A 119,667-nucleotide genomic window follows, 5' to 3' on the forward strand; every position below is an offset into this window, starting at 1 on the left:
TTCACCTCTTTGTCCATTGTGCAGTTAAATAATCAGGTGAATCGAGGGTAGACAAACTCTATTCCCTGAGGTAAACTATATTACTCGGTGTAACATGAAACTTATACTAGAAGTTACATTTTAAGAATGGTCTCGGCTCTTATATATAGTTCTCCTTCATTTGTGATTGTCAAAATCTATCTGTAACAGTGAATCGGTGGTGTCCTGGATGTGAAGAGTTTTTTGTTTTATGTTTTTCATGTATCAATCACCATAAATCGACAAAACTAAAAAAGACCATTAACCTGTAAACATGATAACCGCAATCCTTTCCGATATTAAAACCAAATGTGAAGTTAACGCGAGAGACTTCAGTCTTTTTTGTCCACTTTTTGCGTCCGATGTACCCCTAATCATGAAAATTGCGGACACTTAGTCTACGCTTTGATTTTGGAGGAAAAGAAGAATCCTCCATTATTATAGAGCTAGTCCAGTCATTCTCAGACTTTGAGTTTTTCTTTTGGATCAGATTAAAGATACCAAAAAACAACTAACTTAAAAGACCTGAATTGCCAGTTTATTGACTACAAGAAACAAACAACGACGAGAGAGTGCAGATATGAAATGGAAGCACAATTGTTAAAGGACCTTGAAACTCATGTATGATCATTCTAAGAGGAGCATCGATGCTACTGTTGAACACGAATAGGATGAAAGGATAAACAGATTTAAATATCATGAGGACATATTCAACTTTTTTCTTCAACGGCTGTACGAAAGTTTTCAAAAGCATCCAATCTCTCGATAAATAACGTTACTAAAATTACAACATCAAAAAGACGACATTAACAAATAGGTAGAGATGGTATTAATATTAATCCAATTTAGTAAGAAGATGCATTGAAAGAGTCATTCGAGGACGAAGCACTCGATAAGTCATGCAGAGTTTTCATTCCACAAAAAAAGGCTACAAAAAAAGGAAACAAAAGCGTCAATTAAGATGTTTAAATTAATCAAAAAAAGAAAAAAATTAAAAAATTAAATACGATGCAAAACGATCAGTATTTATGTTTGAATAATTTTCTTCAGAGCTTTAAAGGCATGCCGTTCTCACGTGACAGATGTTGTTTAATATTGATACCGTATTATGTGTGGCATATATAACCGCGAGAACATTGGGTGGTTATATGTGTGATTACAAATGCGGAAGACTGGATTATAACTTTTATTTATCAGCGTCCGAACACACCAGACGCTAGACCAGATACTAATTACATGTACAATGTATAAGACGTCGCGCACAAAGTTGACTCCACGAACGTAACGTTTTCAAATCACGTTTTTCTTTTTTTTTAAGTGACCATCAAACGTTATCTCATTTGCAAGCATTTTTTTACTATCTGAATCCATTTTTATATTTTATGATTACGTGTGTTTCTTATTAAGAGGAGGCTAGCTGATGATTTGTCTTATTGATTTTTTATACCATAAATTTCGAAATATGACCTAATGTCTGCGTACTATTCAACATCAATTGCGGTGTGATTTTATAATATTTCGTTGTTTTGAGAATATTTCTTTTTCGAACGGCCTTATTTGGAGCATGAGTATGAATCACATTTATCACAGTAACAATCAAATATCTGCCTTTTACTCTCCGTTTACATAAACACAACCATGAACAAAATTAAACTTTATTAACCGTTATTAAAATTTTTAGTCGACCTCTCACTCGTCAAGGCAGCACAGTATATTTCTTTGGAGGGAATCGTCAAAAGAAACTGTTCCGTCGTCACACAGTTCTTGTTCCGAACATATATACACTACAGAAAGCACGGGAACAATAGCAGGAATACGTTTTGTCAGTTTTTGTTCTAATGGATTTTCGTTCAGCATGCCGAAATAATATCCGTGTATTATTTTTGTTCCGGGAGGATATGTTATCCCCCATTTGTCAGTTGATTCTTTTCTTAGAACCGTCATTTGTTAATTTGCTTGCTTTAACAAGATAATAAGGCACATTAACATCGTCTGCTTTAACGGCAATTAATGTTCCATTCGACACAAGGTCGTAAAGGTGTTCAATGTCATCAGCAACTTCCACTTCTTCTGATTCCTGATCATCAATTTCTTAAGTCATTTTTAAGATAAAAAAGTTGCCAATTTGGTCAACATTCATGCAATCGTCATCATCTGTATTCAAACATTTTTCACACGTATAGCAGGACAACTTCCTAATTTTTACTGTTTCTAATTCCGTAGAAAATACCTGGTGAATTTTTCTGTTCTCTTTTACGGGTTTGAAATATTGATCACGGTTTCTATTGATCGAGTCGATATAACGGACAATCCTTCGTGCGCATTTTGAATCATCAGCAGTTTTACAAAGATGTTTTATTGCAAAGTCATACAAGTCATGTACACTTTGAATCACATGCTGTCCACGAATAACAGACAAATCGGCTTGCTTTTTGATGAAACCGCCGGCTGCATCTTGAGGACCACGAGCATGCGAAGTCTCAAAAAGTTTCTAATTATTTTATCATATCCTAAATCAGAACAAGCGTAACTTGTATCTCCAATGCAGTGACGACTTTTGTATTGGGCACTACACCCGTCAGTAAACTCATGCATGACTGAAAGTTCGCATGAAATAGATTTTAAGTAATCGCCAATTAATTTCTGGACCACATGATTAAAATGGTGATCGTGTTTCTGGTCTGGACTGATTACAATAAAATGTTCTGTGATAATTTTTGGGTCGGTTTCGTTACTGTCTATTCCTTCATACTCTAAAACAGCATGCCTATGTAAAATTGTCACGTGTATAGAAACTTCCTGTTTTTGGAAATAAGAAGATTGGATTTCACACTGTTCAGTACATTTGTAGTTTTCAGAGAAATCATGGATTGCAACACAATGCGTAACTGGCGAATTTGTAATCATTTTTTTAATTGTTTTGACTGCCAGTATGCCCTAAATTGATGGGAAGGGAAACACACAAGTAATTGTTTCATATATTCAAACATGTCACATGCCTTGGAGTCTTTCTTTACAAAAACAAGCTTTCTAAACTACTTTATCTCCTTTCATTTTTACATTTTGATATTCGTATCCTTCTCATGAGACCTCATCTGCTCTACTTTTGTCCAATTCCTCATCTAAAAAGTCAACACCACACTCGGCACATTCCCGATTCAAGCAAGACATTTTTATGTTGGTGCGTATTGGCAGATCGTGCACATAATGTTGCATCAAGTCAAAATATATTTCCGTTTGCGTTTTTTCTAGTATGTAACACTGGTAGGAAGAATAGAGTTTAGGGCCTATACGGACACGTTTAAGATCATTTTTATTATTCGTAGGTCTGTTGCTGCTTTCTTTCAACAAAAAATCGTGCACAAATCTTTAACGCATCGTGCCAACTTTTCATTGCCCCCTTTTTCAGATAGGTTTGGACTACTAATGTCAGATGTAACTAATTTCGGAATTGCTATTGCATCTTTATTCCTTTTGCGTTTAACAGACGTAAGGGTGTATTTTACACTTTGAAGAGCTGATGATTCTACTTTATCTTTTTGAATCGAAGAACGGAATTTATTTACGGCGGGAGATTTAATTGACCTCTTTTCATCTAAATATACAGAAAGAACAGCGGCTCTTTTGGATGGATTAACTGGTAGTGCAAGTTTGAGTTTCTTTATTGACCTTTAAAATGCAAAATGCTGTGAAATTTGTTCCAGTGTATAGGAATTTCTTAGATTATTAACTCTTTCCAGTCTCCTTGCAATATTATAATTTACAAGAAATCAATACCATACTAGTATTTGGAAGGTCGCAACTTCATCTATTTTTACAGTGAAAAATAATTTCTTATATTAGCACATTGCAGACACTTACATGTATACTCAAAATTAGAAAAGGCGTATACACGACTTTAACACTTTTGCAGTTCCTTAAGGATAAATTATTTTTCTATTTTTATCTAGATTTAATATGGGTTTACTTATATCTCCACGTAATAACTTCCTATATATATGGTATAATGTTTTTCCTGACTGTCAGCGTCCGTCATTGCGTCATAACCGATACCTTCATTCTAGCAGATGTAGTTATACAAGGTTGAGTTAGATTATCACAGAATGCGTTCAAGGGAAACCACTTTTCAGGGGGGAATGGAGGGGGGCTTCGTTGAAAATTATCGAGTTAGGCCTTTCCATGTATATAGCCTGGGTAGAGGGATAGCGAATCCCTTTTTCAAGGAGTTCTTACCGATTTTGTTGAATGGTTAGCTTCGATATGATTTATTTTAACAGAAATTTGTCATGGGGGCTCTTTTTTGGTGTTGTGACTTGATCGTGTCTGAAGAAAGCATCTATGGGCGCGTATGTGTGGTATTGTGAACTCACTCAAGTTCTTTATTTTTTTACTACATGGTTTTGTCCGATTTTAGGCCTACCTTGCTTTTTTCCATTCTGTTAGAAAATACAGCATCATCTTCACAATTATAAGAATATTCTGGTATTTTGGAACGCCTCTTATAAAATTTCATATAGTAATTTCTTTAGCGTCTTTTGTCTTTTTCTTTTGTTATATTCTCTTTGTCTTATTGCCCCTGCGTTGTTCTTGTATACTCTTGAATTCTCTTTTGCAATTGGTTTATTTTTATGGTATGATTTTCTTGTCTTTTTTTTTTTTTTTTGTCTTCTTTTCTGCAATTTTAATTCTTGTTCAGTCGAATTTTTTCCGCTGATAACTTCCTGCTTGACTGTTGGAAATTTAATTTGTGAATTGCGACGTAAATTCCATGCAAGACGTCGATTTTTTCCCCAGAAAACAAACGCGTAACAAGACTTTGGACATTTATTTTATCACGTATCGTTTAACTTAATTGTTCAACTGATTTCTTTTTATAATACAAAATAGTACAACATATGAACATTCTAGGAATAAAAATAGATATATGCTAAGACCTTTGAAACGACAAAAATAAGCGACTGATTCGTGACACTTATCCAGTAATTTGCCCTAAAAACGTAATTACTTAAAAATTGTAACAAGATGACTGGCCTTTAAAAAGTTAAAGATGTTCGACCCGAATCATTGAATCAACGATATTTAGCAGAGATTCAAAACGCTATTGAAAAGAACATTTAGAACATGTAAGTTAATTTGAAATATAAAATAGCGATAACATGTATTTTCTTACCGATTTTTTTCCCATTTTTCAATATTGATCCTCTAAGTAGCTATTTTATACGCGTGTCGTACAACTTTTCGATCACATATTCCGTGGCCATTTTTGATTTTTTTGCGTTGAATTTTGTATGACGTCATAGTCCGAATCCGCAAAATTCTATCATAGAAAATTTTGGAAAATCTGTTGTTTTTTAAAAGTGATAAGCAAAAACTTCTTTTTATTGTTACAAGTTTCCCGGTATTTTTTTACAGCTCTCTGTCTGTTATTTTCATGTTTCATATATAATAATAGCGATAACATCGAGTTGTGGAATAAAATAGTTGGTATTTGCAATTTTATCATGAAAAAAATGTTTTTTCCTAAAATTATTTTTATCATGAGTGCATCAAAGTTTATGAAATAGCGCGAATTGCAGTTGAAGTCAGCTTTGTGCGCGACGTCTTAACAAATAATTGCGACATGGATTAAATGGATTTCCACTGCAACAAATAACAAAGTTGATATAACACCATCAAATTAATGAAAAAGCAAACAAGTCTGAAATAAATTAGCACTATGAGAAACACAATTAATCATTTTGTTCAGTCAATTAGATAGTCCAAAATATTGGTTATATTTGTTCTATTACCAGCATATAACTGCTTACATTGTATTTTGTTTCCGTTATGTATGTGATTTGAATAATCATCATTGTACGTGTAACTGTCACGAACGATTGTAAGATTACAATATCAGTTCGTAAATTAATTAAGTCAGTACGAATCAGAAAAAAAATGGGGAAAATCTGAAACATGCATGTATAAAAACCCAACGATCTTACAATAAACTTTCACTCAGGGAAGTCTTCTCTGTATGAAATTGGCCTTTTCTCTGCATCTCTGAACATATTTTGAAATTTTGCATTAAAATAATAGGAAATTGATGGGTTCTTTTAACTTACGACAGAGTTATTTTACCTGGAAATGTTCATTTGCTGCTATTATAATAATTCATTTTATCAAATGATATTTAGAATATCTTGTCTTTAATCCTTGATCCCAAAGATAAAACTAGTCAAATTAAACTGCAATTATCGTTTACACCGACACAGGAAAAAATTTGATATAATTGATATACCCACTTAGGTTCAAATGCTTATACGTAGGTCCCCTTTCCTAACAGTTCTTATATCAAGGTTAAGTTCATTATATTTAGACAAATAAACAATAAATAAACCCAATAAATCACTTTACCTCAGAAATGTGCTGAGTAATTAATTGACATAAATTGATTCAGTACGTGAGTACTTTGAGTTATAACCGCCATTATGATAGCAAGAGCTTTTGGGTTAATTCCAAAGGTTATAAATAGTCTTTTGTTGTGATTATTTACGTAGAAGCTTAACAAGAAATTGTTGAGGAATTTATTTATCTCCGAACATCAACGGAATATGTTGAGTTCATCTTAAATTTTCTATTTAGTAACGAAAAAAACTTATACTGAAGGAATCAATTCGGGGAAGATTTTTTTACCTTGTGAAAATTTTACTTGTTTTCATAGACATTCATTTGATATCTGCGTAGTTACAGCAAGCTCTGAACGTATGAGTTGTGATACGAAGACTCCATATGCTGGTGCTGAGGAGATGTTTCCACAGATGAAAATAAAGTTGACAATACGGAATGAAAAGTCATAGTTTGGCGAATAGTTTTCCTTTGCCATCGATCTCTAAGTGTAGGCAGGACCGTAGCCAGGTTTTCTGAATTGGGTGCGAACCGATCACTGATAAGCAATTTTACTCGGTAATCTGGTATGATTTCTCTTTAATTACAGGCTAAGATTTAAATCAAAGTGTTTTTTCTTATTTCCTGGCTATGGGCTTTTTAGGTCAAGATATGAGACTGACTTCACAGTGTATGCAGTGTCCTTTATCTTAAGTTCTTTTTTTTTCTCCTTAAAGTATATACTTTATTTAACAAAGCTGTTCTAAAACCTTACAATTACAGCCTTCACTTGTAAGGTAACCTGGGATGTCAGCACCACTAAGTACAGGGTATATTACAGGAAAAAAATCATTGTTATTTTTACAACACACAAGTACATTGAAATGAAAACAGGCACGGAATTCACTACTTCCTCGTTTCCATTAAATCTCAGTTTCCGCTATATAGATGACGTATTATCTTTAAGCAATCCTAATTTCGGGAATTTGATACATCGCATCTACCCAAAAGAACTTGAGATAAAGGATACTACAGACACTGTGAAGTCAGCCTCATATCTTGACCTACACTTAGAAATCGATGGTAAAGGAAAACTATTGACCAAACTTTACGACAAACGTGATGACTTTTCATTCAGAATTGTCAACTTTCCTTTCATCTGTGGCAACATCCCTTCGGCTCCTGCGTATGGAGTGTTCATATCATAACTCATACGTTATGCCAGAGCTTGCCGAAACTACGCAGACTTTTTTGTATCGCGCTAGAACTCTTAACAAATAGGCTTCTGGAACAGGGTTATGTTCTACAAGAAGTCATCACTACAGAAGTTTTATGGTCGTCTTCATGAGCTCGTGGATCGTTATGGTGTATCCATCTGTACCATGAAAACTGATTTATTCAGCGGTTCATAGTTTTGATTTTTTCGTTTGTCTACCCCGGACTTGACTTTTTATGAGCAACTCGGCGGGTGTTTCTAGAAAAGCAGAGGACGCTTACCCTACCGGTGCAATTGGTCCATGCTCCCAGTGGAGTCCGAGTTGCTCATTTACTTTTGTTACTTTGTATGTATGATTTTAGTTACTGTATGTTCTTTGATTACCGCTATAATCTTGGTTCCCTTGATTACTCTTTGATAAAACCTCCTGTCATAGTATAAGGTCCTGGTATCGTAGATCGATATGATTCCAATGTACCTAGTTGAACTTTGGTAACTTTCTTGATATATTAAGGTCGTTGTTGTTTTTTTTACAAGAGCTTCTGCACGTTGCATCGTTCTGGTTTCTACTAGTAATTGATATTCTGACGTTGTACCACTTAATTAAGGTCGTGATACATCTGCTCGATCTTTGTTCTGGAATTCTCTCTGTACAGTTCCATTTATAGACGTCACATCTGTTTTCTGGTCGGTTTTTTCCTTTCCTCCAGCTGGTCTGCCTCGGGGTCTTTTTGGAACCTTAATTCCATTTATTCCTCCAGTCCTTGGTTTACAGTTGGCACATTTTTTCGTCCATTGCGCGTGTGCGGCATCAGGACTGGTGAACACTTCTAAATGGATCCCCCGACAGGGAAATACCTTGTAAATCTTTATTGCTCCGGGTGCGTCCATCTCCTTCGCGGGTCATTCACGAAGGGGACCAATTTTTTTCAATTTATTTTATAGTCATCTGCATTCAATAAGACATCCTCATATTCAGCGGTCGACTGTCGGGTATATAAAAAGAATTCCGTCCGCTTGGTTCTTGAATTGCAATTCTTGAGTTTCATTCTGGATCAAGCTTTTGTGCTTAAGGAAAACATGGGTGCATTGGTTGTATAGGGTCTTGGTGTAGCCCATTCATCAAAGTATCTAGGAGTATTTCTTTCGTTAAAGCATCTTGGTGTTGCACTGTCATCAAAGTATCGTTGTCCGATAAACCAGGTTGCATGGGTCCTATCTACGGATAGGATCGGTCTGTAGCGTGTTGGAACCAGGAACTTTCTTTCTGCAGCTTGTATCTACTGGTGCTCGTCTGTATGAGTAATTGTGGTAGTATTTGGTACGGATTAATAATTCCAAGACAAGTAAAACTGACTGTAACGTTTATTACAAGAGTAAAAGCGAGCTCTCCAAATATACAACATGTTCAAATATATATACTGTTCAATTATATAAGACACATCCATCAATCAATGTGAATCTGGACATAAACATTCTATGTGTCCAGTTTACACGCCCATTTATTATTTGTGTTCAAGTATTTTTCTCCTCCAGGTATCAATACACTTCTTGTGACTTGTTTGTTACTTGTTTTTTATAATATGTTCTTTTACTTCCCCTTTTTTGTTGTTTTATACCCGTAAGCCTTTTTGGCTGTTCTATACCCGTACGTGCATAAAATTCAATTTATAGTTAACATGAACAATACTAATTCTTAAAGTCCTTACACATTTCTCCCTTTCTCAAAAATAACAATTTAATCAATAATGTCTAAGCACTGTCTTATCACATAATCTAACTGCTGCTGATCGAACGTAGGTGAGTCTTTCCCCCCCCCCAGCTGCTGCTGCTGCTGCTGCTCGTAATTTTACCGTCCCCTTATCACCAATGTTGTGATTTCTTTCATTAATTACCAACTATCTCTTATTGTATATATATTTGTTTTTGTTATTTTTTTTTTCATCTCCTTAGAAAGTTATTAAGAGACAACCGTTAGATATAGGCTTAGGTCTATGGTTTGGCCTAAGTGTATAGTTAAGTGTTGAGTTAGGCCTAAGTGTATAGTTAAGTGTTGAGTTAGGCCTAAGTGTATAGTTAAGTGTTGAGTTAGGCCTAAGTGTATAGCAGAGTGTTGAGTTAGGCCTAAGTGTATAGCAGAGTGTTGAGTTAGGCCTAAGTGTATAGCAGAGTGTTGAGTTAGGCCTAAGTGTATAGCAGAGTGTTGAGTTAGGCCTAAGTGTATAGCAGAGAGTTGGGTTAGGTTTAGGGTTATGTTTAAGGTTGGGGTCAGGTGTTGATGTTTGTCTAGGGTTATGGTTAAGTTAGGGTTCAGATATAAGATTGGACTCCTACACAAGTAGTATTTTGGTAGGGGCGAGGCTGCAACTTGGTTAAAACTAGACCTAGTTCGTTGGTAAATTGGTTTGCTTTTGGAAAAGATTTTTCAATATCAAAATAGTTGTAGTAGGAGGAGGTACAGCTACAGTTGAAGTTTTTGAACGAAAAATAACGAGTGTTAGACACACGGAATTAATCAGGAAGCGGACAACGACACGAATGATATAAAAAAAAAGATTGAGTTTTATGGTAAGGGCAATGTCAACAGTACGAATTTGATCTGAAACGGAAGCTCGATATAGCACGTGATGTATCACGAAAATCAAGTATAGAAAAGATTGATTTAGCGCTCTGACTTGGGGGACGAACAAGAAATATCAGATCATACAAAGATCTTCGATCAACACTGTAAGGAGATAAAAAAAAAACAAAAACAAAAACAAAACAAAGCAAAAAATAGCAAAAACAAAAACAAAAATATGTACAATAATAGTTGGTAATTTATGAAAGAAATCACAACATTGGTGATAAGGGGACGATTTAAAAAACAAGTTAAAAAGACAGTAACACAAAATCATGCCTTTGGGATCGATAATATTCCACTTAAGATATCGGTCGGTCGTCAAGTTACTTAGGAGAAGACAACATGAAATAAACGTGCAGGAAAAACAATAAATCTTGAACTTCCGATTTAAAACATCACGTGAAAAGTAAACACGACAAAAAACGAACCCACTAAGCAACACTGATCGTTCGAGCAGTAGCAGATAAATGCAGCAGGAAGAATGACCCCGGATACGACATGCAGTAGCCGATATATGCCCATATCTGAAAAGCAGCAGCAGAAATACCTTCCAATTACGAACGAACAGCAGCAGCAGCAGCAGCTGGGAGGAAATACTCACCTACGTTCGAGTAGCAGCACACAGGTAGATTACTCATACAGACGAGCACGTGTATCAATTACTAGTAGAAACCAGAACGATGCAACGTGCATAAAAAAACAATGACCTTAATAAATCAAGAAAGTTACAAAAGTTCAACTAAGTGCATTGGAATCATATCGATATTGTACTCTTGTTAAGAACAAATAAAATTAATTAATTAATATATATGTATACATGCGTACATACGTTCCTTAATCTTTAAATATAGGTAGAAAGAAATAGTCAAGAAGTCAACGCAATTTCCACAGTAGGGTATTCTTATCTTATCTCTATTGGAAATAAAATGTTAATTGGTTATAATGTTTAGTGGTAGTTAGCGTATTTTTTGCTTCTTCCAAATAGTTTGCTTAACAGACTGGATTAATATAACACAAAAAGCTCTGGATATTGATATCCATTTAGTTGCTCATTATAAAATTATGAATTTTTCGACTATAAACCATAAAATGTTAATATTAAAGACATTTGGTACATACTTCTCCATACATAATTTAACATACTGAATGACAGTTTATGGTACATTCAATATACGTACATGAGATCTCCTCTCCTTTCCTTTTCTTTTTTTTTCTACCTAATCTATTTTTCTTATGGGAAACAAAATACATTTTTTCACCATTAAGCAACTTCATTTATTTTGTTCTTTCCACAGCAAAAATATTTTTTTATTTTCCTTCAAAGTGAAATTAATATTTTTTTTTCAAAAATATCCCAGCCCCACACCCCCCCCCCTCAATATAAAAATGTAAAAATAAAGAATGGCTCATGGAAGTGACCATGAAGCAGGACCGGTTTTGAAAAAAATAGACGACTTCCCAATGAATGGAACAATTAATACGATTTGTAGATAAAATATAAAAGAAAAAAATTCTCGTTGTGTAATAAAACTATACTTAAGAAAGACCTTTACAAAAATGGTAGCTCAAAACCGATCACACCTCATAAAACCGATAGTGACAGCATATCAAAAATAAAAACTTTAACAAGCGTTTATATTACCTGACCGAGCCTCACAACACGGGGCAAATCAAGTTTGAGGGTAGGCGACATGCAGATATCGGAAATACTATAGCAGTACAAAGTCCGAAATACTTATAAAAAAGAAAAGACAAATATTAAACTGTCATGCAAGGCTGGCTCACAATTAAACAAAGAAAAATGAAAATATGGAGATAAAAACAAATCTGCAAATCAATGGTTTACCCAATAGACCCCTTAACGGGTCAAATCAAGTACACCCGATATGTAAACATTGAAAATATATATAGAAGAAAATAATCGGTTACCCGATAAGGTCCCATATAAAATGAAAAGGTAATTATTCGATTATAAAAATCTAATTATAATGAAAATGAAAGGCAATAAACCATTTAAAAGCTCTTAACGTTCCGAATGTAAACATCAATCGTAAACCTTATAATCCCCGAAATTAGGATTGTTTAAAGATAATACGTCATCTATATAGCGGAAACTGAGATTAAAGGATCTAGACAAACGATATTCTTTCTTTCGGATCAAATCAGCTATAAAGTCAGCCTCATAAGAGTGAAGGAATAGGTCAGCAATTAAAGGAGCACAATTGGTTCCCATTGGAATGCCGACCGTTTGTTGAAAAACACGTCCACCACACTGGACAAATATGTTGTCGATTAAAAATTCCAGCATTTTGTAAACATCTTCCTCTGTATATTTGGAAGATGATTAGGAATTATTTCTTACTAAGTATGAGGAATACTCTACCAAGAACTATATATTTTTATCTAGGTGTACCATCTTTTAGCAGGGGCTATATGGGATATACATTGAAAACCTAGTCCAAAGACCAGAAGTCATGTTACCGAAGAACAAAAGAAAGTGAAGGTCAAATTGAGTATAAAAAAAGTCTTGATGCCAAAAATACTCGGACGGCAAGAAGACTCATTAAGGCGGAATCGTACGGACATCGAATTATGAAATTACTTCATGGGAAAATAAGACCAGAAATAAAGAATGGTTTATGGAACAGACCACGGAACAGACCATGAAGCAGGACCCGGATTCTAAAAAAAAAAATAGACGACTTCCCGATGAATGGAGCAATGAGTACAAACCGAAAATAAAATACAGAAAAAAATTCTTGTGAAATAAAACTGTACTAAAGAAAGACCTCCGTACAAAAAAAAGGTAGCTCAAAACCGCTAACCCCTTTTAAAATCGATAGCGTGTCATAAAAATCTAATTATAATGAAAATGAAAGGCAAAACACCATTCAGAAGCTCTTAACGTTCCGAATGTTAACATCAATTGTAAACCTTACAATTGTCAGTATAATCTTTAGACGTTAGATAGGTAAAAAAAGAAACATTATACTGAATACAAAAATTATTAAACATAATTAAACAAAAATAATTAAAACAATGATAAAAATTTATTTCCCAGTCGTTAAATTTGCACATGTCCTTACAACTGTAATGTACTCATAAAGCACAATAAAAAGCGGTTAAAATAAATACATGGTCTATTGAAATCACAAGTAAAATGTTTTAAACATCTGTCTAATCCATGAGACATCTACTCAAATTGAATAACAATTGAAAATACCAAATTAAATCATACACAAATTAAATTACACAAAAAAATAATTAAATCACGTGAATTAAACTACACAAAAATAATTAAAACAATCAATCATCCGAGTTGCACCATAAATGTATTCATAAACAAAGCAAATTAAATCAATACCTTAAAAAATCCCGATAGAAGGACATCTGTTGTGCACTGTGAAAACATCTACTCAAAGTAACCAATCACCTTGGCATTATTATTACACAATGCCAATGAAATTACAAACAAATAATTTACCAAAAAGTAATTAAAAACAATTAAAGACATTGAAAATGTAGAAATAAAGATAGCAATATAAACAAAGAAAGATAACTCTAGTCATAATATCCCCACTTTTTTTATACTTACCTGTTTATAGAACGTCATTCTATATGATGACACAAATGAGGACACTAAATGATGACCTATGGAGGTCGTTTCCTCCCTCTCAACTTTTAAGGACCCCTTCCTGTAGCTAGGGTTCCCCATCACTTCCGGTCATACCAAAGGTTCACTTCAGGTCCATGACCATTGGATGTGATCATGCACATTGGAGCTAATCTACCCGAAAAATAATAACCATTTGCAACATATATACTACTCATATCACTAGACATCAAGAACAATAAATCTGTCAATGATATTGGCGCGAGGCGAGCAGATATGAAAAATCTAAAACTGGAGTCTTCAAAATCGCTAAACGTCTAGTACCTCCGAGGTTTGTCTTTAATGTAGAAATAAATTCAGTGAAAAACTCCCATTGCTTCAAGTGCAAACCCATATATTAAGTGATGCCCCTTGTGAATAAACCTTTAGAAATCAAGCAGTTTTATGTACACTCTTTAAGGTTCATATTAAGCCAAGTTATCTTTTGTGACTTTCAAAACATAGGGTGATGCGGCATTTTTTGACCATTTTCGTGGCTACAATATGAAATGTGCTAAATTTTACCATAGTCTCCACCACTGTTTAAAGTGCTGTGAAAAAAAATGAACAGCAAAATAAAGAACTGGCATATTCTGAAGTGCAAAAATGAAATTTCTTTCAAAATATATTAAATTCAAAAAATATTATTCAATCCCATGGCCACTGGCCTTCTCTTCATGACAGATTGTTTTCCCCATAAGAGGCGGCCCTTGTGACGTCATGAATTACAATATTTATACCTGTAACTAGATAGGCTCAATCGGAAAACCTCGGGTGACTCCTCTGCTCTACCTCAATGAGGCGGGTACGGACTCGGCCGAAGTTGCGACGATAGGCTGAGGAGTTCCGATTGCACGAGTTACTTGTCTGATTGCACGTTTGCGCAGCTCAATTCAGGCAACAATGCAACAGAAACACTGAATCTTTGAATGAAAGGATCATTCGTTTTTGAGGATGTTTAAATCTCCCGTATACTGAATTCAATTTACATTTTTTTTATTACAACGGAATTGTTAAAAATTCATAGTTCGCCTTTTTACCTAGTACTTTTTTACTTTTTTCTTACTGGTATATCACACCTACTGTATGCGAAATGCCTTATACTCGGCGTCACATAAATAAGATACTATTCAAATTTGAATAAAAATATTTTCTACGACTTTATTGACACCTACCTTCGTTTAAATGGTCTTAAATGACTTGCTCATTCCTTAAGCCAAACGGCTTCTCCCTAACCATTGAATCGTTAAATTCCGGTGATATTTTAATTCTCGGTCCCAATATTTACATTGTCAACAGTCGGCCATGTTTACAGTGATCTTTGAATATTACATATATACTTGTCTTTTGACCAGTAAGCTACCTATGGAAGTTCACCAAGTGTTTTACTGTTAATTATATTGCTTGTTGTATAATGAAAACTTAGTGACACTGGAATTTGTATTTTCAGAATGGCCTCGGCTCTTACAGAATTATGCTCCATTTGTGAATGTCAAAATCTAACTGTAACAGCGGATCAGTGGTGTCCTGAATGTGACGAGTTTTTATGTTTACCATGTACCAACCATCATAAATCAGCAAAAATAAGCAAAGACCATAAAACCGTGAACATAAAAACGGCAACAGAATTAAAACCAATCATTTTGGGTATCAAAACAAAATGTGAAATTCACAACGAGAGACTTGAGTTTTTCTGTCCAAGACATGATACTGCCTTTTGCGTCCAATGTACCATTGAACATAAACAATGCGAACAATTTTCAAGTCTCCGTAGTTATTTGGTATCAAATGAATCCTCCATTATTGTAGAGCTAATCCAGTCATTCTCAAATTTGAAGTTGATATTAAAAGATCTGAAAAGTTATAAGGCAGTAAACTTGAAAGACCTGAAAGGTTAGTTCACGGACTGTAAGAAACAAATTGATGACAGTGTAAAAATCCATGGTAAACACGATGATATTGAATCCAAAATGATGAAAGAACTGGAACATTTGTACCAGAAATCGAAGAACCCGGAGAGATGATTGAACGACTTGATAAATACGAACAGGAGGTAGACAAATTAGAACGAGATTTCAATCTCATGAAAACCCTTGCTTCAGGAATCCAACTTTTTCTGGGGGTACAGAAATTCTTGAAGGAAGTAGAAATTCTGGAAAAAAAACTTAAAACAAATTACAAATAGCAACAGCAACACAACAGTAGAGTTGATTTTCATTGAGTCATCCAGAAAAGTAAAAATCGTTGAAACACTTTGTGACGATCCTTTTCAAACAAAAAAACATAAGCAAGGGCAGTCACTGGTTCCGCTGAGCGGCATTGCGGGCATTTCGTTAACGAAAATACTGGACCGCGACCTGCGTGATATTGTGGAACGATCTTATATTTTAGGGTGTTGTTACGCAGCAGATGGATCGATTCTCATAGCTGATCGTGAAAACTGTCGGGTTATTGTTTTAAAAGAAGATGGCAGTTTTATTCAAGAAATTAAACTAAAAGACACACCAAACAAAATTGTGTTTATCAAGGGTAATATATATGTATCTTCATATACAGGGAAAACATTAGCGTGGATAGACTTCGCTACTGGAAAAATCATCAAGATGAAGAAATTTGAACACAATTGTGATGCCCTAGCTTTGGCGGATGAGAGACTTATTATTAATATATTACACAAGGAATATAAAATATTAGACTTAAATCTTGAATTTATAGGTTATATACCTATTCAAAAATTGTTAACTCATCATCTGTCATATCTAAACGGGAAACTGTACTTCGCAGATGAAACCCGCATCTATTGTTATGATATGACAGGACAAGTGCAATGGATACAGCAAGATAAACGTTTACCTAGGTCTAGTGGTTGCTCAGTTGACAGCCGCGGAAATGTCTTTGCAGCAAGTTGGACAGAAAACAATATTGTTGTCGTTTCACCTGATGGTCAAAACTGGAAGATAGTTGCTCAGTTGGAAAACATGAAAAGAGCAACTGCCCTTCATTATGATCGACGCAGAGGTCGTATTCTCGTCATTTCTGAAATTTCTCCACGAGTGCAGGAATTTGAAGTGCAGTATTAAAGAAGTTTTTGAAATGTATAAGACCGATTGCCAAAGCTGGAAAATTTATTATTAACCAAAATCAGAAAAAAAAAAATTTATCTCCAGCCAGATGCAACTTTAATATCAACATTTTAGTGTCTCCGTACCAATCAATAACTTATATTTTATGTATCATATTTTTTGTGTTCTTTCAATTGTCACTTTTAAGATTTATATTAAGGTTGATCCAATGTTCATTGTTAGTATAAATTGGTCTTGGGTAACAATGTCGAGCAATTACTTATTATTAAAGGAACTGTTTTAACTTTATATCTCAGATACCAAAGCAGACAAATGAATATGATATGAAAATACACATCATCCAAAGGATGCGAAATACACAAAATTTGAAGATAACTATTCGCTCCTTTCGAAAATGCTTCATGTGTGATTCATACAATTATCACTGTTTTTACTGGTCTTGCTGTTTGATGTTAAATCTGTTTTTTTTTTTAAGAACATCGCACGAATACCTTAGTGTCAGTACATACCGTCATAGGATTTGAAGTACATTATGTTGATTTTTGTTTATTGCAATTGTATGCCCTATTTGGGTCAATGAAGTATTCACCCGCAACTTCCACGCAAAATTGGGACAGTGTTACGTTATCTACGTCCTATTCTGAAATCTGAGAGAGCTAGGGCAAAATTTACCCGTGCGTTGCCCAACAAGTCTGCATTACAGTAGACGTTTTCCTTAGATTTTATGGCAGATTATGGTTCACGGTCGCAATATTCATCCAAATATGATTTTTTTCAATGACATGTCCAGTCAAGGCTAACCTATAAGGTTTTACCTTTTAAACAAACAACTTCGAATGGCGCAGCATGATGTGATCGCAGTGTTCGAACCCTGAATAGTTGGTGCAAGAACGGACACAGAATATTTTTTGACTCACTTACGCATAGGGACTTACAATTCATTATGGTTCAACTAAAGTCAATATCTAGGATATTCCTTGATGAAATGTTTTCATTCATAGTTTTAAAAATACACTGGATTTAGCACTGAAACATATACTCCTATTCCTAAATGTGCTAGCATTAATTTTCATGCACAAATTGTCATCTCTTTAAATTCAGAGACTTTATGCCATGCTCAAGCTATATATCAACACCACAGACCAATAAACATTATTTTGCTAGCTTGCACTGGTTTTGGAGAAATTGATCTTTGAAAGTTGGCAAGGCCACTGGTGGCCATCTTCGTTATTTCTTGCGGACCCATAAGATGTTTTGTAGAGGCATACATCCTTTCTACCAAATTCGGTTATTATTGGTCGAGGGTTTTTTATGTAGTTGAGCAAAATATGAAATGTTTATGGATGACAGACCACGACTTTTGGTCCAGGTAAGCTAAAACTCCACTGAGTTTTACTAATTTCCGTAAGTAATGAACATGCCAGCACAAGCATATTAAACAAGAGACTTCCAGGAGCCGGAATCGCTCATCTGCTTAAATTCTGCCTTTCTATGCAATAAATTTAACAAGTTGTCTAAAATTTGACTCAAGAAGACTTATAAGGATCATTACAGCAGTTGAAAGTTTTTTGTCCAGGGATTTTGTTACCCTAATATCCCCTGGAAACTTTTCCCCAAAAGGTTTAAAAGTAATTTTTCCAAAGGGAGGAAAATTCCCAATTGTCAGGCATATTTTTGTGAAATTCTGATGAAGAAGCCAGTGAAATGTTTCTCTAGACGTTACTTCACGGACTGGTACTTTGTTCACTTCTAAGGAATGTTTTTTTCTAAAAGTCGTACATGTAGCCTAGTGAATATTGGGAGTACGTATTTGTCAGTTCAGTATCGGTTTTCGGCTCCGGATCAGCATGTGACATGTTCCTGTCTCCCAATGTGTTGATTTCCCAAAATTAAAGGGTTGAGGCTGCTTTTACAACAAAGGACAAAATCACTGTCCATCATAGTTTTCAAGATATTGGCTGAAAACTAAACAATCATTTTCAGGCGTGTAGCTGCCATTAGGCAAAAAAGCTTTTGCCTGCACTTAATTTTGCCAATTTTTTTTAGAGATAAAATACATCTAGGAGAGGCATAAATGATGCTATAAAACGCTATCTCCACAGAGCTTCGCCCCCTGGACCTGCTGGGGGCCTTAAGCAGTCCCCAGACCCCCTGCTGTAAATTTACCTACACTTCATTTTGGCCTCAGCAATGCGCTTGATTTTTACCTTTCAAGAGCATTAACTCTTAGAAGGAGTCGCCTGTCAACTTTGATCTCTGGAGAATTTTGCAGGCCTTATTAAAAGAATTATTCAAAAATTTGAATTTGGCTAAACCTTACAGTTTTGGAGACATATGCGAAAAACTGCCTGATGCCTACGTTCTATTTATAGTAAGGGTGGCCACGTTTTTCGACAGATAAAAAAATCCCCAATTCAGTTCTATGCAGGATACCTACCCCAAGGAATACACATACCATGTATTGTTTCAATTGGTAAAATAATGTCAAAGGAGAAGATTTTTGAAAGAAAGAACATTCAAAATAGCAAAAAAAAAAAAAAAAAAAAAAAGGAAAGCGTCGAAAAAGGGCAATAACACCAACATGGCTGAACAGATTAAAATGAAAATTTGACCACAAATAGATCTCATCATGCTTAACACTTTTACCAAGTCCGAATTGGGCTGAACCTAACCATTTTGGAGATATATGCGAAAAACTACTGTCTGATCCCTATGTCCTATTTGTAGTAACGGTAGCCATGTGTTTCGATAGATAAAAAATCCCCACATCAGTTTAATGCCAAATACCCCAAAGAACATTCATACCAAGTTTGGTTCCAATAATTTCAATGGCAGAAATACACATTTGAACAAATTTCCCTTCAGATAATTTAATGAGGGCATTTAGAACACCATTGTGTGTGGATATTGTCTATTCTGTAAAGAAAACATGGCTCCCAGATAACCAAACAGAAATTTCTTCTCAGAATTCTTTCTGATAGCGTCCAAAACCTGTTTGTCTACGGAAACTTGATCCTCTTTCCTCTCATCACTTACTTGATAGACCTGGAAGCAGAAAAAAATAATAACATTAGTATCATATGTAGAACATTTGAAATTTGATTTCTCTGGGTCTTGGACCTCCAACCCTTTAACACTTTTTTGGTTGACTTTTGATTTCCCTCAAGTGGAGCATTGGTTTAGATGTCAAAGACATTCCCCCAATGAAAGTATATTTACAGCTATGAAAATAGGGACAGCTCTGGCCATTCATGACATTAACTCCATATACAGACATGATTTTGTGGATCCAAAAAAAAACAAAAAAAAAAAAACAAGAGGCTTCCTGGAGCCTGAAATGCTCACCTGGTCAATTTTTTGCCTTTCAAGAGCAATAACTTTAACAAAAAGTTGTCCGTCAATTTTGACTCCATTAAGACTGGTAGGACTTATCAGGATCATTTCGTCAATCGAAAGTTTCATTCTATCTATTATAGTTTTCAAGATATTGACTGAAAACAAAAAAACGTAATTTTCTGCTTTTCAAGGGCAATAACTCCTATATGGAGTCGTCTGACAACTTTGATCCATGGAGATTTTTGTAGGCCTTATAATCAGAATCATTTCAGCAAATGAAAGTTTCATTCAATCTATCATAGTTTTCAAGATAGAGGCTGAAAACAGTAAAAAAGTGTCATTTTTCACCTCTCCAGGGCAATAACCCTTACATGGAGACGTCTGACAACTTTGATCCCTTGAAGACTTTTATAATAAGGATATTTCAGCAACTGAAAGATATTGGCCAAACCTAACGGTTTTGGAGATACATGCAAAAAAAAACTACTGTACGACCCCTATGTTCTAGTTTTAGTAAAGGGGGCAATATTTATTAAAAAAAATCTGAACAGTCATTTTGTTAAGGATACCCTAAAAAACAAAAATACCTACTTTCATTGAATTCTGTAAAGCCGTTTCTGAGAAGAAAATTTTTGAAAGGAATGACATCAAAAACAGCAAAAAACGTCCAAAAAGGGCAAAAACTTCAACAAGGGTCAACAGATTTTCACCAAAATTTGACCACAGATAGATCTCATTATGCCAAATACTTTTACCTGTGTCAGAATTTGGCCAAACCTACCGGTTTTGGAGATATATGCAAAAATCTGCTGTCTGACCCCTATGTTTTTAGTAACGGGGGCAATGTTTTTTCACCAATCAAAAATCCAAATGGTCAATTTGTTATGGATACCCTAATAAAACAAAAATTTGACCACAGATATATGCAAAAATCTGCTGTCTGACCCCTATGTTCTGTTTTTAGTAACAGGGGCAATGTTTTTTCACCAATCAAAAATCCAAATGGTCAATTTGTTATGGATACCCTAATAAAACAAAAATATCAACTTTCATTGAATTCTGTACAGTAGTTTCTGAGAAGAAGATTTTTGAAAATAATAACATCAAAAACAGCAAAAAATGTCCAAAAAGGGCAATAACTCCAACAAGGGTCAACAGATTTTCACAAAAATTTGACCACAGATAGATCTCATCATGCTGAATACTTTTACCCATGACAGAATTTGGCTAAGCTTAACAATTTTGGAGATGTATGCAAAAATCTGCTGTCTGACTCCTATGTTTTATTTATAGTAACAGCAGCCATGTTATTTAACCGATCAAAAATCCAAACGGTCATTTTGAGCAGGATACTTAAGGGTTTACTTTCAATGGTAACTTTTGAGTAGCCACACATGAAGTAAATTGTTTGTAGAGACCACTGAGGTCATTAAACCTACATATAAAGTTTCAAAACATTGGCACCCGAGGTTTCAGAAGAGCTCATCTTTGAAATAATGGCCAATCAGAAGCTAAAACAGCCTTTGATGGCCATCTTGTTTAATCAAGAGGAACCAAAAGTTAATCTGCCAGTTTGGTTACCATTGCTATGTAAAAGCAGAGATATAAGCCAAAATCTGTTTCCCCATATTGTTTCAATGCCAACTTTTTTGAGTGGCTGTAGCCAACTTCGCCACACAAAAAGTGGGTTGTTTGTAGAAGTCACTGAGGTCATTAAACCTATTAAGTTTCACACCATTGGCACATGTGGTTTCAGAATTGTTGATCTTAGAAAATTGGCCAACCAGAACTTAGATAGAGTCTGGGGGTAATCTTGTATGATCAAATGTAACCATAAGTTGACCTTTTGTAGAAGCTCTAACATACACAGTTGAGCAAAATGTGAAAAGTTTACGGATGACAGACGACAGACACAAAGTGATGGCATAAGGACACTTTGGTCCAGGCGAGTTAAAAATGCGAAAATTGATGAAATTGGACATGAACATATGGTAAAAAATAAGAAACATATCAGAAGAATCTGGACATGTGCACAGGAAATTTTAAACATTATGTTTATCGATCAAAACTAAGTTCACACAAATATACTCAATCATCCTGATGCTTCATTTTCAAACCAGAATCAGTATTCACAGAGTTAAATTTCAGCAACTGAAGTACATTCCGTTTCTACTGACTAATGACAGGAACATGAAAAATCATATAGGATTCTAAGTCCATGAACAATTCCTACCTCTTTTTTGGTGTCAAAAATTTCACCTTCTGTGTGTCTAGGTTTCCTCAGTTTTTGACGGGCAAAATATTTGTCATTTACTCTTTCTGGAACCTTGACAGCACTGATGTCAATTTTGGTTTTTGTTGCAATAACATATCTCTGATTTATTCTTCTCAATGGGCAACCATTCAGATGGAATGGACCTACAAGTATAGAAGTCATAACTAATCAGGACTTCAGCTACTTGAAATAAACAGGGTAAAGTGGAGAGTGGTCAAGTAAAAGTGCATGTGTATGCACATCATTTTTGTTGTATCAATGTTTGATGTTTCATACATGCACATAATATAAGCAAGCATTTTTATATGTTCATTTTCTTTAGTTGTGATAAATTTTTTTTTTTTTTTTTTAAAGCTACCCATGTAAGTAACTAAATATTTTAGACAAAATGACACCAGCCTGCTGACTGAATGATTGACAGTATAATATTCATGAAATTGAATGCCTATATCTCAGTGTAATAAATTTGGATAATTCACACTGTGAAATAAACTTGGTAATTTCACTCTCGAACTTACTCCCGCCAAAATGTCACACTACTTTGTATTCGAAGCATAAGAGTTAAAAAGATGTCAGCAGGTGCCATCGATATTTCTTTGAGAATGAAGATGTTTGTTGGTACAAAAAGATAAAAAAGTGTCCTGGAAAATGATGTTTAAGAAAAGAAAAATACTCTTTTTCTTTGACTACATGGAATGACTACTAGACTTCGCATTTTGTTAATAAAATCAAGAACTTTGAACTGTTTTATTTGAACGGACTAGAATAACAGGAATGATTAGAAACAAAGAAAAAAATTATGGAAATTAAAGTTGCTCTTTTGCTTCCTCTGTGGAGAATCAACATTCATATGCAGAACAAGTTACTCGCATATAAATCTCTGGCACATAAGGGCATGTCATTTTTTAATTGGCAACCTGTTTGGAATTGTCTGCTTATCCACAGTGAGGCAATCACAGCACACCGGTAGTACAACCCAAAATTTTGTCTTCAGGTCCCTGTCAGGTTGTACATCCGGTCTGCAACAAAAACAACAGATGTCCACTCTTCAAACAGCAGATGAAAGATATGTAAATTTGATACGACTTCCAGGATTTTGTTGTTTTCGGTATATTTTAGCCGGACAGACAATGACAACACGAATCTGTCCACCTTTCTACTTCTACTCCGAAGTTATCATAGGTTACACTGTCAAGTACTATGGACTTCGGAAATGCAGAAAAAGTAACACACGGGACAAAGCTGGACGGGAGATGTAAAAGATCCAAAAAATAGAAAAAAAAACCCATTTTTTAAAATGTAATGGCCCAGGTGGCTAGAAATTTTAATTTCTGTTCCCTGGAACACTTGCTTATAAGTTAATATTCAGTAGATCTAGATGGTTTTGACAATTGTTTTCAAAAACAGGTGTCATTTTTGTTTGAATTGTTAACAGAAAAGGTAACTTTGGTTATAAAATATTAAAATACAGAATACAGTCCTGATCTTGGAAGATGTCTGAAATGGTGACCACTTTAATTTTGGTGTAGTCTGAGGGTGAAGTAAACAATATAAGGGCAACTATTTTGCCCAAATCTGCCAGTAACAATCATATATAGGGAAATATTTCAAAAGTAGCGGTTGTATGGGGTTCCTTAGGGGTAATGAGGAAACTTTTTTTTGAGAGGTAAGTACAGGTTTCCACTATTTTTGTATCAGTTACCCTAAAATTATTACTTACCAGTAACAAGGAGAAGTCCAGATGCAAGGTCCTTCAGAAATACAACCCTCTGAAAAAAAGAAGAAGTTAAAATTTAAGTTTTTAAGATAAAAAAAATAAGAACAACAGGCTCCCAGGAGCCTGAATCGCTCACCTGGTTGAATTTTGCCTTTCAGAAAAAGGCAATAAATTTAACAAGAAGTTGTCGAACAATTTTGACTGAAGAAGTCTTTGGCAGGACTTATCACAAGACCTCCTCAACAAATGAAAGTTTCTTTTAATCTATCATAGTTTTCAAGATATGAACTGAAGCCCTGTTTATCACAGGAGCCCCCGCGTTATTTGTTAGGAACGATTTTTTTTTTTTAATGATGCCCCTGCTCGCTAGATTGGCCAAATTAAGAACATGTTTATTTTGTATGAAGACATGGTTTGCAGATTCAGAAATCCTTCCATGACTTGTGATACTCATGCTCTATTGGTTCAGTTCAATCCTTCCAAGACTTGCAATGACAAACTGTTCCAGTACTGTAACTCAAAAAATTTGGGGATCAATAATTCCTAAATATATGCATATCTACATATTGGCAACATAGTGTTATGAAATTCTGTTTGATAGCGTCAAGATTATTTGCGATGTGAAAAAGAGGACTGATCGTCGGACTGACGGACACATAAAAAATGTTATAACCCGCAATAACAAATCCCTAACTTTGTTGCTGTGGATATATTTCTGACAAAAACTACCCAGTTCTGTAATATTTCATGAAAATCAAGATCCTATGACCTTGCACACCATCATTGTATGTAGTAACATCCTGCAAAAAATATTTTATATGTAGTTCAAAAACTGTACAAGGAGATAGGCAAACAAGCCATGATCTATATATTTCTGAGTAAAATGACTAAGTGTAACTATCACCAATTTCAGTAATATTTCATGAAAATAAAAATCCTTTAGCCCTGCACACCTTAATCATCTGTAGAAATATCCTGTAAAATATTTTAGATGTAGTTCAAAAACTGTACGAGGAGATAGCTGGACATGCCATGATCATGTGTAACTCGGACGGATGGACGGACAGGGGTAAATTAATATGCCCCCCACCCCTCTGGACGATTGTCATGGGGGCATAAAGTCATTTTCCCCCTATCAATGGCAATAACTCTTACAATGAGTCATCTGACAACTTTTATTCCTGAAGACTTTTGTAGTCCTAATAATATGGATCATTTCAGCTATTGAAAGAATAGTTTTGGAGATATATGCAAAAAACTACTGTCTGATCCCTATATTCTATTTTAGTAACGAAGGCCATGTATTTTGATGGATCAAAAATCCCCACATCAAATCTATGCAGGATACCCCAAGGAACATTCATACCATGTTTGGTTTCAATTGGTCAAGTAGTTTCAGAGGAGAAGAGTTTTGTATAATTGTTAACACGGATGACGACGGACACCAAGTGATGGCAATAGCTAATAAAAACCACATTTTTCATGTAAAGAAATGAAATTTTAATAGTAACAACTTCAGCATTTGAAATAGTATTTTTAACAGGGATATATGTACTAAATTCTCAATCTCCTTTTTTTGGACCCAGCCCCTGACTTGTATTTTGTAAGTGTGCAGAAAGCAATAACATAACACTATTACACTCATTTTGCAAATTAAAATAGTGTAGGTACTCAAGCACCGTTGCATCCCTATAACACTTCTGCGTCAGCCTTTTCTATTCCGAAGCAAAAAATAAAAAAATCATCATTTGAAAGGCCAATCAGCAGTTGATAGGGAGGTTCCAAACACTTCAACAGATGAAGTTATTGGACATAATTTAAAATGTGGCCACTAATATAATGCAAAATTGTTTCTCTAGGAAGATTTTGATGCCATGGAGAATCATACTCAACTTTTCCTCCAAATGCATGTTTTCTGAACTGTATTGTAAATATTTATCCGCTTGAGCAGTATATATCATGAAATATCTTACAGAAAAGTTCTTCTTGCCTCTGATCAATAGAATAAAAAGTGGCCTGACAACCTAGACATTTTTTTGGTATGGCCTTACACATTCAACACTGGATTGAACGAAATGTTATTCTAGTATATTCTGTAATAAACTTTTAATTCACCTTTCCCTTATGACGACCAGCAACAATAATCAGAACTGTTCCTGGAGTGATGCTTGGCCTGATCTTGTGTTTGTGTTCCTTGAATGGCTTCCTGCGAGACTTCAGTTTTCTTGGCTTATCTTCTGTAGGATAGAATCTTGGCTAAAATATTGAAGAATACTTTTTAACAATCTGAATTGTGGAAACATTTCAAGTAATATATTGACATTCTGATGTACAAAATACACATCCATTCCAGAATAACCTTTAAGGTGTTCACAAAGTTTATATAATTAGGAAGAAGACTAATTTTTATCCAATTTCTTTGAATTTTCACACTAACAACTTTTGAAGGCCTGATAATAAGGGTCATTTCTGCTAGAAAAGTAATTTGGCTAAACCTAACGGTTTTGGAGATATATGCGAAAAACTATTGTCTGACCCCTATGTTCTACTTTTAGTAATGGCGGCCATGTGTAATGACGGATGAAAAATCCCCACAACAGTTCTATGCACAATACCCAAAGGAACATTTATACCAAGTTTGGTTCCAATTGGTCAAGTGGTGTCAGAGGAGAAGATTTTTGAAAGAAATAACATTTCAAACTGCAAAAAAATGTAGAAAAAAGGGCCACAATTACAACATAGCTTAGGTCTCACTAACCACTTTCGGGTCAAATGGCCACCCCCCTATGTAGTACCAAAAACACACTGAACCTAGACATATGCATTGTAAGAGAATTATTTGTGTAAGTAGTCAAAATAAAGCTGAGAATGTGTACTTCAAAATCATATATGTAATTGACTACAAAAGTGTATGAATATTGTTTACATGTGTGAGTAATTTGCTTCCATGCTGTCAGTTAGCAGCACAGGTAAAATTGTGGATTTCAGTATTATCTATTCAAGTAAATTTTGTGAAAAATTTCTACAATCATTGTACCATTAGCATAATGATTTTGGAAGCCTTATTTTCCAAGCTTTGCAACAGTATGCAACTTAAAGATGTCATTTGTCCTGGGAATTCACAGTGAAACTTTGAAAATTACTTTTTTAACATGTAAAGTAATGTAAATGTTAGTGGTTAGTGAGACTTTAACATATCAAAATGAAAATTTGACCACAAATAGATCTCAACATGCTGAACGCCTTTACCCCATCAGAAATTGGCTAAACCTAATGGTTTGGAGATATATGCCTCTTATGTTCTATTTTTGGTAATGGCGGCCATGTTTTTCAACAGATAAAAAATTCCCATATCAGTTCTATGCACGATACCCCAAGGAACATTCACACCAAGCTTGGTTCCAATTGGTCAAGTGGTGTCAGAGGAGAAAAGTTTTAAAAAATTGTTAACGACGATGACGGACGCCAAGTGATGGCAATAGCTCACATGGTCTTTCGCCAGGTGAGCTAAAAATTGTATGGTTCCAGTTATCCGACCAACCATAAATTTCTTTTGTTATTGCAAAAGTAGAAAAACAAAATAAAATATAAAAACAACCGACCCAACCAACATCCCATAATCCTGATTTCTTATTGAAAAGTCTCTGGATAGGATTCTGCATTTATAATAGTACAATACAATGGCAAGCAGTAAATTTACAGCCTGATAATATTTCTTTCCTATTTGAGTTAATTGTGTAGTAATCAGTTGTTGTAAGTAGTATTTTAATTAAACACTTAGGCTGACCAAGAGAGTTGTTTGAATAAAATCAAAATAAAAACAGAAATAATTTTTGACTTACTGACCCTATATTATTCAGAGGTGACTGGAACCGTTACTTATTTTTTATTGGGTTGTATCCTTGTAGAAAAGAAGTTCTTGCTTAAATTTCATTCCTGAATGTTCACAATGCTATGAAAATTGATCTAATGCTTAAGAATTTCACTGAGAAAATAATTTTTGTGAGCTCATGACAAGAATTGCTTCCCTGCAATGAAAATGGCAAGATCAACTCGGATCAGCAATTTAAATGTATTATTTACCAGTCTGTTGACTCTGACAGTACGTTTTCCACCATTTTTATCTCCACCAATATTCTTGGTGACCATACGAGCCGGCGTTTTTGCCTTTGGTGCCATCTAAATATTATGTAAATAAAAGACACATTTTTTAATGATAAGGGGACAGAACTTAAAATATTCAACAATTAGTGAATTAGTACATTTATAAACTGCCAAGGATTCCAACTGTGCTCACGAAAAGTTCACATTATCAATAGAAAACCTAAGTGTTAAGGGATTTGAAAAACTTTATGTTAACAGAAGAAATTAAAATTTGAACAGGTGATATAAGTTTTATTCTGTTCATGTTCTATAACCAAATTCAAATTTTATCAGGTGATTTCATTGGAATAAGGCAGTGAAATTCGGCTGATTGCCTCCTCCCATTGAAAACCCTGTGTATACATTTGTATATTTGATAAATTCACTATTGTGTCAACAACACAAACTGCTATTAGTATTTGCAAACAAAACACACATCAGGATGATATCACAAATTTTCTGAAAGTGCAACAATATTGGGAAAACTAATATGTAAGTCCATCAAAGAAAAAGACCTAGGAATAATTGTGGATGAAAAGCTTAAATTTCAGCAACAAATTAACTTACAAACTAAGAAAGCAGACCAGTGAATAGCCTAATAGGGATGAATAAAAGAAGCTTCACATATATGGACAAAGAAATGTTTCCCAACCTCTACAAAAGTATTGTTCGTCCTCATTTACAAATGTAGAATATGGAAGCAATATATGGTCAGTCATTGATAAAAAAAGAAGCTATCAAAATTGAAAACATCCAAAGTAGGGCAACAAAACTAGTTACAACATACATTTTGTAGGTTTGCCATCACTCCAATACCGTAGGTTAAGATCAGATGTTGTGGAAACATATAGGATAGTAAATAACATTGACAAACCTCGACAGCAAAAGTTTATTTCCAACTAGATCAACAACCACCAGGGGGCATAATTTCAAAATATACAAGTACTCTAGGACCATGTAAAGGAAATACAGTTTCTCGCAAAGAATAGTGGACATATGGAACAATTTGCCAAATACTGTTGAGGAAAGCAAGTCAATAAACGCTTTCAAGAACACCTAGCAATGGTACTACTACTAGCAATAAATTTCATGCAAGTTATAAATGCAGACAAGTCCAAAACATAAATTTGAAATGGGTCTTTGGGGCTACAAGCCCAGATGTCTGGCCTAAGGACAAGGTTAACACATCAGATTGATAAGCATGTTTGTAACAAATTTTCTGGTATTTCAATTGAGCCTTAGAGGGAAAATCGGTACATATCACATTCAATTCGACAAGTGCACAACGTTCCATAATTCACAACAATTATCACAGAAAATACTCTTAAGAAGCTATGTAATTAGAACACATGTACATGTATGTTCGTTTACAGGCCTGCAGCTATACAACTATTTAAGAGAAGACGAGATACGGAATAAAAAATGGTGCAAGTAATGTTTAACTGTAAGAATTGTCAATTGTCACAATAAACCAGTTACGAATGGTCAATGTGTTCATACTGAGCACCATATTTATTAGGGATGGCGAAAATCAAACAAGATATTAACAGATATTTCCGTACAATTCACATTTACTACTGCTTACATTGGTCTACCGGAAGTAAAAGGCTAAACGGAAAGAATGTTTCTCAGTCAAGGGAGAGAATTGTGATGGAAATACAATGATGCCGATTCCAGGTAGTTTTTCTGATTTACCGAGGAATTAAGCGTCTTAACAGAGTTAAAAATAGTAGCCTGCCCGCCAGCCCGAGACTGGCTATTTTTTGGCAGGACTGAGCAATTTTAGCAAAAAATTATATTGTCAGGGACCGAGGGTTTTAGCTAGGTCTAGGATTTTGAGGGCATTAGTCACTTTAGCGTAGGGCACGAACGACATATTATGGGCAGCAGAATTTTGTAAATAGTCAGTAGTATCATAAACTAAAGACATAAACACTCTTAATATATTCATTTTAAGTTAACAGATACAGGCATAACAATAAATATTACAACAAAATAACTTATTTTCTATAAGAAAACGTGTGTTACTTAATAAAATAAAATAGTTACTATTAGAAAAATAGTAAAATAGAAATTTTTTACATCATGACAAAGCTTTGATGCATTTAGTCTAAAAATAGCTACTATATGACATGAGCTACTACTAATGGTATGACCTGACACTCAACTAATAAGAGAAAATCCTCCTGTCCTTTGCCAAACACAACACCTCAAAAGCCCTCTTCAACCTAAAACTCCTCAAATCAGAAGGATGAAGGCAGATCTTTAGAAGAGGATTGTTGAAACCTTGAGTCTGTTCCTAAGATAGGTCTTGATCAGATAGTACCTACTAAATCCCCTCTCAGTCACCAGAACATAACGCAGAAACTGGACAGATAGAAAGGAGGTTGGCCACATTGGCATAGTCTACTGTAGAATGTTGCACTCTGTAAGCAGTTGCTGCGTGATATCTTACTGCTGGGTGGTAATTTTTCAGTGACCTTTGTCCCCAGATCATGAGTAGAATTGAAGACGTTCATAATCATTGTGATTTTGTACAAGAAGAAAAGAGAATTGTAAAATAAATATTTATTGTTGATTAATACTTCCTAATTTGCTATTGGGTTAAAATTAATTGAAATCCATGAGATGACCACTCATTGTTTTTGTGTGCATTTAAATTTCTAAAAAAATTTAGCTATATATATGTTGTGAGTTTCAGGAAGGTTTTTTTTTTATATGGGAGTAAAATCGGTTGGTATCCATTAAAGATCGAAATCATTTAACACGACTAATCTTTAAAATAAGGATATATATCAGTTGTATTTTAAACGTACTTAAAAGCAGGAATGTATCGAGTCAAGTAGAGTCTTTTTTCATCGGTCGAAAACGACTGGGTGAAGTTGAGTGAGAACCCTGGGATTATCTTTTGTGGTCCTAATGATCAAACGATTGATAAATTGTTGTTATTTTAAAGGATTATTATCGATGCACATATCAGGGATGCCAGGTAAACAACAATAAAATGTATTTCACACCTGGTTGACCAGGTAATTACCCAGCTTGGGGTCATAAACTTGTCAGAGCGTAAGTCTGGGTGATGATTGACAGTTTTTAACAACATTTTTATTTAAGATGACGAAAATGTATCTGAAATACTTTTTGAATGGAATTTTTTTTATACGCTTTTCAAATTTTAAGTGACGAAAATGATCTTAAACATTTTTGTTATTTATTAAATCCTTTCGTAAATGGCGAAAATGGCAAGCGCTAGATAAATCACTGATATAGTAAATTTATTAAAAAATTGTATTCAGGACTGGCTAGAATTTGAGTGAGTTTCCTACACTGGTCTTAAGATAGTTTTTTTATCTTCTGTGTATTGTCATGAACAGAGTAATATTTTACGCCATAGCTTTCAAGGATTTGTAATAAACAATATGGGGTAGGCATTGCCTATATCAGCCAGCACAGTGAGCTTAACCATACGTGTACCATCTGTGCGAGACTCGTACAAATAATAAAGGACATTACATAGGGGTCAACCCAGATGAAAATTTTTGCTTCATAGGTGCAACATGTTCATTCATATTTAAGCAGCAAACAAAATCAATATTTCTGTTTGAAAATCTGTCTTGTTAATTAATGGGGAAGTTTTTTAATAAATGAATAACTTGAACAATTTTTCCCTAAAATTCCAACCCCATGCCCCCCTTTCCCCTCGCTCTCAAAATGGTCAATAACGTTACAGCACTTCGCAATACTGTACATTTTTTTTATCCCTTAAGGGCATCTCTAGCAATGTCCATTTCAGTTTTGGCCTGTCAGATCAATCTATACAGATACAAGAAATATTACAGTTCTCCACATATGGTGGGAATATTTTACACATATCATGTGACGTAAACACAATGCAGACGACGGCGGTAAATTCCAAACAAAAAAAGATTGCCTTTCCTTTCTTAGAAAAGCTATACTCCGATTTTGTTATTACAATCTGAGTTATGTTTTTTTCCAAGGCAGGTTTAGTTCTTGACAACAGCAACAGTGGAACAGCGGAGATACATGTATGTACACATCTACGTGTTTCCCAAAGTTTTTAAAAACATAACACTCACTTTGTTAAATAAGTAAAAAAAAATAGAAAAAGACCTGAAAACTATCAGAAAAGATGAATTTATTTTTACTGAAACGAAATCATAACTTATATTTTTTTATTTGTTAGATTGAAGGAAATGATGAATTTTCTCAGTAAGGACAGTCACTTTTTGTTACTTCTGGGACATGACTTTATTTCGTTAGTATATTGGGGAATTGTAAGGGAAATTTAGAGAATACATGTAATAATCGTAGAGCTCAAACCGCTTTGCGGCGCTCACTATAAATACCTATAACAGAGACTTTAATGCTTGCACCCCAGCATTCATGATTCAAGGACCACTGTTGACATGAAACTGTCAGTATCCCATTTCTGAAGTTTGTTACTGCTGTTTCATAAATGATGAAGATTTTTTCATAGTTGAAAAAGTTTTATTGAACACAAGTTCAAGACATAGCGTAGTGTTAAGTAGCCGAAAAATATCCAGCATAATATCCCAATATTTAAGGATCACAGACCAGGAAAATAAAAACATCATTTCTGTTAACATAAAACACTTCAATTCCTTTTTAGCTCACCTGGCCAAAGGCCATGTGAGCTATTGCCATCACTTGGCGTCCGTCGTCATCGTTAACAATTATACATAACTCTTCTCCTCTGAAATTTCTTGACTGATTAGAATTAAACATGGTATAAATGTTTCTTTGGGTATCCTGCATATAGCTGATGTGGGGATTTTTGATTCGTCGAAAAACATGGCTGCCGTTACTAAAAATGGAACATAGGGATCAGACAGTAGTTTTTCACATATATCTGTTATCTCCTAAACCATTAGGTTTAGATTAATTTGACAGAGTAAAAGTGTTCAGCATGATGAGATCTATCTCTGGTTAAGTTTTGGTTTTAATCTGTTAAGCCATATTGGAGTTATTGCCCTTTTTCAACAATTTTTGCTATTTTTCATGTTATTTCTTTCCAAAAATCTTCTCCTCTGACACTACTTGACCAATTGAAACCAAACTTGGCATGAATGTTCCTTGGGATATCTTGCATAGAATTGATGAGGGGATTCATAAAAAAATGGTCGCCATTACTTAAAATAGAACATACGGGTCAGACAGTAGTTTTTCGCATATATCTCAAAACCGTTTAGCCAAACTCTTTCAAGTGCTGAAATGATCCTTGTTATAAGGCCTTCAAAAGTCTTCAGGATCAAAGTTGTCAGGCAACTCGTTGTAAGAGTTATTGCCCTTGAATAGATGAAAAATTATAATTATTATTTGTTTTTTTATAGTTTTCAGCCAATATCTTGAAACCTACATTGTATAATAGATAGAAAGAAACTTTCAATTGCTGAAATGATCCTTATGATAAGTCCTATCAAAGTCTTCTTGAGTCAAAATTGTTGGACATCTCCTTGTTAAATTTATTACCCTTGAAAGACAAACTTTAACCAGGTGAGCAATTCAGGCTCCTGTGAGCCTCTTGTTTCTTTCCTTCTGAGTACAGAATGACAAATGTAAAAATGACACCATGATTTAATATGGACAATAACCCTTATTTCCAAATCTGTTAAGGTTACAATCTGTTGCATGAATTTAATAATACTTTGAGATATATTTAAGCCAAAAATAATCCCAACTTCGAAAACTTTGTTCAAGATATCTACCTGTAAGAACTTACATTGTAGTTGGCCAAATACATGTACACCTTTTCTGGAATTAGACATTTTACTTGATAATGGAAGCCATCATACTAAAATTATTAAGTCGAAAGAAATGATTTTGATTTTCCAAATATTAATTTTTCATTCGTAGATAATGATATTCCTGATGCACCACCCTATGGTATTTACAATTGGTCCAATTTGCCTGTATTTGTAATAAAGTGTCAGATTTTAATGAATACATACTCAAAAACACTCAAGTACATTGTATACTCAAATAAACATGAAACTGCATTGAAATAATATTAAAATGGCAAGTACAATGTAAATAGATGTTAATGGCATAATTACCATAAAAATCCAATGTTAATGCTGTGATCTTGCGAAATTGTAAGATTTGAACAACCTCAATACCCACAAATTGTATATTGCTCATTTACAGGTTTCATTTTTCAAATAAAAAAAATGGATCCTGTCATGAATAAAAATAGTAAAATGACTATCTATCACATGGTGTAAAGGTACATGTAGACAAGATATGCTGTATATAAATATACATATACACTTCTAAATGGTGTTACTCTTTGATCAAATTGGCTAAGTAGTGCAACTGATCAAGGCAATAGATATTTAATTACAGACCATTAGATTACTGTATGTAAACTTTGGATGAAATAATTCCTTGATTTTATTATGCCTAATTTGTGGACCTTGAATGGCTTGATATATATAAATACCTTGATTGTTATTTCAGAGGGCCAAATACCTCACCAAGAGCACCAGGTGGACTATAGAGAAAAGTACAAAGCATTAAAAAAGAAACTGAAGTTTTTAGTTTATGTAAGTTTAACATTCATTGCAGCCTTGTAATCAGAAAAAGCAGGCTCTTAGGGCAGCATGTAAATCTTGTCAGGTGACTCTGTCAGTTCTAGAGAATGGACCCAACTCCCATTCAAAAGCAAAAAAGTAGTTGTTTGTAGAGTAAATAGGCTAAATTAGAATCAACAAAGACCTCTTACATGTATGTGTAAATAAGGTAACAAAAGTATGATGCTTAGCTAATTGTACTGTATAATAAGTTAGATGATAACATAAAATAGAAAATACTGATATCTATGCAGCAAAGTGCATCAAAATGATGTACCCGAAAGTAGCTAACTAAACGCAAATTGATCTTCAGTTTTGTTTAAGTAGTAACAGTAGAAATTCAGGATAAAAATAAATCATGAATGAAACTTACAAACCCTTATTCTTAAATTATTTTTCACTCATGAAATATTGTGAAAACTATCTAATTTATATTTGTCACTAACCCTATTTTTTTTCCTGTACATGTTATTTATTTTTCTTATTGAGTGAAAGTTATAACTTACCCAAGATACAACAATGACGTGAACATGTTTGATTTGAATCATCAATATAAAGTTAAGATTAGAATGTAAATACAATTAGAACAATCTACACCTATTAAATCAATCTTCTGGTATTAAAAAAAAATTCAAATACATGCTGTCATAATGACATTGTAGCTGTTTTTATAGGTGTTAGACCAATTGCCCAACAGAATATCAAGCCTTCTTCCTTTTTAGCTCATCTGGCCCAAAGTGTCATAATTAGAATCAAAGTGAAATGGCATTTACTAGGATAACACAAGGTCTGATGTTTTATTTTTCTGTAGGAGCAAGAATGTTTTTTGGAGGAGCTGAGAAAGTCACAAAGAAAACTTCTTAAGATTACAAGAGACAGAAGGTAAAGATGTGTACTAGATACAGGTCAAGGTACAAGTGAAAAGATAATAGTTACATCTGTTTACACTGGACCCTGTTTAAACCAGTCTTGAAAGTCTCTGCATGAAAGTTATGCTGCCTATAAAACAAGTGCCAAAACAATAAAAAATCTTTTTAGTAGAAAGTTGGAACAGAATGTTTTTTTATTATCTAACTCTTTTTATTTTTATTTTGTAGCTTTTTGTTAGATAGGTTGTTACAGTATGAGAAATTAGATGAATCTTCTGATGATTCTGATGCTACAGCATCCAGTGATAGCGAGAATGATGGGCATGGCAAGAAGTAAGCTTTAGTCACATTGTCCTATTTTATATGTTGGGATAAATGATACATTGTAAAGTAGTTGGAAAAATGATCCCAATATTTGGCTTCTTTTCAAAATGTTGATCCATTGTTTTTTCAAAGTTTGTAGTATTGTCTTATGTTTGACCAATTTTTACACTTTTGAATTTCATATCGTAAATAAGACCACCTGAAGCACATCTTTAACTGTTTTGGACATTGAAATACATGTAGATTTGATTGTGGAATATTATGAACTCTTCATCTGCGTCTTGAAAACTGATTTGTTCAATATGTCATAATTTTCCTTTCCTTTTTCATCTACCCTGACTTGACTTTTTATGAGCAAAGCGCCGGGTGTTTCTAGAAAAGCAGAGGACGCTTACACTACCGGTGCACCTGGTCCATGCTCCTGGTTTTTAGTGGAGTCTGAGTTGCTCATTTGCTTTTGTTATTTTGTGTGTATTATTTAAGTTACTTTATGTTCTTTGTTGTATATGTCTGTTTTCTATGTCTGGGATTTGTCCCTGGATTACATTCTTTTGCTTACCACTATAACCTTGGTTCCCTTTGATTACTCTTCCATGTCTGGTCCTTGTCCCTGGATTACATTCTTTTGATTACCGATAGAACCTTGGTTCCCTTGATTACTCTTGTAATACTCAAGAGTCATGGCCCTTTTTTTCACTTAGAATATTGACTTTTGAATATATATCTAATATCTCTAATTAAATATTATTTTAAAAGGCATAAGATTTCTTTATGCAGTGGAAGCATTACTAAAAGTTGAATTGAGGCTGTAGTGATACTTGTGTAAACAAAATACACATGTAAGAAGCTCAGTTATTGTTTGTTTTTTTTGTTTTATTCCCACTCAACAACTTGGTGGTATATTGGAATTACCATCTGTCTGAATATTGTCACAGTTATCTCATCTCCCTATGAAGGAATTATTTAAAATTAGGTGTGTGGCTTAATAATGATAGATGCTTCCTGTTTTGTGGGACTTTGCCATTTTTTACTATAAGGAGTGATAGAGATTTGTTTTGTCACAAAAATCTTGGCTCCCAACAGATGGATTGGTTTCAAATTTGGTGTGTTGCTTTATACATGTATAGATGAGGCATACACTGTAATTGATTTTGGATGCTATCAACTTCCTGAACAAGTGGGGCTATCCCCAGCATGACAACCTATGCAACTGTATGCTTTTTTTTGTTTTTAGAAGGAAGGCCTTGGAAAGTTTAGGGTTTGAATTTGGAACTGATCCTACATTATATATGGCAGCTAGTGCACAGAGCAGAGCTAACATTCCAGTATGTGTCTTTTCTTCTTTCAGTTTCTTACAAGATTAAAAGTTGTATTTTTTTAAAATTATATTGGCCTTATTAAATATGTTAACAGGAATTTAACAAAAATTGCTTACATTTTGAATTTTTCATTGAATTCCTAATGAATAAAAACCCAGGAAACAGAGATACAAAAATTAAAGGAAGCATATCAGATACATTGAGTTAGATTTTGACATATGTACATGTACATTGAAAAAAAAAAACTGCTGCAATTTTACATTAAAAAGTCATGTCTATCAAACAAGTCATTACATAATCCTGTCACAATTCTGGATTTGAAAAGTATTGGTCATGTGACAATTTACATAAGAGGGCATATTGACATTCCTGTCAGGAAGAAAATGCATGCTTTTTTTTTAAAACTTGAGTTGGCTAAAATGACAAACAGTTGAATTCTCTTAACAACCAATTAACATCTTTTTGGTTTAGAATGATCAGACCAAAAGTATCTTTTTTTTCATGTGGTGATGAAAATCTACTTACAGATCAGACTTTTTATCATTTCCTGGAAAGTCTTGTTTGGAATTTTTTGAAAACATTTTACTTTACATTTTTTTGTATTTTGACATCTTTTATCTTTTGATATCCCACAAGATCCATATTTATATTTTTCTAGAGTTCCTCTGAACCACCAAAGAAGAGATCCAAACCAAGTGCAAAGAAAGGAAAAGGGGGTAAACAAATATCTGTTTTTGAGATTAAGTATGTCAAATGATGAAAATAAATATTGTATTATGTTGGACTAGACAGGGAAAATAGACACACTATATATATAAGTAACATGAAAAACAAAATAAGATGTAAAAAGTAACAAAATAAATGACCAACCTAGACTCCGCTGAAAACTGGGAGCATGGACCAGGTGCACCAGTTGGATAAACACCCTCTGTTTTTCTAGAGGCGCCCGCTGAGTTACTGATAAAATGTACAGGTCTTGGGAGATAATTCACATAAAAAATCAGAAAGTTTCTATTGTAATTCAGTGTCATTTATAGAGTTATCTCCCTTAATTTTTAATTTTGCCAAAAATTCAATATAAATTTTATCTCCTAAGACCAATGGTGATATGAAAAGCCAGGTGGTTATTTCTGTTCACTGGAACATTTGTAACAAAAGATCAAAAATAAAAGGTGTAGGCTTTCCAATTATGTATTACTAGTACATTTTGCATGATTCTTAGCTAGAGTACTACTTGATTATAGTGTTATCTGTTAGGCCAAGTTAACTTAAATGGCAGACTCTCATCCAACCTTTTAAAAAATATGGGTTTGGGAGGTGGGAGGATTTGATTTTTTTATTTCTTACCACATATTTGCTAGCCTGATGAAGTATAGATGATATATCTGTTAGATATGTTTTATCAGTTTCAGAGAAGAAGATTTGTGTATTATAGTATCTCAATACTAAAAACTAACAGGGAAAAAAATCATGATTTATGATTTTGAAATTTCCAGCCAAATTTTTGTTTTATTGTTATCAATTTTCGGGGGCAGGAGGGGATGAGATTCTACTTATTCATTTTATTTGACCTTATTTGAGATCATACTGGTTTAACTGTATTTATATTGACATATACACTGTAAACCAACTTATTTTGACGAGAGATTTATTTTTTGCTAATTTGGTGAGCATGAAAAAAAAAATTACAAAACTAAATTGTCGCAGTGAGTCTGTCCATTATGGAAAACATGTTAAATGAGTGTTATAAGATAATTTAGTAGCAGCAGAATCATTCGTGAAAATATGTTGATTTACTGTACTTGTGGTGTATTTTAGCATGTTCATAAAATGCTTGATTCTAGATAGGCATCTATCTAAATATATTTTAGGAGGCCATGGACAGGTCAAACAAGAGCCTCAGCTGACCCGAGAGGAGGTTGAGAAGAGGTTAGAATCTCGACAGATATCATTTGGTATAGAGAAAGCACCAATGATGTTACCTATGGAAATATTCAGTCATGACAATTCCAATCCAGACAGGTATCTAGATATGAGGTACATTTTATTCTAATAGTAGTATGTATATACCATAGTTATATTTAAATTTAGATGGCATAAACATAAAAAAGGAAAGAATGAAATTTAGTTTCATTACATGTGGTAATTCTCATGAATTCTGTTAAACAAAATCAGTTGGAGGTATTTTAAAATTCAGATGGTTTTAAAAACAAAAGAAGATAAATGTTTCATTGGATGAAAATAATGATTCTTCATGTAGTTTTTTTGGAGTCATTTGTCTACAATAATTGTGAAAATAAGTACATGCTCACTTCACAGTGACAAAATGCTACCTATCTTTACATTATTAGTAATGAAGATAATTACAAAATGTAAAAAAAAAACAAAGAAAAACTATATTGTTAAGAAAATCTACACAACATGAAAGATAAACTTTGAGAATACTTGGTCTTCATCAGGTTTTTTTTTTTGAAAGCTTTAGTCACTTTCGCGTGAGAAAATGAGGACCATTTTAATGGTATATTTTTAATTGTATGGTATTGTAGTATTTGCATCTGACATAAGATATTTCAGAATCATCTGTTATTTACAGCTCTGTTTTAAGTCATAAAATAAAACTTAAATGTACATGTACATTGCACATGAATAAAGCACATATTTTTTTCCATTACCATGCAAGCATGTTTTCCAGAGAATCCAAATAGCTGCTTGAGATTCAGTTTAAAAAAAAATTCCCCAGTTTTTAAGAATAATCAAAAATAGAAATTCTTTTTAGTGGAGTCCGAGTTGCTCATTTGCTTTTGTTACTTTGTATGTATGATTTTAGTTACTTTATGTTCTTTGTTGTGTATGTCTGTTTTCCATGTCTGGTCTTTGTCCCTGGATTACATTCTTTTGATTACCGCTATAACCTTGGTTCCCTTGATTACTCTTTACACTCTTATAAATTAATCAGGAACATACATCCCTGGCATAATTTTAAATGTATTTCATATTTTAGAAAATGCTGTTTTCTGCATTGCCACCCTTTGTAGAAACACAAAAATACGTCTAGCACAGTGTAGATATATAATTGCCTTAACATGCAAGAGTGCTACATTGGGCAGATGTAAATAATTTCAAATAAGTATTTCCCTATTGTTGCCTCATGAGATTCTATTTTTAGCACAATTTTCAACTGTGCTTTTGGGATCCAGACTGAGTTAATGACAAATTTATGTCATTAGTTTTCAATTATATTTAGTATTGATCCATGAGGAATTAATAGATAGCATTCAAGAACGTAAATACATTGTATTGCTGACTTGCAACTACAAAATGTATTGACACCGTATGGACCAGATTACCCACATTTGGTTTACCCTCAAGTTTGATGTACAGAAATTAATGATAAATAACTTTTATGTTAAAATTTTGTGTCCATCTCCTCAGATGGTTTCCAGATGATAACTGAGAACAGGTCAATGATTTATTATTTAAACTTTGCAAAGGTGTTTATTACCATAAAATACAGGTTGAGTTCAATTTTCAGCAAAATCTGAATTGTAGTTTTTGAGTTAGGTTTGTTTGAATATTTTGCCATCCCCTTTTTCACCATTTCATGACAGGTACCAGATAATGTTCCTATTTTTCTAATTTATGGTAACTCGTTGTTTTACTTATAATCATCCTTTTTTGTCCGTTTTCTTTCATACAAGTATGTATGTATGTTGTCTGAAATTTTAGTTCATTGTATTATTTATATATCTTTTTTCTCACCCATTAGGCTGAATTTTAGTATTTTACCTATATCATTATTTTGTTTCAGTGAGGATAGAGATGATGAAGACTCCGATCTGGTTATAGATGCACAATAGTTTCGAGTGTGTGACTTATATACATGTGTATGTATGTTACTTACAAACATGTATGTGTGCCGTAAATGTGTTCATTGTATCAGTGGATCAGAAGTCATAGCATGGTGTCCTAGAGTGGAAGATGGAGATATATACATTTGTATAAAATATTCAAACCTGATTCACTTCACTGTATAAGATCTGAGTATAGTATGTTTATTGATGGAAATGATTGTTGTCCTCGGGTACTCTGAACTTGACTTTATATGAGCAACTTGGCAGGTGTTTCTAGTAAGGCAGAGGACGCCTACCCTACCAATACACCTGGTCCATTCTCCCTGTTTTTAGTGGAGTACGAGGTGCTCATTTACTTTTGTTACTTTGTATATGCTATTTTATGTTCTTTGTTGTGTGTGTCTGTTTTCCATGTCAGGTCTTTGTCCCAGGATTACATTCGCCAGAATCTTGGTTCCCTTGATGGCTATTGAATGCATTGGAATTTATTTATTTATCAGTTGGTGACTATAGAAATGCTACCTTTAATTCAATTTATTAACACTTGTGGAAAAAGCCCAATGTCTTTTGGATTCTCATTTCTTGTATGATCACTTAAACTTACGGAGTTTTCTGATGTTGTGATAAATGTGTTATTGTAATAAACAATGCCACCATTAGAAGAGTAAATTTCATACAACATCAAATCTCTATAGTAATTATCAATTTCATTTGGCCATTTTATGTAAATATATTTTATCATTAACGTTATCACTTTTTTCATTGTTCTTAATGCCTGATATTTTGTATCTCAGGATACAGGACGCTAAAAGCATCAGCAATTTCCAATGATAAGGTTACATCATATTGACTGTGACATCGCCAAAACAGAATAAAATCAGTTTTGAACATTATGACAGGACATCTAATCTCGCCCTATTTGTGATATATTCTGTCTTGACTTCAAAACTGTCATTACACCGTTTTTACTTCTGTGATAGTACAATATGTTGTTCTTTGTTAGGTACTAAATGTGTGAATTATCAAGTTTTTGATTTTTTGGTAAAACCACAAATTTGGATTCTCAGAAAAAAATTAATTCCTCCTTTTATCTACTCATCAAGACATTAATCAATTCACAACACTTAATTCAATATTTGTAATTGACAACTGCCAATTAAATGCCTCAAAAACTAGAAAATTAGTAGGTAATTGACAGGTTGAATGTTTATGTTGTATGATTGTATAGTTTTTATGTAATATCCATTAAAATAACTATAAAGCATTGTCATTTTTATTATTCTCATTGAAACTCTACTTCATGGGAGGAAAAAAAAGAGCAATGTTGTAAAAGGACTTGCTAATACATGTATTATTCTGTACTCTAAAGAAAAAGAAACAGTATTTAAAATTCCTTCAAGTAAATGTTACCTAGTCTTCATAAAGTAGCTTTCAACAAAAACCTTAGGACCTTGTGGCACAAAAATCTATATGATACCCAATACAACTAAATACCTGATAGTTTATGAATGGTTAAGGATGATTGCAATGTTTAGAGAACACAGAGGAAGCAAATAATAAAACTTAGGAAAACAGGAGATTTTATTGTTCTAACAAAATATAAATGTCATAAACACAGAAAACAGAAAAACTAACAGCAGCAATGGATTTCAGAAAGAAAAAAATGATACTTGAAACTCCAGTTTCAAAATGAAAATGGGCTATCATTAATAGAGGCTCTTCAATGACTGTAAAGAATCACTGGAAGACTCTCAATATAAATTCCTAAAGTAGTGTTATTCTGTTAGAAACATCTGTAGATAATCCTAAATAGCAAATAAAATTGTATAAATTTATTGTCCTCTAACCCCCATACATTTTAAGTAACTGACTGATTAACGTCTACGTTAAAATTAAAAGAAACTGTGTTTAATCTCCATTTGGTTTTAAAGAAAATTCCCTGAGATAACAGAATCTAACCTCACCAGAATTCATAAATTGACAGCCTTATACAATAGGATCTTAATACAGTAAATTATCAAAATGTAAGATCTAAAGATTAAGTCTGTAAGAGGTACTTATAAAATTGTACACTTTCAAAAGTTATCTCCGAAGTACTTTAAACATGTAGGACTGATTAAAGTTGTAGTTTGGAGTGCACTACAATTAAATAATAAAAAAAATGTACATTTTTGAAAGACAAGGTTCAGCCAGAACCAGTGGGATGAAATAATATAAAATAAAGAAATGAGATGAATATATGATTGAAAACAAATGGAGTCTGACAAATAAAACAACTTCAAATGGAATACTGAAATAGTAGTGGTTTAAATATTTTCTTCTTTAACAATCCAAAACAAATACTATTAATAAATATAATTTCATTTTTTTGCTTTGTCAAAAGCATAACAAAGAAATCAGTAAAGTTTTCTTATTAAAATCTTCAATGTAAATGAAATGCTAAGTAGTGATTAAAGAGAAGAACAAAAAAAAGAAGGCAAATACTGAAACTCAAAAAGGTTTTTATAATTTGAGTAAAGGTGCAAGTTCTCATGAATGCAATTCAATATGTTTTATTGCTCGATTGGCATACATTCTGTTTATGGATACCATAACAACCCTTAAACTATATACATACATGTATGTACTTAGTAAATTGAGTAAAACTCAGGAATTCAAATTTACTTTCAAGAGTGAAGGGTCCTGAACTTATTTGCATACTAAATGAAAGGTCCTCAACAAGAGTAAACATAATTTGGTAGGTCCAGGCCCTAGGTAAATGATGTTTCAAAGGTCATGCATCAGAGATTGGGTCCTGGGCCTTGAACCAGTGCTAATTTGAACCCCTACAACTATTTCAAATCTGCCGATCTATATATAAAATTCAGACATTGCCAATAGTACAGGTGATTTATGATGTAGTAAAACCTAACAAATAAATGATGCTTTTTTGGAATACATATACTAAACTTTTAAGTTATGAAAGCCCTTTATTTGTTCAAATCAGTATTTTTGAGAAAACAATACATTCATCTCCAACTAAAATCTATCAACTCAAAGCAAACCAAGAATGATAAATCTTGCAAATTGCCAATTTTATACACAATTTACATAATTTTTATTACAGCATCCAAGTGACAAACTGTTTTTGTGGTCTGTATCTGTTTTTAATAAGAAATGAAAGTGAATTTGATGTTGTTTTTTTTTATACATACATGAATCACCTCCTGTCTGATTTTAATGAAGACAACTACTGAAATAGTCATTTACATACACAGCTGAATTAAGCCAGTACATTTCCTTCTTTTACTGAGACAGCCTTAACTGTTCTATGAAGAATTCAATAGATGAATATTAATTAATGCTATCTATAATAGAACTATCTACAAAATAACATCAAGATGTTTTTATTCTTTTAGCTATTGGTTCTTCAATTATGTCCCCACTTTCTTCAGGCAAGTCAACTATAACACTTTTTCCATCACTATCATCTTGGTATTGTATACAAACAACAAAAGGGTTACCATTGTCACCAGCGCCTGTTGTTTCCAGCTGAATTTTATCAATTTTTTGTCCTGTGACTGCACCAGTACACATTTTCTCTGTAATATTATCCTCAAGATTTACACTTGATGTCATGTCGAGGTTAGAACTAGAAACACTGTCAGAACACATACTGGTAGGAGGAGATACTTCCTGCCCAAGTTCGGCAGTCGTCGGTGAGACTTCATGGCTTAGTTCGCCTATATTGGTTTGAGGCAAAAATTGACTTGTTTCTGTAGACATACTATTTAAAACTAAGGGAACAGGTTTATATTCACGTTTAAGGTTCAATAAATGTTGATGTAGAAGGCTTCTGTGTTGGTTTTCCATTTGTTTCAGAATGTTTTCAATATTCTTGTCTAATGGTACACTCAACTGTTCTAAATACTCCTGTTCTCTTTTTTGGTAATTGGCTACTTCATTCCGCAGTTCATTCACCTAAAAAGAAAACAATAAAAAAGGGAATTTATTATAATAGCAGGTAGGAAGGAACTGAATAAAAAAAATATTGTCTTTTTTTCTTCAAGGCAGAAATACATAAAAGAAAAATTTTCTAAAAAATTTATAATTATAAAATATTAAATAAGATAAATTTATTATGTATTCTTAAAAAAACTGAATGAAAACTGTAACTACAATGGGTCAATTTACGGATCTTAAAAACATGCATTCTAATAAGATTGTTGGGATATTATTTCATTTCGCTGTAATTCTGAAAAGTTCAAATGTTGAAATGGATCAGTACAGTATGAAAAGGTGTAACCATTTCATTAAAGGAGAAGACTATGTAATTGTGCAAGTCATAAATATCAAAACTTATCTGTTAAATGTCGGTTGAGCAGTGACATCATGAAGTTGGTTAGTGAAGTGAAAGTAAATATGTAATTGATTACGATGTCCGAAAAAAGTGCTAATTTGGGACTTTCATCCTATAATTTCAACCCAAAATATGTAAAAGAGATTGAGGCACAACATGTCCACAATTGTTCGACAACATTCACGAACAACTGGATTTGCAGCTAGAGGACTAGCATGTCTGAGGAAAAATGCAAAAATTGCAACTTCATGTTGCTGGTCTAAAAACTTTTTTGAATATTTCTCTTTTATCATATGTGCAATTGCAAGCTTGACAAGACAGCATGTTATGATGATTAAAAAAAAAAACAAGACAGTGAAAAAATTTACGGAATATTCTTTGTTTACACATTGATATGCAGTACTTGTATCAGTACCAAACAGACTTAATGACGTCACAAGCTAATCGGAAGCTATCGGTAAAAATCTATAAATTCTGCTTATGATCTTCCTTCAGATAGTAGAGTTCTGCAATATGGCTATCCACATATATTTCAAAGATTTTGAATTTTGCATAGCCTTGAGCATTTTACAAAAGCACATTTTGCATTAAAGGTTATTTATTTTTGTTTATATATGTGTGATATTTCATAAGTGCCTAACTTACTGCAAAGGTGGTCTTTCCCTTTAACATTCGAACACCACCGTTACAATGAATAGATTTTAATGGTTCTCATTTCCTATACATATTTGTTGTCAGGCAAGTAAGCCTGAATATAATTCTCCTTCTGGTAACATGTTTCAAATTCAGAGTCAACCAGTAGATATGTTACATTGGTATTTTCCCTTTTTTATAAGATTCTTGCCAATTTATCACAAAGAAAGATTATTTTTGGTAGTCCATGTTCCATTTTTAATCAAAGCTGAAGGTAAGAGAGCAAAGGTGGATTATTGGCAACACAGAATATTTTAGTTCTACAAGACATGTGCAGTAATAACCTGTGACTGTAATTCAGATATTTCTGTTTTCATGGACTGTTCAGACATTAACTTTTCCATCTGTAACTTTTTGTATTTCTGTTGTAAGTTCTCAAACTGGTTATTATCTATATTTTGATCTTCAGCTCTTTCTTTTTCTTCCTCTAAATTAACATCCTGCACATAGGAAATATATATATACTTAATGCTGAAAGTGTTCCTAATTCATTGGTGTTTTGTCTATCTTCTCAGTATCACTACAGATATATAATATAAGTAAATTCTGCAAATGGTTTATAAGCAATAGTCCTCCAATTATAAAGTTAATTTAAGTTTTTTAACCAATGTCAATAAAAAGTGACACACTTAAAAAGATTTATACTAAAATTCCAATTACACCATGTTTTAGTCTGCAACTATACTGAAATTGCTCTCAAACAATGAGTCCGAATGCACACCTACCTCACCAGATATAACTTGTGTGGTATAAGTGTTAGTTCCATCAATTGGATCTTCATGTATAATCATTATATGGTGTGTCTGTGCCGTGTCAACAGTTTCTTCAGCAGCTACAGAAGTATGAATTTCGGAAGATTTCCCATTTGGTAGAGTAATATGGGTTGGCTGGGTAACTGCTGTAATTAGGTACAAGTAAATCAGTTAATGTTGGAAGAAAATATACGAATAACGTACAGCTAAACCATAATAATTTCCACAGAATTTCTTATGCATTTGATTTTCTGTTGTATAATAAAATGTATGTGTGCAAACATATTCAACATATACTCAATCAGTTTCATAGGGTACATGCTACAAGACAATGAAAACATGCACCTGACAGTAAATACACTGGCTGTCCTAGCTTGTTTCACACCTAGTCGTTTCACCCCCGAAAAGTAGTTTTTTTGCCAATAATATTTTTTTTTCTGTAGCTTGCAAACCCTTAAACAAAATGCACATTGTACATTGTAACACAAATGTGTACTAAGTAAACTTTCATAATTACAGAAATGGACACTTAAGCACCACACTCTAGACAAAAATTGTTGCACCTGAGGTCCTCACCTCGTGATGATAGAATAGTTTTTTTTTTATATACAATAAATGTAAATGGTGTCAAAAACAACAGAATTCAATGCATTTACTGACATCAAAAGGAAATAAATGTATTTATGTATTATAAAGCACCTTCATGATTGGGGAGTTATCAACTTTTAATGCCAAAGGCAAAGTCCTAAAAAGCCAAATGTTGCTTAGGCCAATAGGGTTTTTTTTCACTTTCAGAAGAACTTTTTGGTAGAAAATACATGTATATATTTAACTTGCTTAAAATTGTTGCAAGTACCATTTATGTATACTAAGGAAATAAAACCATCTACATGAGCTTAACTGTAAATTTAAATAAGAATTGTTTACAATACCTAAATCTTGAGTAACAGTTGTTGACATAACTGCTTCTGTGAGGGCTGGATGAATTGACATGGCTGTTGTTTCAACTGTGGATGTTGTTGCATCATCATACTTGCTTGCATAGACTTCCTGTATTTAGAGATACAAGTTGTTGTACAAAACTAATTGATTGCTCTAAGGACAGCAAGTACATGTAAATATTGAAAATTTGACCATCATGTTACCCACAAAATAAAACACTGTTACCAACAAGGGCAGACCCAGACAGCAGTCTTTGAATTTAACCAGGGGCGCAGCTGTTAAAATCTGCCTCGGACCCCTAAAATTATGTTCTCAGGAAGTCTGATAGACTACCAAAAATTTTGGAGTGTTGTAGTGTTCTGTTTATTTTTGGGTTCTTAGACATATCTAAATAGTCTGAATCGAATTAGCGTTTGTTGTTATGTAATTTCATTATAACAGGATATTTTTATTACAAGACATAGATTCAGATGATTGAGGACTTTAAAAAAATGTTCCTATAGCCCTGTAAAGAGGAGGATGAATACGATGCTGAATCTGATTATGATGATGATGATGATGACTACCCGGAAATGACAGAAAAAGACATTTGACAATTTATCATTTAATATGTTAAGAGAATAAAAATATAACGACAATTTTCATATCATTTCAAATTTTTTTGGGGCCACTGAAATCATTCAGACTTCCAATTTTTGTTACTTTGGAAGTCTGAATGGCTTTTGTCTGAAAAAGTTAACATGAAGACTGCTGAGAAACTTGGAAAAGGAGGGGTGCCAGCCAGGGTTCAGAAAAGGGAGTGCTAGGACACCATTTACCATTTTTGTCAATTTTACACAAGAAATGACAAATTTTCCAATACAAAAAGGAAACGTGCTAACCCCCTGCACCCCCACCCCTGCTCAGCCACTGCTGTTATTAAAATGGTGGCACTACTTGCAAATAATTTTTTAAAAGTAATGCTTTATGGGCACACATATGAAAGCTAACATAACATACCTGTGCAATTTGTATCTGAAAAGTTGTTTGTGGATTTCTGAAGTGAGTCTTATAATGTTTAATAGCTTCATCTCTTCTATTGAAACCATTTCTACATTTATAACAGTGCCAGTGAGCTCCCTTGAATTTCTTCTCTCCCTTGATAATACCCACTATGTCACAATGGTCACAGCATCTTAAGATTTTCAAACCTATAAAAGATAACCAGTAGTTTTCTTCGGAGATTATATCTTGTGAACTGAAAGAGACAAGGGTTGATCACTTTAATATTTTACAAATGTTTCCTAGAATTAGTGCATTGCAAGCAATATTAGTTACACGGAAGATTAGTAATACATGGTGCTATGATGCCCAGAGGAGAACATTGTTAACTGGTCATATGTGTCTAAAATGAATAAATAAATAAATAAATAAATAAATAAGAGCCTGAAATGGGACTCCCTATCATTATTTTCAAAAAAAGTTTTTTTTAAATCTTTGCCTGTCCTAGTCACTCAAAATCTTAAATAGATAACTTAATTAGAATTAGTTTTTTTTGTGCATTTTACATCACACATACCAGCAAAGTCAATTCCTTTATCGACATGTTTAACTCTGTAGTGAGCTTTTAAGATGACGGGGTCATGATAGAGATCAGTCTTCACACAAAAAGGACAATGCATGTGAACTGTACTATCCCCACATCTTTGATCCACACATCTTACAGGAGACATATTGTTTTCTGTGCCTTTGATACGCACACTAGGATGTGTCTGAAACGAAAATTCAAAAAGAAGGGTTAAATAAGTAAAAGTGATTAATTATATATTATTAATGTAGCTGATGACATGATCCTTATGTACATGTCGGTCTTGAATAATTCATAATTGAATTTATTCAACAATTTTCTTCCAGTATGAACATATAATAGGTACTGTACAAAATGTTTAACATCCATTAGTCATACAATGTATATTAAGTTTGTTTGTTTGTTTGTTGGGGTTTAACGTCCGAGCAGTAATATTTCAGCTATATTCAGACGATGAACATGAAATTGATGATAATATGAACATGAAATGATGATGAAATGAAAAAGGACTGGGACACAAGGACAATGGGGTCGACAAATTTTGATTGCCACTGGAAATAGGGAGAGGTTGGTAGGGACGGGCAATTTAGCCTCCTGTGGCGGAGCCCTATGGTTCCTACTCCAGGAGAATACCACAGTAGGGTTCTTTAACGTGCAAGGAATGTGGCATCTTTCCCAACACGATGCACCACTATGGTTTGCGGTCAGGTTTTCTGTATTACAGCTTGACAACCCCAGCATGTAACACGCCAGGGGTACCCCATTCCACCACCTGGGGCACACATCCCAGTTGCTCTGTGGGCAGAGCGCCCTAGCCCCTGGCTAGGGTTCTGAGCACTATTTAGTCGCCTTTTACGACAAGCTTAGCGCTGCTGCAGGCCTATTCTTTTAACACCCGGACCTGCACGGGGCCAATGTATATTAAGAAAATTATATTTGTTTGAACCTGTAGAACTGATAAGTCATAAATCATTAGTGATTTCATACATGAATAATGATTCAACATTTCTATCTGTCAGTACTAACAATTTAAGTCTAAATTGACAGACAGCTCCAGGCTTCTCAATAAGTTCTAAAGTAGGTGGAAGAAAATTAAAAGTAGGTGGCACCAATGAGGGCCCTCAGGCTGAACCAAGTGCCGAACATTTTTTTTTCAATTTATTTTTTTTTAGCAACAAAATAGTCTGTGCCAATGTCAAAGTAGGTCACCGGCACTTACTGAGAACCCTGCAGCTCATTTCAATTCGCTGACTAAGTATCATCTTAGCATAATTTTTTCCTTCCTTATTTTTTTAATAAAAGAAAAATCAATATTTTTGGCAATGTTAAGTACCATATTTTTTGGAGTAACAAGTCCATATTTGCTTTCAACAAGTTGACAGTCTCAACTTATCATCCACTTCGATTTTATGCAAGGATTTTTCAAGAAAAATGTTAAATCTACAATGCATTTCTTTAGATGGTAGTGTCTTCATCGGTTTTACAGAATCACAGAATTGGTTATTTAATAAAGGTCTATTTCAATCAACTTACTGTAATTACAATGTATAGCATGTTTTTTTCAACCAAAAAGGGATATTGATCTTAGTTTTTTTTAAGATTTATGTTTGCATTAAGTAATAAATATCTTCCTTCAATTTTTTTCTGTTCTAGTATGCTTGTATTCTTACTGCATACCTGCCAACTTTTGAAAATGAAGCCATTGAAGGTGGGACAATGAGTGAATGGACAGTGTTGTGTCATATTTTGAATTTAATTAAACTGAATAAGTTTTACTGCATTAAAATATGCATGATACCCTTTCTGTATTAAAAGACATAATCTCAGTTGACCAAGTGCTCAGTGAAAACATATACATAGTAATAAGTAGAATTGAATAAGCCATAATTGAATTATAGAAGTTCTCTTGAACTCAAATTCCTTATCATTAGAAAGGTGTGTAGATGAATCTTAGAGTTAAGCAGAATTTTATTATATATCGTAGTTAATTAATTGCAAGTAATTCTTTACATGGAAAGTACTGAAAATTTACACTCGCTTAATTTAAGTTTTTTGGGTTATTTCTGGACTTTACCTATATGACATACAGAATTCCACTGGCAAATTTTAACAAGTGGAAATAATTTCTACAAGCAAAATTGAATTTCAACTAGCATTTAGCCAGTATTTCCCCTTAAATTCAATCACTGATTGATGACATACAATGAAGTGAAATATTGTGCCAATTAAATATCAAAATCCTATTTAATTAAAAGGAATATTATTTCCTATAACTACTGCTATCACAACTTTTGGTAAAATGTCCTGTACTGTTGAAAATATAGAAAATTCTTAAAATATTGAAATTATAAGGGAGGTAACTGACATTTTTGAATAAACAAACAAGTGCAACATGCGATTGTTTACACTTGTGGTTCTACAAAACTTTGACCTGCTTACTTGAAAATATCTGTGAAATTTATTGCGCAGTTAAAATTATTTAATAACCAATTAATTGGCTTAGGGTAATTTATTAACAATAATGTAATCTTAAAGGGACATTCAGATAATTGTAAATGGACACTAAGGGGGTACTCAATAGGGACATAAAATCATTCTTCAGAGCTCTACCCTTATCTGTATAAATAACTTAAAAACTATTAAAATATATAAACAAACTTCAGAAGGCAAGTTTTTAAATTTTTTTTACTGGTAATACATTATTGGATCGAGTATTCCATCATGATTTACTGTACACCTTAAAAAACTGTGTATGTATTCAAAATTAGATTCATATTTTAATATTCATTTTCAAGTTACAATAAAATTAACAAAACTGATTATTAGTCTGCTATTTTGGAGATACTTCTCACTAAAATTAGATGATAAATAAGTGCATGCATGGCCAAGAATTTCACCTTCCCACCGGAACTATAAGGTTAAAAAAATCAATAATGGCGGCCGATGACCATTATCATTTCTTAAGTAGGTCAGCATTTACAAGATTTCATAATAATATTTTTGACTTTTCGTAGAATATCCAGGCTATGTCTTTGGAAACAGAACGTGTTCATCAATTGTTGTTTTGAACTTTTATGGGAGACTTATTACGTTGACCACTGGAGTGGGGTTAACCAACTACATGTCAAAGAGTAGTTCTTGTCAACCAATTTTCCCCCCGTGCAGGTCCGGGTGTTAAAAGAATAGGCCTGCAGCAGCGCTAAGCTTGTCGTATAAGGCGACTAAATAGTGCTCAGAAACCTAGCCGGGGGCTAGGCGCTCTGCCCACAGAGCAACTGGGATGTGTGCCCCAGGTGGTGGAATGGGGTACCCCTGGCGTGTTACATGCTGGGGTTGTCAGGCTATAATACAGAAAACCTGACCTCAAACCATAGTAGTGCACCGTGTTGGGAAAGATGCCACTTTCATCGCACGTTAAAGAACCCTGCTGTGGTATTCGATAGGAGTAGGAACCTTTGCGCTCCGCCACAGGAGGCTAAATTGCCCGACCTTACCCATCCCCCTTTTTCCAGTGGCAATCAAAATTTGTCGACCCTATTATCCTTGTGACCCATCCTTTCTTTTTTTTCATTTCATGTTCATTTTATCATCCATTTCATGTTCATTGTCTGAATATAGCTGAAATATTGCTGCTCGGACGTTAAACCCCAACAACCAAACCAAACCAAACCAACCAATTTTCTGTCCTCTCCTGTAAAACAAGTTCATACCCAAAATTTTAAAGCTGCATTAGCTAATAGTACTTAACTTTGAATTATTTCTACTTATTTGTACTTTTCCTGTATAATTTTATTTGATATCCACACATAAAATGCATTAAATACATGAAATAGGTGTCTATATATTTATTGTTTTGTAAGACAAAAAATCGACCTAGATAACTATGTATGCATGCGACTTCTGGTGACCTTAATCCGCATATGTGCTGTAAGGGTCACTTCTTTAGTAACAAATCTGTTTGCAAAGCGAAAGTGGTTATTCAAGGGCAAGGAAGACCAACAGACTCAAGCCTTATAAGAAAAAAGTACTAAAATAACGCAAGGATCCTTTTGAAATTTACTTATTGTGATATAATGCGGCTCAAATATGGTCATTATTCATTTGAAAACTAATCAAGAAATACATGAAATGAAATGAAAACAAAACATGAGCTTACCTGTGTATCTGTTATTGTTATTTTTTTTTACCAAGGTTAAAGTATTTTTACCCCACATGTATGTCCTGTCAGCAATCTTCGTAAATAATGGCGAAAAATAATTAGATCAGAGCTATCGATCTTCTCTGATTAAAAAAAACGATATTTTCACAATATTCTGTAGGTATTATCGACATTGACTGCTTCAATTGCAATACTACAAACTTATTTCACTGAATCAGCAAAATTGAGTAGAATCAAAACTGAACAAATTTGACAGCTAATGCAGCTTTAAGGAAGAAACGTCTAATATAGTTAGACATTGTTTCTTTAATTTTTGGCATGAACCTGTTTTACAGGAAAGGAATGAAAATTGGTTGGTGAGAATATCTTGCTGGAAAGAACTACTCCTTGACCGGTCCTACTAAACAAAGAATGGTAGAGAGCACAAAAGTCTGGTAAAGACTGGTATCGTAATTTGAATTATTTGAGTAAATAAATGTTTCTTAGTATCTATATAGTGTTTATTATTCTATGTGACCATTGAAAATAATATATCAACTACTATTCTGGATATTTATTCATAGATCGGCATCTAGACATTGTCGCGCGATCAGTTTGCAAAGTTTGGTGATGTTAAATAGCTATTTATTTGTATTTAAATAAACAAAAACAATGATGTATGGTATGTAACTTGTTGTGATTCAAAGTTATTTTACTAAATTAACGTGTCTTTTGGAGTATGTACTTCCACTCGTAGACTGTTCAAAATGGCGACTAGATAAATAAACTAATAATGTTACGGTGACGGTGAGGAAACGTAATTAATCAGTTAATAGATTCAAATGTCAAAATATCCCATCTATATTTTGTGGTAAATGATATAGCTGTTTAGTTGGTATGTACTAATAAATGCTGCCATTGGTAACATGTGTTATAGTATATGTAATATTCAACCATTTCGTAACATCTTGAAAAGATAAATGGAATTTCTATACTTTATTTATTAGAAAACGAATATCAAACATGCTAAAACAAACGAAATAATACTTAATGTTTAAAAAGTTTACAAAACATGGCTAATTTAATTTGTCTGACATATGTCTTTTCTGCTTCTTCGGTTAAATGGACATCTTCTTGAAATGCACTCTCCTTAGGATTTATAAGTCCTCTTACTTTCCAAAACATAACTCTATTACTGTTTCTAAATTTGTCTTGTAGTAATCTGTTGATAGAACATCTTTTTTCCTCATAAGCATCTGTTGTCATACCTCTTGGTTTAAAATGTGGGAATAAGCTATCGATTATAACTTCTCCAACCCCGTACTGTTGAATTAATGTCTCTACAAAATTACAAATGCGACTAAAAACGGTATATGCTGATGTTGTTGTATTGATATCATTTTCCCCAATTTGAATGAACACTCTAGTGGGTCTGTAAAGCATTACTTGTGTAAACTGTCCTTTGTGCGAAGCATCTTAAGGACAACGTGGTACATAATCTTGGTAAGTCTTTACCTCAACCTGAGGTTACTAAGATTATTGCCAAGTTGTTTGGCCCTGACGGTATACTTACCTCCGAACTGATAGACTTGTATGACATCCCTTACATGTATAACAGGTTACTACCCAACTTGAAGGAGTTTGCCTTCAAGCCCCGTTCAAAGCACCCCTGGCTACCCGGACTCTGGTATAACAACTGTAATGAATCATACAATATTGTCATTAAGTGTAGCACTAACTGGGTTGTCCAGAGGCTACCAGATTTAGTGACAAAATTGTATGAGCTTGTACAGGACCAGACTCGTGACATCAGGAGTGCTTTACACGATACCGGCAAATTCACTCTGTCACAGAAGGCCTCTGTATTAAAAGTCTCCCACAAGACTTGGATACAGCTTACCCCAGAGCAGAGGTCACGACGCCTGTTGAAATTAGTTTATTTCAAGATCAGGCCCGTGGACACTTTGACCTCGACCGGAGGTCATTTGACCATACCCTCTGTGAACAGAGTTGCGCAAAAGCCGGATATGCGAGACTCACACTGCGACTAACAAAAAACTTAAAATTTCTTAAGTTTGAAAATAGAAAATAAAATATATATCGTGTCGTTGTCGTGAACTAAAACTTTAAACAGAATTAAATGAACTTAATAATGAAATAAAATAAAATGAAATAACATAGATTGAAATGAAATAAATCTAAATAAATGATTCATTAAAATAAAATTGAAAGACGGAAATTTTGACTTATGTAACGGACATTTATTCGCCTGCAAGACAGGAGGATAAAAGACTTTACATACAGCAATACTTTGAATATTACAATTTTTTCTGGATATAACTTACTCTACAGACATTTATTCGCCTGCAAGACAGGAGGATAAAAGACATTACATACGACAATACTTTGAATATTACAATTTTTTCTTGGATATAACTTACTTTACGGACGATAATTATTTGCCTGCAAGACAGGAGAGTAAGAGACTTACAATACAGATTTATTGACAGAAAAAGAGAAAGTAAATTAAATAGTATGTCCCACTGGTCAGCAATTGTATCAGAAAAATATCTGAAATATGAAATTCTAATTTATAATGATAAAAAGATTGATTGATATATCAGGACCTTCAAAATATTTTAAAATAAAGGGAGGGAGTAATGGTGATCTCCATATATTGATTGATTGAATCCATGAAGTTCAATTCTCCTACTTGCATTTCAAAAACTTATATATAGTTAAAATTACTTAGATTTTTTGTTTACATTACTGTCTACGGACAACCTTTATTCGCCTGCAAGACAGGAGAGTAAAAGACCTGACATATGTTTTTTTTTTTTAAATAGAAAAGATATAAAATAATTTTAGATAATTTTTTAGGTAAATAACAGAAAAAAAAAATTTATCAATGATTGGTTGATTGAGTATTCATTAAGTTCAACTTTCCCCTCAAATTTCTCTTTGTGGATTTTAAATTTTATAAATTATTTTTTGATTGAATATTCCAGAATAAATATTCTACATGAAACCAAAATTATCCGACATGAAAGGAAATGAAGGAAGGGGGTATGGTTGATCACTGAAACTTTGGCTAAAGAATTTTGGGGGCCCACCCCCACACGTTTCATAGCCTTAACGTGGTGTGGGGGACTCTTCCATTATTTACATAATTACTGTATGTAATGGTTGTCTAATATGAACATTGCCTGGATATAGCCTTTCTGTGCTGAACGGGTTTAAAACACCACTTATTAATATATCTATTTGAACATTCTTTACGTTTTTTTTTTCCATCTCCATTCCGAATCCATTTTATATTTACTCTATCCTTTGTTTACAACGATTGTGTTGTGACATCTGGGAGTTATAAATGAGTGATAAAATACAATATTAAAGACTGAAAAAGTTTTAAAAACATATGAAAATGACAAAATAAAATAATTAAACTACAACTCGCATAAAAACAATATTACACACTGAAATTGTCACGAATTGTGTACCTCCAGACTTTACAGCCGCCATGTTGGAGAAACGAAAATGTTGAAGTCGTGACCATTTGTAAATAAATGTCTACAGAAATGCACCAAAAACATTTATTTTAGCTAAAAATAAAATAATATCACTATTTAGATACAAAGAAACTTTTATTCAATAAAATAAATCAATATTTTGGTACCAGTCTTTACCAGATTTTTGTGCTCTTTACCACTCTTTGATTAGTAGTACCCCTCCTTGACCAGTAATATATGAGCTTTTAGTTTTGAAGGTCCCAATAAGATTCAAATATCAAATGACAAAACTGCATCTTGAAGTAGAAAAGGAGATGCTCTGATATTGTACACATAGACAAGACGTTAATCATACCTCCAAACTGCGAACACTGCAATATCATGCAGAGACTGGGAATGGGAAAGGAAAGTGAGTACTAAATTAATAGTAAATATTAAAATTAAAATGCTTAATGGTCAGTCATGATTATAGTCGGCGTCACATAAATAACATACTGTTAAAATTTGAATAAAAATATTTTCTACGACTTTATTGACACCTACCGTCGTTTAAATTGTCTTAAATGACTTGCTCATTCGTTTAGCCAAACGGCTTCTCCCTAAACATTGAATCGTTAAATTCCGGTCAGATTTTAATTCTAGGTGGCAATATTTACATTGTAAAAAGTCGGCCATGTTTACAGTGATCGGGTTGCTAGGAGATGTTGTTTACGTTTAAATGGTTTGTCCAAAAACCGAAGAACCCAGAATGCAATTCGGCGTTATTTCGGATATCTCGGATTTATTTTACGCGAACAACGTATAATACCGAGAAGTTGATCAAGCAGACGATTGTCACCGGAGTTCGACGGGAACTTACGCACTTCGTTTGTAAACAAATCGTCCCGTAAAAACCAACATGGCGGATATTAGTATGGGATTTTCCCGTAAGGATTTGTTACGCATGATTTAAGCTAATCAGCGACTTGTTTTTGAGAAGCTGTTTGGCTAAACGAATGAGCAAGTCATTTAAGACAATTTAAACGACGGTTGGTGTCAATAAAGTCGTAGAAAATATTTTTATTCAAATTTTAACAGTATGTTATTTATGTGACGCCGAGTATAGGTTGCGTTAACAGAGGGTCCGGGAATATGATCAGCTTACAACATATGTGTTCATTGCTTTAGGAACTATCTGTGTCGATCAGATACCACAATGTTAGCCTCTTTGTTGTTTGAGCTTTACAATTTGACAATTTCTTTCCCACTTCTTTCTTTCCGTGTGTTCACGTCACCAAAATATGCCGACAAGCGCAGAAGAGGGTTGACGTCACATCCTGTAAACAGACGATGCAAGCACCTTGCTTTTCTGATGGTAAAGTATGTTTTTATCTCTTAAGATGTAATGCATTACCTTTAATAACATATTTATGGTGGTACTTGGTCCTTTGTATTCATGGTAGTTCCTAGAGTGTGAAATGACACTGGGAAGGAAATGGGAAATACAAGAGACTGGTGTATATGTCGTGATGTCTGATGAAACCTCTTCGTGCCTTGCATATCATTGAGTAGAATGGGGAAAAACATACTGTTAATGAGAGAATTTCTTTTTGTAGAACAGTACGGTCTCATTTAAGTATTATAACTTCCGAACTGCTTATTCATTGCTATCATTATTATGATTAAGACTTCGTCTATGCAGGACAGATCTATTTGTAAACAAATAACATTTCATTTGCCTTTTTGTTTACAATGCACTGCTAAATTTGTATATTTCAATTAGGGAGACTTTCTATAACACACACTTTGTGTCTACATTAAAAGTTCAGACAATCAGTTTCTATGGCAATGCGTCATCACTTCCCACAAAACAATTTTGAGCCACTCATTTAGCAAAACCATGCTGCATGCATTTTGTATTAGCTAGCACTGTGAAGCAGTGAAAGCTCTACAGTTACTACATGTACTATATTAATTTCCTAATGTTCCAAAATATACCAAAAAAAAGTCATGTCCTAGAATTGACAAAAAGTGACTGCCCTTATGAAGAAAATTAAAAGTTTCCTTTACGTTGACCACCTGCCATCAAACAATTAAAAAATATGTAGGCTAAGATTACACTTTAGTAACAACAAATTAATTTTTTCTGATAATTTTCTAGTCTTTTCAAATTTTTTCACTGATTAAAAGAAGTGAATTATTATGTGTTTTTAAAAAGTTTAGTGAAAAACATGGATGTACGTACGTGCATAACTGTTCCACTGTTGCTGGAATTATAACTCCGATTGTATTATCCAAATCAAAGCAGAATTATGAAAGGTAATCATTTTCTTAATGGAGTTACATATGCTGTCAGTTGCGTCTGAATTTTGTGATTGATTTCGTTCCTTTTTAAATCGCTAATATTGTAGGGACTTCTTGCAGTCATGATTTCAGTACTTAATATTTGCATGTGATTTGCATAAATTTGTAGTTGTACGTCACGTAATGCTGCAGATCCTGGCCGTGTTTATCACCAGAACGTCATAGTTCTAGCTTCATACGAGATAAAAAATGTACTGCTTAATTATCATACACGTACGTTATACATGTGTTTTTGCTTGTACGAGAGTAGGAAGTTTATGTGAAATGATCGGTTAGTTTTAAACATTACCCTGTTTACGATTCAGGCTCTTGAGCTTGTTACAAGACTTTAAAGTTATATACATTTGCACTTCCTAATATTTATGAATATGCATTGACTGTTGCTTAATCTGATTCCCTGGTCAATATCGTGGTAGATAATTTTTTTCATTTTTCTAAGGTATAATAGAATTGACAAACATATCAGGGTTATATTTATCTCCCAATAGTAATATTTCTTAAAGTAATGTGCTAGATTTTGACATTTATTCAGTGATCCAGTGAGCTTCTTGACCTTTATTTCTTCTCATGGTTACAAGGTCAGCCAAAAATTAGACTTTGATTTTTGTAATTTTTTATAGAAATTTGACATTAAAAAATATATCTCGGTGGCAGATCCAGACCTTGGTTTGCTTGAGGAGCTGACCAAATTTCATTTTTTAAGAACTTGTTAACTTTTTAACAAGGGTAGGATGGCCTTAATGCCAAGTGGAGTGAGGCAAACGATTTTTTTTTTGGGGGGGGATAGAATTGGTGGAAAAAATTTTCTACTAAAATATACATTTGTTCCCAATAAAAGAAGGCACACATGTCCCTTCCGCCCCCTCCAAATTTGCTACTGTGTAATTCAGAAGACAGTAAAGTGGATTGAATGAATATTGTGAATTAAAATATACAAAACAAGTGCATGACATCAACTCTGTTTAAAACTCAAAATGTCAAGTAGAACCATGAGTCTTGGGTCAAGCAAGGCAAACCTAAGACAAATTACTAAAATTACAATGCTTGATTTTAAATCGGCTTTACTTTCCAGTTCACACTATGTTCTAGGCAGTTTTTTTGTGTCATTAAAGATAATGCTGGTAATATTAAGATGCATTACTTATGTGTTGCTTTATAGTTATTGTCATTCACCTATCAATTATCCTTTACCTAAACATTGGACATTTATCTGTTTATAAGGTACATATCCTTGCATCGAAACACACGCTTCAGTAGTCATAAACATTCTAGGGAGTGACTTATGACACGAAATAAATCGACTGAAACATATTTTTCCAGATATACACACGCTAGGTGTTATTGGTTTCACCCATAGTTGTACGAGATAAGACAAAGATATATAACACTTGTAAATTAATTTTATGGTGATGATTATTAATTTTAAGAGACACAGGGTGGGTAGATGGAGGGCTAAACCCCCCCTTGGTTCCCTCAGTAAATCCGCCACTGATTCTTTTCCCATAATTGATGTATGCTACATGTATGTTAATTTACACGATTTAAGTGCATTTATCAGATTTCTATAATAGGAATTGAAAGGAAAAATGATTAATATTGCTCTGCAGAGGAATGGTCTCAAAGTAGTGTCCAGAGTTCTCTTTGAAGTATGTCTTTGCATCATTGATGTTTTAGGATTATAAATGACTTGTTTTGATTGATAGTAAGGGTCAGTATACAATGTAAGACACATATTTGTTAACCCTCCCACAAAATTAATGAAAAATTAGTCTCCCACATCAAAATGTAAGATTTGTGAAATGTTTTTGGTGAAAATTACAATATTTTCTATGAAAATTTCAAAATAATTGAATTTTCTATATTTAAAGTTTGATTCTACATAATAATATCCCACATAAGACAGTGTAACTGGGGGAGACTCTCCCACATGAAAACAGGTATGATATAGGTGCATATCTATTAAGTGGTATGAAAGACTTCTGTGTTGAAACATATTCAAAAATAGTGTATGTCCCAATTTAATTACTGGATCTTCAGCTGTTGAAAATCCTATTCCAATGGTTTGGTTGGAATTTATTATAGAACCAATTAGTTGCCAAGGTCATTGAGCATAAAACAAATCATGCTTTACAAGCCAAATAAGCTTTAGTGGCACCTTCTACATCATCATTAACTACATGGAGATCACTATGATACAGGTGGAAAATCTACAAATTCAAAATGAACATTAAGTTCTAGTAATTTATTATAGGGCAAATCATCAAGTCTTGGCAATCAGAGAAGTGAATTTTATAGTCATTTGAATTTCTATTTTTTTTTGTTGCCCTATGAAAATATAAAAATAGGAGATGTGGTATGATTGCCAATAAGACAGTCATCAACCAAAAGTCAAGCAATGAGCAAATAAACTTCTACAGGTCACCACACTGTCTTCAATGATTGTTGCTCTCTAAAGGTAATAATGTTTTGACTTAAGTTGATATGTTTAGAAGATTTCTTTTTCTTGTTTATTTTATGCAAATAATGCTTGAAAGTTCCCTTCATTTTATACCTTTATAGTGACAACAATGAATACTGACCAAGAGCATTTGAATTGGATGGAGAGAAGTTTTAATTTAGCAGAGGAAGCTTTATTATCTGGAGAAGTCCCTGTTGGGTGTCTTTTAGTTCATAATGGAAAAGAATTGGCTGTTGGAAGAAATGAAGTGAATGAAACTAAAAATGCAACAAGACATGCTGAAATAGTTGCTATTGATAGGGTGTTGAAACACTGTGAAGACAATAAGCTTGATTCAAAAACTGTCTTTAGAGAGTGTGTGTTGTATGTGACTGTTGAGCCTTGTATTATGTGTTCTGGTGCTTTAAGACAGGTTGAAATTCCTTTAGTTGTTTATGGATGTGCCAATGATAGATTTGGTGGGTGTGGTTCTATTCTGCCGGTTCATAGTGATAACTTGCCTGGTCTTGGTCCATCGTTTCACTGTATAACTGGAATAATGGCAGAAAGGGCTATTCAGATATTGAAGGACTTTTACCGGGGAGAAAACTTAAATGCTCCTGAAAATAAAAGAAAAGTTAAGTGTGAAAATCTACAAAAAACTTAGATGAAAAAAATCAGAAAACATTTACACATTGATTTTATTGTACTGGAAATGAACTGTTGAATTTTTGTTGTAGAGGTTCCAGACTGAAAAATTTACTGCCTGCAATTTAACAGTGCCATTATCAGTTAGTGCCAGAACCCAGTTTATAAATAGTATTTCTATGAACTAGTACATGTATGAATCAATTTCTTCCTTTAACTATATAGTGAGCAATCGTAATTTATTTGGTTGGTACTGCATTTGAGGTATTGTGGTAATTTGTGAACTACAGAAGAATACTGGATAATCCAACAAGTTACATTTAGGAGCAAAATTTAAAACATTGCGCCGACTATTGATCAATATATATACGTCTTTAAAAAGACTGATCACATAACTAGAACTGCCATTATTCAGAAATTAGGAAAATGGTTTTACGTCAAACCAGAAGCTTTGTAAGCAAATTAAGATCAAACATATCTGTAATAAGTGAACTTCCATCTGAATTATCAACATCTGAGCGAAAGAGACTCGTCATTCTAGGAACAGGATGGGGGAGCTATAGTGTTCTTAAGACCATTGACAAAACAAAATTTGATGTGATAGTTGTTAGTCCAAGGAATCATTTTTTGTTTACACCACTGCTGTGCAGTACAACAGTTGGAACACTTGAATTTAGGTTAGTACTTTTTATAATTGAATTTGTTCGAGGGTGTTTTGGTAGTGTTAAAATACTAATACATCTTAAAAAAAAGTGGGAATTGGTCCAGTTTCTTGAATCAGTTATTGGTGAATCATGATGAACCACAATGACTAGAGTTTATTATATGACAAATATGCAAATATATGAGAATCTTGTAAGTCAGTTCTGGTTTAAAGAAACATAATTTTTGATGTGGCATTTAGGAACAAACCATCATTAAACTAGTCAATCAAAGTGATCTTGAGAGTCATTTTATATCTAGCAAGAGTAATCACCAGGACTGACACCTTCAAAACTGTCAAATAAAGAATACTTTTTCTTCTAGAAAATGTTTAGTTTGGTCTTTGATTTTATATTTTTACTTGTCATTATTGTTTTCATTTTTTGAAACTACACATGCTACATGTGATTTATTTATTCATGTGTATTTCTTGAATGTTGTAGGTCAGTAATTGAGCCTGTTCGCAACACCATTTTTCGACAGCCAGACCATTTTCATTTGTCTTTCGCCACTAGCTTGGATACTAAAAACAAGAAGATTTTCTGTGAGAGTGTTTTAAAGTCCGATCTGAAGTACTCTATAGACTATGACAAACTTGTGATTGGTGTTGGAGCTTTGAGTAACACCTTCAATGTTCCTGGTGTTTCAGAGCATGCTTTCTTCTTAAAGGTAAAATATCTATATATGTATGTATGTTAGTTATTTTCATATATTGCTACCACTAGTTATTTACTCGTGATAAAGCAATGAGGTCATAAAAACCGGATATTTATGATTTGGGGTCAAAGACTTGACTTAGAAACAGAAAAAATACAAAAATTTACACAAATTTACTAAAATAATACACATGGAAACTACTGTAAAAGTGGAAATTTTTGCGGGGTGATATTTTCGCGTTTTACATGTTAAAACCTTTCGCGTGGGGGAAAGTTTCGCGGAAAATTTCTTACCAAAATGTGAAATTTCGCGATCGTTGGAAATAAAATGAAACAGAGTTATCCGTATTTCACTGATTAACCAAGTCCAGGGGTTACCCTAAGGGTTTAAATCTATATTTACGGGTGAACTTTACTAACTACATGTAGTCGTATTTACATCTAAATACAGACGGATTTTGTGGCAATTGAAATGCTTCGTCGATGGCTAGACCAAACTCCGAAAAAAATTGGATTACCAGACCCAACAAAGCATTCTACGCCAGAAAAACAAAAACTTACGGAGTAATTAAATGACATTGTGGAAGTCGAATATGTTGCTAAAACTCCAGGGTCTGAATCAAGGAAAAGAAAACGTGGGGAATATGTTCATTATACTCCAGAACAGAAAGCTAAGATAGCCCGCTACACAATAGAACATGGAGCCACTAGAGCTGCCCGTCACTTTTCTGATACTTTTGGGAAGAAACTTAACGAAAGTACTGTTCGTTCGATGAAATCGTCGTATTTGCTGCAGTCAAAAAACAATAAAGAAACTCTAACTGAAATTGTTCCTAAACCGAGAGGTCGACCGAAGCTTCTTGGTGAGGAATTAAGACACAGAAGTATGTGACTACATTCGTGACCTCCGGGATGAAGGTGGATGTGTGAACACATTAATAGTGCAAAGCATCGGCAGAGGAGTTATGTTGAAAAGAAACAAATCTTCGCTACCCGAATACGGAGGAAAAATTGAACTATCAAGAGAATGGGCTATATCCGTGTTAGACAGGTTGAACTTTAAAAAGAGAAAAGCTACAAAAGGAATAAAACATTTACCAGCAGATTTCGAAGATGTGAAACGGGAATACTTGAATAGAATTGAAACAACTGTGAAAAAATACAACATTCCGGATCAACTGGTCATAAACTGGGATCAAACTGGTAGGCATTTTAATATTTAGAAATATTACAATATCAAACTGGTAGGCATTTTAATATTTAGAAAAATTTCAATATTTAAACAAAATGGCAAAGCAAATCAATGAAAATTTTCTGTTGCAATAATTTGTGTTCATCTGTCAAAATACTATTAAACATTGTCATACGCTGATCTAGCCCACTCTCTGATACCTAACTATTGTCAAATGTTTACAGGTGATTGGTTTTATTGTTAATCCCTCTAATCAGCTGTTTGAAGTGTCACCAATCCCGGTGTATGTTTTTATAACAGTAAACATGTCAGTGATTAGAATTTCATTGACCGTTAATTAAATTTCAGGTCTCAACGTTGTACCAACAAGTGAATGGACAATGGATTTAAAGGGTTCTAAACAAGTGAAAATGGTTGGATTGGGTGACAAAAGACAAATAACTGCTTTATTATCCGTAACTAAATCAGGCCGACTACTGCCGCCGCAGTTGATATATCCCGGTAAAACCGATGCTTGCCATCCGAAAATCACATTCCCAGAGGATTGGGATATAACTCGTACTGAATCGCATTATTGGAGTACAGAAGAAACGATGGTTCGCTTCACAAAAAAAGTCATAATTTCGAACGTCGTGTCAGTTAGAGAGTCTTTACCTGTGACTAAACACGACCAAACAGCTTTAGCCATATTTGATGTTTTCAAGGCACACAGAAGTGAAACATTACTATCACTGTCGAGAAAGTCGGGGATTCGTTATGTTTTTGTGCCTGCAAGTTGTACTGACCAACTGCAGCCTCTCGATCAAATGATCAACAAACGATACAAAGATGACATTAAAAAACAATTTCAACTTTGGTACGCCGATGAGTTTGCTAAAATGTTGAAGGATAGAAAATCCTGCGAAGAACGCAAACACGTGAAAATTGACTTACGAACATCCGTTGCAAAGCCGCTACACGCCAAATGGGTTATTAAATGTCACAAGAAGTTTGAAAAAGAAACTGAATATATTCAGCGATCGTTTGAGGCCATTTGACTCCCCATGTGAACCTCTTATTCTGCACATGCCCAGTGAAAGTATCTGAATGTTGTAAACAGTGATATTTTGACGATTGACATGCATCCTTGACAATATTTTGATTTGTTGCTGTAAATTGTAATAAAATTGATACATGAAATTAAATTACATGTCTTTCAACTTACAAATGAAACAACGTTCTATTAACTGAACATATAAACCTGCATAATCAATGAAAATAACCAAACTAGGACACCCAAAATAATAATGGACATATTTTCGGTGTTCGCTCAAGACCTGAAATAATACATAGAAATTTCAAATAATTCGCGTGGGGGATATTTTCGTGAATATTTTTTTATCGCGAAAGTGGCGAAAATAACCCCCACGCGAAAATTTCCACTTTTACAGTATAGAATAAATGGGTAACCTTGAAACTAGAAGTATGGACCAGGTGCACCTGTAGGGTAAGTATTCTTAGGTTTTTTAGAAACACCTGCCAAGTTGCTCATATGATGTCAAATCTAGGTTAAAAGAAACTAAAAGAAGTCTGTTCTCATGGTGGAGATGCCCACACCATAGCAATCAACAAGTTCATGAAGTCTACTTTTGTGATGACAAATCTTGAGGGAACATAACCTCGTTCCAATAACTAAGCTTATTTGTAAGAAGTTTAGCACAGTACAAACAATCTGTATAGTTTGTCAAGCTCTGGCATGTAAAAAGTCCATACACAGGGACTGAAGGAACATTTGCGCAGACAAATGGAAAAAATTGTTGCTACAGACAATTGAAAAGTGACAGTTTTAAATGAAAATTGAGTCCTCACAATTGTGATGTAGTTTAATAATGAGGTTTCCTCCTTCCTTGATCTAAAATAGTTTGGTCTAGATACATGTCAAGGTATAAAAATAGTTGGTCTAGATGCATGGCAAGATATAAAAAATAGTTGCAGGGGTCGCGCTGGGCTTCGCCAATGTCGCAGTTTGCGATTTTTTATTTGATCTGGCGACAAAAATAACCAATTGGCAATTTTCTTGGCGCCTAAGTTTTCTATAATAAAATTGACTGGAAATTTATCAGCAAGGGATATTTTCTCTAATTATCAAATTATGTTGGCACCTGGTCAGAGTTAACTGACCATGACCAATTTACGACTGAAGGCAATTAACGGTAATTAGACCAGATGACCGTGACTGACAACATCCTCATGGGAGGTGTCAATCAAATGTAAATATATTATTGAGCCAATCAAAACTCTCATCATCTGGTCAAAGGTAAACACATATGGTCTTGTGCACGTGGCTACATACAAGCTTCATAGACCTGTCTAACCATGTGATACATTCAGAAAAAGACTTACCTAATAACAGAATAAATTCAATCCAATTAACAACGATTATCCCATCAGGAAGTGTCTAAACACTTAGAAATTAAAGAGCTGATGAAAGAAAATAGATGACATTTGTTTACACTTTGTCCATGTGACTTTTTGGCGGGAAAATAGGTAAACAAATAGAATGGGGATTCCCAAAATCTAATGAAGGAAATACGATTCCGATACCAAGATAATTAAACAGGGACACAATTAATGGTTCATGGTACAAAATGTAGTTTGTTAGAATTTTATCACGAAAAAAAAAGAAAAGAATCCAGTTTGTTAAATTAAAAAAAAATCAAATTATATTGTAAGATAAATTAGACCATGAAGGACAAAGGTGAAAATGGTTTAAAATCAGGGACTATGTGAGAAAAGTAATAAAGTCCTTGATAGAAATAAAATACCTGTTTCTGGAGTAGTACTTCATTATTTTATGCATATAAAAGTGACAGACTAGAGCTAAAAACCTGCTTCATTCAAGCAACAAGAGTGAATTTTGTGTACATGTATATCATGAGTGGAGAGGTTATTTTGATGAATTGACAAAAATAATTCATCACTGGACTTAATACTCTCATATTTTAAAAAGAAGTATAATTTTTTTGCCTCCCCCCGCCCCCAGGCTCTAATTTCTGGAAATTGGCGACATAAAATGGCAGCTGGAGATTTTTCTGGCGACAGAATTTTGGAAGCCAGAGCAGCCCCTGAGTTGGTTTAGATCCATAGCAAGATATAAAATTAGTTGGTCTAGATACATTGCAAGGTATAAGAAAGCAGGTCTAGATACCTGGCAAGATATAAAAATAGTTGGTCTAGGTATATGGCAAGATATAAAAATAGTTGGTCTAGATACATGGCAAGATATAAAAATAGTTGGTCTAGATTCCTGGCAAGATATAAAAATAGTTGTTCTAGGTATATGGCAAGATATAAAATAGTTGGTCTAGTTACATGACAAGATATAAAAAGATTCCTGACAAGATATTTCAGTTCCATATTACTTGTTACTACCGGTGGTAACTATAAAATATTGAATAATATTACAAAACATATCAAAAGATTTTAATAGGGGGTCTGTGATTTAATTTAATTTTTGCCTGAATAATTCATTAGATTATAATGTTCCTACAAAAGGGTATGTTCCAAGTTGGAATCCTGACCATAGGGGAATGTAAGTAATTTTCTTGGATTAAAAAGTCATATTAAATTTATACTGGAACATATTTCAGGAGATAGCTGATGCTAGAAGGATCCGTGAAAGATTACTTCGTAATTTTGAGCTTGCTGTACAACCTGGAATAGAAGATGCAGAGGCTGAGAGATTACTTCATACCATTATTGTAGGAGGGGGTCCAACAGGTGTTGAGTTTGGAGCTGAACTGTATGACTTCATTGAACAGGTATTTTTATCACTTATCATATGTATAGTAATAGTAAAAATAGCGGTTTTCTGCACCTGTATTCATGCATTCGTTAGTTTGGAAAAAATTCAAAACACATCACATTTTATTGAGATTGCAGTATGTCTAGGTGAAAGATGTAATAAACAGAATATGATATTGGTCTTTTTGTATCGTGTCCTGGTTTAACCTGATTCCAGTGCAAAGGTGAAATTCTTGGTCATGCATACATTTAATTATTATCAGACTTTCTGTTTATATTATTGTCGGTTAAAAATTAATATTGAAATTTGAATTTAATTTTGAATGCATATTAGGATTTGAAGGTAGTAGGTAAATCACAATGGCAAACTTGTACAAAGAATATTATACCATGGCCCGGTTTCATAAAAAAAATTCTCAAATTAAAATTTTCATCTGATCCTTCAGTTTTTCTCAAAACTTCAATTTCAAGCAATCTGATTGTTTGAATTTGGGTTGAGGAAGGAATTGAGGAAAATTTCAATTTGAGATTTTTTTATGAAGCTGGCCCCATATATGGAATGTTGAGCTGATTTGAAAATGATCATAAACACCTCTTGACCTGACTTTGATGATGTTTGGTCTACACCTACAGGCCTTTGTTCTTCATTATGAAATATCAAAATTTCTAATTGAACCAAAATGAGGTATATACTGGACGGTGGTTAAACAAGTATACTATATGCTATTCAAGTTATGTGGTGGAATACATAAACTGTTTGACAATGATTCTGGCTGACAAGAAATTTTTTCACAAGATAATAGCTAGGATACAAATCTTCTATTTTTTATGTGATTCGGTTGGTTGGTATGCACCAAAGTCCCTATTGCATTTCAATGAGTTTCACATTGATATAAAAATTAAGAAGATCTATATAAAATACATGTACTATTTTTTAAATAAGGATTTGTAATGGAAACATGGATAGAACAAAAAACTATGTCAAGAGAATTGATGCCTTTATGTGTTTTGTTTAATTTGTTAAAAGTTATCATTGCTACATGTAAGTTGGTAGATATGGTCAAGGTCAAGCACTCTTATGACTGCTGAGGCATTTTTTTTTTTATATTTTAAAGACAAAACATAGAAAACAATGAAAAAAAACAACAAACAACAGACAGGAAACAACTTGAACCCAACCAAAAACTAGTACAATGGACCAGGTGTATTGGTAGGGTAATAATTATAAGTTCATATCTATTGCAGGATATTGCAAGACTTTACAAGAAGAAGAAGGAATTCGTACATGTGACATTGGTAGAATCTAATCAGATTTTAGCATCTTTTGATGAAAGTCTCAGGAAATATGCTGAGAAGAAGCTTAATGAAAGATCCAGATTTAAACTGAAGAAGTCAATAGTTACAGGTATATGTAATGCTGTAGATTCTTGAAGTTTTGGCTGTTGACATAATGACATTAAGACTGAGTTTTCTTCAGGAATAAATACAACTCAGGCATAATGATAATATGGAACAATGTTTAAATCAGAGCTATATAGCACCAACAAGATGTATCTGAATAAAATTTACACAGTGCTACATGTAAATAAGTTACTGTAAACTAATTTTTTTTGTGGCTAATTTTTGCGGATTCTGTCATTTGAACATATTTGCAGGTATAGATTTTCGCGGTTTCAAAAAATGATAAGTGTTCTATAGTGTTAAAACTCAATTTTGCTGGTACTATTTTTTTAGCTTTTCTGTCCACTGCAAAAATAGCAAAAATCAGTACACCACGAAAATTAATACTTTTACAGTACACAGGAAGTTTTGCAACTTGTCTTCATATTTTTGGAAACATACGTGTACATGAATGTTTAAAACTGGTATGTAAAAAATGTCGTTTTGTGCATGTAAAACAGATATATGCTTTCAAAGACCATACGAAAATCACATATCCTTGATATATTGAATAATAATGAAAACACATGTTTACTGTATGATTTTGGTAGAGGTGATTCATGGTGTAGAAAAAACCCACTAAACAAATGATGCATTTTATACCCCATGCAACGAAGTTGTGAAGGGTATAATGTTTTTGACCTGTCCGTTCATTGTGTCATCCATCGGTCTGTCAGTCCATCTTCAGATTTCCAGACTTTTTAGCTCACCTGGCCAAAGGCCATGTGAGCTTTTGCCATCACTTGGCGTCCGTCATCCGTCCGTCCGTAAACTTTTACATTTCAATCTTCTTCTCTGAAACCACAGGGCCAAATAAAACCAAACTTGACACAAATGTTCACTGGTATGAGGGGATGAAAGTTTGTGATTTTGGTGCCGATCGGAAATTCAAGATGGCCGCCACCGAGGATCTTAGTTTAACATTGGACCCTATGGGAGAAACATGTAAAAATCTTCTTCTCGGAAACCACTTGACCAAATTAAACAAAACTTGACACAAATGTTCACTGATATGAGCGAATGAAAGTTTGTGATTTTGGTGCCAATCGGAAATTCAAAATGGCCGCCACCGAGGATCTTAGTTTAACATTGGACCCTATGGGAAAAACATGTAAACATCTTCTTCTCGGAAACCACTTGACCAAATTAAACAAAACTTGACACTATTAAATGTTCACTGATATGAGGGGATGAAAGTTTGTGATTTTGGTGGCGATCAGAAATTCAAGATGGCCGCCACCGAGGATCTTAGTTTAACATTGGACCCTATGGGAAAAACATGTAAAAATCTTCTTCTCGGAAACCGCTTGACCAAATTAAACAAAACTTGACACAAATGTTCACTTTTATGAAGGGATGTAAGTTTGTGATTTTGGTGCCAATCGGAAATTCAAAATGGCCGCCACCGAGGATCTTACTTTAACATTGGACCCTATGAGAAAAACATGTAAAAATCTTTTTCTCGGAAACCGCTTAACCAAATGAAACAAAACTGGAAACAAATGATCGTTGGCATGAGGAGATGAAAGCTTGTGATTCTTTTGCCATTTCAAAATGGCTGCCACTGTGGATCTTAACTTAACATTGGAGCCTATCGGAAAAACATGTCTGAAACCACTGGGCCAAATGAAACCATACTTGACAACAAACAATTGTTTACTAAGGGTAAAAAAAAAGCAATAGCCCCCCCCCCACACACACACACACACACAAATAAAAATTTAATGGTAGTTGCCTTATAGAAATATGTAGTGAAAGTATGTCCTTAGTAGTATTATGTAGGTACAATAATTTGACAGGTTTTATATGCTGACTGGGCATTTATTGCAGTTCATAAAATTAAATGAATGTTCATAGTACTGAACTATATTGGTGGAAAACTCTAACCATACTTGTAGACAAGTTGAATTTACATCTTGTTTTACTTTTTTGTCCAAAGTATACTTGATTAAATGTTAAGACTGTACTTGCTATTGTTGGTCATGTACCAATAAACATTGATTTATTATAGGCATCAGAGGGTCTTAACTGGGAACTATAAAAACTAGCTTCCCTGTAGATTTGATTCAATGTTTGTTGGTCTCAATGGGATGGCTGTATTCTCATACACATGCTTCAATGTAAGTTATCATTTGTTTAGAAAGTTCGTTGACAAAATCATAGTTTTCAGAAAGTTATTGGATGGTGCTCCGAGATTGGAGGACCATACAAAAAGCTATGTTAGATTAAAAAAAAATATTTGCTATGTCTATCATTTATACTATTAATTTATTTAATAAGATTAGTTTTTTAGCAAAGTAATCATGTTGGAGGCTAAGAAACGCTGTGTTTTGCAGAAATTTCATGGATTCCGCAAAACAATGGCAATTTCTGCATTTTTAAAGGCCTGGTTCCGGATTTTAGTATGTTGGGGTTGCAAACTATGCATTATGTCCCCTTTCCAACCTGTCCCATGCAATAATTCCTGTTTACCAATGCTTTAAATTGCAAGAAAATCTTCATCTAAGGAAAATTCCTTGTAAATTTACACAAAATTATATGAAATATTTAGCAAGTAATTAAACCAGGTGAGCGATACAGGCTCACGTGAGCCTCTGGTTTTCTAAACACTTGCAGATATTGACATGATTTTTGGAATATAAGTTCATCATGATAAGTTACAGGTCAAGTTTAACTTTTGTTTAGCTCCGATGGTTTTTACCAAAATTACGGGCCTTGAACTTAATAAAATTCACAGAAATAACAGTTTTCCAGACTTTTTTCCCAAACTCTTGGAGATATTGACGTGATTTTTGATATATAAGTTCACCATGATAAGTTATAGGTCAAGTTTAAGTTTCGTTGTGCTCTTGTGATTTTTACTGAAATAGCGGGCCTTGAATTTGGCAAAATTCACAGAAATAACAGTTTTCCTGACTTTTTTTCTAAACACTTGGAGATATTAACATGATTTTTAGTATTTAAATTCACCATGATGAGTTACAGGACAAGGTTGTAGTTAGTTTTGCTCTAATGATTTTTACTAAAATTACAGGCCTTGAATTGAGCTAAATTCACAGAAATAACTTCCATTTTGAGTAACAGATTTAGTTAAGTTAGAAGATAAACATCTAAAGCCTAAAAAATACTCTTATTCCTTTTTTTATCGGGGTCCTTCTACATGTGTTTCTCTTACAAAGAAATTTTCTTTAGTATCCAACATGGCGACATGTGGGTTATGTGAACACGCTCACTAAAATTTGGTCTACTTATGCTATATTTTTACCTAACAATAGTCCGTTCTGTATTCATACTGCAGAAAACCTTACCTTCATATCCCACTAAAATCAACAAAATTAAACCAAATCAAGAATGATAACTCGTACAAATTCTAAATCAGAAATAAAAGTGAATTTTGTTGGGTTTTTTTTATGCATGAATCATTTTCTGTCTGATTTTTATAAAGATTGCTACTTTATACCCTGATAATTCTTTTCATTGATTATTTTACTGGTTTCAGAGGTGAAGTCTGACTGTGTGGTATTAAACAATGGGGACATTATACCCTGTGGTATGGTAGTATGGAGTGGGGGTATAGCCCCACGTCAGTTTGTTAAAGATCTGGATGTTCCTAAAAATAAACAGGGTCAGGTACATTTAGATTTATCTAATGTCTATTATTTATAGACAGTGGGGCTTATGCTATTTGGCAATTTGGGCGAAATAGTTGCCTTGGAGTTGCTCACGTTGTCCTCAGACGACACCAAAAGTAAAGTGAAGTCGCCCTCTCATTTTCAGACATCACCCATCATCGGGACTGTACTCCGTCTTTTAGCGGTATTTTGACCAGAGTTATCGTTCTTCTGATAACAATTCAGACAAAAATGGCACCCGTTCGAGAAAATGAATTGTAAAAATTTTCAAAATGTATTGAATTATTGGTTACAAGCAAGTATTTTCATCAGCTTTTTGTTTCAGAAGTTAAAGACATGATACGGAATGAACAGTCTTTTCTTCAGCTTACAATAACTCATGTTATACCGTTCAAATTTCATTACGAAACATGCAAATTTGTCATGCAAGTTCTTTGGACTTTGGTTAAATTTATCTCAGTTGATAATTCTGTAGAAAACCCGAAGTGTTTCTTTCGATATTCATGTTTCATAATAGAACAGTCAATTTGCCATTTCGACGAAACTGGAAGCGACCACTACAATATGTGTAAATAAAGTTTCAGTCTTGATTTGTCAATAAAATTTTAACATGATTGTTGATGCTTTTGGTCAACTTATATCAAAAGACTGGATATTTTGAACAAGAAATCATTATGTCAGTATTATATGTAAGTGGGGTCAGGGAAAAAAACAAAAAAAATGAAAATTCAAACAGAATATCACTGCCTGAAATTTTGCCTGTACTGCTGAGAAAGACAAAATCAATAGGACAATGCATTACAAGCTTCGCTTTGCTCAATCTGATATTGATTTTGCTGTAATAATTTTGGTAAGGGGAGAGGTAAAGATAAGAATTTAAATTTCATGAATATATGATACAGTCAATCATTCAGCCAGCAGGCTGATCTCATTTTGTCCAAACCAAATATTTAGTAACTTACATACGTAGTTTAAAGAAAAATTAACATTATCTCATGAAAAGATAATGAATATATGAAAATGCTTGCTTACATTGTGTGCATGATAAGTAACATATAACACATAAAATTTTAAAAAGCATTTGTAAATGATGCACGTCACATTCACTTCTCCCTGTTCATCCCCACTTCTCCCTAGTGTCTCTCTGAAAGAGAAGTCACTTTTCCCTGTTTTTCTCAAGTAGCTTGAGCCCTGTAGACACATATTTGATTTTTATGTTATTATAAATGCATTCAGTGATATATGCAAGGATCAATTAAAATTACATCATGTGTCAAATCCCCCTTTAAAATTAAAATGACTGTTTAACTTGAAACAAATGAGTCAATGCAACATGACCCACGAAATTAGAAATGAATTATTAGAGTAAGGTATAAAATGCAGTTTGAGTGTCTTTTTGACTGTTGTTTCCCTGACAAATTGATCATTTAACTGGAGGGTAATTGATTCATTGAATCATAATCTGGATTATTCTCTGATCTATATTTACCTCAATTGTTGAGATCATTGAACCTTTGAACAAAGATAATATATCAAATGTATGTCTCCTGCTTCAAAAGAGAGGGGATTTACTGTTACACCCTTGTCCGTGTTTCCATCTGTAACAATTTTTTCCCTGTCACAGTTTTCTCAGCAACTTCTTGTTTATCGAGGATTTCGTTTATTTTCCTTATATTGTGATTGAAAGTTGGGGTATCACTATTGAGCCAATGCTAACAAATTTGTAATAAGCCTTTGGTCTCTTTCAGAAAGTTTGATAATTTTGTATAAATGTCTTTGATACTGTGACTTCATTGATATCAATTGGTTCACATTCTGTGATTCAATAATCTGAAACTAAATAACATTTTGATTAAGGATGAAATCTTAATTTTTGAATGAAATAAGTTAGAAATTTAAAAATTACATGGACTGTTTTAATTTCTGGCTAAAACTTTGGGTCACTTTGTGTTTATTCATAAACTGATTCGGGGTTCATAAAACAATCCTTGAATAAAGTCATAATTGTTGAAAACATAAACAAAATTTTCATTCTTTGTTTTAACACATTTTTCTCTTCAGATAATGACAGACAGATATTTACATGTTCTGGGAGATGAAAGTAAAAGTGTGTTTGCTCTAGGAGACTGTGCTGACATTCACGATATGCCCCTGCCTTGTACTGCTCAGGTGTATAATCATATCATTTTTAGGAGAAAACAATACTTTTCAGTAGTATGAGAATTGTATATTAAATTATCTATAAATTCAGCCGCAAGCCTTATGAGCCAGTGAAATCATAGTGAAATATGTTTAATGCTACACTTTATTATTCCACTAGATATTGTGAAATACTAGAAACAAGAGTCCAAAAAAGCCAGGAAAATTGTTATAAAAAGTTGATCCAATTTTGTGGGTGTATGTTATGTTTCCCTTAATTGAGAAGAAAACTGACAAGATTTATGACTTGTCTAAAATATCTTCTTCCACTCTATTTCATCATTTTTTGAAATTTTTGCTAAATGAGGGTAGACAGCAATGATGGTTTCTCTATCCTCCATCTGTATTTACTTAATGCAGAGGGGTATCCTTCTCTTATTTTTACTCCATTAAGTTGTTGAATGGACAAACTTTCACTGAATCTTATTAAACATCAAAATGTTCACCCTCTAATGTGAATCTTTTTGGGAAGTTTTTTTTGTTTGCTATTTTATGAATATAGGGTACCCAACTTCTATCCAAATCTCCTCTTACATCACTGAATGGAATTTAATGTTATTTGAACATGATCTGATTACATATTCCCATTGTTATGGTTCCCATACCACTGGGAAAACAGGAAAAATTATTGCATTGAAAATGGTTCAGGAAAATCCCTAAAGCAGAAGTTATGAAAAGATTGATTACTTCCCTTGTGCCTAAATCATTCATCCCTTTTCTTTTGTATGTGGAATATTCTTTTTGGTCACAATGTGGCCCAATTTCAGTTAGACGAGTCAGGCTGAATTTGCAGTCATGTTTTTGTTTGTTCTGTTTTGTCAAGTTGAAGGCAATGTTTGATAAGAATCGTGGTGCACACATTTTTTTTTTCTGTAAATGAGTGTATTGTTGGTGAGAATGAATTTTAACTTAACTTAAAACTATGGTGGTCTTTATGGAAATCTTCTGAAACCTATAGATTTTCAGTATTGTAAGTAAATGGTCTTAGTCACAGTGCAGTCAGACAATTTCTGTATCATGTAAATTAGTCATCTTTTGGCTTATATTAATTATCAATCAGTGAAGCCAGCCTCATTCAGAAAGCTCTTTATAATAATAATAATAATAATATAATAATAAAATCTTTATTTCAAGAGGGTTACACAGTTAGTTTACAAGCGAATCTTCCCTGAGGCCCTCACACACAAAAACTATATCAACTAGAAATTAAAAAATAAACAACACAACACAAAAACAAAAGCTGATTTGACAATACCAAATCACTTCAAGATAATACATTATAGAACATTAAAAAACAGTGTAAGCAGCAACAATTTTCTCTTTTAAGATACTCTATTCAAAAGTGTTAAGGTACTTCTTTAGATTGATTTTGAATGAGTTGCCAGTGGCTTGATTAAGTAAATGTTTGGGTAACTTATTCCACAAGACAGAATCAGAATATATGAATGAATGTCTTTCGCTGGCCAAGTCAATCTTTCTTGTAGTATTAATCTAGAGTTGTAACTTAGTACACAGTGTATGGTAGTATGGGACACCTCATCAAGGTGTTGCTATGAAGGATAGAAGATCAAATTAACAAATCAATATTATACAAATGTCTCACATTTTGATGACCCTATTGGCTACACTGCTCAATTGGATCAAATTGATACAGGGAAGATAATGTAAGCATAGAAGGGTCTGAAAAATTCCCAATGATGTTAGAACTGTCAAATTTGCAAAGCAAATTTTTGGTTGTTCCCTCTGCGGGACTCGAACTTGTACCACTATGACATCTATGGCAACTCTGCCTGCACAAAGTCCAGCGCCCTAGACCATTCGGCCAGCTAGGCTACCGTATATAAAAATATAGGTTTGGTTTGCCCGGTCATTCCTCCAGATAAGATTAATCTAAGGCAGTAACTTAGTACACAATGTATGGTATAAGTACAGGACAGCTCATTTAGGTGTTGTTTTGAAGGATAGAGGATCAAATTAACAAAACCAATATTATACAAACATCTCAGAATGTGACGACTCTACAGCGGTACGACTTCGAGTCCAACTCCCATGGAGGGACAACAAAAAATTTGCTTTGCAAATTTGACATACATATATATATATATACTTATCACTGTAATTTTAAATTTAAACTGGTTTTATGTAGGTTGCAGAAAGAGAAGGGAGATATTTAGCCAGAATGTTTAACCATGGTAAAGAGTTTGCAGAGCCCTTTCAGTTTCAGAGCATGGGAATGTTAGCCTATATTGGCAAATATCAGGCTTTAACTGATGTCAAACAGATTAAAATGCAAGGTCAGTATTAAAGCACTCCAAAACATGAGTTTGTTCCTTTCATCCTTCAGCACCTGCATACGGCGTTTTCATATCACAACTCATACACTATGCTAGAGCTTTTTGTTTTCACACTTGACTTCTTACAAATAGGCTTTTGGAACAGGGTTATGTAGCTAGAATATTGAAGTCATCACTACTGAAGTCATTAACTCGTGGATCATTATAGGGTATCCATCTGCACCACAAAAACTGATTTGTTCGACTTTTCATAGTTTTCCTTTCCCCTTTCTTCTACTCTGGACTTGAATTTTTATGAGCAACTCGGTGGGTGTTTCCAGAAATGCAGGGGACGTTTACCCTACCAATGCACCTGGTCCACGCTCCCAGGTTTTAGTGGAGTCCAAGTTGCTCATTTACTTTTGTTACTTAGTATGTGTTATTTTATGTTCTTTGTTGTGTGTGTCTGTTTTCCATGTCAGATTGTTGTCCCTGGACTACATTCGCCAGAATCTTGGTTCCCTTGATGGCTATTTAATGCATTGGAATTTCTTTATTTGCTCATTATTTTGTTACTTAGTATGTATTATTTTGGTTATCTTATGTTCTTTGTTGTGTGTGACTGTTTTCCATGTCTGATCTTTGTCCCCAGGATTTACATTCTTTGATTTCTGCTAGAGTCTTTGTTCCCTTGATTACTCTTGCATGAAGGTGCATGCAAAAGAAGTATATACAATATTTTTATTTAAAACATCTAGATTCTGAGTTTTCATGTAGAAAGTCTTTGTTGATTGTCGTCCAATGGTGAAAGCAGGTCTAGAACTCTGTAACACAAAAAGTATTAAATGATAATAAAACAACTTTATGAAGTATTTATATACATATTGAATGTGTTTCTCCTGTTATGGAAAAATTTGATAATTTTTTTCTTACATTTTCAGCTTTTTGTTTTTTACCCATTTAATTTTTGGTCACTTTTTATAGTGGATGGTACTTGTAACCAAAAACATATTAAATAAATGAATGTTATTAAATCCTTCCACCATTTTTCTATATTTGTTGATAATGTGCACCTCCTGTTATGGAGAAATTTGATTAATTTTTTCGTACATTTTAGCATGTTGAACTTACCCATTTTTATTCATTTAATGGACGGTACCTACTTTGTAATCTATAACCCCAAAAAGTATTAAATGATTATTATTCAAATTTTGCACCGTGATTCTATACATATTGCAGGAAAGTTTTATTTTTTTTGTAAGTGGATGCATTGTGTTTAATATCCGTAATCTTGGCCTGTACAGACGGCTTATAATCTTGTAAGGTTAAAAGCTCAAGTGTAGATTTCATGTGATTTTCATACCCGTTTTTTTTTGTGTGTGTTTATTTTAGGATTTACGTCTTGGTTGGTGTGGAGATCAGCCTACCTCACAAGACTTGGCAGCTGGCGATTGAGAATGCAGGTCCCTATTGACTGGTTAAAAACACTGTTGTATGGTCGTGATATATCTCGATTTGAGTAATTAAGGATAGAGTTCAATTTTTAAGAGCAACAATTATTGAAATACATGTATATATTTATGTATTTTTAGTACATTTGTAGTAGAATTACATATTTGAATGAATTTATCTATTTCAGGGTGATTAAAATTGTTTTAAATCAGCATTGCAATATAGATCTTAAAAGTATCATAATTATTTAATGCTTTCAAATGTAATTACAGTTGATATTTGAAATTTGATTGCACTGTAAGTGTTAGATGTTCTAATATGATTAATGCCTGATTTGTTTGTCTGATAGGCAGAAATTTACCGGTAATAATCTGCATTTTGACAAATTTTTATTGCATTAAGTAGCAATCTTTATAAAAAAAAATCAGACAGGAGTTGGGTTCATGCATATCGAAAACCCACCAAATTATATTTTTTGACTCAGAATCAGTTACAGACCACAAAACCAGTCTTAGTTTTTTATTTGATTGTTGGACTTAGGAGGTAAAAAATTATGTAGATTGTGTATGAAATCGGCATTACGCAAGAGTTATCAATTTTGGTTGATTTAAGAGCAAGATGAATGTTTGGTTTTCTCAAACCTGCAGATCTGAATATACATTTTAGAAAGGATTATTCTTACCAAAAAAAGATGATGTGTAGACCTAAAAAAAAACATTGCATTTTCAGTGGGTTTTTCTACACTATGAATCACCTCTACCATATGCAGTGTCTGAAAATTTCATGAATTGGTACTTAAATAAGATTCCAAAGCTGGCTATTGTGAACATTTTACCCAGATTTTCATACTACAAGAGAGATTTACATGAAAGTTTTGGTGAAAAGTTCTTTTTACATGAATGATCTTTTTATTATATATATTCCTTTATTCTGTGATGTTTTTGAAATATCGATTGATTTACTTCATCAATTTTGAATAAAATATATTTTTTAGATGTTACAGTTTTTGTTGCCGTCAAGTCCAAGTTAAATACAATGCAAAAGTTAATACATGCAATCAGATTTGAAAATACCATGAATACTTGTACAATATAGCAGGTAATTTGGATGGTGCGAAGTTTCAAGATTTTTTTTACAAGTTGAGGTATAATGGCATAGGGTTGTTGTCATCTGTAATTACATAAATGGGAATAATACTATTGCACCAATTACATATTCTTAGAGGTGTCATTTGCACCATGCACATACATTAAGCCATGTGAACTGTTACCGTCACTTGGTGTTTGTTGTCGTCTGTTGTCATCTTCTGACATTATTTTTTCTTCAAAAATCTCCTCTATGGATTATTGTCTAGTTTGGTGACCAGCATCCTTAGGGTATTGGAAATTTTGTTGATTATTTAGATCAAGTGTAAAATATGGCTGTTTTTAGATCACAGGGGTCAAGTCACCAATTTCTACATATATCTCAAAAACCATAAGAGATATTGGAGAATATTCAGCTTTAAGAGCTCTGCAAAGTCACCTTTGGGTCAAAGCTATAGGAAGACTACTTAAATGAGGTATTGCCCTTAATTGGTGGAAAATAACATTTTTTGCAGTTTTTAGCCAATATCATGAACTATAACAGACAGAAAAAAAACTTAAAATTGATGAAATGATCTTCGTGAAAAGGCCTATAAAAATCTTCATTGGGTTGAAGCTGTAGGATGAGACCTTACTATAGTTATTGCCTAGAAAAGCAAGAGTGATTCGGGCTCCTGGAAGAGTAATCAAGGGAACCAAGGTTCTAGCAGTAATCAAAAGAATGTAATCCAGGGACAAAGACCAGACATGGAAAACAGACATACACAACTAAGGACATAAAGTAACTAAAATAATACATACAAAGTAACAAAAGTGAATGAGCAACTCGGACCCCACTGAAAACTCGGATTGTGGACCAGGTGCACCGGTAGGGTAGGGTGGAAGCCTTTAGTTAATTGTGTCAAAATGGGAAAATCATTTGCAAAAATCTACCTGTGCACGAGTTGCAATTAATATATACCTAGAATATATGCAAGTATGTATTGTAAAAAGTGGTCAGGAGAAACTCGAGGTTAAGATGGAGGTGTATTAAGGATGAAACTATTCATTGCAATATTGATGTATCTCAATACTTTTGGTCACAATACAATACAATACAATGAGTTTTCAATACGATACAAAACAGGTCGAAAGATGACTTTTTTTTATTGATAAAATAACTGCAAATATTAAAGTAGGACATGTTTTGTGTGTCTTTATTTAGATCAAAGGTATAGACTCTAATAATGATACCTGGCTTCAAGAAAATTCATCATTGACATTTTTAAATATGTTGAATATTTTTTATTCCAAATTGAAGAAAATATATAGGACAACATGATGTTGTGTATTGTATCGCCACACTTGTATCATGATATGTATCGTATCGTGAGGTAGGTGTATCGTTAAAGCCCTAATACAAGAAATAAACAAAATTGCCCAGTTACAGAATATACTAATTTGATGTACCTAGAGAATGTTAGGAACATCCACATGAGATCAACATAGGAGATTAGAGCATCAAAAACTAAGAATAACATATACAAGAAAGGCAACAGAAATGATACCTGGGAGACCATTAAGGATCATATGTTTTCAGTTGCTTTAAATGGATGAAGAGCAATAATGGAATTTGTAATTATTCAAAGGTTTACCACAATTCATTTCATGCTTATAAATTTACTCTATATTATTCATCTTTAGTCATATTGACTCAATCAAACACTTGATTTATGGTGCAAATGGGTTTTATGTTTGTAAGAAGTAGCGCAAAGGGACACAAAATTGGAGCAAACAGATTTCTCCACCCATCCATACTAGTTTGTTGTTTAATAACAAGGTTCAATACCAAAAAGGAAGTGTATATTAATTTTTGAGATTATGGCCCCAACTGTTTTAGAATTGGGGGCCAAAAACAAGCACTCCTTAACATTTAACTTAATTATTTAACTTGAGTATAACCATATGGATCCCTATGAAATTGTACAAGGTTAGGCTAGTATTAAATTATAGTGTCATGACTACAACCATTGAGGAATAAAGCCCCCCCCCAAAAAAAAAAAAAAAAAAAAAAAAGAAATATTTACTCTGAAACTTATTGATCAATTGTAATGAAACTTTGCATGGTTTTTGCACGAACTGATTGTTTAAAATTGTTCATCGATCAAAAAACATGGACGTCTTTACTGAAAATAGAACATATGGGTCAACAAAGATGGAAGCTACCAGTACTCATTAGATAAACATAATATTGTGAGTTGACTGGCAGTAGGCAACAATTTTTAAAATGGCCTCCATTTTGACTGGTTGCTCAGATTCCAATAATTATTTGTTTCTTCAGAAAACATGGTATTCTAAGTTGAATGGTAATGACGAAAATTCGTTCTGGATGGCAGTTTTCGTAATGACTGCCATTTTTCTGCTGATTTTTGTATTTGCTTTGATTTCAACATGTTTGGATTATATTGTAAACATGGTCTCCCGTATTGAATGGTGATGATGAAAATGTTGTATAGCCATTATTTAACTTCATACTATGTTTGTGTTTAGCAAATGTATAGTGGGTTAATACCCCTCTTCTCCCCCACTGACCTCCATCAATATTTGTTCTTTTTCAGTAATTTTTTTGTCAAACATGGTAACAAAGCATGATACCTTTACTTACTTAGTTAAAAAGAGCATGATTTGCCAGGTGAGCTATAAGTCTCTTTGAAAGCCTTTTTTCTGGTTTCTAGGATAAAGTTTATTTATGTATCTCTATGAAATCATACTTTAAGGTTCCATGCCACTAATGGGAAGTTTTGTTGGATCAAAAACCAGGCCATGGGACTTGACAAATTTGGTTTTGAATAACATTTCATCCATTTTATATCATACATACATCCTTTCTCAAAGTTTTGATTAACTTCAACAATTAAAGAGATATAAATTACATAGAAAACACTGAAATCCACAGAAGAAGGGAGATAACTCTCTATTTTGGGCAAAATTTAATTGCTTTATAAGGGAACTTTAAAACTAATTTCTGAGCAGTCTATTGTCAATAAAAATAAATACAAATAAAAAAAATTGTACTAAATGTATATTTGACATACAATGTACATATGTGGTAAAAATTATATTGGAATAAAAAACTAAGTGAAAGAAATTATGATGTGTCACCAGTATCATAGGATTTACCTGATTTTCACATGGATAGTTTTTAATCACATTTAATACTATCAAAATTCAGTGTATCAAGTTTCAACAAGAAACCTGTGAGCAATAGCTCACTAATGACACCACTGCTTTCATTCATAAGGAATAAGGAAAAATAAAGAAAGTCCTTGGTAAACGGGAAGTTGTTGTAAAACTTTTACGAAAATGAATTCTATCATATGCCTTACCTACAGGAAGAATGTATTAAAATTTCAAGCAGCTGTGATGAGAAGTTCCTTCGGGGGAGTGAGGGTATGTGTATCTATATTTATCCAAACTGATCAGTATTGGACCTCTGTCATGTAAAGCATTTTATTCAAAACTAGAGCCTCTAGAGAGCCTGAATCGCTCACCTGGTCAAAATAGTCTTTTTAGATTTGTGAAGCTGGACTTATGACCTTACCGTAGTATTGTCACAAGAATCATTCAATCAATACAGAGCATCTTAGTTATCCATCCGGTTTTCATATTATGAAATAAATCTCTAATTGTTGTTATTTTTTTCTGTTCAAGGGCAACAACTCCAACATTAAGCCAGAGATCTCAATGAAAATTTCAGCATAAGTTGGTCTATTAACCATGCTGATCAATTTTCTTCCTAGAAAATTAGGCTTAACTCATTGGTTTTCAAGTTATTTCAACAAGTTGTCAATTTTTATTAGTGGTGGCCATATTTTCGACAAATAAAAAATTGTCAATATCCTAACAAACATTCATGCAATGTTTGGTTACAATCTATCTTACAATTTGTCTAAGAGGAGATTTCAAATAAAAAATCCATTACAGGACCCATAACTCATTCCTTTGTCAAAGGATCTTTCTTAAAATTTTGGCATTCACATACATGTAGGTAATCCCATCATGCTGAACAATTTTAATCCCTGCCAGACTTTAGCCAAACCCAACTGTTTTTGAGTTATTGACCCCTATGGTCTATTTTTAGTATCAGCAGCCATGTTTTTTGCCAAATCAAAAATTCCCACATATGGATTGTTAAAATTACCCTAAAGAACATTCATGCAAAGTTTGGTTACAATCTATAGAGTAGTTTCAGAGGAGACGATGGAAGAAATTTACGGATGACAACAATGAACGACGGACACATAGTGATGGCAATATCTCACATGGCCTTTCGACCTTGTGAGCTAATGAGTAGATCAAATAAGGAACAAAATACTATTTCTGCAATATACATTTATTGCTACATAAAAATATGACATTAGTTGTTCTCATTACAATTGAAATCATCTAAAGTTTCTCATACATGAAATTCAATAAACCACAAGCATTTCATAATTCATAATTGATAACAAATTCATACTAAGTCTTTTTGAGGTTTCCTGTGTACAAATAAAAAACAAAAAAACCTTTATTTCAGCTGTTAAATAATTTCATATTAAAAGACCCCTCTAAATATGAGTGAATGTTCCACAGAAAACATCAGAATATCTAGATTACGACATTGGTGGTCAAGCTATTGGTACATTTACACAATCACTATCAGAAATATGGAATGTTACAATATAAACAAGCCAAGTTTATTTTAGTTGTGAAGAATAGTGTCCAAATTCTGAAATATTTCTGGGAAAATGTCTGGTGTGCCACTTCGCAGGGAAACCTGAAATATAAATGATAGTACTTTAATTTAGGTTATTACAAACTGTTTAATATCTTGGATGAGCTGTTTACAGCTTCCCAAAAATAAACACTTAGGATGGTTTGAAATCATTCAATGTGTTAATTTGTACAGCACACACAATGCTAATGTTCAGGGGATAGAGATAGTCTTCCCTCGATTAAATGACAGTCACACGATGAACCGACTTTGTTAGTGCACTGGACAATTGACAAAGACATTTAAACTTTATATCAAACTTGAGATTTGAATACCACTTAAATTGTAGAAAGTTTAAATCTTTATGTCAAATGTCCAGTTCACTTACTTTAAACTTTCTACAACTTTCTTTTCTCTGGTAACCAAGGTCAGGTGATTGTTATTAAATCAATGTAAAAGAAACCCTATCCCATGAGCTCTTCATTTTTTTTTACCAGAACCAGAATTAGCAGCATTTCAACCATCCACAGCATCATTTCTTCTGGAAAAGTCTTTATAGAATGAAGCATTCTTCCCAATATACCTATATAGAGTTGGGTCTTCCATTGATTATTATAACAACCACTTAATTAACTTCCTTATGTTGTTGACTGGACAATGGAGAAAGAGATGAAAACTTCTATCACACAATTCAATAGATATTAAAAGAAAGTTAAAATCTCATTCTAAATTACCCAGTCACCAACATGTAACTATGGTTGGGATGACCAACTCAATTTCGTGAACATCATCATTGTATACGCTCTAATACTGTTTATTATGTTTCTCCAAGCTAATGCTTCTTGTATGGCACATCATACTCTGAAATTATTAAAGAAAATATATATAAGGAAAGTAGAATATTGTATTTAAGACTAAGGTTAAAGCCTTAAGGTAATTGATATTGGGGTTTAAACTTGCATCATTTACTCACTCATTGGCACAGATCCAAGGACATGGTGCTGAGTGTAATCCCCCCCCTCTTAAATTTGAGAAAAAAAATGCATGAATTCTTGAATTTTCACTTATTCTACCTCCAATTTTCTTTTTGGTCTCTCCTTACTCAGTATTTAATTCTATTAACATCCCCCTAATCTGAAATCCTGGATCCGTACCTGATTTATTAAAAAGAATCATGAGGACATAGAATCATTATAATTCTAAATGGAAATGTATCAGATCCCACACTTTTTTGAAAACTTAACAACCATCGTAATTGTACAAATTTTCACAATTTTTTAATATTAATTTTGTATCACCATACAAGAAATTATTTTTTAGGATACTTTTTAGCAATTTCTATCCTCTGTGGAAAAGTAAGAATAAAAAACACCACAATATATCCCCCTCCCCAATAGGAATAAGGTTGTGCAAAAATTCCAGTAAGTATATGTATGAGACCTTTGAATTCACTGAAATAATTTTAATTTTCATTCACTTAGATAGGTGTCAGATTCTGATAAATAGATTTTGCTGGATTTTTTTCTATGGAGATGAGTGCAACATTCCCAAGTGTTTCACATATGTCTGATATTAGTGAAAGAGAATTAGTCAACACCTGAGTTTACTGCAGGTTTGAAATTAAAAATTTGGTAATGTGTATCTAAAAATTACAGTAACCTGTATCACACCAGTATTTTATAATTTTTTATCCATGATGTAGTAATATATGTCTAAATCTACTATATACTAACAAAATCATAAAATAAAATATCTAAACATGCAGAGTGCTTACTAATGAAACACAAGGTGACGTACATTTAATTGTGTAGAATGGTATCAAACGCTTGCTGTATGCCGGAATAAACATCCATGGCACGAGCCTTCAGGGACAGCTGTCAAAAATATAGAACGATACCATTAAACACTCAAGTCACAACCTTAAGTGAAAAGAACTGTAGGATAATCTCCAAAATGTAAACATTACGGAACCATAAAAATACTGTAAATTCACATAATTAAACCAGTATTCACAGTTTCAAGTGAAAAAGATTGTGAAATTTTACTTCACATAGTCAAAATTAGGAGTGTCTTCCAAAATTTGAAAGGTTTATGCAAAAATAATGGATTTTTTTTTACCATCCATGAAGAACTAAAACAGCAAAAATACAGATCTATTCAAGAACTTAGAATTCACAGTAAAATTTGAAACTGTTGTGAGTATTTGAAGTTAGATCGAGAACTGGCTATATCCCTTAATTTTTTTTTATCAGATCTTCAGGACATCTTTATTTAAGTCTGGACATCTGGTGGTTTTAAAGATTTTCTTTGTTATTGAACTCCCAATAAAAAAATCTTGGATTCAAAAAAGAGTATGCATTCCTTTAATGGCTTTATCTTTTAAAAACAAGCAATAAACATATTATGAAAAACAAAGACTGCAATAACTTACAAACTTAGTTGGACTTTGTGAAAATACTACTGCATGTATATAAATATTATATTTCAGGACTTTATTTCATATAAATGTAGAAATAAGCACCTTCCTAAATTTTACACATGCAAAATATAGTGATGGCTAGTCCTATATCTACTAACAGAATTTCCTTCACCAAATAAATTGTTTTGCAAAGCTGATAAAATTTATTTCAATATTTGCCCAGCATTCTGCTCACTACTGAACCTACAAGTATATTGAAGAGAATGGCATCTGGCTAACCATGAACCTCTCAACTAATCAAAACGACCTAACAAAGCCTGGTCCAAAGGTTTCTAATACCTGTTTTTTAATTAGTGATAAAATATTTTTAAAACAATTTCTGGAACTTTTTGAGTAATGAGACTGGTTGTGTTATCTCTGCACGTCAACCACTTCTATTATGTAAGCATGTTAGTCCAATTCTCCAATGAAATCAGATTACATAATATGAAAAGAACAAATGAAATTGGAAGGATGTTTTATTAATGGGTGGGTATTCAATGGAATCTACTGTAGGTGTATCTGTAGAAGAATGAGATGCTGCTAGAAATGATGACAATAACAATGAAAATGTGAAAAACACTGCATGTAGAAATGTACTACAACTATTGAAGAAGAAAGAAAAGTCTTTCCACTTGAAACTGTGCACTGCATTTCACACGAACAACATAATACAGAAACTACATGATGTTTATATATAAATGTGTGATATTGTTGACACATGTGGGATGAATGTTGGCAAATGTGTGGTAAATGTTGCTGATAAATGTATGATGAATTATGTTGTCAAATATGTGGTAAATGTTTGCAAATGAATGTTACCATATTGCTGTAGAAACTGTCAGGACTGTTTCATTTGAACAAAACAACCAAGGATTTGTTTTCAAAATCCTGCTCGGTAACTAGTCCCACAAACTTTTTCATTTTAAAGTGACATTTCTAATATGTCTTTCAATGCTCATTAAAATATATATTTAGACAAATTTAAACCTCTGTAACAAGGTCATTTCTTCTGAAGTAATAGTGTGCTTTTGAAAGTCCATTCCATGGGTAAATATCAATGATACAATGTTTCTTTCTTTGGGTTTTAAGCTTTCAAATGGAAACAGTCTCAATATCCAAATACATGAAATTATATCCATAGAAAAAGTTAAATTCGTGAGACTTGGTAAAGTAATACTAACTTTTTACGCTTTCATTGGTTATTAATTTTTGGGGTTTTTTTTTCATTAAAAAATCTGTGACAGAAAAAAAATTATAACTTCATTGTCATTAAAAAGAAGACTATAAAAAAAATGTGTAAAGCTCACAAAATGATACCCCTGCTCCCAAACCCAGTAACCATTTAGTCAAAATATAAACAAAGTAGTCAAACAAATTAGTTAATGTCCCTTCAGTCTTAAAATTTAATCCCAGATAAGGTAAATCTGATATAAAGCTCTGTTAAATTAACAAGCAGTGTTCCAGCTGGCCCAAAATAGAGGGGCATGGCGCACCCCTGCCCTGTGTTTCCGTGAATGAAAGAATATGAAAAATAAAGCTGATTTTATGGGGAAAAAACTGATGGAGTTCAGCTTGCCTTTAATAAGAGAAACAGTCCAGTAAGACTTCATTTAAACCTTTTACAACAATGTATTTGGTATTTTACAAAAATCAATAATTTGATTTGTACTTTTTTTCAGTTTTGAAATTGCTCTGAAGTGCCCTTTTGGTAAAGTCTATGCCCCTCTGCCCTTATGTCATAGCTTGAACACTGACAAGAAACTGTGATAAGTACATAGTTATAGAGAAAAGCATAATGAAAAAGTTGTAGACAGACAAACAGGTGAATACGTGGAAAGATGGACATCGTAAACACTGTACAACTCCCACAAAGCAGGGGTACAAAAACAATATTGTTAGTTCCAATTATGATTCTCTCATTATGATGATCTTTTCACATCACATCCTAGCCATTCCTGAATCATACAAAATATTCTTACCAAGGTTGAAGTCCCAAACTAGATAGTAAATATAGTTCAAATCTTTTACTTTACATAAGTTCTATTCAAATTAAATCTTTTATGCAACTCCCCCCAACTCTAATGTCTGCTAACAAAAATTTTTATAGATTCCATTGGAGGTCATGTCAGAATTAAAAATCTGAATAATATTTAAGTACTATTCTGTATAAGAATCGGGCAAAAAGTGTATAAGGTGTGGCACATGATGAAAAAAATGCAGAGATCTTATTGCATTAATGAAATATTTATACCTGAAAACCTTCTGAAGTAACCACCAAATTATTTGTAAAAATTGCCTTTTTAAGATATTGATAGGTCAAATTTAGTTGAACTGCATTATGGAAATATGGTGGGAAAATTTTCATGCATTTTTTCCTTATGAAACCAGTCAAAAAATAACATTGTCACAGATGCTTCAGAATAAATTTTAAATAGCTTTTCAGTTGTTCTCTAGATGTATTGAATATAATTGTGGCAAAAAAGACCAAATTGAGAAATGATGTGCCACCCATTGCCAGATTCTTACATAGAATGGTACTTAAATCACATAGCCTTTTTCACAATCATCAAAATTTAATTTGAGTTGTAACAAGCTATCTATTTGGTTGGTTTTCTCTGAAGAAACCAGGTTATATAACCTGGCTTGGTACTTTGACATCTGCACTCTACGAATCAAATGATAAACAAAATAACTTTTTGATTATGACTTAATTAATAAAATTTGGACTGTAATCCATCAGAAATTAAATTATAAGGAATATTTCTAATTTTTGAAATGGTTATACTGAATAACCTGGTTTGGGTCAGTTTACACTTTTTTATATACTGCTTCACATTTTATAAGTGTAAACTGCCACAAATTAGGTTATTTTGTATAACCTGTTCAAAAATAAGGAATATTTCTTAAAGAGAGAGACCTAGGGTAAGGGACGTAACCCTTGAGTTCAGTGATATGTTTGTATCTATTCAATTTCACCAAAGCCTTTCAAGCTTTCCTTCAAAACAGAATGAAATCAGTTGAAGTTACTTTGAGATTGATTTAAAATGGTGAATACAAACATTTCAATGATTTGTAAGAGTTATGTCTCTTACCCTAGATCTAACTCCTTAAGTCTGATGATAATAATCAAGTAATTGGTCAGTATATGTTTTCAATTTAAGCTCTGATGAGACCTCCATTGGAACAATATAATTAGTTCTAATTAGAATTAAATTAATGTGTAGTCTGTTTTAGTATTAACCAACTTCGAAAATAAATTAAATTTTCACCAATTAACTCTTGAGTTTCTTCTTTAGGTAATTGAGAATAAATTGTCAATACAAAATTAACAATTCCTTCACTTTACACAAAACATCTTTAAAAAAAAATCTTAATACTAACATGTATTTCATAATCTTAATAAAATACTTAAATATACAATATAAGGTCCTAACATGTATTTTATAATATTTTCACAATTACAACAAAACAGGAAAGACATGTGCATCACCAGTACCAGAAATTCTATTCCTTTCCCATACCTTTTATTTTGATTGTCTAAAATAGTTTATGTAAGACAATAATAGATTCTCGTATAGGTCATCTACACAAGATCAGGAGTTTCACGCTCAAATTGAGAAATTCTCATTTTTAGGTAAGAGAATTACAGTGGATCAAGTTGATTAATCTCTCATTCATACAAGAAATCCTTAATTTTTGAAATTGCTTCGAGTGCTTAAATCAAAAATTAAATTATCAATACACATTTTATAGAAAGATGTCATCCAGCATGAGGTCAATGTGCCTGTAATGGAAGACTGCATTTCATGTAAAGTCAACCAAGATAATTGTATGGGAAAATTTATAGAATTGTATGTTATCATCCAACTTGCAATCCATGAATACAACAGAAATAATTTACCACAAAATTTGTATTTGGTGGTTGGATCTTTAATTCAGCTAAAACCCAGATTCCATTGGTCAGTTTGAGTGATTGGTAGAGCATGTCTTGTCCTTCCACATTCCTCTTTGCAACAGTGAAAATATTGTTGTTCCGTAACTTTGCTGAAACTGTATCTGTAACATAAAATGATTAATAGGTTTACATAAAAATTTATTTTACAATGACAAAATAAGAATCAAACCCGTTGTTATCAAAAATTTTGAAACAAGAAGAATCTGATAATCGATGAGACATACTGTAAGATACTGTTTCTCTATTTATTTCCAAAACACTTTAAGTAGTGGTAAGAATCGTGCAAATTTTCTACTATGTGATACACCCCAATAAAATGGCTACATATTGTTTTATTTTTGTTAACACATTTTAAATTGCTTTATAATTCTATATATAGAAATGTATAATAATTCATTCCAATCGGTCTGCTCTTAGGACATAATTCACATTGAAAATACAACAGTTTCTATTGTATTTTAGCGTCATTACAGAGTTATACCCCTTAATTTTGCATTCTATAGTACATTCTTTATAATTTATATGGAATGCCACATGTTACTTCAGCATTTTAAACAAAATATCAAAAATAAAAATATGTAGGCTATCCAACCATGAATCACATTTTGCATGATTCTTAGGTGGATAGCTACTTAAACTCAATAGAATAGGAAGTATTTTATCAATCACAGACAATGATTGTGTGTTACATACCAGCATTGTGTTCTACATTACTGATGGTATATTGAACTTCATTCTGAGCAGGAATATCTTTCCATGTAGCCAGGAACACTCGTTTCTCCATCTCACCATCTTCGACAAAAAAGACATGGATTGGTACATTACAACTGAAGTAAAACACATCTATGTTGTTCTTGATAGCAACCTGTAATTATAACATAGACAATTTTATCTCAGTAAAATATTGTACTGACTAATCCGTTTAGTGACCAAGATTTTTTCTGCTGACACAAAAGTAAACAATTTCAAATATTGAAAATAACTTGAAAGGCATTTAGAACATCTCTCATTTAGAACATCCCTCATTTAGATCATCTCTCATTTAGAACATCCCTCATTTAGATAAATATACCTTCTCCTAAACAAATATACACTGGACAAACATGAAATTTAAGGATAAAAATAGGTTTAGAGAAAAAACTTGATTGAAATGACACAATAGACACTTAGTGGCTATGTTACGATAAAGGTTGATCAAAAGTGCTGCTGATTAAATTTGTAGCACAAACATTGAAATCCTATAACTCCTGTAAAATTTATCAAATTGAATTCAAATATGACAGAAACAAGAATGAATATTGTTGAACAAACCTACAAAATTCCAACAAAATTTGCCTACAGAGCACCAGTTGGTTCCATTATGTGCAGACATACATATAGAGACAATCACTGAGTCCCTACATCACATTCTGATGGATGATAAAAAGATCCACAAACCCCATTCTTAGAAATGATTTACCTGTAAGTTTGTCAAAGGTTCCATTTTCTGTATAGGACCAGTTGTATTTAAAACCAATGATGTACTGGCATTTTGGTTTGGTGGGAGGGGGCTCTGTATCTGTAGTGGATTTGCTGGTATCAATCCAAAACTAAAAGTAGAAAATAAAACAAGAATGGATATGGTGAATATATCAAAGATGCAACCCTAACAGGATGAAACAGCTCAAAATCAACCACAGGTCTTCAATGAACGACTAAGAAACACTCACAAAACAGGGCAGACTGCAGCTGGCCCTAAAACAACATTATACATTGGTAAAGTGAAATACTTGCCCCTATATACGCCAGCAACATAAAAGTAAACTGAAGTGAAAATGAAACAATACACACTGAGACAAGACATTCCTGACTTGGGACAGGCTGTCTCTAGGTAGAGAACAATCACTTGGGAGGGACTCAGTATCTACAGGGTGTTTTGTCTGTTATCAAACCAAAATTATAAGTAGAAAAGTCTAAGTGTAGAACAAAGTGTAAATGTAGAACGAACTCTAAGTGTAGAACGAACTCTAAGTGTAGAACGAAGTTTAAGTGTAGAACAATGAGGTTGAAGGGGGCTCGGTATTGACGTATTTATAGGGTGTTGTACAGTAGCAATCTAAAACTGAAACTAAAAAAGTCCAAGTGGAAAACAATCAAGTCAAAGGGGCCATGTATCAATGTACTTATAAAGTGCTGTAAAGAAAAACAAATAACAAGCAAAATTGCAAGTAGACACATGAACATAATCATTTATAACACAGAAGTTAACATGAGTGTTAAAGCAGATATATATCAGACACTAACAATGAATTATGGAAATAAATGTCCAAAAAAAATTCCCAAAAATCATTTTTATTTCAAACAAATAAAAATGTCTGTTAAACAGAAACTGTTCACTTATTTCTTACCTGTTTTTATTAAACTGTATAGCAAATCCAGCCATGGGTTGCATGGCCTTATTAGAAAATGTCAGATCCATTATAATCTGTTTATTTTTACGTAAAAATGTTCCAGTAATTTCTAATCCTTTGCCTTTAGATGCTGGCAGCCATACCTACAAAACAAGTGTTAAATCAGTCCAAAATTCCACTGTCACAATTTTAATCAGATAATTAATTAGGAAGAGTGAATAACAAAAATATGATCATGAGTGCTGAAAAACCTGCTCTGAGAATGAGTTAAATCTTCAAGCTTTCTTGGTACAAGTAATTATATATTCACAAGAAGAAACTAAATATTGTAGTTATTGTACTGATTTTCTCTATAATTTATTCCTATTTTCAACATAAGTTTTCAATTTTGTGACCAGCAGATTAATATTCCTGTTGTGACGCTTTTGTGGGAGAAAGTTCGAGAATGAAATAATAGAATTAGTTTCCCATGTGAATTATGGAAATTTACTACAGAGGAAACATTAAAAAAAATCACTGCTATCTAAATAATAATTAATCATTATTTAATCACTAGTCTGGAGAAGCAGAACAAAATTATATGACAAGACTACCAAAAATGTCCTTCAATTCAGTTTCTTAACATTACATATAAAAATATCACTCACCTCTTGAGGAGGTACATATGATTGTGACTGTGACATTCCAAATATATCTCCCAGTCCTCCTAAACCACCATCACCTGTTGGAGCAGGTCCTCCTAACTATAAATAGAAATAATTTCAAAAGATAAATATTTAAGCAGAAGCATTTAAAAGAATTTCAGTAATCATGTGTGTTAAAACTTTTCATACAAAAAAACTTGGCAATTAGTATATCCTTGCATTTCACACTGACTGATTTCTGGTACATGTAAGTATCTGATGCAAATATTTATTTCCTGCCTTCAAAACATCTGATTATATTTTACTTTGTATCAGGCTAAATTTCTACATATTCAACAACCATTCCCATAGAGACAACAACCAGAAGGAAGAAATAATGGCAAACATTCAACATTTGGACCTTTCAATTTTCAATCCTCCTTCTAAGAGCAAACATCTTGTCAGCAATTCCTAATTTTTTTAATGACTCAAACCTCCTGCAAAAGCAAGACCAACAAGGTAGGTCAATAGGATAAATCATATACAAGTTGTCCTGTGTATACCACATAGGTAAGATTTTTGGAGGTTGGAAACTAAGTGTTTTTGTTTAATAAAAATGTGTTTATATATAATCTTGATGTAAATTTTACAATCTTGATCTTGGCTTACTCTTTCTTTGAAGTTATTTCTTCAACAATCTTTTAGCTTTTGTGTATTCCTCACAAGACATGCATCTTTTTTTTTAGTTAAATGTGCATTTTATACATAACATACAAATTTCATATACACATTTAAAAAATCAAAGGCTTTATACTACTGTAATTTTTTTGCAATAAAGTGAGGAATACATAGCTTTTTTGGCTTCCTGACTAACTACAAATATAGTAAAAATTACTGTAAAAAACACTTTTCATATCATATGATTATAATAGTTCACTAACCAGAGAGTCTAACCCTTCACCAAGCAAGTCCATAGCCCCTGTGGTCTGTACTGGTGTCTGTGATGGCCCACTACCAAACATTTGTTGCTGCTGAGCCATAGATGGACCTCCAAGGTCCATATCTAACAAGTCACCAATCAGAGAGTCCACACCAGGTATGACAGTCGGCTGTGGAGCTGCTGGGGCTGCTCCTGTATCAACTTCACCTGGGGTAGCCTGGTCAGCAATGTTGTTTCCACTGAGAATAAGGTAAGGATGGTTTTAGATCTATTCTTGAAAGAAGCTATCATTCACATATATAATACCATGCATCAAGAACAAATAATCGTTAGGTTATCAAAAACAGTATACAGGGTGCAAGTACAACTATAGACAGATGTGTTTTTCAGGAATTAGAAATGAAAAATAAAAACGAACTTAAATTCATTCATTATCTAAAATAGTAATACCTAAGTCTCGCCTTTAACAACATTCATCGCAAGCGAGACAAAAAAAACATATGGTGGCACAAAAATATGTATATTTTGATCAAGTGTAATTTTAAGAAAATTATCTTTTATACATGTAGTTTTGAATAAGATTTTAAGAACATATGGCAGGGAAAATATACTTATATTTAAATTTACTGTTAACAATACTATACATTTACAGATAAAGAATTTGCTTTGTTAACATGTCATAAGTGTACATATTTTGTAGATACAAGCAGAAATTAATATCAAACATGCTGATACTTCAATTTCATACACAGATTTCTTTTCAATTTTCAATATATAAATGACTTCTATTATTGAGAAATGAAGAAACATGCACCTCCTGACCAATGATAATAAATGTAACAGTGATGTGTACATCTTACATTCTGCATACCTGTACAACTATGTGTGATATGTATTTGTGCATAATTTGTAAGAAGGAAGGTCAAGTCAACGGATAAATGTGTATATACACCTTGCTAACAATCTAAATATCATCTAAGTCATATATATGTATACTGCATCAGTTCATGTTTCTATTTATAAGGGCTATTCCAGTATAATTTCCCTGAAGGTGATGACACACCACAGTTCATGTGAGGTACCATCAAGAGCATTAATTTCATTTTGCAATGCATTAAATTGTGTAAAAAATCAGAAATACCCCCAACCAAGGTTCAAGTATTTAAGTGGAGTTCCATCCCTTCCAGGGAAATTTTACTGGAATAGCCTTAAGAAGTTCATCAAGTTCATAACAATTAGTTTTCATTCTAATTAAGAGTTCAATATCAAAAATACTGCTAAAAATGCAAGTGATCATAGATTATGTCAAATATAGTCCTACCGCCTGTAATAAGGTTGAGGAAGTTTAGGCCTGAAATACATCTTGTTCCATTTAATTTTCTTCCAAAATTTACTATTGTTTGGATTTGAATAGTAACTTGGAGTTTTTGGCAATATAATGATTAAATAATTGTTTTGAAAAGAACAGACAACATTTATAAAGTGAAAAACATTACTTTTTTATTCTTTCAGTGTTGTTCTCTAGGGACAAACACAGCTTTTATCATACGAAAATCATTAAACCAAATTCTTCACTAAACAAACAATAATTTTGATACATGTTCAGTCAAAAGTTTCAGTGACCAAAATGAATATACAAACAAAAGCAAAGTCCAGAAATCTTTTTTTTTCTAAATTAATCTTGAGAGCCATTTTTCAAACTACAGAACTCCAATAGTTAACCAATTCTATACCTTGTAGATTTAGGAGGAAGAACACGTCTCATTCCACCCTGTCTGCCCTCCACAAATGAACTTGGAGGTTTGTGGTACACAGATGCCAGACTAGAAATATGACAGATCAGCTCATCCAACAATGTTGGCTCAATCAGATCTGTTTCCTCAGAAATAAGAGGTTTCTCTGCTAATACTACTTCCTTAGCAGCAGCAGGATCTGTTGATAGCAACCTCCAGTAGATGTAACCTCTATCTCTCAAATCAGGGTTGTCACTGTCCTAAAAATTAATAATAATATCATGAAAAACTAGAAACTTAAACTCATGTATAGCTAATATATAATATATTTCAGTTCCAGTAGCAAGAAGCTTCCTGGTTGCTTGGTAACTGATTTTGGTATTGTGGTATCATTTAAGTTTAATTGGTTTGTAGTCAATGATAATGGCTCTTCCATGATAATGGCTCTTCCATTTACTGTTTTCACTGTTGTTCTTGGAAATTTCATGCAAAGAGGAAATAACTCACACTGCCTGACTAGTTCACTACCTTATGCACAGTAGGAGAATTGTAACCATTTTCTTAGTTAAAAAAACCTTTCAAAACCTTGGAAAATACCTGAATTAATTGAAAAAGAACATTTGGTGTCAAAAACAGCCTTCATCGTTTTTTATCAAGATTTCTTTCACACTCTACAAAGAAATTTACCTGTGTGGCCAAACTGAGAACTTGCTGTACCAGTTCTTGTGTATCTGTAGGTCTCTTTAAGAACAATTTCACTATGGCTGTCAACAGCTGAAGTTGCACTTGCGAGTTTTCATCTTGGAATCCTTCTAAGAAACTTTCTAATAGTTCATCAGCATTGTCTATTCTTTCTGCATACTCTCCAATAATCCAGATCATAGAGGCTCTATAACAAAAAGAATTGAAAAAAACAACATTATAAAATAGCAAATTACAGATTTCAAGATACTACATATGGCATTGAAATACATTTTAAGTACAATAAAAATGTTGATAAAAATTTCCAAATCTTGGTAAAAAAAGTTACATCATTAATAATCTCTGAAAGTATTTACTATTTTGGTTTAAGATTACCATGCCAGTGCATTTTTTTGTTGCATTTCATCATATAATTTTTTTTTCCATCTTGAAGATTAAATACCACAATGGCAGTAAAAGAAACTTAAAAAAAATATTTATTAATTCATTTTTCAACAAATAATTTTACAACTTAAAGGACTATTTTTATATCCTAAAGATTGAGAAGTTAAAAGTAAAAATATGGCCTGTATTTTTGCAAGAAACATTGACAATAATATAGCAAATTATACCAATTGCAAACCAACTTACCGTGCCTCTGGTTCATCCAATGTATCAAGATTCTCACACAATGTGGCAATGATACTTTCATACTTGTTAGGGTACTTTCTAAAGATATCCTGTAGCAAAAAAAACACAATTTTAGTATAAATCAACATAGTTCAGCACTTACAAACATTGTTTAACCCTGCCACATACTTTATGTACCTGTCCCAAGGCAGGAGCCAATAGTGCAGTAGCTGTAGTTGTTTTTTATGATTATTGTTATTCATTTTACCTTTTTTTTTAAATAAGGTTGATTTTCGTCTTTTATGATTAATTTCACTTCATTTATTGTGGGGCCTCTAACAGCTTTCTTTATGATATTGGCTTTGCTCATCATTGATGACTGTGTGGTAGAAGTTTAATTGTTTGTTGCTTGGCATTTGGTGGATGATTATCTCCATGGCAATCATACCAATCTCCTAAATTTATATAACTGGAATTCACTGATTCAATTTGATAGAAGCTCCATGTAGCAAAGTATGTGTAGCAGTATGAAATATTAGTATTTGATTTTAATAGATGAAAGAATGAAAAAGATTTTAAATATGAAGGATGGTTAAGGAATCAATCTGTATTGGTATAAATCTAATGATCACAGGCAACAATTACATTAATAGAGCAAACAACTACAGAGTAATGAAACAACTTTTTATTAGCTAAAATACCTTTATTGTGTAGACGTCAAAGGACTTTTGCTTAGAAAGGGTATACAATGACATTATCTTTTGTTTTAGTAATAATTTCAGTGTACTGGGCCTGCAAATATTGTACCATTTTACCCCTCTACGCCACAGATTAATATTCATTGACAATTCATTGACAAATCTTTATTATTTTATACCTTGATGACAACAATAGCTTCCTGTACAACGTAGTTGACCTTAGTCTGAATAAGGTCAAGGAGTGTGCTCACACACTTCTCAGCTGCTGGCTCCACCTTGATGGCACATCTACCAATAGCTCTGACTGACTTCCTCACAAAATCTACATCTACTTCTGTAGCATACCTATTGAGAAAGGAAGATGAAAAATATTCATGCACAATTTCTTATTGATCAACTTAGAGCTTAGAACATAAATTCATATGATATTACACTTTTAAATGTCTAAAAGCAAGTTAAGAAATACTGTATAAGTGGTTATTTTTGCGGTGATTCAACTTTTCGCTATATTTGCTGTCAAAGTTGGAACGCCAAATTAAATCATGCGAAATATTTATGAAGATAAAATACAGTTTTTCATCTTTGTCTTATTCATGGAACCGTTTGTCTGCTGCAAAAATTACATTACAAAAAAAATCTTTTGGAAGAAAAATGCCAAATTTTCCACACATGAAAAAACTACTTACACTGTAGTTCATACTCTCATATCATGCAAATACTAATTTTTGCAAGTTCGGTCAAAACAATGTTGATTCCAAAAAAGATCTGATGTTTTACTGGACAGGAAACTAAATTCACTAGAACAATGTATCATGCACCTTTGTTCAATTAAACAAAAAGCACTGTACTACATGAACAGTATTTTACTTCAAACCATTTATGTTTATAAAGCAGGTTTATAAAGTGTAAATAGAAATACTAAATAACTTAAGCTACCTTAGGAAATACTTGAAAGACACAATCTCAGTGGACAGGGTGGATGAGTAGCTAAAGGAAATGGACTTATCACAAAGTTGACCCTACCTTGGGGTTCCATATGTGCCAAGGTTTCTAGTCATCTACCTTAGCTAAGTATTCCACTGTTTTTTCAGCTTGGAATAAAAGGCTTTCTCCCCCAAAGCCTTGCAAGAAGCTGCCTCGACAGAAGCAAGTATCTTGCAGTAAATCTCTTCCTCAGTTTAAAGCTCAACAGAGCTAATGATAATTGTTGACTTGAAAAGTATACATATTCACCAATATTGATTAAACTTGCTACACTGTATTTCCTTTTTGTAATGCCAATCACCCAATCTAAGTCTCATCCATTTATTACTAATTCAATGAAGTTTAACGAATATAAGGACTACCTACTCTTTGAGTTCAGCTAATACTTGAGCTATATTAGCCTGGCTTGTCAGTCTGATCATAATGTCCAGTTTCTCCAACTTAACATAGATTGGATCATTATACTTTACAAAGAATACTTTCATCTCATTCTTTAAGATGTCTTGCCTGTAATGGAAAAAAAAATAAGTCGAAATATTACATTATTTTGATATTGTCATCAAAATATCAAAAGCTGTGCCAAGAAAGGTTTATTTTTTAGTCAAAAATTTCTTTCTGTCATACATTTTAAAACACAATACAGTCAAACCTTGTCAAGTCGAAGTCAAAAGGACCATGCAAAAATGTTTGAGTTATGTGCGGTTCAAGTAATCCGAGGTCGAGGATAAACCGGAAATACTAGTAGTTTGGTCCATGATTGTTTCTGTATTTACATAATTTGCTATGCTTGTACATGTACATGTGCTTCACTTCGCACGGTACTTCGTAATGTCATGCGTTTCATATCGGAAAGATATTTTTTGTACGTATATCATGTTTGAAATAATGAATGGCAGCAAGTGTTTTAGTGAAATTTCCTTTTTATTTTTCTATATCAAAAACGCCATAGTTCATAACATGCTGCTTTGCTTGATTCATAATCAGGAGTATCATCAAACCATGTGCTCTACAATATTACGATAGAATTTCAGATTCCCTAATGATACAAATGTAGTCATTGAAATACTCTTACTATCGTCTGTTTGATGTTTCCTTAAATAGTCAGTTACCATTACAATTAATCTGTATTTTTAAAAAAAAATTGAAAAAATCGAAATATCCGATATCACTGTTAGTGTAAATTCTGACGTGTTATTAATAAAATTTGTTTCTTTTAACAATACGCGCAATTTTAAATTAATTAAATAAACAAATCAAATCATAAAGAGTGTCAACAAATTAATTTTAATAGTCACACTAATTGTTGTTAAAACACACTTGGATCATGGTTTATAATAAAACAATCAGTTTTCTGACTAATTTGTTGACTTCGAGACATCAGGGTTAATTAACCTCGAAGGGGACTGATTGATTACCTTGAGTTATCTGAGGTTTCGATTCATCCGAGGTAAAACTGTATTGGAGTAAGGGGAGTTTTGCTGGGACTATGTAATTAGTTCGAGTTATCCGAGATTGTGACTAATCCGATTTCGACACATCGAGGTTCGACTGTTTACACTTTAAAATCTTGTCATGTAAAACTTCAATAAATCATCCCTTAAAAGAATCTTTTTACTTCTATACCCCATCACAACATTTGGCATTTTAATAAGAACTCTTGTATCCATTTCACTGATATCAGTCACTAATAAAGAATCAAAGATCCAAATTTTAACGATTAGTTAGCTAGTTTTTATTGAAAAGAAAATTTCATATACTGAAAATACAAACCTCTTTTGAACAATCAAGTTGATGTTCCTTAAGGCAACATACTGAATCTCTGGTTCAGCAGACAGAAGAGTTACCAAAGGGGGAGACAACTTTTTCACTAAAGTCAGGACATACTCAGATGTGCCATCCAACATTTCAATGAATTTCATGATTACCTGATATAAGATGATATGTTAATATTACAAATCTGTTTACTGAAAATTCTTCTGTTTACTGAATTTCTTATATTCTATAGTTTTGACAGTTGAGCATTAGATTTGCCAGTTATAATCATAAATTAGGTAACTCATACTCTTAAATGAAGTTTCTTGTCAGATTTGTAATCTATAATGCTAATTTGCATTGAAAATATGTACAAATTACCATAAAGCGATCCCAAGTGATATGACAAATTTTGATAACACACAGTATTTTCCTTTTTCTCATAACACCTTTTCAAACTATTTACATGTAGTAATGCAACACACAAGCTTCAAATTGTTAAAATATTGTCTGTACATGTATATAAGTAGCATATCAAATATGGAGATTTCAGATTTCTGGAAAGTGTTTATACCTACCTTGACAGCTGACAGAACAACAGCAGCGTTAGCATGAGCCAGTCGTGGTGTAACTCTCTCACAGATACTTTGGGCCTCTTTGTCATCCTTTGGTGTGTAGTTTGAAATGGCATCCAAAATAAACACTTGGCCCCATCTAGCATGGACAAATGATAAATACCAATAATATCAATATTGCAAATGTCATTATGCTATACATGTGTTTCAAGGTGTAACCTCTTTGCACTGAACAGAACTAAAGCCAAATACATATTACGAAGATCAAAATCCAAAAATAAATTGTATTCAAGAAATACTCAAAATTTTTACCCCAAAAAAGGAAGCCAAATCCAATACATACAATTTCTACCATATGCAATACAAGGAATAAAACCTCAGTATTTTTAGGGAATGTAAGGAAAGAACTTCCTTACAATTTCTTGTGGTTTTTTTTTTAACTATCACAATAAATTAACTCAATATCTTCTTGAAACTTAATAATTTCCCTATCCCCTGATCCTTTGTTTTTTTAATGGGTAAATTGTGACTATCTAAAAGGTGTCATATCTGTAATGCTGCTTGCCTTAACATGAACTTTTTCAACATTACAACAATGTACAACAAGAAAAACAACTCACTCTGTACATTCATTTAAAGCTGTCAACAGTTTATTGATGGTACTAGCATTCATTTCTAGAACCTGTTGAGCTGTAGGTGATGATTCTAAGATCTCTGATATGGCAGCCACTGCATTAGCTACAACCTACAATAATAATGATGTGATGCTGGGATAAGAAGGTCTAGATTGTCAAACTTAATCAAAGTCCATTTTGGACAACATTTCTGCTTGACTCTTAGCAAAGGTTATGAAATAAATGTATAGCAACTTCTTTAACTATAAATTGTCTGTGTGTACGCAGTCAAACAGTTAATAACATTTAGGAATAAGACACTAACAGATATTGTACTTTTAAATACACTAAAAATTAGAAAAATATGTTCGCAATGCAGTAATTAATTACTTTTCTTCCACTTTAAATACATACCATAGGATTAGAATCTGACAACATATCTCTCAAAAGATCAAGAAAACCTTGGTCTTCCACAAGCTGTGCATTGATGTCATACAGTTTAGCGACACAGACAGCGGCTGTCTTCCTTACATATGGGTCTTCATCCTTCAGACAGTTTCTTAGTGGCTGACAGAGATAGTCTATAATTTTGTCTACTCTGATACATCCCATTGTCCGTACAGCCAAGGCTCTGATCAGTGGGTTTGAATCTTCACAATCCTGGAAATGACAAAAAACATGCAAGAGATATCCCAACACATAAAAGTCTCACAAAATCAGACATCAACCAATATCATTTACATTATAAGCTTGTCTATAGAAAGCCATAAACAAAATTTGAAATCAATCCTTTCATTGGGACCCAAGATAATTGTGACAAAATTTGAACAAACAGACAGAATGACAGACAAGTATTATTTACCAAAACAAATATATGTAAACAATGAATACTGTAAATATATAAATTTTTACAGTTGCTTATTTTAGCAGATTCTGTCAGGTGAACATACTCACTGTATCAATTTTTGCAGTTTCAAACAAATATACGGTAATCGTTTTATAGTGCTAAAAGCCAATTTCGCTGATACCATTTTGTTCACGTTTTTATATTTACCACAAAAATTAGTACACTGTGAAAATTAATACTTTTACAGTAAATCAATGTGGTTCATTGTTTCATCTTTTATACACATTCCTTAATGAATGTACAAAGATTGACATGCAAATTGCTTCATCTTTATAAATAACATGCAGAGAGTCAAATATTTCTTACATCAGTATTAGTCAAACTCATTAAAGATCATCACTTGCAACTGTTTTAACTTATTATTTTTGGTGGATTCTTTCGAAGACATTTTTTGTTGAATTAACGTATCTTGGATGTTGTCAAATCTTGTCCATAAAAAAAATTAATATTTTGGCATCATAACTGCTTCCCTTGAAGAATGGTGAAATCAATGAAAATGACATTGTTACCTTCACAAAAGTGTTAACAGCTAAGATGGCCATGTCTGGTTGACTCTTGGCATAATTCATCAAATAAAGGTATACCAACTTCTTTAACTCTAAGTTGTCTGTCTGTATGCAGTTAACAACATCTGGGAATAGGGCACTAAAAGACAAAAATATCCATGCAAATCTCTGGACACACAAAAATAAATGTCCAATAAACAAGATTTTGATGGAAATCCGAGATGAAAGCTAATGAATGGTACAATCCATTATTCATACCAATTTTCAAATCATTAAGAAAATGATTTTTTTCCTAAATATAAAAGAAATCTTACAGAAATCTCAAGTATAGTAACTGAATAATTTTTAAAATGCACAAGAAGCTTACCCTACCAGTGCACCTGGTCCATGATCCCAGTTCTTAGTGGAGTCTGAGTTGCTCATTTGCTTTTGTTACTTTGTATGTATGATTTTAGTTACTTTATGTTCTTTGTTGTGTATGTCTGTCTTCCATGTCTGGTCTTCGTCCCTGGATTACATTCTTTTGATTACCGCTGTAACATTGGTTCCCTTGGTTACTCTTTAAATCAACCACTATTAATTTGTCATGAGCAACAATTATACCCAAGGGTCCATTCCAGTCATTTTATCAAACTTCAGCATACGTTTGTGTCAGTCTTGCTCAGACAGAAAAACTTTTAAAAAAACTTGTTCATGTACGTCACATGTAGTTACTTTAAGATAAATATTGGAATTTGTGTTATTTCATCACATACTCTGTCATTTATAAAATTTCTGAAAGAGTGAACTAGTTCATTTTTGACCACACGTGGACGTTCCAACATGTAAACAAAACACTGTATCCCTCGTACTTTTTCAACACATTGGCAAACAGCCTAAAACTTTCAAGTGATGAAAAAAAGTTTATTATTCATAAAACAAAATCTCAAATACATTCTGTATATTTATTTAAATGGGCTGTTGACTTCTGCGTTAAAAAGATTCAATTGGCAAATTAATAATTACAAACTACGACTGATTCAGAGATTCAGCACCATATGTGCTTTCGTTATCTCACATCTCAATCTCAAGTAGTAAATGTATGAAAATTGTCCGTGTCACTTCAATTAATTCATTTACGCAATGGGGCTGCACGTGTACCGTTAATTCAATTATGCAATCAACTAATCAGTTACAGAGTCGCAGGTAACTGCACATCGGCTAAAACTGGCATGAAAGTGTGAATTAATTTCCAATAAACAATTAGGAGACAGGTATACACTAATAAAACCACACAGACTGAAATTTATAAGGGTTGACAATTTTTTATGTCTGATATTGGAAATTGGTCGTCGGATATTTGCAAACTTTGTGGGTGAATGACGTACATTTTTGACCGTTTCGTGAGCCATGATTACACCCTAGAATTAACCCTTACCTGACACTGAGCCACGATTACACCCTAGAATTAACCCTTACTTGACACTGAGCCATGATTACACTCTAGAATTAACCCTTACCTGACACTGAGCCACGATTACACCCTAGAATTAAAAACCCTTACCTGACACTGAGCCATGATTACAGCCTAGAATTAACCCTTACCTGACACTGAGCCACGATTACACCCTAGAATTAACCCTAACCTGACACTGAGCCACGATTACACCCTAGAATTAACCCTTACCTGACACTGAGCCATGATTACACCCTAGAATTAACCCTTACCTGACACTGAGCCATGATTACACCCTAGAATTAACCCTTACCTGACACTGAGCCATGATTACACCCTAGAATTAACCCTTACCTGACATCTTTTCCAACTGTCATACTAGCTATTACTTTCTTTACTGCTTCTTTCTTCTTTTCTCTCTTTTCACTTTGTAATTCAGACTTCAGTTCAAATATCTCACCTATGAAGATAATATTGATGCTAAAAAACTGAAGCCCGAACCCCTATTTGGGAGGTACCTAGAATGACTACTTGGTGGCCTGCTCACTTATATATTGTACATGAATTATGTAGTAAACATTTTATTGAAATGCTTGTTTTTTGGCCCATGAACAAACTTTCAAGCTATCACATCAAAAACAAAGTATCTGTTGATTATGTAAACAGACAAAGACAGAGCCATACCATTTTATTACTATATTTTTTTTGCAGTCAAATAAAAAGCCATGAATTGATAGATTATACAATGTAAATATTGTAGTTACCTTTCTTGGTTGTTGTGAAATACTTTGAGTCTGTCATCTTTAATGATTTTTATTCAGATCTGTGAAAGAGATTAAAATATAAATGAATTTTATTATCATTTGAACATGTACACATCTCTCAACACAAATTTTAATTACTCCACTCTCTAGAGTGGAGATATTGTGTGTGGAGATACAGTGTCTCCACTCTCCACAATAGATTCGAAATTTCAAAAACTGTCTGTAGTTTACTTCTCCCATCTTTATACCAAGATATACATTGTATTTAGTGGTTCTGGCTGTTTAATAACATTTTATTAATGGACAGACAAAAAATATTGAAAAGTATTCATATCGAGCAATTGTATCTCAGTTTTTACTTTGATGGAGTCACAGTGGAGGACTTGAATGACTCCACTGCAAGAGTGGAGAAATTAAATTTTGGTTAAAGGCAGCGTATATTAATTCATTTACTTGCAAAATTACACCCATATAATTCAAGCAAATGCAAATACATACAATGTAACACAATAAGCAATACAAAGAAAATAATACTATACATCTAGATGTAACAGAAAACTCTTTGACCGGTATGGACCTCATTTTGGCAATTCTATAGATTGCTTTATCAAGTTACCAAATGTGAAAATGTGATTCATGGTTGGAAAGCCTACATGTTTTTTTTTGATATCTTGTTTTAAATGTAATGGTAAGCAGAAATTAACATGTGGTTTTTCATATAACCCGTGATGTTAGGAAATATACATTATAAGGAATGTACTTTAGAATTCAAATAAAGGGAGATAACTCTGTAAATGACACTGAAATACAATAGAAACTATTAAATTTTTTTATATGAATTATCTTCTAGGAACAGACGGATTGGAATGAATGATTATGCATTTCATCCTATTGACCCCTAAAACAACTTAACAACAAAAATAAAAATGTGTAGCAAATTTTGAGGTGTATCACATATCATAGAATTCGCATGATTCTTACAAAGACTGCTACTTAAATCTTTAGAAAAAAGTTGATCTCTCAATGCTTTATTTTGTCCACATTCAATTTGGGACATTCTTAAAACAACAAGTTTCAATTGCCAGTGTATGGTCACATTCCCTTCATATGGTTATAAGTTGTCTAACTTCAGAACTGTATTTCATAAAAGTGTAAGATTTTTTTCAAATTTGCATGCAATGTATGCATTTGAAACATTATACTGATCAATAAAAACCAACTCTAACAGCTTGAATATTTACAGTAAGCTTAAAATTGGCACAAAATATTGGAATCCTTTACTATGGAAGTCATGTGATTGGTAACAGGTGGTGTTGTATTTAATTGTAGGAGTTGCTGTTGATATGTCTAATGACCACAAGGCCAAAAATCAAAGTGACCCAATATACACTGATTTAGTTAATTACAATATGCGGGTAGACAGTTGTTTCAAGTTCAGTGGTTGAAGACTTTTCATCATTCCTGACCCATGGAAAAACTTTCCACAGTGTGAGCAATGGTTGGTAAAACAATCATTATCAATCATAATTTAAAATTTTTCTGGTACTAATTCTTCTTTTAGTTTGCTACATAGAAATAGTTTCGAACTACAATGTACCAGTGAGAAGTAATAATTTACTGAAAAAGTTTAATTTGTATTTTTGCTGCATGACCTTTTAAAATTTACTTTTCAATGAAAGTTTTATATTTTCAAAAGAAATACTAAAAGTACTGAAAGCCGGGCCTTTAAAGCACTGTGCTTTACAACATTTTCGAGTTTGAGTGCTGCACTATTGACCTCAGTACTGTGCTATCTTGCTTCCAGCACTGTGCTATAAGAGGACTGAAAATCAATATGACAGGAAATGTGTGAGTCCCAAGGTCAATTACGGCATCCTACAAGGTAATTAGCTCAACACGCTATGGTCTTTTGCTCATCGCATGACCACACAGTTGTCTGAAGCCAATCATTTATTATGAAATTCTTAATCAGTCACCCCACCTGGCCACAAATTAATTTTAAGGAAGGTGTCAATCAGATACAAATATCTATGTACTGAACCAATAAAAACTGACTATGATCAAAGGTACATGTACATATGTAACTCAACTCTGGCCAAAAGCAAGTGATTAGGTTGAAAATTACACAATCACAAGATGTTTTCAACATTTAGAAACAGATCTATCTTATATAAGAATGTATTTAGTTCAAAAACAATATGAATTACATCAGATACTTCCTAAACACTTTTAAAAGAAAAAGGAAATTGCTGTCTTTTGTTTACATTGCCATGTTGTTGTGTATCATCCTTTAACTCTTGAGAACACATGGTTTTTGGCAGGAAAATCAGTTAAGAAATAGATAGTAAAATTCCCTAATCTAAAAAATGCTAATGTGTACCACAGCTGTAATGAAAGTCATGAGTTCAAGAATGTAGATGAGGGTTTCTGTCATGAATAAACTTCATATTAATCATAATAAATAATTAATCAAAGACTGAAGTCTTCGAAGTTGCTAATTGTCAAATATTCTATGCCACTGATTTTGGCTTGCTTTCTACATCCAGGTCAATTCTATGCTCTACTAAACTTAACCCCCAATCAATCAGTGATTTTCTTATTTTCACTATAAACCATTAACCCTGTGTAGATACATTTGTATGTGTAAGGACTTGGTTAAGAATTAAAAAAATCACAAATTTTAGTGAGAATTTTAGATAAAATATCATTTCAATTTTTGTGTTAAATACATGTATATGTATATAAAAAGGAAAGAATAAAAAAACAGCATTGAAGTTACAATTACTGTGAGTGCAAAGGTAAAATATTTATCTATGAATAATTCATATAAAAATAAACAGCAAAGTTTATTTTGAATACACAGATCAATTTTTACATAATACATAAATATGAAGTGGTAGCCGCACATTTCAAGACTGGACCTATTAATTTTGTGTCATACAGCACTATCACAGGAGAACACTTAAGTTGCTACGCCAAAATCAGCTTCTTTAAAAAATATTTGAGGAAAATGTAAACCAAGTATATAAGCCTTTATTATCAAAGGATTTATTCAGTTGAAAAGCTTTTTTTATTAATGCCTTTAGTGTTTAGTCTACACATATACAACATAGCCTGAGTTTTAATAAAGGATGCTAGAGGAAATCAGTGAAATATAATTTTTTTTAATTCACAGATTGAAAAAAATCATAGGAATATTAAGTCTGACAGTCCAATATAAAACAAATTATATTCAATTGATCTCATCTTAAATAACCTTCGAATTTATTTAAAATCAATCAATAACAGTCAACTGCATATATCCTCTTACCTCACTTTAATTGAGCCCGAAGACTGATAGGAGTCACTGGTGTAAGATACTCATACACCCATTAAATTTTGGACTACATCAGTTACGCACAATACAGGGGGTGTATCAAGAATAATAAACACAAACTATATATTCTTAGAGTTATTATACTATATCAGTATATATACATTGGTGTATATATTGTTTGGTAGATTTGAAAAATGACTACAGTTACTAAAATACAACGTGGGTTTAACTTAAATTCGTAAAAATCACCTGCAAACTTTATGTTGATGATCAACCGGAAGTGACAATGTAGCCGGTTTGGGGATTTCAGAGTTAGTAAACTCCGAAACGAAATATAAATCGAAATTTAGACGTCATATTAAACGAAACGAAACTTTAATTATAAGGATAGCTCCCTCTGAAAAAGAGTGCGTTTATTTGAATGACTTTTTGTGTGTGATTATTTGGCTATTTATAGATAATGGAAAAGCCGGATTCCTTTAGAATCTTATCAAATAAAAAAGTCATATACACAATTAACGTAAACAATTTGAGTTTGGAAAAATTTTCCCGTTTTCCCCTCTTGCCAACATGATAACGATTGCTTTGTCAAAGAATGTCACCCAATAATAACAAAGAACTCAGTCAGAGTATGTCCTACTAGCGACTGGGCTGGTCTGTTGATGCCCTGGCCTAAACCCCGACCCCACGTGGGTCCGAGAGCCTTTCCCCACTGTAACTATTTGGGAGTAGGTCAACGTGTAGAGTGTGTGAAGTACATTTTTATTTATCACACTCCCAATTTTTATATACATCTAAGAATAATATTGTTGTTTGTCTTTTTAGATTAAAATAAAAAAAAAATCAAAGACTGAGGTCTTCCAAGTCGCTAGTCGTCAAATATTCTATGCCACTGCATGATTTTGGCTTGCTTTCAACATCCGAAATGGCAACAATGCGATATGCTCTAAAATCGGGTGACTTGCTAGAATCTTGGTTCTCTTGACCGTGATGACCCGAAAGTTTTCAATCAAAACAACTGGTTACCAGGATCCAGATTAAACGATGATGACTAGTTTTTTTTTAACGACCTTGAATACCAATGCAGGCCTCTCACGGTCGATGTTAAAGGTAAGTAGAACCAAATGGTGGCGAAGCCTAGCCTTCGGCATACCTGACCGAAGATATCGGTCAGAATATGTCCTACTAGCGACAGGGCGGCTCTGTTGACGCTTTGGCTTACTCCCAGATCCCAAGTGGGTCCGAGATTGTTTCCCCACTCTAACTATATGGCAGTACGTCAACGTGTATAGGGCCATATTAAAAAAAACTGGCTATATATAGATATCGGGGCCCTGATAATGTATATGACGTATACATGCACATAGAACAAATGTGTAGGATATTTAAGAGGTGCATTTTGATCTCGTATGAAGCTAGAACTATGAATATATGACGGTAAACACAGCACCAATCTGCAGTATAATGTAGAGTAGTAATAGGTTACAGACCACCAATTCAACCAATGAGCATTCGGAACGTACGCAAAAATAGTCCTACGCAAAAATTACCCCTGTTCCTCATAGTGCTGTGAAAAAAGTTCTCATCTTATTTAAAAAATTTAAACAGTTTCTGAAAGGAAAAACATTTCTGTACATTTTATAGGTGCATTTTGCTTCTTGTGATGTGAAGCCTAATCTCCATAATGATTTTTAAATATACCCCTATCTTGTGAAAACACTGGGATTTCCCATGCTATTTATAGACCCTTCACTTCCGGTGACCAGTACTGCACTGCAAGTCTGCTAACCCCACATGCCATTCTGAGGATTGTGAGCTGACATATGTAGAATCATGCTAATATATAGTCCTCTGCAGGTTAAAGTTAAGGTAAAGTCCAGAGAAGCCATTGAATATTGTGAAATTAGCATAGAAGCCTATGGAAAGTGGAATTAGTGGTTTTTAGCCTAATATGAAATTATGCAAATCATATGCGAATGTAAAGTACTGAAATTTCGAGTGCAAGAAGTCGCTAACGATATTAGCGACTTAAAAATGTATTTACTAGTAGGTTAGAATATAATAATAGGATGATTGATTGTAAAGATTGAATGACCAAAATATGAACACGAGGGCCGAAGAACGCCTACATTTAACAAGTCGTACGAGTTAAATTTTAATGCGATTTCAAACTACATGCTGCGGCAAACGTACGTTTTGTATCCTGGTTCCCGGAACTACATTCCAGGTATAAGCTACTAGCAATACACTCTCACGAGTATATGTGAAACCTACTGAATATTGCGATCGGGAACCAGTCTATACGTTTTGTATCTCACTAGAGTGATTTTCGAGCGTCAGACGCTGTTCGAAGCTTGAGCACGAGTTATCATATTTTTGTATGGAATTTTTACAAGGAACATTCGGTAAATCACGTCTATGTATATGTATATGATAACCATGACTAATAAATGAAGGTTATCCAGCGTAAGCCGAAGGGGGCGGGGTTGTCTCTTTAACATATTCGCCATATTCATTCCGTTATATTTGTCCAGTAATCTTGACACATGCAATATAAAATTTGCCAAATAATTACCGGACATAACTTCACTTTTACTGGACATTGCATTCGGTCTGACGGACCTTCGGCGACCCATTTTCCTTTATATCTCATTACACTTGCCCCCACTATCAAATAAGCAGCCCCACTAGTCATATACTAGTGGGGCTGCATACAGTATTTGATAGTAGGAGCAAGCCCCTGTAATCCAATATTCTATAACCAACAATTGAAATTGAACAATTCTTATGTAATTATAATTTCCTTTTATACAAATATCAGATTGACAATATCAAGGTGTATGTGTCTTCACGTAGGGGAAGACTCATTCAACCCAAAGTATCCCCCTCATCCGGAAATACGTCATTAGACTTACGCAATGAAGCACTTCTTGTATACATGGTACTATATTATTTTTGTTATTCGCATGAGATGCAGTTTAAGATGCATAAACGTGTTCTGATAGTGTGTGACTGTTTGGATTTCATCATTGTTTTATTCGGTCAAATCTTTTGTTAACGTGGATGCTTCTTCAGAACGTATGCTACACATTATATGCACCATATATATATATATAATAACTATTAGACGGTATGGTCTTCATATTAACTATTGATGGGGAAGAAAAAAAATGAAAAAAATGATTTTTTATACCCAACCACACAGCCACCTTTTCCGAGTTAAAGCCTATTCTTAAATCTTGTATACAATTAAGTAGGAACAGATAAAAAATTGTAATAGGGTAAAAACTTTCTTTCACAAAGCCGAATATTTTCTTAATGTGAAATATTTTGAATTCCCACTTATGGCAACATCGTGTAAATCCAGATACAAGCATGAAAATTTGCTTTTATAATTACTATAATGTTAATTGTTTCAAAAAAAACTTGCAATCGCAAATTTCTATTTGACTTTGAATTTCCTATTCCACCGTTTTCAATACTCAGTAGATTAAAGCTAATTGGAACCGACTTACACTGAAAAATAACATAAATATCTGTATATACAAAGAAAACATTGTGAGTACGTGCGTTTTCTTTCTTAAAAAATACCCGGATAGTATATCGTTAATAAACAGAACTGATCCCTTCCTAGTGTACAACAAAAACAACACACCTACCTGCATGGTTCAAAGGTCAAAGAGAATGAAGTTCTTCTATCTGCTCCCAAATCTCGTGTGTCCCCCATCAAGTCATATTTACATGCGGATGTTCCTGATCTCTAAGAATACGATCAATTATAATTTGATATTTACTATGCTACTAATATTTTATTTTATAATCATTACGAAAAATGAAAGAGTATTGTGATAAAAACATATAAATAGAACACAGGGAAATTCAGGAAACCAGAATTACAACGGTAATTTAAAAGAAAATAATACAAAGACAAAGATTAGACATGAACACGCACAACAAAGAACATGACGTAACCAAATTAAGACGCATATAGAACCAAAAGTGATTGACAAAATCGTGACTCCACTAATTTAAAAACTTCAACTACACAAGTGCTTAAGATAATTTTCATAGTTTTAAGTTATCATAGATTATTCTGTTCAAATTCTTCTTTTAGATTCATTTATACCCATGCAGGCGACAGGACTACATAACCAGACATTTACGAAGTGCTACAGTTGATCTTACCCTAAATTTTCATCATTCATCTAAAGCTGTTGTTTTATACAGTTACAACGAAATACTTTAGTCAACTCACATATTCCAGATATAAGATGTCAAAGAGTGATCAAGGGAACCAAGGTTAAAGGGTAATCAAAAGAATGTTATCAAGGGACAAAGACAAGACATGGAAAACAGACATACACAACAAAGAACATAAAGTAACTAAAATCATACATACAAAGTAACAAAAGTAAATGAGCAACTCGGACTCCACTAAAAACTGGGAGCATAGACCAGGTGCACCGGTAGGGTAAGCGTCCTCTGCTTTTCTAGAAACACCCACCGAGTTGCTCATAAAAAGTAAAGTACGGGGTAGACAAACGAGGAAAGGAAAACCATGACTCATTGAATAAATCAGTTTTCATGGTGCTGACGGATACACCATAACGATCCACGAGTTCATGATGACGACCATAAAACTTCTGTAGTGATGACTTCAATCTTGTAGCAACATAACCCTGTTCCAGAAGCCTATTTGTTAGAGTTCTATCGCGATACAAAGTCTGCGTAGTTTCGGCAAGCTCTGGCATAACATATCAGTTGTGATATGAACACTCCATACGCATAGATAAAAAGAGACAAGTTACTACATAGAGACCTGGATGCTTGACAAATGATAGTTCTAGAAGCTTCTCCCGTTGTACTGAACTAAGGTGTATAAAGACTGATTGTGCCAAAGGCGCAAAGCTTTGAAATAGCGCATAAACCCCAGACGATTGCCAGTCAGACTTAAATCTGATCTTAGTGGTTCTCAGGTCAAAGGTGAAATTCGCCCTCAATCTAAAATTGAGAAATTCTAAATGGATTTGTAATTTGGCTTTCCCACGATCTTGAACTTTGTAAGTAACCATTTGTGATTAAAAAAAAAAGCTAATACCAATGATAAATCTTGAATATATGGAAACCTTATCAAGCTCAAAGATGTATATCAACCAGATCAGCTTTTAAGGACCTCCAGAAAAAAAATTAGGAACTCCTTAATTTGAATTGTGGATGTCCAGAAATGCTTGAGGAAATCCTGAAATCAAATTATGGAGGTCCATGAATAATAAAGTACCTCCATAAATATTTAAGGACCTCCTTAGATGATGATGATGATGCTTTTATTGAGCCATTGGTGACCACACTTGGCAAAAATACTACGATGGCATATGGTTGAATTTTAATTATGCTTGATTAGACAAGCTTCTTATTGGCAAATATTTTCAAAATCAATTTTTCTAACACCACTGGTGGATTTTTTAAGCTTGATAGGGTTGATGATGCTATAGTGCTTTGAGGTTTTTTGCCCCACCTTTCTGAAAACGTTTTTAGTAATTCAATTTTAACATTTGTTTACATGGTAGGCGTATGCTTAACCGTTTTGAAATTATGCGCGTACAAAATCACTTTAAAATTTGGTCCGCTTTTGATTTTTTAGATTGGATTCCTTATGGTTAATTCCTGTCTGAGTTTTTTTTAAATCAGATATCAGATATCGCTAACGGTTTGTGAGTTATAAGCTTTTAAAGAGGTCAGAGGGACAACACTCCAAATGATCGATTTTTTTTGCGGCCGTATTTTAAAATATGTTTTTTATATGATTCCTTATGAAAAAAAAACTGCTTTCGTTTTTTTCAATCAAATTTAATATATCTCTTACAGTTGTCGATTCATAAGGTACAACGTGGCCACTAACCCTAAAATCAACTTTTTACTTTTTAGTCCGATTCTGAAAATTTTTAATTGAATTTCGAATTTTGTACTATGGGTGTTGTATCCATGATGAACTGTATGTCCCTATCTTTTAGTTTGTCAAAAACTAGAATTGTATCCACACTTGTCCCAAGTGAATAGGGTTTGCCATGTTCGGTCGTATCATGCTGCGCTTCGCGAAAATTTTCATTTGTTTTGAGTGAAATTGAAATTTAATATTATTTTTTACAGCATCATATTTTCAGTACAAAAGCATTAAAGCATATGATTTATCAACAGTTTATACTTCTAGTCCCCATTGTCAGTTCAAATCACGACTCAAAAACATTATACATCGTTGCTAACCCAGAAAAGACTGTATATCTAGATACAGATACGTGGTATTTGGTAGAGATTCCTCATACTTTGTAAAAAACGAGTCAAGTTCCAAACGTACCGAAGTTTTCAAAATGCTGAAATTTTCTATCGACAACATAATTGTCCAGTGTGATTGACACGTTTTTCGACCAGCGGTCAGCATGCCGATGACACCAACGGCTCGTCTACTCGTTAAATTATTCCTTCACCCTTATGAGGCTGACTTGATAGCTGATCTGATCCAAAAGAAGGAACATCCTTTAGCCAGATCATATGATCTGTGTTCGCGTTATATACATGACATAATTTTGTTAAACAATGCTAGTTTCAGGTATTTAATATATCACATCTACCTCCATAAAACTTGAGATAAAGGATACTACAGACTCTGTTAAGTAAGCCTCATATTTTGACCTTAACTTGGAGATCAATGGAATAGGAAAATTATTGACCAAACTGTACGACAAACGCGATAGATTTTATTTCCGTATTGAAAAAATTTTCTTTCATCTGTGGCAACATCCTCTCAACACTTGTGTATGGAGTTTCTATTATCACAACTCATACGATATGCTAGAGCTCGCCGTAACTGCGCAGACTTTTTTGAACGTTGCTACAAGATTGAAGTCATGACTGCAGAAGTTTCATGGTCGTGATCATGAACTCGTGGATCGTGACGGTGTATCCGTCTGCACCATGAGAATCGACTTGTTCAACATATAATAGTTTTCCTCTCTCTTTTCGTCTTTTCCGCACTTGACTATTTATGAGAACTTGAGTATTTTTTTTCTAGAAAAGCAGAGGACGCTTACCCTTTCTGTAGGCTAGGTCCATGCTTTCTGTTTTTAGTTGAGTCCAAATTGCTCATTAACATTTGTTTCTTTGTACATATTAGTTTGGTATTTTATATTCTTTATTGTGCTTGTCTGTTTTCTCTTCTAGTCTTAGTATCGTTTAATTTAAAAAAAAAGAAGAGATATTATAGTATCCACAAAAATGTAATTAGCTTCAGTTTAAGTAGAATACTAGTATACAGAAGAGCATTATACGTCTTCATCTACTGACTGCTTATCTTGAAAAATAAAAAAAAATTACAAATACGCTTTCTGTGTTTGGTTTGCATTCAGGGTATATGGTTATTTCTATCGCGGCCTAGGGTCTGAGAGATCAAATGACCAATATTTTTAAAATTGGTGTTATCCACTTCTCTGCCACTTTGCACAAGCAGACAAGAGGAAGCATAACAATTTGTCAGTGGTTCATGGTCATAATACAAGCTAATATTGCTGACTCGCGAGAATGATTTTCATGAGCAAGCGCATTATATTATAATGCATTACATTCTTTCTATTTATCAGTTTTCCATGATTTGGTGGGTGTCCCTTCCAAGAGCTAGCACAATGAACAAGGTTTCATGGTTGCTTCTTCTATGAGATACATCGAACAGTTTTGTATCATAATTTGATGCCTATGTTATCCATAAGTTAGCACTTTTAACAGTTACCGGTGCACCTGGTTCATGCTCCCAGTTTTTAGTGGAGTCCGAGTTGCTCATTTACTTTTGTTACTTTGTATCTTTTGATTACCGCTATAACCTTGGTTCCCTTGATTACTCTTTGTATAATAGTTTGACGAACGATGCTGCTTCAATAATCTAGCACATAAATCAGTTATCTGTAATGATTTGATGAAGGGTATTACTTTCATTAGCTAGCATATTGAACAATTTCGTTCATCGATTTGATCGATGTTCTTCCCATGAGTTAGCACATTGAAAGTTTTCTAAGATTAATTGATTGAAGTTCCTTCCATGAACTAGCACATTGAACATTTTTTATGTTGAGGTGATTGCATTTTTTTAGCGCACTTAACATATTTATGCGATAATTTGATGGATGCTGTTTTCATAATCTAGAATAATGAACAGTTTTCAATGAGTGTTTGGAATTAAGCACCGCAGAAATAAGATTTGATGAATACTATATATGAAAATAATGATTACAAGTACTACTGATATATTAATCATAATGAGTATTATTCAAAAGTTTGAGACAATTATTTACTAGAAAAAACATTATATATGACAAATATGTTGCAGTAAACTTGAATCTACGATACTGGGCTTAGCACTGCAGAAATGAGATTTGATGGATATTTTACACAGATAACCTCATGCACCAATCTGGGATGTCAATATTAGATTAACACCAATCAGCAAAATATCTAACATATAACCTCAATTTTTGAAGTATGAGAACCATTGAAATTAAAATATGATTAATTACTTCAATGCACTTCACTGGAATGAAGGAATAAAGAGTAATAAATTAATTCATAATTAGCCACTAAGATGTCTATAAAGCGTGGGTTCGTAAAAAGTGGTGGAGCTCTATAGAATTATGATAAAAACTAATTGAGAAACATTATATTTTGTCAGTCACGCACAGTGTTTAGACAAACAATCAACTGATTCATTTGTGTTGCTATTTAAAAAAAATGATAGGAAATTCGGCAGA

General features: G+C 33.3%; 6 protein-coding genes and 1 pseudogene across 21 annotated transcripts; 3 read left to right on the top strand and 4 right to left on the bottom strand.

Annotated features, from left to right (window-relative positions):
* Positions 1 to 1,657: 1,657 nt before the first annotated feature.
* On the bottom strand, positions 1,658 to 3,238 carry LOC148606929 (uncharacterized; annotated as a pseudogene).
* A 16,571-nt stretch (positions 3,239 to 19,809) lies between these two features.
* LOC148606930 (large ribosomal subunit protein eL6-like) lies at positions 19,810 to 29,782 on the bottom strand. The gene is made up of 5 exons (XM_088545446.1): positions 28,367 to 29,782; positions 26,399 to 26,539; positions 24,287 to 24,335; positions 22,525 to 22,709; positions 19,810 to 20,000 (listed from the first exon to the last, which is right to left on the bottom strand). The coding sequence occupies exons 1-5, from the start codon at positions 28,460 to 28,462 to the stop codon at positions 19,839 to 19,841; spliced, it is 633 nt and encodes a 210-aa protein (XP_088401572.1). The 5' UTR covers positions 28,463 to 29,782; the 3' UTR covers positions 19,810 to 19,838.
* Positions 29,783 to 30,055: 273 nt separating this feature from the next.
* LOC148606931 (uncharacterized) lies at positions 30,056 to 42,665 on the top strand. Of its 2 annotated transcripts, none has more exons than XM_088545444.1 (8): positions 30,056 to 30,103; positions 34,925 to 35,010; positions 35,849 to 35,919; positions 36,135 to 36,239; positions 37,465 to 37,555; positions 38,208 to 38,265; positions 39,421 to 39,586; positions 41,358 to 42,665. In XM_088545444.1, exons 1-8 carry the CDS (start codon positions 30,088 to 30,090, stop codon positions 41,404 to 41,406), a joined length of 642 nt encoding a protein of 213 aa, XP_088401570.1. In that variant the 5' UTR covers positions 30,056 to 30,087; the 3' UTR covers positions 41,407 to 42,665. The 2 variants fall into 2 exon arrangements, with proteins under 2 accessions (XP_088401570.1, XP_088401571.1); XM_088545445.1 differs by having other exon boundaries at positions 39,421 to 39,571.
* Positions 42,666 to 42,963: 298 nt separating this feature from the next.
* Positions 42,964 to 58,626, bottom strand: LOC148606932 (uncharacterized). Its single transcript, XM_088545441.1, has 7 exons — positions 58,485 to 58,626; positions 49,685 to 49,877; positions 49,126 to 49,316; positions 48,117 to 48,234; positions 47,158 to 47,330; positions 46,717 to 46,872; positions 42,964 to 45,360 (listed from the first exon to the last, which is right to left on the bottom strand). The coding sequence occupies exons 1-7, from the start codon at positions 58,497 to 58,499 to the stop codon at positions 44,776 to 44,778; spliced, it is 1,431 nt and encodes a 476-aa protein (XP_088401567.1). The 5' UTR covers positions 58,500 to 58,626; the 3' UTR covers positions 42,964 to 44,775.
* Positions 58,605 to 62,866, top strand: LOC148606933 (tRNA-specific adenosine-34 deaminase catalytic subunit ADAT2-like). Of its 3 annotated transcripts, none has more exons than XM_088545448.1 (2): positions 58,605 to 58,694; positions 62,243 to 62,866. In XM_088545448.1, the coding sequence occupies exons 1-2, from the start codon at positions 58,670 to 58,672 to the stop codon at positions 62,785 to 62,787; spliced, it is 570 nt and encodes a 189-aa protein (XP_088401574.1). In that variant the 5' UTR covers positions 58,605 to 58,669; the 3' UTR covers positions 62,788 to 62,866. The 3 variants fall into 3 exon arrangements, with proteins under 3 accessions (XP_088401574.1, XP_088401575.1, XP_088401576.1); XM_088545449.1 differs by having other exon boundaries at positions 58,632 to 58,699; XM_088545450.1 differs by lacking the exon at positions 58,605 to 58,694 and adding an exon at positions 58,756 to 58,939.
* A 328-nt stretch (positions 62,867 to 63,194) lies between these two features.
* On the top strand, positions 63,195 to 81,092 carry LOC148606934 (uncharacterized). 2 transcript variants are annotated; one of them, XM_088545442.1, is made up of 8 exons: positions 63,195 to 63,445; positions 63,914 to 64,139; positions 68,948 to 69,118; positions 70,347 to 70,506; positions 74,041 to 74,171; positions 76,235 to 76,342; positions 78,519 to 78,666; positions 80,038 to 81,092. In XM_088545442.1, exons 1-8 carry the CDS (start codon positions 63,195 to 63,197, stop codon positions 80,166 to 80,168), a joined length of 1,326 nt encoding a protein of 441 aa, XP_088401568.1. In that variant the 3' UTR covers positions 80,169 to 81,092. The 2 variants fall into 2 exon arrangements, with proteins under 2 accessions (XP_088401568.1, XP_088401569.1); XM_088545443.1 differs by lacking the exon at positions 76,235 to 76,342.
* Positions 81,093 to 85,538: 4,446 nt separating this feature from the next.
* On the bottom strand, positions 85,539 to 111,192 carry LOC148606935 (AP-1 complex subunit beta-1-like). 12 transcript variants are annotated; one of them, XM_088544070.1, is made up of 23 exons: positions 111,128 to 111,192; positions 107,563 to 107,621; positions 107,153 to 107,258; positions 105,367 to 105,502; positions 104,365 to 104,610; positions 103,957 to 104,081; positions 103,340 to 103,475; positions 102,780 to 102,934; positions 101,376 to 101,516; positions 100,205 to 100,370; positions 99,349 to 99,437; positions 98,704 to 98,905; positions 98,017 to 98,276; positions 97,605 to 97,634; positions 96,285 to 96,522; positions 95,368 to 95,463; positions 94,718 to 94,863; positions 93,790 to 93,919; positions 93,024 to 93,195; positions 92,277 to 92,431; positions 90,355 to 90,372; positions 87,712 to 87,788; positions 85,838 to 85,977 (listed from the first exon to the last, which is right to left on the bottom strand). In XM_088544070.1, the coding sequence occupies exons 2-22, from the start codon at positions 107,597 to 107,599 to the stop codon at positions 87,714 to 87,716; spliced, it is 2,859 nt and encodes a 952-aa protein (XP_088400196.1). In that variant the 5' UTR covers positions 107,600 to 107,621; positions 111,128 to 111,192; the 3' UTR covers positions 85,838 to 85,977; positions 87,712 to 87,713. The 12 variants fall into 12 exon arrangements, with proteins under 12 accessions (XP_088400201.1, XP_088400205.1, XP_088400206.1 ...); XM_088544072.1 differs by having other exon boundaries at positions 87,689 to 87,788; XM_088544074.1 differs by lacking the exon at positions 111,128 to 111,192 and adding an exon at positions 110,873 to 110,894.
* Positions 111,193 to 119,667: the final 8,475 nt, after the last annotated feature.

The sequence above is a fragment of the Perna viridis genome, chromosome 9 (genome assembly GCF_037379345.1).
Source record: "Perna viridis isolate PV_CMFRI_1.1 ecotype Kerala chromosome 9, ASM3737934v1, whole genome shotgun sequence".
NCBI lineage: Eukaryota > Metazoa > Mollusca > Bivalvia > Mytilida > Mytilidae > Perna > Perna viridis.

Excerpts from the sequence above, each read along its gene's own strand:
- LOC148606930 (XM_088545446.1), bottom strand. The coding sequence starts at position 28,462 with ATGGCACCAAAGGCAAAAACGCCGGCTCGTATGGTCACCAAGAATATT. Across the intron at positions 26,540-28,366 it reads CTGTCAGAGTCAACAGACTG|CCAAGATTCTATCCTACAGA; the intron begins GTAAATAATACA and ends TCAATATTTTAG. Across the intron at positions 20,001-22,524 it reads TTTTTGACACCAAAAAAGAG|GTCTATCAAGTAAGTGATGA; the intron begins GTAGGAATTGTT and ends TTCTGCTTCCAG.
- LOC148606931 (XM_088545444.1), top strand. Across the intron at positions 35,920-36,134 it reads AAGATTACAAGAGACAGAAG|CTTTTTGTTAGATAGGTTGT; the intron begins GTAAAGATGTGT and ends TTTATTTTGTAG. Across the intron at positions 38,266-39,420 it reads TGCAAAGAAAGGAAAAGGGG|GAGGCCATGGACAGGTCAAA; the intron begins GTAAACAAATAT and ends AATATATTTTAG.
- LOC148606932 (XM_088545441.1), bottom strand. Across the intron at positions 49,317-49,684 it reads TAAAGGAATTGACTTTGCTG|GTTTGAAAATCTTAAGATGC; the intron begins GTATGTGTGATG and ends TATCTTTTATAG. Across the intron at positions 45,361-46,716 it reads TATCTGAATTACAGTCACAG|GTGAATGAACTGCGGAATGA; the intron begins GTTATTACTGCA and ends TTTTCTTTTTAG.
- LOC148606933 (XM_088545448.1), top strand. The coding sequence starts at position 58,670 with ATGCAAGCACCTTGCTTTTCTGATG. Across the intron at positions 58,695-62,242 it reads AGCACCTTGCTTTTCTGATG|TGACAACAATGAATACTGAC; the intron begins GTAAAGTATGTT and ends ATACCTTTATAG.
- LOC148606934 (XM_088545442.1), top strand. The coding sequence starts at position 63,195 with ATGGTTTTACGTCAAACCAGAAGCTTTGTAAGCAAATTAAGATCAAAC. Across the intron at positions 63,446-63,913 it reads GTTGGAACACTTGAATTTAG|GTCAGTAATTGAGCCTGTTC; the intron begins GTTAGTACTTTT and ends TGAATGTTGTAG. Across the intron at positions 74,172-76,234 it reads CTAAAAATAAACAGGGTCAG|ATAATGACAGACAGATATTT; the intron begins GTACATTTAGAT and ends TTTTCTCTTCAG.
- LOC148606935 (XM_088544073.1), bottom strand. The coding sequence starts at position 107,599 with ATGACAGACTCAAAGTATTTCACAACAACCAAGAAAG. Across the intron at positions 97,635-98,016 it reads CTTCCTCCTAAATCTACAAG|GCCTAAACTTCCTCAACCTT; the intron begins GTATAGAATTGG and ends GATGTATTTCAG. Across the intron at positions 95,464-96,284 it reads GTGAAGGGTTAGACTCTCTG|TTAGGAGGACCTGCTCCAAC; the intron begins GTTAGTGAACTA and ends TTCTATTTATAG.